Raw genomic sequence first — 144,179 nt, 5'->3', positions numbered from 1 at the left:
TTCAGTACATTTCTGTTCAGATTTCAATCTTTGTATAAGTGCTTATTCTACAATAAATACAGTGGCATCATATTAATGAAATGTACTTAGGGGAACAAGAAAGTCTATTTAAACAAATTGCAATTTATCAAACGGTATGCAGTAGAAAAGAAAAATCGCATTCTAAATTAGAATAATGGAGACACATATTCGTGCGCCAATGTGGCTGTTCCGAATTTAAGAGGAATAGGAAGTTTACTTGCTTCTCAAAAAAATTTCATCCAACCTAGTGTAGAACGTAAACGGTTTTTTCTACTGAATTAAACAGAGCTGCACTGTCCAATGTTCTAGATGTGTAGCATTAAGAAAATAGTTTGTTGTTTAAGAACTATTAAGCTCATCGCAATAACGATCACAATATTCTTGATGGAATTCGATTCTCGATGACGGCTGTCTGTGAATGTGAAAAACAGTCGCATTCTTTCACGAATACTGAAACAACTTAGCTCTAACGATTCCTCTGCAGAGAAGCAAGCAACAGCATTCACATATAATATTAGGTTAAGGAAATTTCATCTGTACATCTGTTTTTACTGAAATGTCATGGATCGTATGAAATATTTGGATAAAGAATAACATTGCTAATACTAGAGGGAAAAGCGTATATGTTTATTATTATTGTTTGGGGGGGAGGGGATATAAGATTTTTTTCTGTTATAGAAAATCAGGAAATCAAAATTTAACTCCACATTTTGTACATGGAAAGATGCAAAACCAGTTTTTGTCAGAGAATACGTATAATATTCTCCAAAAATCAGAGTGATAAAGTCGCAACAAATAATTAAAATCATCCCATCTAAAACATTTCAAGTGGAGGCACAAACTACTGCCTAAAATGAAATTTAAGTCCTCTTTATTATTCGCATGTTTCTTCTGTAATAAACGACTGAGAGGAAAATGTTGGGGGTTTATCATTTTAAATTAGACTAAATGTAACGCAGCAATAAGGCCTGTCAGCGTAAATGGCAAATAATACTCAAACATCCAGAGAGGTTGGATGGACTTTCTTCCTGATAACAACAAGCCTAATTGCTTGCATTTAATTCGCTAGAATATTCTGTGGCAACGAAGATGGGGAGACGTGCCAGACAATGTGCTTAATTACTTCAAGAATTACAATTTAACAGGAGACATCGAAGACGTCTTATACAACAACTATGCATTCCTTAAATAAATCACATGGTATCCGAGTTGATGACGTGTAGGTTTTGAAAGAGAACGAAATGCATGTTTTAAGATTTCCCTTTACGTTACAACATTCTAATTCTTCCTCGTCTTGAGCGAATAATATTCGAAGTATTTTCTCTGTTACATTATCAGCTTGATAATAATAAACCAGTTAAATATGCGTCAAAACATAGAGAAAAAGAACTATTATATAAATGTTAGAGTATTATTTCTCACATTAATATATAGTAGGAGACTAAGTGTGGCTTATATTAACAGGGGGGTAAGAACTCGAAGCTACGAACACGCTAAACACGCAATCGTTTTCGGAATGGAGAAAACTAAAAAAAATTTTTGTTTATTCTGAACCATTGATAATATCACAGACAATAGATAAACCACTGATAAAATTAAAGTATGGAATGGTTTTGTATTACTTTTAATTACAGTTTTATTGTTTACCTTTGAATAACACTATTTTTAAAACTAGAAACTCCACTATAGTTCTATTTTGCTTAATAAATTATAATCTGGAGTCAGTTTTTTTTTCTATTTTTAATGTGCAGTTCTTTAGACAATACGCGTTCCGGAAACTGAATTAAAGGCATAATTATTTTATTTATAACATGGTTGCATGACAAAATGTTAAATAAGAGCATTTCACAATAATCAGTAATTTCAATATAAAAGCTCGGAATTAAAATCCAACCTTTACTGTATAATTGAAGACCAGGGTCAAAGAATGAATGAGAATGGTTAGCGTATCCATGAATACTGTAGCCAGAAGAATGATGATCGTGAAACTTCATACTGTACACTAATTAACAAAGACCAAGGCATGCAATACATAAATGGACAGAGCCGGCGGAAGCTGGCATGAGGTGCATGCGGGCGTCGCTACGAAGGGAGCGGGGCCGCCGGGGAACGGTTCATAAGTTCATTTTTAAGAAACAAACTTTTTATCATAAAAACAAAAAATCCTTAGAATGATCAATATTAAAATAAATAAGGCCGGAAACACCGAATAAAATTTAAAAAAATTGTATATTGCCGCCTCTTTGATCAGCTGGCTGTTTACAATTTTGCAGCGAGAGCAGACGCTTCCCTGCAGAATGTTGTGTCTTCTGCAGTCTATCTGAAGTGAAACGGTGAACATGCGAAGAAACGAATTTTCGTACAATGCAGATTAACGGAGTAGTTTCTTTTGTGGTGGCGCAACAAGTCGACTTTGCGTTGCTGGCAACACTAGAAGTCGTGACATCTGTCTACTGGACGTGTGAACGTGTGGTAGAAATGATGCTCTGAAGTTTAAAACAATACTAGTACGAATGCATAGAACTTAAAGTTGTTAAGTGCTACTTGAGTGCAATTACTTTTAGAAATTTTCAGTGCTGTAATACTGATTTGTTATTTCTTAAAATTTATCCCCCCGCCCTCATAAAATGAGCAAGCAAAGAACATTATTTGATTTCCTAAATATAAACACAAAGTTTTTAGAGTAATATTTAATTAAAGTTGATTTCTATTTTCTGATTGTTTTTGTCTGTATAATCAGTAAGTAAAACCACTATTTTTTTTAAAAAAAGTTTAATTATTCTGTTACTACAAACTAGGGGGACTGCGAAAATATTTAGGATACTTACGGGGCCGCGACTACTAAAAGGTTAAGAACCACTGCGATAGACTAATCGAACTACGCCATTTTCTAGAAGCTGATAAACAAAATGCATTGAATTAATGAAGTTTCTCTTCCACTTAATTTTTCTTAACTTCTGTTGGAGGTTAAGAAAAATCAATAAGTTTCTTAATCAATAAGTTTTTTTTTTTTAATTTCTCGGTCCTACCCGAATGACAAATCTTAATTTAACTGAGCTTGGTCTGTATACACGCGGTCTCAACCTTCTCGAATCCCCTCGTTAGTTTCCTTTTGCTCCTTATTCTGTCATTCTGTCCCGCGTCATCAAATCACATACTGTATCTCTAAAACGTAGTTATCAAATTCTTTCGTTGTTTGGTATTTTTTTAATGAAACATAAAACTGATGACTGTAGAACTGACTTTTCCTTAATGTTCATATACTTTTGAGTGTAACTGTCTATGATAGATCTGCACAACAAGCTATCACATTGTCATTAGCGTTATCAAACATAACATTGTTTAGAAGGTGCTAGATTTGCCAGTTGGAAGAGTAACAGAACCCAGCTACCATTGATAATGATAAAACTGAAGTAATTATCCTTCCATTATATTTCTGAATACAACAACTTCGATCTGTGATATTCAACAGCAGGGACCGAATATTCTATACCGAAGAGAGAACGCCGTTGAAACCCAGCTCTGAAAGTGAGTGAAATAAAAAACACTGAAGTGACAATTCTTGTTCTTCTTTCACTTGTTCTCTTTCGAAAGATGCTCTACTGTCAGTTTATTCAAGGTGAACCTCAAGTTAGTCATGATTATAAAATTGTCACTGCTTCTGAAAGTGAACGATGGCCAGACACTTTTGAACTTTAATCCCTATGAATGCATGATTGTCGTCTCCCTTGTATGCTTACCAGATTAGCGGGATAAATTCGCTTCTCTGGAGTGATCATGAAGTTTTTTTGAAAAATCAAATTTTTCCTTTGTCCGTCCAGCAAAAACAAAAGCAAAAAGATTTCTCTCTCTACCCTACCTATCTACCTACATTTTTACTGTTGTTTTCATAAACTCTGGCATAATTTAACTTAAAATTGTTTCCATTTACTTGGAAAAATGACTTCAAGTAGGTATTAGATTTGACTGCATTAGGAATGATAGCAACTAAAAGTCAAATTTTGTCCCCGAAGCGCGAGGAATTCAAAAAAACCTCAAGGAGATTCAGACAGGTTTTTTGGTTAAGGGGAACGGTAGAAAAAAGAGCACGATTTGTTTTGAATAGTAATTCCAAAATCGAATATTGCTATGCTAGGTTTTGAATATGGTTTGTTTTTTAATGCGTTGATTAGATCAGTTAGATATGGAAGATTAGTATTGGAATGCTTGAAACTTTCTTCCCTTCTCATCGTTTCTCATCTGTTCCAATTAAGTGATTTCAAGGTTAGTTTTCTGATTGAAAATGAAAAAGTCTCACTTTTAGGGAGAGACAAAATCTGTCATCTCTACTTAGCTTTCAGAAAAGGTACTCCCATTTAAATTTCATTGGGATGAGAGGAGTTTTATTCGCATGTTTAATCGAAGCGATGTACTTTCTAGAACAATCAGATTTTATTTCCCACAGGCAGCCAAATTGGTCCGTGGACATATACATTTTCACGGACATAGCATACTGTGAGACCTCCAAATAATATGAGGTCAAATATCAACAAATTCCTCTAGTTGTATATATTACTGGGATCGATCTTGATTGAGAAAATGTTTTCAGCGAATCCAGTTTTCAGCACACGATCCACAGATAAATCATGAAACCGAGTGGTGTTTGCGATAAAACAAACAAACCGTTCTAATGACACGCTGTTCAATGACTAAACACAGTTATAGTGCTACCATCTATTGCTCATAAACGAAAGCTCAATAATTGAAGTTGGAAGGCTTCTCATATAAATTAAGATCGATATGTTGGATAATTGGAAGCTAAGAAAAAACCTTTATTGATTGTCATCATTAACATCCCTAACCTTACTAGTTTCTCGTTCATGATTTCAGTCGACTGTCAGTTAGAATGCTTAATATAATTTCCTCGGCAAGATTTTCCTGCATCGAATAATATTTTAATGGAGTGTCTGCTCCTGTATGGTTATCTTAAGAGTGACAAGCGCGAGATAGGCGTGTCGTACTGTGCTGATTGACCTGAAATAAAATAGAAAGTCAGGATTTCTTCAGTTTACGAACAAAGCCAAGTTTCTAAAGTTAGGTAATTCCTTTTGTGTATTCACTTTCCTTTTTAGTTTCTGCCAGTTTCGTTGGACAATTGAAATGTGTTGGAAAAAACAAACTGAATAATCAAACTTGCGCAGTGGAAAAAGTCATTGCTGTAAAGGGTACGATCAAATTTCTAAACATGTTTTGATTTTTGATAAAGTTTAAGATTTGAACGTAACTGAGAAAAAAATATATTAATAGATTTATACTTAAAGGTTTAACAGCGATGTGTGTATTAATCCCATCCCTTAAGCCATGTTAATGATGTTGATGCGTTTTTTTCTGTTCCCACATTTTCCATAAATACTAATTTATGTCAGTGATATAGAGAGGGTCCCGCCTGAGAGATCATTTATTATTCTACTTTTATACAGTGATCATCACAGGTGGGATAAGAAATAACAGAATTAAAACTCAAAATCATGTTTATGAAACTTGCCTTTCTCTTTATTTAACAAAAGTAAAGTCACTCGTCTGCAAGGAATTCATCAATAAAACTATGACTTGTTTTACTTATCACTTGGAACGGTTAACGGTATTTGTTTATTAATTAATAGTAAACGGTTAATAATAAATTTGATTATTCACAGTTCATAGTGATGGAATTTGCTACACTTCGCTTCTCCTCTAAAGCTATCACTATTTTAGGGAAAAGATCACTGGATGATTTCAGGGAGGAAATACTTCCATCTCATAAGAGCTGACAAACACAATCAGTTGAATAGTTTATGTACATATACTTCTCATAACACAGGAATTGAAATAAATAAGATAATTCCAGTTAAAGGATGATTGATTGTTACGCGTTGTAGAATATGGGTTTGGGTTATAGAATTTTAGTGTGGATTAGAGGATAGCTGACTGACAGATATAAAAAAAGATATCAAAAGATATTAAATATCAGATATCAAAAGATGAATATCTGATATCAAAAGATATTAGATATCCATCCAAGAGATCAAAGCAGCTATTCCATCCAATTTCTCCGCCTCCGGACCTGATGGCTTTACTGCAGCTAGGCTTTGGAAGGTGCCGTTGACGATTCTTCAAGACTTCTTGGACATTCTCCTTCCAGTAAAGCAATACCACCATACCAACGCGCTTCAAGGACTATCTTCATTCCGAAGAAAGAAACTTCAAGATGTGCATCAGACTTTAGACCTATTACCATCTACCCTGTGATACTTAGACTCTTTTATAAAATCTTAGTTAAACCACTTCAGCAACATATACAGCATGACTATACTGTAGACAGAGAGAGCTTTTGTTCCTTCGCTGTGTCGAGAATATATATCTTCTTTCTTCTCTTCTCTTTGATTCCCACCGCCGCCTTAAGCCTCTATATATGACGTCGCTGGACCTTCAAAAGGCTTTTGATAGCTTCTCCCTTCCTGCTCTCTTTCGAGCGCTGTCTATTGCTGAATGTCCAGAACCCTTTCTTTTCCTATGTTATGGAGCTATACATGGGGAGCTCCATCACTATCACTACAGGGTCCCGTGCGACTTCTATTCCAGCAGTGCGGAATGTTCGCCAGGGCGATCCTCTATCTCCCCTTTTCTTTAACTGCGTCATAGATGAGTTTCTTCGCTCTCTTCCTAACCACATAGGCTACTCTCTAGGCGCTTCTTCCTTTAATGCTATGGCCTTTGCGGATGATCTTATTCTCGTAGCCGCTACTAAGGTAGGCATGCAGGAACTCCTTGACCGGGCAATTGACTTTTTTCTTTATTTGAGGCCTTTCTAGAGAAGTCCTGCTCTTTAGCTCTTGTCCCCTCTGGTCGTGACAAGAAGCTTAAGGTTGAGACTATAGAGTTTTCCCTGCACGGGAGGCCGTTGGATGTTTGACCATCCTGGAAGAGCGGAGATACCTCGGTATCTTGTTCACCCCAAAGGGGAGGTCTTCTGTCCCATCTATCCTAGAAGTTTGGATCGCTTCTTTGAGGAAAGATCCTCTCAAGTCCCAGCAAAGACTGTTTCTCCTTTCCAACTATCTCCTGCCTCGCGTTTACCAAACGTTGATGCTTGGTAGGACATATATCTCGGTACTGACCTGAATGGACAGGGCTATCCGTTCAGCCGTGAAATCATGACTCCGGCTGCAGCCTGACACCCCTACTGCATATTTCCAGTCGAGGGTGAAGGACGGCGGATTCAGGGTTCCATCACTTACAGTAGATGGCTGATCCCACGCCTGCGACTGTCCAGAATCTCGAAGTTAGAACTATCTTCCTCCCCTATTTGCAGAGAGGCTTTCTATAGCCCATTAATACAAGAAGACTTTAGGCGGGCTAAAGGCTGGTCCCATTTTCAAGGTACCTTAATTAAGTCAGTACCCGCAGAAAAGAGATGGGTATCTCTGCTGCACTGTTCTGTAGATGGTGTTCCTTTAAAAGAGTCATATCTGGTGCCTCCACAGCATGGTTGGGTAAGGGATGGCACCAGACTCCTTCCTGGGTTCGAGTATATTGACCTTATCAGGACGAGGATCAGTGCCCTGCCCACTCGAGCCTGCACAGCTCGATGGGGTAGTGACGACTCAAACTGTAGGCTGGCTGCCACTACAGTGAGACATTGTCTCATATAGCCCAGTGTTGCTTCCGTACCTATGGGGTACGCGTGCGGAGGCATGGTCTTCATCTGAACAACTGCTTTAAGAACAAAGGTTGGGAGAAAACGGTGGAACCACATTATAGGACCTCCGTGGGTTTGCGTAAGCCAGACTTAGGGATTGAAAGATATGGTGACGTTTAGATTGTTAATGCCCAGGTGGTAGGAACAGGGCGCCCACTAACCTATAGCCATAATAATAATAAGGTAAACTATTATAAGAATAACCAAGTTCTAGTTACTAAGATACGGAAGGAGCAAAGGGTAACTCCTAGGTTTACCAGCGCCACCATCTCTTTACATGGCGTATGAAGCGCAGATAGCTATAACGACTTAAAAGAGTTTGGGCTTAAGCAGAATGATATAAAAGTTCTTTCTTTGAGAGCACTACAGCGCACACTAGTGGCATGGAGTTGCACCAGAGAATGACTGTGATAACTAGAACAGACATAGGGTAAATATCAAGTATATAATAAATATCAAGGCCTATATCAAGTCTGGACAAGATGTCTGGACGTGATGTAAGGGTAGTATTGACCATAACCAGTACAAAGATTAATAATAATAATAATAATAAAATAGTGGTGTACTACAAGTATCAGTCCTTGGTCCACTGTTATTCAGTCTGTACATTAATGACACTGGGAAGGATTTGACAAGTGGCAGCTATTTGCTACTGATGCAAAGATAGGTAGGGTAATCAGGAATGCACAATGATTTGAATGCTAGAAGTGCAGGAAATGGAAGTCAGTTTAATGTCAGTAAATGTTCTCGTAAAAGTCATGCACTTTGGCATTAATTGGATATCCAGTGTCGTATTATAATGGGGAGATTATGCTAGAAAAAACTGATCGGGCTAGGGATCTTGGAGTTAGTAGATAGGAAGTAGAAATTCAGGGGCCATGTAGTAAAGATTGCAAATTCATCTCAAAAGGTTATTGCAATGTTGAAACAAACGTTCATACGTAAAGATAAGCATGTCATTTTGCCGCTTAATAAGGCCTTGATAAGACCTCACTTGGACTATTGTGCGCAGGTCTGGTGTCTCCTGGTTTCCGTTGTGATTCTGATACAATAGAGAGAGAGTGCAAAGGAGAGTGTTAACATTTATATCAGGATTGTGTTATACTGATTATGAAGATAGATCGAGAATTTGTAGACTGCACACACTAGCAAAGAGGAGAAAAATGGGAAGATATGATTGAGACTTACAAACATCTGAAACGGTCATACAGGATTTCAGTTGATGGAATTTTTCATTTTATGGAGGGTGAGGAAAGGACACGAGGACATCCTTGGAAGCCGAGAATGAATGCTCTAAGAAGGGATAGAATCTAGATTTTTCACTCACAGAGTGGATGACTTCAAGAACAAGGGTTGCATATGCAATTAGCAATTTATACACGAAATCGCTGTTGCCTAGCTAATCATAAAATTACACAAATGAGCCTTTATAATCAAACAGTGGTAATTTTTATACTGATTTAATAAGTTTATTTTTTTTTACTACGTAAGTATAACGAAGTGCTAATTCTTCCGTTTCATTAAAACTTTGAAAATCGGCACCTTTCTGGAAATAAAAGCAGGGTATCCCGTAGAAACCAAGCCAATCTGCGCATACTCGAGATTAGTGTTGGTTCATAAATCTCATCGATCATTAGTGGCACAGCAGAATGATTTTGATAAATAAAGTTACGTACACTTCGAAGAGCAGGCAGTAGCGGCCGTAAATGCATGTATGAGGCATAATAGATCCACTAGGTACTTGTAATGTGATCTAAAAAGTCATAATATTGATCTAGAAATATAACTTTAAGATATTTTCGGTAGTTAAAGAAACTTAAAACTCGAGTTACGAAATACCGGAAATTCTATTTAAAGAAATTCCAGTTTTCTGCAAGAGACTTTCTAACATTTAATAAAAAATCTTTCAGTTTTTTGGTTAGCAATCAAAAAACAACAAACTCTGGTTATTCCTCTTGATCAAAACAAAAAGTTAATAGGATAAAATTCGAATGCAATGACTTCCTCAATATTTTTATATTTAGATCAGTATCGTATTGAATCATTATCTTACTGTGAATACCTTGGACAATCGTTGCTGCTTATTATTCCTAATAAGAATTCCTATTCCGAATATCAAAAATATTCCTCTAAAATGCGATATTTGTACAAAATCCGAATAATCAATGTGAAATTTTTAATTAAAAATAATCTTATTAATACGATATTCGCGAGCAATATTGAATTAAGAAAATTCCTAGAAACTTGATGAAAGAATAACGAATCCATTTGATGTGATACGTAAATTAGAAAGAAATTAGTCAATAATTACTAATATTAAGAATAAAACAAAGATCCCTTAACGGATGAATCAGTATTTAAAGTTATAAACAAATGAAACGTCAAACACCTTATTAGAAAAAGTGTCGGTAATTCAAGACACAAAATTTGGATAGTTTCAAAGAAAATAAAAATAAATTAATTAAAATTAAAATTAAACAAACGAAAACTCAAAATGATCAACATGAACGAGCCAGATGGTTGCAAAAGGAGAAAAAAAAATGCAATATTGATTTGCGGTCTTACAAGTACATCCACAATTATAAGCAACAGACGAAACGCGCATTGCTTGGAGCCATGCATTGAATCCATAGCTAGTTAGGTTTAAGTATAACGATCTGAACTTTTATCTCTTGCTAAAAGAAAATAAAGAAGAAAAGTCTTCGAATTTTTTTTATTCCTCAAGGTGCATATTTTCACATATATACAGTTTTATAATGGGAAAACTTCCAGTTAGATCGCCATAGTGTGAACTAGCGAACTGGAACTGTTTAGAATGTTCCCCACTTTGTCGACAAATGAATAATAATAATAATAATAATAATAATAATAAATATAAACTTGCAGATTTCAACGAACAGTGAACGCTACATTAAACTAAAGTGTATTATTGAATAATAAAAATTTATAAGTTCTTTGCAGAGAGAAATTACTGTATTTTATTATTTATTCAGTATTATGATTTCTTTAACCATATGCTGCTTGTTTCATTGACATTTATTTCACTTTACACGCAGTTGGGCTGCTCTGCAATGAAGAGCATCTTGGTATGAGTGTGACATGAGGTCATTGCACTCTTTCGCCTAAGCACAAGAAATCTCTCATAAACGACGGGAATTTTCATTTCTGGCATCATGTCTTGTGGTGTAAGATTGCGAAGTCATGTCACTGCCGAAATCAAAGTGGTGGTGCTTTTCCCGTCAATGGAAAGATAAATTGCTTCTTGTTTTATTTTAAAGTGAATATGTTTTAATGAACGCTTTGAGAAGAAAAAAGAAAGACTTTACTAAAGTTTCAAAGATTTATTTTCTGATATGCTTTCTTCATGCGGTTAATTTATTAAATTTCGCTGCTTTGTCTTGACTAATTTCTTTTTTTATGTTAATTTACATAAAGAGGAGGTAGTTTTTCTTCATCCAGCAAATCAGGAAAAGTGTGCAGAAGACAAATGAATGGATTTCTACAAGGCCTTCATAGCTCAGTCAGTTTAAACATGTTTCATTTCATTTCAAATAACCTGGGTTCGAATCCCCTCTAATACGTGAAAAACTTATTTATCAAGCCTTTGCAACTGAAGGTAAAATGTGGGTCTCATACACAGGTGGAAGAGGTTTTGTCTCGCATCTAGTAAACCGACAAGGAGAACACACGTAATTTACTCACAGAAATATCAGTTTAAGTAATACGACTATCCACGATCGTTTTAATGGTATACTAAATAACCTTTACAACAACACACCATTTAATTAATGGTACACATCCCGTACAACATTTCAAATGGAGTGGGGTTTAAGTCGGCAGAAAAAAATCATTTATATTCTACTCCAAGTTCGATGAAAATTTTTGAAAAAAAAGCGAGTTATCATCCGAATCCTCCTTACTTAAATTCAAGACTGATTAGCTCTCTCTTGTTTACTCAAATTTTAATATATGATTTGTTTTTTTATACCGCATGAGGTTTGATACAGTGCAATTAGTTTTTTAGAGCTTCTTCTTTCCCAATATACAAATGTTTAATATCATGCAACTGTAGTTATTACAGAAACGGATGCTCTTAAGCAGAGGGTGAAATCCGAACAGAATTATCTTCTCTGAAGAAAATATACTGTAAATTCAGCTAATTTTAGAAGTTTCTATAGCAACCGTTTACGTCACATAATTCGAGAACTATGCCTGTGAGCAGTCGGTTTTAGAGATATTAGTATTATAATGTTAGTTGCGTTTATAAAGTATTTTCCACTTATTTACTGTAGGAAAAGCGAACGAAACACAAGGAATTTGAAGAGTCAGAAACCAGAGGAGTTCTTTGTATAAAATGTTTAGATGATGGGAATACTTTTAATTTAAGCATAAAATTAGTTGTTCTTCCTCTTAGTATTTCAGATTTTAATCATATTTCTGTTCGTTGTCTTTTATTCACTCATTTCCCCCAAATTTACGAGTCCGATTCAAAAGGATTGACGACATACTACTTTAATCGAATAGAAAAATGAAAAGAGAAAAAGAAATCACTATTTACGTAATTTAGCTAAATTTTGAGACTTTACACATGGAAAATATGAAAGGAGTTAAAAAGAATTTTCTTTCTATAATTGTTATTAATATTGTCTTGCGTGATTATTTTAAGTTTGGCCAAAGCAAAAGATGATAAATTCCGAATATTCTGCGAACAAGAAATCTACTCTTGATGTTTTAGTTAATTATTATTTATTATATTTACATCCGATCCTCCGTAGCTCAGTCAGTATAGACGAAGCCTTTTGTTCGGAAAGATCCTGGGTTTGATTCTCGTCAGTGACGTGAGGAACCTTTATCTGATCTCTTTCGACGAAAGGAGAGTTAGACGGTCTCATACGGAGAAGGAGGGATTTTTCCCCGGGTAACTCGGGTTTTTCATCCCGCACAAACCAGTCCCGTGAACACACTCGACTACAGTCATAAAATAAACTAGGGCAACGGATAACCACCTTGCTCATAATCATCTCCCTGGTATGGAAGCATTTAGCTACCCCACCAGCCGCATGGCCCAGGGAATGGAATAAGGATATTTACATCGATAAACAGACAGTGTCCGACCGATTTTATGTATTTGGGTCTACATTCCTTAATTCCATAGCTCTTATAAGAAACAAATTAATTCTCAAGTATTTTTAAAATTTTTTTTTCATTTTCAATTCGCTGAAAGTTTTTTGTTTTTCCAAATAAAAAAATGGATGTAATACTCAGCATAGTTTATAAAGGTTTATTAATCCATAAAGACGAATAAACATATTTTGGATGTGGAAAAAAAAAGCAATTTCCTTATTACTTTTCATATCTAGATCGACATGCAGTTCGCAGCAATGCTGCAGTCAACAAATGTTACAAAATGGAAAGAAAAATCAAGGGAATTTAACTCCAGTTAGAATCAGCAGAATGCTATCATTGGGTTCCATTGGCAAACTGCATCTGGCGTAAGAGAGAGATTAAAGTTAGCGAATTACATTAAATTTCAAGTCATTAATTGTTAATTTAATACACATCCAACTGCCTCCACCAAACAGCTATTCACTAAAGAAGAGATAATCTGCAATGCGTGTAGTCAGGAGGGAAGTATGTTTGGAACTCGTTAAACGTTGGAATAGTTATAGAGAAAAAATCGACTCTTAATCGACTATGCCTCGTTAAATTTTAAATTATTTCCAGAAGAATCTTTTAGAAAATTTCCGTCACCGTATTGAGCAAAAGCAAAGATGGCTTTTTGAAGTGGTGCAATTTAAGAAATTAGTAATGTCTTTATTTTGACAGCTGCATCTATCTAAGAAAAACTCGTGATTGAAACAAATGAAAGAGAGAGAGAGAGAATGGAGATCTTGTTCATTCTCTTAACGCCACATGCTTGTGACCAAGAAATAGTAACGATGCCTAGAAAATCGGTGGCAACCGAAAATAAGTTGTCCATATAAAATCACAGATTCACTTTGGCGTGTAGCCAATACCAACCTTTGTTACATATAGTACGATTTGATGAAGTATGCGATGCTAAGGGGAACATTAACTTTTTTCCCTAGTTCTCATCCTTTGTTGGTACCTTTTTAATATTTTATTTGTTGGCATTGAATCGCAAGTTTATTTAATATAAAAGGTACCATAATTGAGAGAATCTTCAGTTTGATTGGAGATCTTTAGTAAGAAATAATAACCTTAAACACAAAATAATAAAAGCTGATTGATTAACCAATACTCTTATCATAATAGCAAAATGTAACACTTTGGGTATAAATTCAAATTGTATCATTGTTTTAAAAGTTTTAAGGAATACTCATTCCTACCGCATTGTATGATAAACATTAGAAATACGTACTGTTGGAAATGTGTTTTACTTGTGTGTGATATACAGTCTTCTTCTTCTTCTTCTTCTTCTTCTGCAGCTTCTCCCACTTAAGTGGGGTCACTGTTTGTTATGAGTCTCCTCCACACCTTCCTGTCTTGGGCTGTCACCACATCCAAGTTCTTCATCTTCAAGTCCTCTTCTACCAGCTCCCTCCATCTCTTCTTTGGCCGCCCACGCTTCCGCCTTCCTTGCACATCCATCTGCATGACCCTTCTTCCCACATATTCGTCCTCCCTCCTAATCACATGACCAAACCATCTCAACCTTGCCTCCTGTATTTTCGCTCCTAAGTTCGTAACTTTCACTGTTCCCCTGACATAATCATTTCTCAGATGATCCTTTCTGGTCACACCGCACATCCACCTAAGCGTTCTCATCTCTGCTACTTCCATCCTGCTGATGTTATTTTTCCTCAGGGCCACAGTTTCTATAGCATATGTCATAGCTGGCCTCACTACTGTCCTATAAATTTTGCCTTTCAGATTGATCGGCACCCTCTTATCACATAACACTCCAGCCATCTCCCTCCAGTTCCTCCAACCTGCTTGTATCCTGCATCCCACTTCCTTCTCACCTCCTCCATCTTCTTCCACTGTCGAACCTAAGTATCTAAAGTCTCTCACCTTCCTGATGACATTTCCTTCCAGCTATAGGTCTGTCTCCTGGCCACCGCCCACTGCGCAACACATATACTCTGTCTTACTTCTGCTCAGTCTCATACCTCTCTCTTCCAGTACTTTTCTCCATCTTTCCAGTTTAGTTTCGGCTTCTTCTCTTGTATCTACACACAGCAAGATGTCATCTGCATACAACATTGTCCAAGGCGCATCTTCTCTCACCTCCTCTGTTACCACCTCCATCACAATATTAAACAGAAACGGACTTAATGCTGACCCTTGATGCAAGCCAACTGTTACTTGAAAACTTTCTGTCTGTCCCAAACAGGTCCGAACACTTGTCTTCACATTTCTGTACATTTCCTGCACCAACCTGACATATTTCTCCGGCACCTTCTTCTCCCTCAGACACCTCCAGACTTCTTGCCTTGGCACTCTATCGTATGCTTTCTCCAGATCAATAAATACCAGATGTAGCTCCCTTTGTTTCTCTCGATATTTTTCCATCATCTGTGGTAACCCAAAGATAGCATCTGTTGTTGATCTACCAGGCATGAAGCCAAATTGTTCCTTTGCAATCTCCACCTCCTCCCTCAATCTACCATCAAGAACCCTTTCTAGGATCTTCATTGTGTGGGACATCAACTTTATTCCTCTGTAATTTTTACAGTCTTGTGCATCCCCTTTACCCTTGTAGATGGGACCAAGAGTACTCTCCCTCCATTCCTCGGGTATATTTTCCTGTTGGCAAACTTTCATGAACAGGTCCCACAGCAGGTCAATTCCCTCTTCCCCCAGTGCCTTCCATGCCTCCACTGGAATTCTGTCGGGCCCACCGCTTTTCCATTCCTCATCCTCTTCATGGCCTCCGTCACTTCCATTCTACTGATGTTCTGCACCATCACCTCAGAAGGCTGCCCATCTCCTCTGTGAGTCCTTGCATTTTCCTCATTCAGAAGTCCCTTAAAGTATATTTTCCATCTGTTTCTTATGTCCACATCTCTCCATAATACTCTTCCTTCAGCATCGTTGATCTGCCTCACATGTAAGATGTCCTTAGCTGCTTTATTTCTACATTTCGCTAGTTGGTAAATTTTTTTACCAACTAGCGAAACAAATTTTTTGTTTGGTAAATTGTGTGTGATATACAGTATTTTAATTTAATCAATATCAATGTTTTCATAAGAGCATAAAATGATTTGCTTGGTGTGATTAACCATTAGATCACTAAAGTCATTAAAATACAAGATGTTTAGACAAACAAATCATCCAGATCTTGAATAAACATAAAGTTGAATGTTAGTCTTACCAAGCAGATGTCATTCTAGTTCTTTGCAATGGGAAAAAACACGTTGACGAGAAGCGGTTATACCCTAAATAAGCTTACTTGATGAACCGTTTACAATACTATGTATGTAGTCTGAAAATATTCACAGATTAATTTTCAATTTTTGTACTGCTTTGTTTATGCAAAACTATCATGATGTCTGTGGAAAAGTTAAGTTATTTAAAGAATTCTATCGAGTGTTGGTACTTCTGTAAAAATCTGGCAAGTGTGTCAAATAAGTTAGTGCGTATGTTTTAATGCTTTGATACGTTTTTTTTTTTTTTTTGGTTAATATACTATATGCGTTTATTTATTCTGCAATTTTGACATTACAAATGGACATATTGAAAGGAATACTGAAGTTACCTGAAATGTTGAATACATGTTGTTGGAAGTTTTTCCACTTGGTTATACTATAAAAGTAAAGATACCAAGAAATTATATACTTCGTTTAATTACACTTTACCCAAGTGTAAGCAAACAAAGTTTAGGCCTGAAATATAATCAGGACTGGAGCAACTTGTATATAGAAGCTAATGACTTCACATCACTTGCCTGAGTATCCCATAATGCAAAGCACATATCCTTTCAGGTATGTATAATGCTATGCATTATGGTAAGGGGTCACTACTCAGACCGGTTTCCCTGTTTATGTGCGAGCGTTACCTCTCCAAAAACTCGTGAGATCCCTCAGATCACCCAACAATGAACGGCCTGAGTGATCATTTAACTTAGATTTGGCTCTGCTCAGTGACAGGCTTCCCTAACACCAAGCAGAACCGCTCATATTCCATATGAGCGGTTCTTAAGTGAGAGCAAAATAACTCTGCTCCCCCGAATGAAGCTACCGACCAGTTTCGCCCTTTACCGAGGTGAAAAGTAAAGGGTTGCTCATCATAGGCCTAGAGTAGTTAGTATAGGAGTTCAAGAGAGCTTGATAGTATTAGGAGAAAAAAAAAGACAAATAGATAGGATATGAGAGAGAGAGAGAGAAAAAAGGCCTCAGCTCTTTTATATCATATAGTCAAAGGCTATCAGTTTTCCCTTTTCGCCAATCTCATATAGATGAACAACCAAAAAACCAATTAAAACTAAAGCGCAAAGATGACTGATACCAAGGTGGTTAGTCCCATCTGAGTTAACTGCCTTCAATTGACCTTCTTTGCCTGGGATTGCTCACCAGTCTTCCCTGCAATTGGCTAATAAGACTACATTGAATTAAGAGGATGGAACTATTTAAAAAACCTCTCATAGCAAAAGTATAGACAGAATTTTATCTCCCTCTGGTAAATATTGCATAATATGGGTGGTCTACACTATCTAGTGATAAATTTGATATCGCCTAGAATTCTTCTTTGTAAATACAAAAAACGTCTAACTGGACAATACAATTTCCACGATAAAATAGAATAAAGCATTTGGATTTCATATTACTGGTTTTCAAATCCATGTTTTTTTCTAACTTCCATAAATGGTATTTTAATTCATTAATTATAAAAATCAAAATTCTCTTCCCATTTCTGACAGCTGGTGGGTATTGTAAAAAAATAACCTGTTCTATTGTAAATAGCAGCATACCCAACACATAATCTGTTCTAAATACGCAGAGTAAGAGGGGCAGCTGTAGAATGCATGTTCTATTGTTTCCAATTGGCAACAGATTGGATCTCCGATGTTAAAGTACCTCCATTTGATGGCATTGACTGGAAGGCGACCATATACAATTCTCCAAACAAGATCCTTCCTGTTAGGGTATCCTTAGAACTTCATCAAGTTATGAAACAAAATATTGTTGTCAGTACCCAACTGTAGAACTTCGCAGCGAAATATACTAAAGATTTCTTTATACCAAATTTTACTTTTTTTAATGGAAATAATGTCAATTCCGGAGTGTTTTAGCAGTCTAAGGATTAGTACATAGTGTTGTAGTATTCAGGAACAATCTCAGCTTTTGAACGTTTATAATCATTAACTCCAAACAGGGGAAGATGAAAACTCAAGTAGTACCAGAGAAGGTCTGCACGTGTGTGATTAGTTTGCAATATTTTATGGATTTTTGAAGCTATATTATTTAATAGCAGAATTTTAAGACTGGAAGTCCAAATCCTCCATGTTTCGTTGATAGTTGAATAAATTATTTTTTAACTTCTTGGTATCGGCTAGGCCAAACAAATTGCACAGTTTTACTATATAATTGCTTTTCTTCAGCTTCTGTGATGTCTGTAATATTTATTATGTACAACTGAGCAGGAAAGATTATGGTTATGAGTACTATGGCTTTATAAGAAAAGGAAAGCGGCCCTATTTTCCAGTCTTCTAACATTTCCAAGTTCTTGTATATAAGTTCTTGGACTGGTGATATTGGGTAAGTGGACTAGGGAATTCCAAGTATAATGAGCGGTGTTCTCTCTCTCTCTCTCTCTCTCTCTTAGGGGTTGGACCAAAAGGAATGCCTCCAAGATCCCACTTTCCATAAACTTCTAATTTTGTCTTGTCTGTATTAATAATTAATCCGCTGCTTTTGCCGAATTATTCCAAAATACCAAAAAAAAAATATATATGGAATCATTATCCTTCAAAGTTCAGACTATATCATCGACATATGCTAATACCTTATTTTCCTTTTTAGTTGAATGAACTGTTTTTCCTCGCGCAGCATGGGTATTGTTTACTTGTAAGAAGGTTCAAGAACTGATGCAAAACGCAGTGGACTGAGAGGGCAACCTTGCTTGACTCCTTTTTGAATTTTTACTGGATCTGACAGGAACCTATTAACTAGGAGGCGGGTGGCTGAAATAGCACAGGCTCCTTTGATAACAGATCGCAATTTTTCAGCTACACTAATTTGATGGAGGATGTGGAATAGAAAGGGATGCCGAACATTATCGACTGCTTTTTCGTGTTAACTAAGCGGATTAGATCAACTAACAGAAATAGATTAAATTCTACTGCTCGACCTGGTACTCCATACACCTGTGTGCTTTTAATTATAAATTTCATTCCCACTTTGAGCCTGTTATTGATAATGTGGAAAAATATCTTGTAGTCAGTATTAGATAGAGAAATGGCTTGCTGCAAATTCACTTGGTATGTGTCCTGATGAGAGAAAGAAATTAAATAGTGTAACTAGATGGAAGAATAAAATCCCAGTACTCACGATAAAGTTCTATCCCTAGACCATCAGGCCTTGGGGATTTTCTTGTCCGGCATTCTTTATAGGCTGTGGTAACTTCAGATGCTGTAATGGGACTGTCAAGCCCATCTTGGATATGAACAGGAACATCATTAATGTTCCGAGAGTTATAATTTCAAACAGTACTATTGTTTTCAAACAGATTTTTGTAGTGTTTTTGAAAGGAGTCAAGAATGTCTTTAGTGGAGGATATGTCTTCTCCATCAACCCAGATTTGAGCGAAATTCTTTTCTTGCGAAATTTTGTAAATTGTCTATTGAAGAACGCAGCTGAACGGCTATCTGCTATGTACTGTTGTATTCTTATCTTAAAATTTCTTTCTTCTACTTGTTTCTGCCTTTCCAGTTCTATAATGTTTATGATAATGTTTCTAATGATGTTGTTACATTCTATACACTACGTTGATTTGTTACAAACCAGCACTCTTTACACAGATCTTTCAACTTTTTCCTTTTGAGGAAATCCTGTTCTTTCCCCATTTCATCATATTATGCTTTACTGCTTGTTTGAATTTTAACCACATGTCCCAATTCCAGGTAACATTATTCCAATTCAAACACAGGGTCTGGAATTTAGTTAAAAAGATCAAAGATAAATTTGGTGGAAGTCTCCATGGTCCTGAAGAGATTTCTACTTTTTCCATGCAGTGGAACTTAAGTATAACTGGATTATGATCTGACATGTTCATGTCAAGAAGTTTTATCTCATTTATACTGTTTATAAGGGAAGAAGATATATAAATGTGATCAATACGAGTAACAATACCTTTATTCATGTATGTGTACGCCTGGAGATTAGGATTGCGAATCCCCCAAATGTCTACTAGTTGAGCATTGTCAAGAGATGTTTTTAACTCTGCATTTCCCACTTTTTCACTCGTGGAGTGTCCTCCTATTTTGTCTAATGTGGGGATTTCAATACAATTTCGGTTTACAACTGCTATGATGCAGTGATTTTCGACCTTTTTCATAACACGGCACACCTTGACTAATTATTAAAATTCTGCGGCACACTAAAAATGTATTCTTTTAATTTTTTTGATGATTTGGCAAAACATAGGTAAACCTTTGATTAATTTACACACACAAGAAGATGGAAGACCAGACACTAATAAATAAATGCGCAAATTACGACATTATTTCTGATGTAGTGGGCACTATATAAATATGTCTAGCTCCAATTCCTGGAAGAATTTTCTTCTAACTGTTCTGTTGGATGCAGCATAAACATTTATAAACCTTATTACACATCCACAGTCAGTGGCACACCTAACTGTGGATTTGTAATAAAGTTTATAAATTTCCAAAATATTTTTGGAAACTTTTCCAAAATTCTTTTCCTAATTAAAATTTATTTTTTTATTTATGTCATGTCGTGTCTTCTATTTCTATACCACTTATGAATTAGCGATCATTGCAGATGCTCAGACATAGGTCGTATGCGATGAGTAGTGCGTATTCTCAAATCGCAAGCTCCAATAGTCTGTTGAAATCCATCCTTCGAAGGAAAGGTTCCATGGACGAAGGGAGAGAGAGAGAGAGAGAGAGAGAGAGAGAGAGAGAGAGAGAGAGAGAGAGGGGAGGGGGGGGGGAATAACGATTGAAAAAACGTAACTTATCTTTTTTTTTCGTCTGTTACTAAAATGCTTTCTGGGGATTGACGATGTTCCATGGAAATACCGAAATGCAACTGCCCATCTATAAGTTTATGTGAAACTTAAAAACGTATTTTCCTTTAGGATCTGATGGTGTAAGAGAATTCTGGAACACCCCTTTATTTCCGGAAGAAGGGACAGACAATTTCCTGTTACTGTCTGGAGATTAGACAGCATCATCTGGATGTCCCGATCTCATGGTTCTCTAGAGTTTTTGATACAAGAGCAGTATCAAATGTCTCGGAGTCAGTAATGTGAGTCTGTATCTTCTCTTTAAGTCTTGTCACCCCCCCCCCCCAAAAAAAAAAAACGTTTTAACACTTTCACTGCCAAGCTGAAAATTGGAATTTCGTGTGGTGGCCAAATTTTTTTTATTTTTTTATTTTGTTAGCGGTGTCCACGCGATAACGCGTGATCGGTCGTTTGGTGAGAACTCGCATCGCGCGATATCGCGTGTTTGGCAATGAACATGTTAATGAATATTGACTGCTTGGCTTTTGCGGACGTAGATGGTGGATCGGGAATGAACATTCTATGACTTTCATGGCAGGAGTAACTTTGGCTAATGTTATCAGATGGGTGATCAAGGAGGATTCAATAGTACAATTCACCCGTTCTGCTCGAGTCTGATATCGACAGGATTCACCTTGTGTTCATCGCTCTCACTTTCTACACGAACAGTAGATTGGTCAACTGTCCTGTCCAACTTTGGGGCGACCGTCCGTAGTTCAGTTGGTTTCGACGACTTCCTTTGATTTGAAAGAACCTGGTTCGAATCCCATATAAGACTCAAACAATTCTTTTTTGAGGGCCTTGGAGGTGGCAGGGTTTTTCCACCATGAAACACGGGTTTTTTAATCCCTCAAAAGAGACAAAACGGCTATTAGAACACACGCAGTTAACGTAAACATAATGCGCTGGTCTCAGTTTGAGTTCTTTCGGCTAAATCCAAATAAATCCGTTTGCTTTCGGAGAGAACAATCTACACAAAGAGGGTCACATGACTTGAAACACTGCCTTCTCCGGTAGAGTTGGTTATTGCCCTTACAGATTCAACATCGGGAATTAAACTTCACATACGACGCTATTAGTATTTTTAGTATTTTCCATATGTTACCACTCCTATATTCCATCGTGATAAGAAAGTATCCCATCTTGATAAGAAAGATTCTAATCATAAAAACAAAATTCTTCTCAGAAATAGTGTATATTAAGTAGATTAATAAATAAAAGGTGTATTGGTAAATACTATTTCATTTAAAAAAATATAAATAAATACTAAACTCTTTAAACTATTGTATCACTTTATATTGATACATAAATCTAGTTAATAATTTATTCGTATTTTTTGTTTTTTTTCTCTATTTACCGAAAGTTCACGTTGTCACCGTCTTATCATGCTGCTAACAAAAAGATGCTGACAGTCGAAGTGTAGTATCTGTTCTTCAAAACACAATATTTATTTCAATAAAATAGCTACCAAGCAACAACCGTTGCGAAACAACTGAAACGACAAGTTTGGCGACGCTGGCGTTAAGTAACCGTTCTTACAAATTATGCATGATTTCACAGTGATTACGACGAAACGTATCACTGTGAAATATTTCATGGATAAAAAAAAATTGTCAATGACAATGGCTACGCTAAACTTGTAGTATATGTTCTTAACAATGGAGCATTTGAAACATTACGTTTCCCAATCATGTAATCATTCTTGGTGTCCGTTATTGACGTTTAGATGTCACAAATTTTTGTTTTTGTTCATTTTTATGAATAACTACTGATCAGGGATTCCAGACTTCTCGAGAAAAATTTACAAATAAAATTCATTTCTAATCGATGTGTAATCGCTAAATTTTAAGGCGAAAAGAAGTCATTTGGCATGAGTAAAATATTAGAATGAAAGATATTATGGATGCATCAAGATTTTATAGCCAAATATTGAAAAAATCTGTACAAAGATTCGAAATTTACCAGAAGCTGATGAGAATATGTGTAGCACTTTTAAGTTGTACAAACCAAGGCAACTCCGATGCCAATGTTAATGTTCTCATAGGTTCTGTGATAAATTTACCGAACTATTTAAAGTATCTTTCTAAATCTAGCTAAAAAATATAGATGGAGCTATAATATCTTTCATTCTAATATTTTTATTGTTTTTGTTTTTTAATATTTTAAAATATTTCTAACTGATATCAAAAAATTAAAAAATAAAGCAACTTAAAAAATATTGCCCCCCAAAATTTGAAGTTATATTTTATTTTATTTTCAGTTGTATCTTTTTAGTCATCCTTTTCTGATGGGTCATACGCTAGTTATGTAATATTACAATGAGTTAGAATCATGGCGGTCTCTCTCTCTCTCTCTCTCCTCGTATTGGTTGCACTGAATTCGTTCTGGCTATAAACGTTCTTGGTCATAGTTCAGGAATAAAATGGCAAAAAAAAAATAAATAAATCTATCTTAAATATCAGTATTTTTGTCAGTTACTAAATTGTTTTCTTTTTCATGCTTTTTAATAATCGCTGTCAGTCATGCATGCATCTGTCTTTTCACACATGACAACAATCCCCAGCTATAGAAGCAGAAAAAATCAATTATTCATGGAATAGAGACCATGAAGTCTGCGGAGAAAATGGACACATTGCTCACGGTCTCTCAAAACCAATAACCATCACTTTTTGGGCAAAATGACTGGTTGTTCATTGTGCCTGCGTCGTTTTGAACTTTGTATGACATTTTAAAGTGTAATCATCACAAATAAAAGAAATATGTGGCGTTGCGCTTTGAATCAGAAAAGGTCGAAGTGTATCTAAATATCGTTCAGACGCAGAGAGACGTTTTCGTTTTTCTGTGAGGGAAAAATATTGCTATTTGTTATTTCATAAACCAGAGAATTAAGCTCTTGCGGAGTAGTCACGAATTTTCGTTATTATGTCACGAACAGTGTCTGCGAAAATGATAAATCACTAGAAGTCAATCGTGTATCTCAAAACGCCTAGCTTATCTGTCCCTGTTCACACTTCGTTTCTTTATGTGGCTCTCTTTTTTCATTTGAAAATAATCCATTGCATGCATGCCCTAAACATTACCGTAATCTGCATGCAGCTTCTACGGTAATGTTTATAGTTATCGTAGAAGCTGCATGCAGAAAACAACAACAAAAATTCACAATTTAATAAATTTTCTTATTTAAATTCGTCTACTCCCTTTCTTATTTATTTTATTTATTATTATTATTATTTTTTTGCTAGCACATTAGCTTAATAGAAAAATTGGGCAAAACAAAATTATATTTACAGTACGAGAGTCAACAAGGCTCTAAGTGCAGGGTATGATTGGTGAAAAATTACATTATATAAGAATGCTCTTAAGATCATTCTCATAGGGGGGAATAGAAGGAGCAGTTTTTTAGCCTTCCCTAGAAACGTGGATTTTTTTCATTCCTGAAAAATAGACAAACCTGCCAGAACAACAACAAAACGCTTAAGAAAGTTCCTTTTCTTTTAATGGTTATCCACGTGAAAAAATAAAAGTTTTAATTGTGTAAATCGATGAATCTGAATTTGTATTTTATTTTGATAACCTTGCACACACTGAAAGATTCCATTCTTTCGACAAAATTGTATTTTTAAAATTCATGAAATGTTCTCGCACAAAAAATTGCATGCTTCCGCAATATTACGTCTTAGCCAATAGGCCATTACTTTGGAAGCTAAAGCTACAGACAAAATGCTAAGAATTAAAATAGTCATACTTTATTGTAATTCATTTGACATACAATATAAAATATAATTGGTCTATATGGATCCGTTTTTAGATAGGCATCTCTCATTTTATTTGTTTTATTCTTCGCTTTTCTTTTCCCTTAAGAAATTTTATTGTGGATCGCCACTGATATGTCTAGAGACGTAAAGGAATATCAGAAAGAAGCAAAAAGATTGAGTTCTCTTCGCTTAAGGTGCGAAATAAATTTTGTAAATGGGTTTCATTTCGCAGAAAGTTTCATTTCAAAATTCTTTGTGTTTTAAAGAAAAAACAAAATCATATATTCGAACATCTTTCAGGATTCTGACAACATAAAATTTTCCATTCAACTTCTTTTTGCATGAACAGCTTCTGTGATACGGTCTGCGAATTTTGGACGTCAGTAAATAAACAATTTATTTCAATAAAAGTATGGAAATTGATGCAGATGAAACGGATTGAACTAAGCAATATTTTGAGATATTTCTTCAGCTATTTGTAAACATCTGAAATCTGTAGAATGTGGATCAGCAACATCCAGGAAAGAGAAAGGAAATGAAACAAAAGGAATATTACAATCTACTTAAATTATCATTTCAAAAGCAATCATTATTCAAATTTGTAAATATTATATTTAATAATATTTAATATTTTGAATAACATCCATGATGAGAGATAGGCAGAAAAGTCTTATAAATACATTTCTTACTAAGAAAGTGAACGTTTTGTAGTTTTTTTTTTATCTGATTCTCGAATTACTCGAATATTTGGTAAGGACATTTTTGAAGGATTTTTAATTCCCCGACTTGAAAAGTCGACCGTTGAATACAAATTACATATATGTAAATAATACTAGGGGGATTACAAAAACGGGAATGCAGTAGTTATCTTGGAGTATTCTCAAAATGTCTAGTCTCATAATGCGGACGAAATGCATTGAAGTAACATTTTAATGCATCGCCATTTCCAAATACTATATCAAATGTGAACGGAGGGTCTCCTATTCTGTTAATTTCTCATTCTGTCAAAATGAAGCGGAAAATCATTGAAATATTCTATGTTTAGGAAAGACACATGGCCTCTGATATAAAATTACCTCTCCTAGTAAGCAAGAGCGTGTTTCCTCTGATTTTCCGATGTACCAAATTGGAATCCTGGATGAAAGCAGAAGAGAAGCGACATGTTATTAGAATGGGTCTGCATGGAAGACACAGACTAATAAATTGCACTATAATAGATTGTGACGTTGATCTTACAGGAGACGAAGTTACACCTGAAGGTGTTACTGTCACTGGCCACTCAGCGAGATTCAACTTGGAACAGTATGGATAAAATGAGTTAGGTCATCGAAGTATCATAGGTGACATCTTATTAACACGTTTCTTAGAAACAAACGCAACACTGTATTAGGAATAAATTAAGCTTTTATGTTTTTTTAAAAAAAACTAATTGTTATAAGTGATGTACACCTGAAAAATTCTCCATGAAGTTCGGACATCTTAGCGAAAATCACCAGAACGAGAACAATACAACTTCATTATTACAGTTAGGATAAATCGAGGAGATTCCGATGTCGGCTGTTTTATGTCCTTAATTGCTTACTTGTACAGAATGAGTGCAAATAAAATTAAACTCCCTATATTAGCGACTGCAGATAATAAAGTAATAGAACAGCAATGTGTATAGGAAGGGAACAAATTAGATCCCGAAGTAATAGAGATGAAAAATATTTAATTTACATTTATTACTAAACAATTTTTAATAGCTTGTCAGGCATGAAAATTAGATTAATGAGGAGAATTTGAATAATCTGTTTTACTTTTATAGAATCAAAAAAGTGCTATGTGTTGTGTACTATTTATAGTGCCGATCGGTATAAACCGTCATACTTTTTATTCTTCTTCTTATTATTACGTGACGCCTCCAAGGAGTCCAAAGACTCGTCGAGGGATGGCACCTACTCTATAACTCTGTCTCCACCATTCAATCCACCAACTACACCAACGCCATCTACTTTAAGACGACTTATATTTCTGCTTTCAATAAAGTAATTTTCTGTTGCTTTATTATCTGTGAATAATCGCACATAAAGCCTATTTTGTTACTTTAAAAGCAATAAGTGAAACACTTGGATTTAACCATCTAACCAGCCATCATGGATCAAATACGCATCCTCATATGCTTCCTATCCATCATATATTTCAATGTAATCTCAATGGTATTACAATTTTGATATGCACTTCGCATCCATAATAACCTTGATCTATAGACGTTTTGGCGGGTAGTTTAATGGGAAATGCTTAAGTAGATAATCATATATCCATCACTACTCGATAATCAGGAGTATGCTTCTCTTCCTCCAAACAATTTGAGAATTTGAAAACTGTAATCGCTTACTCAGCGATTTTTACTGCGTTTCTCTGCAAACACAGTCCAACTAAAAATTTATAACCCACCTCCATTTTAAAATTGGGGTGGTACTTGTATCACATTTCCCTGCCGGGTGGCACTTGTATCATGTACATGATACTAGAGGTATTGATGTACTCAGTCGAAGGTGCTGATCAAGGGGGGGGGGGGAGCATGGGACATGATTGGACGAAATTCGAAAAAAAGCATGGTTAGAGGATACCTGTTGAAGAATTGCAATATCCGAGAAATTGCCAATATTGTGACTATTCGTGGATTGCTGTTAACGTATTCCAAGAGTAGAAGTGTTATTTTGTATATTCTTGCTTTTTTTGCAACCCTGCTTCGACGTTTTGTTCTTTACTTAAGCTTCGTGAACTGTCGATTGCCTTAACTATCCACTGCCTCCATTTATTTACTTCTACTTTGTTCTCACACTCTTATAGTTCAACAAATTTATTTGTTTTTCGACTGCGCCAGTTAGACTATGTATTGAGAACGAGATTATAAGATTTTAAAACTAAAGACAAAGTAGATATTGTTTTTATTCCCGCTTTTACCTTTAACCAGTCGTGGCTTGATTGTTGACCACTTAAACTTTACCTTATGCAGGTTCGAAATTTTCGGGATACTGCATTGACAGAATCATTCCAATGTGTTGTCACAAACCATTTAAATCAAAAAGCATCCTTTACACAGTCTGATACATATTAAAATATATTCGTATATACAATTACATTGCAATTCTTTATGTTAATTTCAATTTTTCCTAGTACAGACTTAGTTCTATATTTCTCCTTACAGCTAAATCACAATCTAGAATATTCTGCTAGTCATACATATGCAAACTGAAAATAATGCATACCATGAATAAGCTTAATTTGGTATTAATTTTTTCGAGAATCTGAATACATTTCCAATACGGAAAGAATTTTTTTGTTTTTACAAACATTATTGCTGTAGTAGTTCACCTAACTTACTCTTGCCAAATCAAGGCCTTATCTATTCGTCAAATGCTATACACGCTGCCTCTAAAAGCAATGGAACACTCCCAGAAGAACTGCACTTAGTGAAAAATAGATTCAAATAGAGACTACGCAAATAACAGAGATAGAGTTTTAGTAATATACACTGAAGAGATAAACCATTTTGGACCCTTCAGTGTATATTAAGGCCATGGTAAGACTGAAGGGTCCAAAATGGTTTATCTCTTTAGTGTATATTAAGGCCATGGTAAGACTGTTTCGGACTAGTTACTTGCATGGCCGGACTTAAGGTTATTGTGGCCCATAAGCCATAGCTTTTACAATGCCTCCTGCACTGAGCAAATTTTAGATTATCTTTACTGAGATATAGACCCCGTGTAATGTAAAGCCCCAGGCTGTAGCTCCTATAGCATATGCGTAAATCCTACACTACGTATTACCCATCATGTTGATAATGTGACCTAGTGGATCTGGAATCTTCAAACAAGATGGATCTCGAAGAGCAGATCCAAGAATTCTGTGCATGTTTCCCCCCTCCATTCCCCGGCCATCTGATTTCCGGATTTCAATTCACATCGAACATTTCTGGGTTCACGTAGAACAAAGCACTTGCCAGTCGACGCCAGTGCTTCGCTCGATCGCTTCCGGGACGCCATTCTGTCTAGTTAAGAATATCTCAGGACACCTTCCGTGGTATAGTAGTGGGGGGGAGGCAATGTCTAACGGTTTCAAAGATTTTCTGGGCCAAAGGATCCCTAGCACACGCTACTACGCAAATGGGTTAATCTGGCTCATGAGCAGTGGTGAGCTATAAGGGGGTCGCGGGGACTCGCGCGAGCCCTTTGTTAAATTTTTCTCAAATTTGCGAGCCCCTTGTTCTTCTTGTTTACTTTTTTATTTTTTCAAAATGAAAAAAAAAAAGTGAAACAAATTAAGCGACAAACACATACCTAACAAAAATTAGTCTATTCGGTAGTGTATAGATTATTTGGAATTATTGTTACAACTCCTCTATAACGAATGCGCCAAGTTTGAAAATGAAATAAACGCATGCGCTATCTTTACCCTTCTCCCTTCTGGTAGCCAATCAATTAATAGTTTTTGTTTGAAATATGGCTTTTTTTTTTTTTTTTGCTCGACGATGCGAGCCCTTTGTTAAAATTTTCATAGCTCACCACTGCTTATGAGTATATATACAAATTTTAATATATAGAATGTGTGTGTGTGTGTGTGTGTGTGTGTGTGTGTGTGTGTGTGTGTGTGTGTGTGTGTGTGTGTGTGTGTGTGTGTGTGTGTGTGTGTGTGTGTGTGTGTGTGTGTGTTTTGAATAATTTAGATAACAGTACAGCTGTGTACATTTTTCTCGTAAAGTGTGTATTTCCAGTGTATATTTTCTTCTTTATGGAGAATTAACGCAATAGAATTAGTGAAACTGTTGCTTGCTTCCAAGGCAAATCGATTTCAATACGCAAACTTTTATTTGGATGAAAAACGTGGACGTTTACGGACGTGATAGCTATATCTGAAAATGCGTATGAACATTTGTAATTTCTAATCTTTAATTTGTATGAAAGCATTTAAATATTTGATTTCATTTGGGGGGAGTTGTTGTTGTTGTTGTTGTCTTGTCCTTTGAAGAGTCTTAGATGTTTCCGTGCGCTCCTCGTACTGCTTTGGCTATGTCTGTGATTTTGTTTGTATAGAGCTGTTGTTCAGGATTAGGATCTATTTCTTGCAAGGCTGCTGTAATTGCTGGACAGGTAAAGATGTGAGTGGGTGTCAGTTCCGTATTGGGGCAGTTGTTGCAGTTTCTATATGTTCTCGTATCATCTGTATTGATCTTCATTCCTCTATAATGTCCTGTTCGTAGTCTTGCTATCGTAGTGGAGGTCCTTCTGTCAGCATTGATCTCGGGAATTTGATGTTGTATCACTGATTTCAATGGAATTAGTTTAGCTTTTGCTAGTGCATTGGCATCAGCAAGAGTTATCATATGAGTTTCTTGGTTGAGTTCTCTGGCCTCTTTTGCTAATTTATCAGCTGCTTCGTTGTGATCAATGCCTACATGAGCAGGAATCCATTGTAGAATGCAACTTTTACCTAAACACTTTAGATGATTTAAGAGTTTATGGATGTCTTGTGTGAGCTTGGTATTGCCATTTTTGATTGCCTCCATAGCTGATCTTGAGTCACTGTAAATTATAATTCCTTCAGATTGTTGAGATGATGATAGATTTAAGTAGGCTTCTAGTGCTTTAATTATTGCGTAGAGTTCGCTGGTAAAATTGGAAGCGATTCTCCCAGATCCAACTTTTATTGAAAGTTTTTCACCTTTCGGGAGTAGAAGGAGAACACCAGCGCCTCCATTAATCATATTGGTGTCTGATGATCCATCGGTATAACAAATAACCTGTTTGGAGGATGAAAGAAGGTTGATGGTATTTAGGCCTTTTTCTTTAAGCATTTCTTTTGGTTCTTTTTTTGTACAGAGTTTGGTAAGGTTTAGATTTATGAAGGTATTTGAAGGTAAAGGACTGGAAAATAGAGGTTCTTTGTTTATGTGGACATTTAGCTGATCAAGACCTATTTCTTTCCTGATAGTGTCATCATATTGTAAAGTCGATGATCTGTGAAGTCTGCAAATTTGGTTCCAATGTTCATAGGTTTTTAGGGAGACATGATCACTTTGGTAGCTTCTGATATTATTTATGAATTTTATGGTGGCAAATTTTCGTCTGTCCTCCAGCAGGTCAAGCCCACATTCCTGTTGGGCTCTGATGTTGTTAGTGGATGAGACTGCACCAATGATAATCTTGGATGCTTTTGCTTGTATTTTGTCTAGGTTTTTCTTTACCGATGAAGCCGAAGGTGACCAGATAGGTGCTGCATATTCCATTATTGGCCTTATTAGTGTAGTGTAAGTAGTTTTGAGGATTTTTGGCTTTGCACCCCAATTTGTTCCACAAAGCCTTTTCAGTAAAGAGGAGTTATGAATAAAATTATTCAAAATTTGTGCATTTAATTTTTCTAAATCCAATATACTCCTAACTGATTATCTTGATATACACAAGGATATACAGAAACTCTGAACACGCAGATGTTTCAGAATCCTGCAATTAATTGAGATGATAATGAGAAACTCATTAGCTATCCATCAGAAACGCTATGGGTGTTATTGATATGAAAATCGGTGTACATAATTTGGGGTGATTTATCACACCCGCTGCTGCTGGCACATGTTTCGTAGAGTGGTTAAGTTTGTTCACATTGAAAACACTGAACTGTCTGATAGAACATACGTATCTAAGAAAAACTAAAACTGCTCGAAGCACAACGAAATCAGTTGAATTTTCAGTCTTGAAGGCAAAAATACTTAAATATAAATTGATCAATCGACAAAAGGAGCAGTAATTACAGAGCAGTCAATGTATCAAAATTATCGATGTCACAAAAGTATCTCCTTAACCTATGAGGCTCGCTATATAAGGTAAATTGCTGTTAATATAAGTTCAAGTTCTGGAAATGTCGAAAGAAAATTTCTGCTTTAGTTAGCGCCTGCTCACCCTATTTTATTTCGAACAGCGTGGGAGCGGAGAGAAAAATTGGGAGAGAACACTAGACGGGTAAGAAAGGTGCCTAATGTTTCTCCTTTTGAAAGGATCCGAAGTTCTTGACAAAGGGGAAATATTCGATAAATAATTAGCATTTTGATTAAGATACCAAGCAATTTTATAAGCTAGGTTTTTAATCCTTTTTCCCAAGTAAGCTAACAGACAAGTAAGTCAAGTTTGCGTCTGCACGTAGGCAACTCGTTACAAAGGTGGAGTATGTTCCGATCACTTTTCTTGATATTTTTCCCTAATGCAAAGCACATTCCCTTGCGGAGATGTATGATGTTATGCATTAAAGGTAATGGTCACTACCCAGACCGGTTTCGACCTTTGTTTAGGTGAAGCGGGCTCTAAAAATAAGACGATCCAGAAAGATCGCCCAACTCAGCGCTGTTCCACTAAGTGACAGGCTCACCCCATCACCAAGAAGAACTTCTCAGCATTGGCCCTACCTAGTGGCAGGCTCACCCCACCACCAAGCAAAGCCATAATCTCAGCGGTGGCCTCACTCAGAGACAGGTAAAAACCTATCCCTAAGCAGAACGTCTCAAATCATCAGAGCCCGACCCTCACCGGTTTCGACCTTTGTACAGGTGAAGCAGGCTCTAAAAATAAGACGATCCCGAAAGATCGCCCAACTCAGCGTTGTTCCATTTGGTGACATGCTCCCCCTCCTCATCACCAAGAAGAACTTCTCAGCATTGGCTCTAACCAGTGACAGGCTCACCCCACCACCAAGCAGAGCCATAATATCAGCGGTGGCTCCACTCAGAGAAAGACAAAAACCTACCCCCCTCCAAGCAGTGCCTCTCAAATAAGAGCCAGGTCCGCACCGGTTTTCGACCTTTGCATAGGTGAAGTGGGCTCTAAAAATTAGCATTGTTCCACTCAGTGACAGGCTCACCCTATCACCGAGAAGAACTTCTCGGCATTGGCTCTACCCAATGGCATGCTCACCTCCCCCCCACCAAGTAGAGTCATAATTTCAGCGGTGGCACCACTCAGAGACAGGCAAAAACCTATTCACAAGCAGAGCCTCTCAAATCAGAGCCAGGCCCGCACCGGTTTCGACCTTTTCTGAGGTCTCCTCAGTGGGAGCCAGACCTAAAAATTGCCAAGGTTAATGTAATACAGAGCTTATAAATTTTGCCTAAACAAGTTGCCACAATGTGCTTTAACCTCATTAAATATAAATCTCAGGATGCGAGAAAGACATAGAAAGTTTTTTACCTTGGGTATATATTATATTAAAGTTACGAAGCAATTTTATAAGCTAGGTTTTTAATCCTTTTCCTAAGTAAGCAAACAGACAAGTATATCAAGTTTTTATCTGCACGTAGTGCAAGTCTGAGCCAGCTCGTTGCAAAGGTAGAGTAAGTTCCGATCATGTGCAGGTGCAAACTTAACTTACTTGTCTGTTTGCTTATTTGGGAAAAAGGATTAAAAACCTAGCTTATAAAATTGCTTGGTATCTTTAACATAGTATATACCCAAGGTAAAAAACAGCATTTTACAAATTAGCATTTTATTTGTCATAATAGCAAGAAAAATAAGAGATGACTGCGATGTTGTTTGAAATATTAAGCGAAAGGCGTTTACATTAATTTAATTTTAAAGGAAAGGAGAAAGGGTTCATTAGGATCATTTAAAGTTTAGCGGATTTGTATCAAATAATCAGCGAAAAAATTACATTTCTATACGAACATTGGACTACCGATCTTTATTTTATAGTTAGGAATATGTCACTCTAATTTCTTCATATTATCTGGGATATGTAGAGCGGACCTCTGATGGACCGTTTGAAAATTCATGAAGCTCATTTAGATTTGATAAAAAATGCTGAACTAGTAGTTTATCTAAATTTGACCAAAAAAGTAGATATTTGATTTATTAAATAGTGAGATAACATCTTTCGTTTATAAAATTCTTTGTATTATTTATTGCTATGCGTCGATTTATTGATATGTCCATTTGTTGGTACATTGCTATTTATTCATGTGATATTTATTGAAATCAGACAAAGGATCCAAAGAACTTTTGCATCGTCTAGGATGCAAAGAACAATTATGTCTCTTTAGCTGAGGTGATTAACCATGCTACCGGCCAGGTCGATTATATACGTCCAAGTTGCCATGGATGCGAAGTGCATACTAAAATTGTAATACCATTGATATTACATTGGAATATATGATGTATACGAAGCTTTTGAGGATGCGTGTTTGACCCATAATAGCCAGTAAGGTGGTTAAATTGATTTCATATGGAGATAGGGTTTTTCTTCACGGAAACTCTGGATTTCCATTCTGCAGAATAGTAAACCTACAAGTAAACCTAATAGTAAACCACAATCAATAGACATAATCAGTAGACATAATCTCACAGCTTTAGTTGCAACGGCCGTAATTCCAAAACAATAATCCTAACCGTAATGTGAGATCATTTAATTGATCGATCAAATTCAGCATTGAATATTTGGAAACTGTTGTAACCTAACCTAAGTTATTTATATACTAATACTGTTTTTTGTGATTACATTCATTTATGCATTTCGAGTGACATTTCCCCCCCCCCCCGATCTTTACATCTCTTAGGAACGAAATTATCACTTGAATAAGTCATCCTAATAATTGGTTTTCGAACTGTCACAGTTAGTTTGGAGGAAAACGGAATACAAATAGAGCGAAAGTTCAACAGCGTTTGCAATAAACACATTTTTGTTGTCTTCAGCTTCATCACAGTGTACTGAAGAAGGAAAAGTTCTGTCTTTCATCTTCACAACTGCCAACAGTTCGACTATTTGACACTTAATTTCCTCCAGGGTAGCAGCTTCGAACATTGATTAAAGAAACTCGGTATGATATTCTCCTGACGCGATCTGGTCTTTATTTATTTCTCCACATTTCGCCATTGGAGCGCTCGAAGATAAATATAGAATGCTTGTTACAGAATACAGGGGATTCCTGTCTTTTATATCCACTATTTTTTCGTCGATCAAGAGGAATTTATTAGTTATTTTGCCCATGAAATGGCAGACTGGTAAGTTTTGTAGCATATCAATAAATTGTCTCTGTGGAATGTATTTAAATGAATGTGATACGTACACGTTAGAATGAATAATGTTTTTTGTAGAGAGAAAGAGAGAGAGATAGTTCTGCTGTTAGTTGTCAATTTAATACACAAAAGGTAATAAGCATATTAAAAGGAAAACGTCATTCGCTGACCTCAGCATGGGGCTCATCCTTTTCTTCCTTTATTCATATTTACTACAAGCACATCCTAATTTGCTATATCTAAGAGATTTTTAGACATTCCTTATAAATTGCATGAGGCGGTCAAGGAGTCAGCTTTTGGGTCAGTGCGAAGAGATTACGAAAAACAAAAATACGTTGCCTCATTTATATTTAAATTTTATGTTTTTTTAATCGGTACCAATACTGTAATTGCTATGGTTTGCTGCATTTCTAAAAATTCTGATTAATTTTAATATGGAACGGCCTAGTCGAAAAAATATCATCTTTTTTGCTGTTTCGTAGTATTACCATTTACAATCTTTCGTGTGTAGGGGACATTTGAAAAATAATAACTTTCACGCAAATGCACTTAAACCTCGACGCTCAGTAGAAGATTTCAGAAAAAATGCTAAATACTGCCATAAAAAAATTAATGACTTAATGTAGTAGAAACAACTTACGCAAAAGTTATTTTCTGTCTTCCAAAAATGGTTAATTTTCTTATTTCTTCTGCTGTTATCATGTTTCAGCTAGAGTTATCGTGACTAAAGATGCTTTTGTCTAAGTCTCGCCTAGCGGAGCAATAGCTTCTTATCTTCAATATCCAGGATAATTGGCTGTCATTGTTGATGACATTCGTTTCGTCTCTTTATCTATGATGGATCTTAACACTTTCTCTTCTCTAAGTAATGTTGTCTGGTATTTAGAGTTCGCTTCTCTCAGACAATGTCGTCCGAACTTGTCGCAATTTCCCTATAGACTCAGCAATCTGAAGCAATGATGAGTGGCCTCGAATTTGGAATTTTCTTTTTAAAGAAAAGTCCAAAGAAGCTTTACAAATTAAAAGTAAATTGATAGCTGCGAATAAAAGAGTTCAATCAGTCAAATAAAAATAAATAAAACGTAAACATTTTGTTGTTTCATTAAAAAAAAAGGTATATACTGGAAGTTAAAAATTTTTTTATTTCGTGTCGAATTTCATTATAAATTTCATTCTGACAGTGACATAGATGCGTGTGAAGGTCTTGAATGGAGGAGAAGATGAATTGCATCGCCTGAGGTGACACCACCTTATTGCAGGTCTGAAATGGCTTAAAAATGAAATGACTTATTACGATGCGTATTCCTCATTTGGCCTTCCGAGCAGAATTTTCGAATTCTTTAGTCTTTAGTCCATTCTAAATTTATCGTATTCAAGTATAATAAATTTACATTTGCGGACGGAATTCATATAAAAAAAGAAAAGAAACACTGATGTTACTAGAATTTCTTACATATAAAATAATTTTTCAGGTGTTTGAGGTGACTGAATTAATTATCAACATGGTTCCATAAACCAATGAGAGAGAGACTTCCTATGAGAACAAAGGTCTTGTGCTTGAGTATATAAGCATAATATATTAGAATTCAGGCCCTACTAGGAGTGTAACCTGATTTTACTTCGTGCATAACGGAGCAGTGTGAAGTAAAATTGTAACGAGAACTCTGCTGCTTCCTTACTTGCAACTGACATAAATGGATAACGAGTAAGTCCTTCATGAGAGATTAATTTTATAGTAAGAGGTGAGACTAAGTTTAGCATGTCTAGATTTAGCATCGTATTATTTAAAAGATACATACTTCAAAAATTCGTGTATTTGCATCTTTTATTAATGCCCTTTTAATTATTACAATGCATATGTCGCAGGTGTCAAGCAATTTCCTGCAGATGAAGCCGCAGGAAATTGCTTAAGACCTGCAATAATTATATTTTAATTTACATTTTTATTTCAAAGTAAAATTCTTGATTTCTTCGTAGCGGATCGTAGGATCTCAAATTTAATTCGAGAATCAAACTGTTGGTTTTTTATTTTGGAATCCATAACTATATGCATTTTTAAATCATGCTAAGTCAAAGAAGAATTAGCAGTAGGCTCTAGCCAACGCATCTTAAAGAGTAACCATGATTGTTTATACGTTAAACAGTATCATGTGCTCTACAATGGATAGTGGTCGGTCACAGTCATCGAAATCTTAAATTTTGAGATCCTTAATTTGGAGCTGTCGAACGCACGGAAGAGAAGTTACTCGCTGACACTTGTCAACAACAAGCTTACTACGGATGTAGTAGAATGATGAGACTGGTGAGTTACTCTTTTAGCCAGTCCAATAGGAGAAAGCTCGGGAATATAATTAGAATGCAATACAAGTGAAACTGTTACATGCGTATTAAGAAGATGCCTTGAGCACTCCTAAATCGATAATGCTAAGTTTTAATTTCACGTTTTGAAAAAAAAAAAATAAAAAATAGAAACTTTGGAGATTTACTGAAATTTAGTATAAAAATGGTGGAAATATTAGAAAATGATTGGTTGAGGAAGTCAGGATTCATCAGGCCACCTAGAAGAACAGAGAAATTGAGGTCTCTGCTTCCTTACTTGCAACCGACGCATAATCGATTACCTGTAAGTCCTTCATGACAAATTAATTTCATCGCCAGTTATGAGACCAGATATAAATTTATTCATTTGACTTCCTATTATACCAGCTTGACTAATTCTGGCCAATTTTCATATTTAATTTGTCATTTTTTACTAAAAATCGTGCCTAAGTAGCTGAAATATTTCACTTGTTCTCTAGGTTCCCTTTCAGGATACAGTTGGTGTTTTCAATATTTCTGCCTATTTTCATTGTCTTTGTCATTTTATTGCTGATTTTCATACCCAATTTATCACCACAGTGATAAATTGGGTATGAAATGTTTTGCCTGGGAATTTTACAGACTTGTACTGGATTTATTCAGAAGTATAACATCATTTGCATAAAGTAAAGAACTAAGATTAACATCACCCATTTTGAGATTTAATACCACTTGTCTTCATACTGTGATCCATGTGCATTTTTGCTAAACACCTGATTTAACTTCAAATTATCTTACTGTGTACCTCCTTCAGTTCTAACTGCTGACTTACAACTTAAATGGAGACTAAGAGTATTGCTTGACGTAATGCCCATTGACAATATATAACTGTAGCGTTTTGAATAGCTTTCCTCTTTGGCACCTTGTCATATGCCTTTTCCAGATCAACAAAACTTAGATACAAATCCTTGTTATATTCAAAATATTTCTCAACTATTTGAACTATTTGCCTTAAAGTGAAAACTGATTCTGACAACCTCTATTTGGCCTAACTCCAGCTTGTTCTTCACTAAGTTTCCCTTCCACAATTTTTATTACTTGTTTCTCACATATGTTTGCATAAAGCGTACCAAGAAAACTGAGTAGGGAAATAACTCTGATTCTCCCATTCAGTTTTATTTCCCTTTTTATAGATGGGTACTCTGAGAGCTCTGCTCCAATCTTCCGGAATTCGACTTTCTGTCCATACCTGAATTATGCCTTGCAGCCCCTGTAAAATCATTATGTCCTAAACATGTGAACAGCAATATAAGATTAAGGAAAGGGTTTGGAATATTTGGGACAGTATTAAAATTTGACGTTTCGGTTAGAACATATTAATAGAAAAATTAGACAAATCGAAATTAGGTCTATAGAAAGAATGAATATGGACTATGGATTCAGTTACTATGAGAGTAAATGATGTTACTGTAATAGAATCACAAAACATGTTATCGCAAAACATGCTTTTACGATTCACAACATTTCTTACTTGTTGAAAATATTTATTCTTGTTAAACTAAATTTAAATATGTAGTAGGACAGTAGGCCAGTGAATATTTGTTGTACTAAAATAATTAAAAGTGATAAATAAATTTTTAAATACACAAATAAAGTTTTTAGCTGTGTATTTGTTTAGTTGTTTATTTTTAGTTGTTTATTTGTGCGTAATCACATAACAGGTTGGGGGTAAGTGATCTATATAAGAGAGTAGATCGCCGAATAACGTTTTATAGAAAAGTAGCTCGCGTAGTAAAAAGGTTGAACACCTCTGGTATATATCAATACAGAGATTTAAAATTTCTCTAAAATTATTTCAAAAATGTTTAAAAATGCTCATATAAATGAAAGTATGCAACGTTATTTCTTCCACAATATTTAAGATTTGTTTTATATGAACCTGATTCTAAAATTGTTTATAATTGTTATTCTTTCAAGAAACATAAGAATAGAAGATAATCAAACTTTGAACAAAATAATCAAGTGTGATTTCATTATATTACTTTGAACTCCAACTTCGTGGAGCAGCTAGTTTGACCGACTAGTAACTTGGTTTGAGAAAAATCTGATTCACCTCCAGAAGAAAAAGAGATGATTAATTTTTATATCTTTTCATCCAAGACTAAAATAACCGATCTTCTCAGACAGTTTTGCAAGTTTTTTTCCCACCAGAAATTCGGGGTTGTTTCCTCCCGCAAAACAGTTTGAGAATATAGTTAACAGATTCTCAACAAAAGAACCCAAATGTCAGGATTTTCATATTACGCATTTCTAATGCAATATGGCTATACTAGGTGATTCGGGATATCCATTACAAACTTGTCGGGTAATAAGGAGGGGGGAGGATCAGGGTAGATAACGTTTGATTAGCAACCTATGTCTCCGAACGCGTCGTTACAATGGTATGGGTCGAAAATGTTCTCGGTTCTATGCTGACTGTTCAGCTACTGGTGTGGATCAGGACATTAACATCGTGGTGGTTTGTGGTGATTATGGAAAGAAACCAAACTGTTGATTTTGAATTCCTCACAATCAACAGTTTGGATCACCCCTCAGGTTGAGTTCATGCTGAAACATAAAAATCCTTTACCTAGTGATGATAATGCACTGTCGCTTTGACGCACATCACATTAATCCACAATGGCAAATTACACGAATGCTGACTATGCCAACATGATGTTAATGTATTGCGAAGCTCAATGTATTAAGAGGGTTGCCCATCGGTTGTACGCATAGAATTTTCCACATTATCCAACTCTATCTCAGATCCTATTTGTCAATATGAATCAGTGGTTACAGGAAACAGGTTCATTCAATGCCAACAGGCATAGCTGTGGAGCTCCAAGGAGTCGCCGTACCTCAGACTTTAAAGAGGAGGCACTTCATTGGTTTGAGGAGAGTTCTTCTGTGAGTACCCGTGGCATTGCACATGCCATGAGTATCCCTCGCTTCAGCAACTGGAGGACTCTGCATGCCGATCGGCTCCACATTCCGATATCAGCAGGTTCCCGCATTGGGCCCATCCGATTTTGCACCACGGGTTGAGTTGTTGTGTAGATTTCTAGACTTGATTTCTAGAACTGGTGCTCTTCACCGATGAAGTTGTTTTCAATTCATCAAAGGTATGTGAAACTTCCATAACAGCTATATTTGTTCCAGGAACAACCGTCACGTCACTGACCACCATGGATTCCAGAATGTGGTCGCCGTCAACATGTGGAAGACATCATTGGTGATGACTGTTCAGACCATAACTTCTTCCACTCTGCCTGAAAGGTCCCATTTATTTGGTGTTCCCAGAGTCACAAGTGTCAACACAAGGGTTCGCTATATGGGTTCAACCAAATGCTTCGTGGGTCATGGATTGGCAGAAGTGGGTCAGTGGCGTGGTCTGCACTTTCATCAGACTTATCCAATGGACTTTTTTCTGGGACCACATGAAAGGTCTGGTGTACAAAACTCCTGTGAAGACGATTTTTTGGCAAGGATACTGACTGAAGCGGGTGAGATCCAAACCATGCCAAGCATTTTTGAAAACCTGAATGCATTACTCCTGTATTGCACCATAATTTGATATGCAGGCGTAATGCATTCTGTGAAGTGGATGGTCGCAACTTCGAGAACATTTTGTAAAATGTTTGTCACCATCATCAAATTCCTAATATATACTTCAGGGGATGTACAGGATAATTATGATTGTACTACATGAAAAACTTACACCATTGTTAACTTCCGATCAACAATTTTCCTCCAAATTAATCTGTTATCTTTCAAAATTCCAATATTACCAGATCCCATATTTCTGTCTTTTAAGGTACTTTATGCTGCATCAATCCATCTACATCTTGTTCTTCCATTGGGTCTTTTCCTGCCAACCTGAGAAAGAACCACTTGATTTGCTAATCTTTCTCTCCGATTCTGTTTAAGTGACTACATCATCAGAGATTAGCTCTACTAACGCATTCCTGAATGCTATCAACGGCAAGTTCTTTCCTAATACCCTCATGTTTAATGTTATACTGTCATGATGTCACCTGTTCACTCCACTAATCTTTCTTGGAACCTCTCATATCAGAGGTCTCTAGTCATTGATCAAATTGTTTATTTCTAACCCAGTTCTCGGATCAATAAGTAAATTGGTTTGAACACGGTCTTGTATACAACTAATTTAGTGTTTTGACTAAATTCTTTCTTATTCCATATAAATTTATTCAGCTAACTTCCTACCATACCATCTTTACTAACTCTGTGGTCTAATTTAATTTACTAATTAAATTCTGATTAAAGGCTAATTTAATTCTGTTGTCTAATTTGTATTTAATTTACCATCTCTTCACTAAAAATTACGTTTAAGTAGCTGAACTGTCTTACTTGGTATATACTTGTTATATGTTATATAGTTATATACTTTTTATATATTCACAATGCGGTTGATGTTTTAATGTTTCATCCTATTTTCATTATCTTTTTTATTGCTGACTTTCATAACCAAATTTATTACGACAGTTATTCAATTTACTCAAGGAAACTTGCAGATAGACTTGTACTGGATTTATTCAGAGTATAACATTATCTACATAAAATAAAGAGCTAAGCTTAACATGACCAATTTTGATATCAGATTTAATACACTTTTCTTTATAATGTGATCCATATAGATGATGAATAACAGTGGAGGTAATGTGCACCCTTGTCGTACTCTTGATTTTACCTCAAACTATCTTCCTGTACCTCCTTCATATCTAACTGCTAACTTCAACTTAAATAGAGACTATGTGTTCTTGATAGGTCCAATTTACGCCATAAAACTGTAGTTTTGGAGAGCTTGACAACTTCTATTTTTCCTGAATCCAGCTTCATCAATTGTTCTTCATCAAGCATACTTGCCAACCTGTCTTAATGTGACATACCTGTCACATTAAGTCAAACCTTTTCTTAGCCGTTTCTCAAGTATATTTCTCAAGATCTTACCAGGAACACTCAGCAGAGAAATTCCTCTGTAATTCTCGCATTCAGTTTTATTTTCCTTTTCATAGATGGGTACTATGAGAGCTTTGCTCCAGTCATCTGGAATTCGACCCCCTGATCAGGCCTCTAAATTATACAATGTAGTCACTGTAAAACTTTTATACCGCCATATTTCAGCATTTCTGGCCAAATATCATCTATTCCAGCTGCCTTTCCACATTTCAAGTTTTTGACAGCTTTTTCTACTTCAAGTATTGGTATGTATTCTCGACTCCATTTCTGTTGGGAGTTTTCTACCACGGTACTGAACTGCTTGGTTCATCTAACAGTCTTTCAAAGTAATTACAGATACCTAGAATATGTTTATTTTCAGTTTTCATGTCACCTTAATCGTCTCTGATTCTTTTTACAGTATTGTTTCTTCATTTCTAAGCTTTTTCAATGGTCTCTAGAATATTCTGCCACCTTCCTGATATTCATTTTCTATATTCTTACCAAAGTGTTCCCATGACTGTTTAGCTAGTGTTTTTACAGTGAATCGCTTATTTACATTTTTTTCTGTATTCTCCAAGAGCATAAGCTGATTCACTTGACAGAAACTTTTGATATGCTTTCTTCTTTTCCTTCACTGCTTCTTTACCTTCATGTGTCCACCATAGAGTTCTGATTTTTCTATCCTTGCAGACAATATTCCCATGGCTGTTTGCCACCAGAATTGGTAAAAACGTATTTCCAACGCAATGGCATCTCTATTTCATCTGCTACTAAACCATTAGAAATTTTTTCACTACGTTCATGTTCTGAATAAATACCGCATATGTCTGCGTATAAGACGATATTTGAAATTAAAATGTGTTGAAACAATGGTCTCATTTTATATTCAGTATATAAAATCTGATCCTTGGAATTCGGTAATTGATCGTCTACCTCCTGCAGTAATTAATGTACTCTTGACTATACTATAGTGTTATATTGAAGGCATGCACTGTGTTCGAATACGATTTTGGCATAAATATTTGCAATAACAAAGGTATTTAGGAGAGGGCAAGCATATAGTTTTTTATTTCATTTAAATCTTAATTAAACCTCACAGCAATCACATGAATTCCAATATAACAAACCATAGATTGGTATAAAGGTGCGTGAAGACATCGTTCGTAAATTACAGTAAAGAAAATATACCCGGGGCCATCGCTATGCTTGTATTAGGTATATTAAACTAATATAAAAGAAGCCGTCAGCGGAAAGACTTGTGGTAGTTTTATACTGCGTCAAAATCCAAATCTTATATGGGTTTTGACGTTCTCCCAACCTTCACTTAGCTGAATGGTTTTGACTTTGGATTACTATAAAATAAATCATCGATCTCTAATTATATTACGATAACAAAGACGTTGAAATGTTGATCACATTCCAACCATTTTCTGCAGGGAAAAGCAATCGGGAGATACGCTTCGAAATTCACTACCAGAACTCTAACCTCGGAAAATTCACCAAATGTTTTGGCGAATGCAGAAGCTATAGGTGAAATTTGTTGTGCCAGGAAAGATCGCAGGTGCAGATCATTCCAAGAAGAAAATCTGATCGTGTTTGGATATTTCAGTATTACTGAAGGTAAGGGGAAGGAATGCGAGCTCTTTCTTGCGGGAGATCAGACAGAATTGAGTTTTGATGGAATTGAAGTGTATGTACAAGGTTGTCCTTATCCCACTGGGATATAGTTAGGAGGTAGGAGTTCAGGTCATTGATCGTGTAGATCTTCAGAACTCTAATACTTAAGCACTAGAAGGTTTGTCGAATGAAAAGGAGGAATAGAGCGTACTGTCATCAGCAAAAAGATAGGATTGAAAGTTTGTGAGAGCAGGGCATTTATATAGAAGAGGAAGACCAGTGGATGAAAGAACAGAATCCTGGGTACTCTTGCATTGGTGTGGAAATCTGAGGAGAACAAAGAGTCCACCATGATACGTAGAGAGCGACCAGGGAGAAAGTTAGCGATCCAGTTGCATCCTATTGTCTGCTTTCCACACTCTGCAACTGGATTGGCAGTTGCAGAGTAAAGAAAGCCATAGGATGGCGGTTTGGTGAGTAGGTCCCTGTGCCAAAACGATCAAATGCCTTTGAAATCTCGAGGGCAACCACGTGAGTTTCTCCAAATTTCTTTATGGGTTGAGTCCATTGGTAGGTGATGAAAGCAAGATCACCTGTAGATCGCGAACGGCGGAATCCATACTGCTGGTCACTAATTAGTTGGTATGTCTCTAGATGGTTCAAGAGTTGGTTGTTGATGACTTTCTCCATAATTGTAGGGAGAACATAAGGGAACTTTACCGAAGTCATCAATGTAGTAATTCAGGAATTGAAAGAGAAGAGTGATGCTAGTAAGTTGGCCTGTAGTAACCTTTTAGTGAGGTTACTACGGTACTATCGGGATGTGAGAGTGGTAGAAACCGGGGTAGGCAGATGTTGCGCCCAATGGTCTTGGTAAGGAGCATTGGATGCGATGGGACCAGAAGCAGCGGCTGCCATTTGGGCAGGAGACGAGTTTGTTGCGTTTGGCCCTTTGAAGGTCTGACTTGGACTTGGTGATGATTCTTTTACAACTGTTGCGAGCCACAATACAGGCATAATGAGCAGCTGGAGTTTTGGTCTTGAGCCATTAAGCAGAGGCTTTTTCTTTTACAGTGTTGACACACTTTAGCGCTTCTTCTAACGCTTCATGAATGCTACTATACGTCATGTCCGTAACGCTGTGTTAATATTTGCATTTAACATAATTCGCGAAGGAAGTCAGAAAAAAAAACTCAGGGTGTTCATAAGTTAGATTGAAAATCGTCATTATTGGATACCAACTTTTTTCAACTTATTATTTTTCTCAATTATAATTATTGCAATCTATTCGTTGAGAGAAATTTATACTTGAACCACCTCGTTGTGTAAAACTAAGAAATGTCAAGATTTAACCATTGCGATCTTCAAATGTGTATTCTTCTTAGTATTCCGAAAATAGTAACACTTGAGAAATATTCGTCTGCTCTTTAAATAACAGAGCAAACAAACATTTCTGATAAAGAGGAAAAGTATATACTGCTGAGGGGTCCATAATACACTTGAAGAGAAATAACTGAAAAAAAATACAGTATTGAAGCCAATTTTATTTTCTCAAAATGACAATATTTTTTGTTTGTTTTTGCAATTAAAATTAAATATTTTTAGCTTCTTCAGAGATATGTGTATAAACATTTATATTTAAAATAAATTATCTATTTTCTTATTTCCTTTCCAGTGTAAAACTTTGGAAAGGAAAAAAACCAGAAAGAGAAAAAACTGAAAACCAAAAAGAGACAAACCTTTTTTTTTTTTTTTGCTTTCGTTTGTCTGTCTGTTCTGTAGCTTGATTATTATGACATTATGACGTTCCTGAATCCATCTCTTTTATTTCTAGAATGCAAATTTATGACACAGTCGTAGTTAAGAACAAAGTGTAATGTAACCTTTACAGAGACGAAAATCACATAATTAATGTCACAGCCATAATTCAGTCGATCTGCCAATTACACGGAGGAAAGTTTAGGATATCATGAAGGCTATAGTTTATATATGGCAAGTGGTTCATGGGTTCGTTTTTCATATACACACAGTACCCTCTGAATTACGCCGCTTTAAACGTGTACTAGCTTTTATTTTAAATAACATGAACACTAAAAACAACAATAAACTCACTACGTAAACCGATGAGAACAGTGAGCCTTTCTTTTGAGGTCACAAAACATATCCACTCACAATCATCACAGCCATCAAAACTATGTAAGTATAGGGCGATTAACGGTCTCCTTTTTTAAATCTAATTCTCTTGGTAATGTGTGATCATTTATGAGGTTAGGATTGAGCCGAATTAAGCGGAGTCTCTCCAAAGAATTTTGATGAATTTCATCTTTGATAGTAGAAGATCAGCACGGTTTATTACTGATCGATGTATGCAGTTTTGGGGACGAAAGGAATAAATTTATTTTCAAAACTGCATTTTGAACTTCTGCTAAATGGAGGTTTATAGCAGGAAAATTCATTTTAAGCAATTCACTAGCAAGAAGTATTGATTCAAAAACAATACTAGTCTGTCTATTAGTCCCTCCCCTCCCCCATGTGGAATGGAAATTACTTCGTATGAAATCATTGTTAAAGCAGAGTTTAAAAATATACGGAAATTGACGGGAACATGTGTTACCGCTAAGAATGCAAAGTGTGACTCTCACGAAATAATTAAAATTCATCATTAAATGAAGTTTGGGAAAGATCCTAATTAAGATTTCGAGATACATTACATCGGCTATTGCGTAAATAAATGACGCTATATTTAAATTTTTGTTTTCTGTTAATGTGCAAAAGTTGTTTGAGGAATTCTCATCGTTGTTTACCGTTTCATTTAAATAGCGTGAGTTTTTTAAACTAATAAAGAATTATTTTTAAACCTGCTTCATATATTTAAATGACTTTTTTGATTTCGATGAAGACAGTGTGACGTCACATTTAGTATTCTTGTCAGAGATGTCTGACAATAACTACGTTGAACAGGAATGACATAATTTAATAAATAAAATATTCATACACCCACGTTTCGCTAGCATCGACTAGCATTATCTAACGCTTTGAAATGGATGATCAATATTGATCTGGTAAAAAAGTCCTTTTTAGGACTTCCAGGGTAACAATTAGCAATGCTGAACCAAGGAAGTAAACTGAGGTTCGGCTGTTGCTGTTATCCTGGGTATGAGTTTTTGAGTTCGCTCCCTTAGGGTTTTTGCCTTAAGGGAGCACATTGAGTCTCAGGGGAAGGTGTTCTCCGGCAGGGCCCGCTGAGGGGTTCTTGTCGGTGAATTATTTTCCTCGGAAAATTTGAGCGGTTCTGCTCAGGAGTCGGGGAGCCCATCGGAGTGCTAGGATGGGGCGGCCGACACTGAGTGGAACCAGCGCTGAGCGGTTCTGCTTAAACGGGGAGCCCGTCGGGGTGCTTGGACGGGGCGGCCGTCAATGAGTGGAACCAACGCTGAGACATGGACGGTCTTTCGCCCACTATGGAGTGGCCTAGAGATCGTCCGATTTTTTTGAGATTTTACCCTTTAATTACTAATCAGGGTAACGAATTGCAATGCTGAACCAAGGAAGTTAACTGAGGTTCGGCTGTTGCTGTTATCCTGGGTGATGAATTTTTGAGTTCGCTCTCTTAAGGTTTTTGCCTTAAGGGAGCACTTTGAGTTTCCGGGGAAGGTGTTCTCCGGCATGGCCCGCTGAGGGGCTTTGTCGGTGGATTATTTTCCTCGGAATTTGAGCGGTTCTGCTCAGTGGTCGGGGAGCCCGTCACTGAGTGGAACCAACGCTGAGATATGGACGGTCTTTCGCCCACTATGGAGTGGCCTAGAGATCGTCCGATTTTTTGAGATTTTACCCTTTACTTACTAATCAGGGTAACAAATGGCAATGCTGTAGTCAATGAATTTTTAACTGAGGCTCGGCTATTGCCGTTACCCAGCCATGACTAGAGCTTTTTAGCTCAATAACACCCCATCCGCACAGATTTACTTCATTCAGATGACGGGATAAAGAGTCAAGGACTCAGCCCATCGCCCAGTTCTTATAAGAACTATAAGATGATTGTAACAATTACTGAAATATGAATATTGAAATTAACATTACCAGATTGTGGCAACAATTGTAGGATGTTTTAAATTATTTGTCAATATACTCGGCATCTATCAGTTTGACTGGTAGAATTTTAAATTTAATAATTTAAGGTTGCAAGTGTATCGCACATTCGATTAGCTTAGGGTACTGTGTAAATTTTGAAGTTCCAGGCTCCCAATAAACCGGGTGGTAATTTAACCCCCAAATAATAGAATCCATCTCACACTTAAACACATTTCCAATGATCCAAGCCTATCTGATTAGAGATCACTGACTGTTGGCTGATGAATATAGATGATACTCACTCGTCAGAGTTTCTTAACTTTAAAAAAGAATTCTTAACTTGCAACACGTATCAGCAACAAAATTCATTCCACTGGAGAGTTTCCATGCAAGAAGGTTTCTACAGTTCCTTAAAATCCTGTACGAAAATAAGGGAAAGAGGAAAAGGACAAAACATATACTCTTATTTCATTTTGTGAAACTTTTATTATCTATTTATATTGATCTGAATTTTAGTTTTCTCGTTGTTTGCAGAAAACAATATAAATCATTGAGGTATAGGGTAGCACTGTTAAAAGAAATCAGAGTAAGGCCGATGATGGAAAGAGTAATGATATTGAAGAGCTTCTAGATTCGATATGGATGACTCGATATAGATGAATGAATCATCTACAGATTTATCGTTCTAATTAAGTTATCAAATTTCTTTATAATGATTCTAAATAACACACACACACAACCATTTATTTATTTATTTTATTCGTATGAGGATCCTCCCGTCCCTTACGACTGATTTAGCTCTCCTAGTGAGGGAGTACGTATTTTAGGTAAATCCGCGTGTGTTCACGGACCGGTTTGCCTGTTATGAGGGACGAAACACCCGAGTTTCTGGGTGGAAAAAACCTCCTACCTCGTATGAGAACGGCTAACTCACCTTTAGTCGAAAGAGACCAGATGAAGATTCCTCACTTCATAGACAGGAATCGAACCCAGGTCTTTCTGACCAAAGAACTTCGCCTGTACCGACTGAGCTACAGAGGTTCATTCACAACATTGCTTGAAAAGGCCTTGCGTTTAATAAAACCTTTTCAGTATAATCTCCATCCTGCAGAATGAAGATTATATTGAAGCCCTCCTGTAATGTATTTTATTATTTATTTATTATTATTACGTGACACCTCTAGGGAGTCCAAAGACTCATCGAGGGACGACACCTACTCTACAGCTCTCTGTCTCCACCATTACGATGAGCCACAACTACCATCATCATCTACACCAACGCCATCTACCGTCCATCATCACCACTAGTATTTTCACAGACAATCACAAACATCCATGCCCACGGCGGGATTCGAACTTGCAGCCTTTTGGCTGGAGAGCAGATACGCTGACCACTTTGCCTACACAAGTACACAAGTAGAGAGTTTCATATATTTAAACCAGCGATGTATTGTTTCATACAATACATTTCGTTTTGTATATCCTGCACTGTAATGATGGCTAATCTCTGTTACTCGTCATGGACTTCCTCGTGTTGCAGAATTTTGCAGACAGCATTCTTCAGACTGATCGCACTCTAAGAAATAGGCGTTTTATCTTTCCGTAACTTTTCTTTATGGATCAACAAAGAGCTCGCTGGAGTTATATGTTTTCCAAAATCGTATAGGGATCGCTATTTATAGATGTCTTTGGAATACACAATGACTAACATAAATCTTCCTACTATGAGATGTTACCTCACAGATTTCAATGCAATTATATATGAAGTCGTTGACTTATATTTAAATGAATGAATTGCTGCAATTTTGAAATTTCATTGCACTCTCTCAAAACAATAAATTTAAATTTCCGACAGTTCTGTGTAATAACATAACCTTTAAGCATTTATAAAACGGCAGTACGAATGGATATTTTTTATTTCTCGTTTTCTAATTCAGTTTTAATTGTTCCGTTTCGTCAACTACGTAGAGAGCTGTTCAGGTTAAATTAAATCATTTAATCTCTTGAACAGTATAACGTATTTCAAATCTGACAAAAATGCTCCAACTACATTGACAATTAGCAGCTAACAAAAAATGACAAAAACACAAATGAAATGAAAGGACTTCCGCGTAGTAACGAAATCAGGCAATTAATACTTACAGACATTGTGATACGATACTGAGTGTTGATCAGTTGCTTTTAGAGAAGCGAGAATGACTTAAGTAAAAAAAATAAACTTAATAAACTAAAAAGAAAGGGGAATCCAGTGATAATGTTTTGAGAAAGATTTTCTAATTTTGCTCTTCGCTACACTCCAGCTGTGCTTTACTTCGTCTTGTGAGACGGACTGTCACTTAAAGATTCTCTGACTAAAGAAAGTTGTGAGCATAAGGTTTTCGATTCTAAGTTTGGCAACTAGTCAAGTTTCTTTATATTGACAAAGAAAACGAGATGATCATTAAGTTGGCATTAACGAACTAATCTTAAGAAAGGAAAAAAAAAAAGAAACATATAAGTTCATCTAAAATTTTTCTTTCTTCTTTTTTTTTCATTTAGTTATTTTTCTCTGTTCCTTTTGTGTCCTTAATATATAGTTTATTACATATTTGTAGCTTAAATGTATTGTATAAAATTATTTTAAAATATTCTATATTATGATCCGAAACAAACTTTTAATGTAAGAGAACAAAAAAAAACAAAAGAAAGAAAGAAAAATAAATGAAAATAAAATATTCGGAAGCTGTCCTTAATTTTTCTCCAGTTTCCTCAGTTTCTCTAAACGCTTTCTCTGTTCACTTTGCCTTCGTGTCCATCCCTCCATTTTAATCATTCTTGTTTTAGTTTTTACTCTGTTGGTCCTAATGGCTTTTATTTTTTCCTCTATTTTTTTTTAATTTTTATTCTTCCATCTACCTAATTGTTTTTTTTCTCCGTTCAAGCCTTTCCCATATCTCTTCCTTTCCTTTTTCCCCGTTTCTGTAATTATCATGCTCTCCACCCGTTTTGTTAAAATTTACTCTACGAGAAGTTTGAATTTGAGCAATAATGAATTGCAGAAATATATATACTACTACACCGGAATAATTTTTAAACTCCTCACTGCATTGATAAGAGTTAGGTTTGAATCCAATTTTGAAAACTTAATAGGCATTTTCGAAATGAAGATTAGCCGATCTGACACGAAAGCATAATGAGTTTTTTTTTCCTTATGTGCAACAAACGAAACAAAGAACAAACAAATCCATTGGGAGCCATTGCAAATTGCCAATAGAGTACATCGTTTTCTATTGTGAGGGTGTTCTATAGAGAGTTTTTCTTTTCTTTTTATAACTGCTAAATATACAGATATAAAAGTCTGAATTCTAATTCAGTATGCCAACTTTCTTGTCAATGACCTCGGGTCTATTGCAGGTTTTCCACGTATAAATTTAAGCAGTTTGAACGTGATCTCAAGCTCTCAGATACTGTCAACTTTCATAAAGTTTTACTCTAACAAAAGAAGTATGCTCAGAATTTATACCAAATCTCTGTTAATCAAGTATTTATAGCACAAATGAGTTTTTATATGAAATTTATTTTTCGCTTTATTCATCTAAAACTGTTCAGCGATCATTGGTTTGATGTACCTTTCAAAAACTGTTTCCAAGCCAAACAACTAAATGGAAAGCTGTATGGCTTGAAGTTATAAATTAGAATCAAAAAACATATTTTTCAGTCTTCAGAGTATCATAGCACAGCTGAGAGAAAGAACGCATGCTTATCTTTTAATCGGAAGGATTTAAGTTCGAATCTCATCTAAAAGCCGATGTACATTTCAAATGAAGATGAAATAGCGGGTCTCATGCGGAGATGGCCTGGCATTGTTCCACACCCCCAAAAAAACAATTAGGTACTTAAGATTACAGTAAAGTAACTATGGCAACAAGGTGAGTGTTATGTGTGAATTATATCTGTTCTTTGAGAAGTTTGGTGAGTTGGGAAGTGCCAATTCCAGTGGTGGAAATCCTTCAGCCGAAAATCCTCTCTGTCCTGGACGGGATCAAAGAATTTAACAAGCATTTCCAATAAAAAATGATGTATCTTTCTTCCTATTATACTATGGAAGTTACTCATAAAATACATCAACTTCCCGGGAATACAGATTGATATGTTTATTATGATAAAATATAACTGATTCTGCCTTAGGGCCTGAGTTCTATCCGTTTAATCCAAAGGGAAGACAACTTTCTACGTTGGCATATAAAAAGATAAAGTAATCATTTTAGATGACTCAATAATCTAATTCTCATAAAATCCTACTACAGGATGTCCCAAAATTCACGCAAGATTTACATTTAGCGCCATTTGTGAAGTAAAGTGCTGCCAACGAGAAAAAGACAGCGTGAGAGCTGACAGTTCTGGGTTATTAAGAATGGAGCGCTACACGAAAGAACAACGCATTTTCATTGTTGAGCAATATTTTAAAAATAATGAAAGTTTGGAAGCTACAGTTCGCAATTTTCATACAAAATATGGTCGGAATAGTGATTTAACTTCATCAACTGTGAAAATATTAATTTAAAAATTCAAGGAAACTGGATCAATTAGTGATCTTATACACTCTGGCCGTCTTTCAACAAGTCGTTCAACAAAAAACATCGAAGCAGTTCGTGAGAGTGTTGCTGAGAGTCCAGGAACATCAATTCGGCACCGTGGTCTTGAATTGGCCATTTCGAGAAGCTCTCTACAGCGTATTCTCACGAAAGATTTGCATGTTTATGTTTACAAAGTCCAATTGACTCAAGAACTGAAGCCTACTGATCACACACAGCGAAGAGAGTTCGTTGAATGGATTACGAAACAACAACAAGTGGATGCTTATTTTTCGAACAAAATCATCTTCAGCGATGAGGCTCATTTTCATCTTGATGGCTTCGTTAATCGACAAAATTGTCGCATTTGGGGTTCAGAAAATCCACGAGTGATTGTTAAGAAACAAATGCATCCATAACGTGTCACTGTTTGGTGCGGATTTTGAGCTGGAGGCTCCATTCTTCTTCGAAAATGCGGCTGGTAAGGCAATAACAGTTAATGGTGCTCGCTATCGCGACATGATAATCCAGTGTTTTGTGCCTAAATTGCAAGATATGGATGTGGACGACATGTTGTTTCAACAAGACGGTGCCACATGCCATACAGCCAGAGAAACAATTCAATTACTGCATGAGTCGTTTCCTGGCAGTGTAATTTCCCGTTTTGGTGATCAGAATTGGCCGCCCAGATCATGTGACTTAACGCCGTTGGACTTTTTTCTTTGCGGTTTTTTGAAGTCTAAGGTTTATGCCATAAGCCCACGACCACCCACGCCTTGAAGGAGGAAATTGAGCGCTGTATCAACGAAATTCAGCCACATTTATGCAAAACGGTCATGGAAAATTTCGACAAAAGAGTGCGTATGTGCAAGCAAAGCCGTGGAGACCATTTACCCGATATGCTATTCCATGCATAACCCAATACTGTATACTTTTTGAATCAATAAGAAATTACAATTTTTAATTAAAAACCTGTGTTTTCTATCAAAATTACTTCTTGCGTGAATTTTGGGACACCTTTTATATTTTAACATTGCGATCAAGCATTGCTAGAGGGGAAACGATACATATAGGGATATGAACGGTAATGGAATGGTGAACATAAATCAATTTTGACGTATTTTGTGCATTACAGAATCGATATTAAAAAACTAATGCAATATGTTATGCACAGTTCGTTGATTTATAAGGCAACTTAACCAAACGTAAATAAGATGAAATATATTCCATTTCGTAATAGTAATTTGTATCCTGGAAGCAGTGTATTTATATTCAGCTAGCTGTTGACTTGAAAATCATTCATTTAAACTAGAAGCTACTGAAATGTATAAAACAAAATAGCGATCGATTCATCAGGTGAAATATCTTCATTCGATTTCTACCCGGTGAAGCAGGACATTCAATTGTAGCCAACATATGTGACAATAAAGTATCTGATTGGAGACGAAAGATATAAAATATGATTTAAAGAGAGTAGATGGAGTTGGAAAAAATAAAAGATAGCGAGCAACGAAACACGTTGGACTAAATCCCAAGGCGATTCTCTCCACCAGAGTAACTGACAAAAGGCGTGCGTGCAGATGCTACAAAATAATAAACGATGGCACAGAGCAGTCAAACACTTCCATGAGACAATCGTTCTTATTATTGTCACAATCCTACGATCCCAGTGTTAACTGTTTATCACCATTTAAACTGCATAGAAGGAAAGGGAGAAAGCAAGAAAGGAAGAAAGAAAGAAAATCAGGAGACGTAGAGTTTGGCTTTAAGAAGACGTAAGAATGATCATTTATAGCTATTCAGGTTACAAAAAATCAACTCTTGTAGGCTGGTTGTTATTGTTTCTTATCGTTTCCATTATTAGGAAGACCGCTGTTCTAGAGAGAAATCGGAGGTTAGTTGCACTGAATGACGATTTCGAAATGCAACTGATCAGGGATCAGTTGTACTCTAAGATCAGCAGTACATGAAACTAATGGTGTCTATTCAGTCTAGGATAATACATTAACTCTCAGAGTTATTTCAGGATTCATTTCAAGAACTTATCTCAGTATTTCTTTAAGGATATTTCTTTTAGGAATTACTGGAATAAAAGTTCAAACCGTATATGAACTTTTATATATGTAGTGTACGGAATGCCTTGTACCTATAAAGAACTTCTTACCCTATTTTTCTAAAATTAAATAACCAGCAGAATTCAACGTATTCTAGGCATTAACGTTTTAATTAATTGATTTATAGGAAATCTTTAAAATGTTTTGTTTTACATATGGGAATAGCGGTTTTATTTGCGTAAATTCCTTTTTCGTTGACTAAGAATGATGAGATCACAGCCATGAACTCATCATGCTTAGTTGCATCTTGTCCTTCTGTTCTTATGAAATTATCGTCAATGGAATCCATCACTCAATTCAACCTTTCTACAGTTTGCTTGTTTTTATTTTGCAGATTGCTAATGACATTTCCAGTGTTGTCTGCCGGTTATATTCCATTTAAAAAGACGGAGTCTACTCGTGGTATCTTCATATGTCCGGTCTCTGCGCATTCATTTAACTTATTCTACAAGTTTATGGAAATTTATAATCCTTCACCTGTCATCATCGATTAATCAGCTTGATGACATTCCGATGTTTTATTTATTTATTTTTATCTCCATTCTCTATATAATCGACATCGCAATAGTATCCATGCATGGACAATTTTGGATATTCTGCTATCCAAAATTGGATATTCTGGATTTTCTGCTATAGTAGGAACCATCTGGTTCCAACTATCATGTGATCCTCGAAAGTCACATGATAGTATGAACATGATGACGAACTTTGCACATAGTCCGGAGGAGTATGCATCGCCCACCTGTTTATAAACCGTTAATTACCACCATGTGACTTCTGTTTTCCGTTTATTCTGATGGATTCGATTGCACTTAGTACGAGAATGCGTCTAATATTTTCGATATAGAAAGGATCGATATAGGAAGTCAGCTATTCACTCTGATTCAAGCTGATTTAAGGAACCAAGAATCCTACCTCTTAACGAGTAGATTATCTTGTCGGATTTAAGACGTTTTTTAATTTCAATAAATCATAATGTATTAGCAGTTCGACCATCTTAGCATCTTAGCAAGTGCATCCTTTAAGTACTTAATCTCACACTATTCTTGAATTGATAAGTTTAATTCACGAAATTACCAGAAATTAGCTATAAAGGCTTTAGTCCTCTGTTTTGCTTTCTACTTGCTTTAATAGCCTGTTTTTTTCTACTCCCAAAGGAGGACATTTCCCTATAAAACTATCAACATCTTAACTATTACTTATTTTGCCTTGAATTTTTAATTTTAATTCAGATTCTCTGTTACCGAAATATGTGGAAAATAAAATGACGTTGTCAAGAATTAATTATCTGTAACGACTAATAAAATGGAATATTCGTTTTTCTTAGAGACGGTAATTTAATATTCTTCTTTTTGTATTATATTTACGGCTATTTTGCCTGCTTCTGTTTAGGAGTGCCCCTATGTTTAGAAGCGCCTTCTATTTAGAAGTGCCCCTATATAATAGTTTGTTAAGAGGAGTAACATGGGAGTTTTCCCAGAAATATTATCAATAATTCTTCTTCTTCGTTTCATACATCCTAGGATGAGTTGAGTATTCCATTTATCATTATTATTATTATTATTATTATTATTATTTTATCTCTACTTTCTTTGTGCTAGTTAAGTCTGTAATGTCGATGCCCTTTGGCTAAAAGATTTGAGTTGGAAATTCTTTATAAAGGCTTTACATTTGAAGAGGAATTACTCAGTTTTATACGGAGATGGAGAGTTCCTCTACCGGAAACTCGAATGTTTCACCCCGAAAAATAAATAATCTGCCCGAGTGAACACATGCCATTAACAGACAAAACCACACTGGTCTCACAGCCAGGAAATTACTGATAATTCATCCAATCCCTGAAGATTGTACGGGAATCCCAATCGTCCAACTGTATGGTGAAATTCATACCCAGCAACCGATTTCAACGTCTAATCCTAACCATGGCAATTTGTTTTACCACTTCCCTTCCTGAATGAAGAAAAATAATGAGAGTTGGAAGCGTATTAATACCTTGATTATGAGGGACAAGTAAAGGGATACATGCTTTTTTAGCCATGATCCTCCTAGGCAGGAAATCAAAGCTGATAACCATTTTAATGAATTAATCTCATTTCGGATGGACTGGAAAGTGTACAAGATTGGTGGAAACATAATTCAAAAGTAATCCTGAGCTGTGCAATCGAGGTGCTTGGTGTGACATCTGGAAAGATTAGAGAGCAGAAGGAGGGTTAGTGGTGGAATAATGATGTACAAGTGGCAGTGACAGCTAAGAGGAAGGCAAAGCAGAAGTGGGATGAGTCAAGAGTGGAAGAGAGAAAAGAGAGAAAGAGAAAGACAAAGAGAGAAAGCAAGAAGCCAAGAGAGGTGTGGCACAGGCGAAGGCCATGGCATATCAAGATCTGTATGATCAATTAGAAACAAAGGAAGAACAGAGAAAAATTTACCAACTAGCGAAATGTAGAAATAAAGCAGCTAAGGACATCTTACATATGAGGCAGATCAAAGATGCTGAAGGAAGAGTATTATGGAGGGATGTGGACATAAGAAACAGATGGAAAATATACTTTGAGGGACTTTTGAATGAGGAAAATGCAAGGACTCACAGAGGAGATGGGTAGCCTTCTGAGGGGATGGTGCAGAACATCAGTAGAATGGAAGTGACGGAGGCCATGAAGAGGATGAGGAATGGAAAAGCGGTGGGCCCCGACAGAATTCCAGTGGAGGCATGGAAGGCACTAGGGGAAGAGGGAATTGACCTGCTGTGGGACCTGTTCATGAAAGTTTGCCAACAGGAAAATATACCCGAGGAATGGAGGGAGAGTACTCTTGTGCATCCCATCTACAAGGGTAAAGGGATGCACAAGACTGTAAAAATTACAGAGGAATAAAGTTGATGTCCCACACAATGAAGATCCTAGAAAGGGTTCTTGATGGTAGATTGAGGGAGGAGGTGGAGATTGCAAAGGAACAATTTGGCTTCATGCCTGGTAGAACAACAACAGATGCTATCTTTGAGTTACGACAGATGATGGAAAAATATCGAGAGAAACAAAGGGAGCTACATCTGGTATTTATTGATCTGGAGAAAGCATACGATAGAGTGCCAAGGCAAGAATTCTGGAGGTCTCTGAGGGAGAAGAATGTGCCGGAGAAATATGTCAGGTTGGTGCGGGAAATGTACAGAAATGTGAAGACAAGTGTTCGGACCTGTTTGGGACAGACAGAAAGTTTTCAAGTAACAGTTGGCTTGCATCAAGGGTCAGCATTAAGTCCGTTTCTGTTTAATATTGTGATGGAGGTGGTAACAGAGGAGGTGAGAGAAGATGCACCTTGGACAATGTTGTATGCAGATGACATCTTGCTGTGTGTAGATTCAAGAGAAGAAGCGGAAACTAAACTGGAAAGATGGAGAAAAGTACTGGAAGATAGAGATATGAGACTGAGCAGAAGTAAGACAGAGTATATGTGTTGTTGCGCTGTGGGCGGTGGCCAGGAGACAGATCTGGAGCTGGAAGCAAATGTCATCAGGAAGGTGAGAGACTATAGATACTTAGGTTCAACAGTGGAAGAAGATGGAGGAGCTGAGAAGGAAGTGGGATGCAGGATACAAGCAGGTTGGAGGAACTGGAGGGAGATGGCTGGAGTGTTATGCGATAAGAGGGTGCCGATCAATCTGAAAGGCAAAATTTATAGGACAGTAGTGAGGCCAGCTATGACATACGCTATAGAAACTGTGGCCCTGAAGAAAAATAACATCAGCAGGATGGAAGTAGCAGAGATGAGAATGCTTAGGTGGATGTGCGGTGTGACCAGAAAGGATCATCTGAGAAATGGCTATGTCAGGGGAACAGTGAAAGTTACGAACTTAGGAGCGAAAATACAGGAGGCAAGGTTGAGATGGTTTGGTCATGTGATGAGGAGGGAGGACGAATATGTGGGAAGAAGGGTCATGCAGATGGATGTGCAAGGAAGGCGGAAGCGTGGGCGGCTAAAGAAGAGATGGAGGGAGCTGGTAGAAGAGGACTTGAAGATGAAGAACTTGGATGTGGTGACAGCCCAAGACAGGAAGGCATGGAGGAGACTCATAACAAACAGTGACCCCACTTAAGTGGGAGAAGCTGTAGAAGAAGAAAATCTCATTGTCATCGATCCTTTATTATAAGTTAAACGTTCTGCATTCAAACGTTCTGTATGGATTATATATTTCATACATATTTTATGATGTATAAGAAAAATTTAAAAGTATTTTCATTAATTTTGAGGAACATATAAGTAGTATTTTATTCATAACTTTTGGGCGATCCTCATGAATCGTTAGGGTCTGCGTGAATTACGAATTACAAAATTTACTTCTTAAACAAGACCACCTCCGTAATACCAAAGAGATCGAAAATATCTGTTTGTAAATAATGCATAATATACTGTAATATATTATTACTGTCTGAACATTATGATAATTTAAGAGAAATTTGTATTTTAAGTTGTGCTTGTCAATCATTATTGTGAAAATCAAATTTTCTATCTTAATACAACGGCCCGTTGTTTTTCTTTTACCGAGGGTTAAATGATTTTCGGGGCAAAAGTTAATTCAAATAATTTAATTAATGTCTGCTGGCTTCGGAAACTGGGCTCATTTTTATTGATCTTCGTCCAGAAAATAATAGTTCTCTCTCTCTCTCTCTCTCTCTCTCTCTCTCTCTCTCTCTCTCTCTCTCTCTCTCTAACTCTATTGGGAGTGGGGTTTCTCTCATCGCATACTTGCTGAAATGTGTGCATCTGTGCAATCACTCGTTCAATAGAATTCACAACTGCAGTTAGTGCCACCGATCACTTTCATTCTCCACCTAAGTAAACATTCTTAGGATAAATAGATTTTTTCTTAGGTCTAGAATCTAGATCATTGGTTCAGTGAGCCCTTTTCATCATTTTTATTATTGGAAAACTAAATTAATAAGATAAGATTAGCCGAAGAACAAAAGCTTCTATTGTTTTATTTGGTAAAATTTTCCAAGAATTAAGGTGGTTTCTGGTGATATTTGGCTAATTTAATTTTTATGTTAAACCGGTGTGATTTGAACAAGATGATTTCAAACTTATATTTCTCTGATTAGTTAATCTCTGATAAAGACCATCCTAAATGCATTCTACTGAAAAAACTAATTTGGAAGCGAATGTTGGTTTCCATAGGAATTTGGTCTACATGACGCATATTAGTTCACCATTTTATTAACAAGTCAATGCATCCACTGCACAGTTGAGCCAATGTCTTATAACGGCAACTACGAGCTCTGTATACTTGAATATAGAGCTCTTAGCTTTATTCATTAATATGCAAATGTTAAGATTTCTGTATCCTTTCCCTATAAATTTGTCATTTAAATGATAGAAGCGAAATCAAAATTGAGATAATAACCAGACAATATGAAAAGAATACATTGAATAAATTTTATAAAACTGAGTCGAGCCAGAACTGGGGGAAGGGAGGGAGTAAATATCTTGGGTCATTTCGGAAATTCGGAAAATTTTAGAAGAAAATTCAAATTTAGAAATGTAGAAAATAATTCAAATTCCAAAATCTATGGTGTGTCTGTGTAGCATAATTAGATCATATAATTAAATCGTAATTATAATGTCTGAAATATATCCCGTGTCTCTCAGTTGTCATCTCCTAGACATCCAAGAGATGCGAGATATAATTTTAACATCCCTATCCTATCCTATCCTATCCTATCCTTATCGTCCGTCCTAGATTGGGTTGGGTCCCCTCATAATGAGAGGTTACTGGCGTATTAATGCAGCCGGTTCGCCACTCCTCTGCTGCATCCACTAAGGGCGATATTCATGACTGTAATCCGCGTGTGTTCAAGGTTTGCCTTCTTGCTGGAGGAAAAACCACAGACAAACTGGGAAGAAAAACTCTGCTATCCACGCCGAAGACCGGCTAACTTGGCTGAGGAAGCTCCTTAAGCTCCTCACATCGTCGACGGGAATTGAACCTAGGACACTCCTTCCCCAGGCATATGGTTGCGAAGCGCAAAGCCACTAGACTATCCGAGGTACTTAACATCCCACACGGCTAGTATTTTGCTGTTCTTTTTTCCTTCCAAAAAGATTTCTGAAACAGATTGCGCACAAATAAGTAATAAAACCGATATTTTCTCAGTCTGTAGCTTTTGTGTGGGACGTTTGATAAAACATAAACATTTTATTTGTATCATATTTCATTTCATTTCCAATTCAAAATAACAGCTATAAATATTTTCTAATAAGATAGATAAATAATTGCTTTCATGTTTATTTTAAATTCTCTCATACTTCTTGAAGCTGTAAAACTGCAAGTATGAGCCTACTACTGATTTAACTCGAAAAAAAAAAACGGTTTTCCATCCCAAAATAGTTTTATTCATATTGTCGTATAATAGAGAGATTTCGTTTTCCTATGAACCTGGTTACAAACCGATATATAAAATTTCTATTCCAGAAATATCCCAATAATATCTTAATATTATCAAACTTTTTTTTTTATATATTTGTAGTCTCATTATAGTTGAGTTTCATGCATATTTGTAGTCTCATTTGATTACAGACTATTCAGTGAAGATTTGCGTTTTAAAATTTTATAGCATAAGCTTCTTCTTCTCCTTATATGTATATTAGGCCCTAGTGGCCCGTTACGTTCGTATTAGGCATGGCCTATTACGATTCGAAACTGCGACTGGCTGAGAATAAGGTGGTTAGCCCCATGCCTCCTGGTGTGTCTTATGTCTGTAGATGTTCGCTGGGCCGGTTTGCCTGTTTTGGGGAAAGAAAAACCCGAGATTCAGGGTGAACAAAAACCATATAGCATGAGCTTTAATTAAAAACGTGAATTTGAATAATATGCTCTGGTTGCTTATAAAATACTATCCAGGCTGTAGCAATTCTAACTAACAAATGAACTTGAAATTCTTGTGATAGTACATTATGAAAACTTCAACCAACTTTGGGATCATTGCAACTTTTCTGCAGTTTTAATGCTAGTCGTTTCCTTAAAACAAATTGAGTATTTCAACATTTACGTAAATTTCCCATTATTATTCAAGGTTGGCTTGTGTCCAATACTAGCAAACAGAGAAATAAGTACACATGGGCTTGTAACTAAAAATTACTCTTCCAGTGATAGAATTCTATTTTTATGCGAATGTTACCCATAAAAGCTTATAAACTTATATATATATATATATATATATATATATATATATATATATATATATATATATATATATATATATATATATATATATATATATATATATATATATATATATATATATATATATATATATATATATATATGGGGACTCAACCTATTTTGGGTGCAACGAAAAAAATAAGTGTAGGGAGGCGTAATCCCCAGCTACGCTAACTGTACTGCATATTACCCAAATTAGTATGTGAAGAGAAGTTAAGAAAATATAGACATATTGTTTACTTTTCACAAACTGGAAATAATGAATATATAATGCAGTCCGGTTTTTATTTTTTTTCTTTCGAAAAAAAATGTTTGTTGTCTGAAACCTCTAAATAATTTTCCTTTTAAAAATTCCTAAATGTCTTATTTTATTATTATAGTTAATTGATCAATTTAAATTCGCGAGGATAGCGAATAAGAGATAGATAAATAGGTATTTCATTGTTGCTTTTTGAGGTGAATGAATGGTGGTGGAAGGATTTTTATCCCGCAAAAAAAAAAAAAAAGCAAAACCGGAAAACCGGTCAGAACGCACATGCAATCAACAGAAACTGTGTACTTACCTTAGTCTTAATTGCTTGCACAGTAATTCCCGCCTAATTCACTATTATTCTTCATATTACCCAAATTAGTATGTGAAGAAAAGTGAAGAAAATATAGACATATTGTTTACTTTCACAAACTGGAAATAATGAATATATAATTTCAGAAACATTCAAGTGCGTAACTTTATCGCGTAAATTTATGGATGACTTTTAAAATCCCATAATAATACCTGCAGGTCTCAAGATACACAAAGAAGTCATAGAAGAAAAGAGTGAATTGAAGAGGAAAGGAATATCTTTTTGCTATCAGGATAAATGCCTTAGCCTTATAAATATAAAGCATTAAGGCTTCAATGTGAGTATCCTTTGAATTTACGCATGGATAAATTACTCCACAGCAGTACCTCTATTAGTAATCGCATGCTTGAAATTTTGAAAATAATAATTGGTAAACATGATCAGATATCCATGGTCTATTTCATAAACGCAATAATTCAAAAGCAAAAAGTCGGATGATATCATGGAAAATAGAAATTATATATGCATTGTAAAAATAAAAGTAATTGCATTATCCTTATAATGTAATTACTTTTTTGTACTGATGCCCACACGCACAAAAATTACAATTAAAAAACTTAAAAATATAGATTATAAAGAAACAAATAGAGTTTCATCTTTTGCAGTTCAACCTACTCAAATTTTTAATAATCGAAATTTTATTATACATCAAATTTCTTTTGATGTAGAATAAATTAAGTATATCAGACCGTAATGGTTTAGTGCTACAATTGTATAACTGCTATTCGAGAGCTTCTGAAGCGCAGTCGGTAGTATTGATGCCCTTTGCCAGAAATTACTTCAGTTCCAATCCTGCCTAGATCTCCAGGACTATAAAGGCTTTAATCAAAGGTGAATTAGATGTTCTTACAGAAATGTAAAACTTTATTTCCTACAAAGCAGACAGACCTGTGAAAGAACAAACGAATTGAGAGACATAGAAGACATGCTACAGGTAATCAAGCTATTGATTTAATATTACGCAACATAAGATAGGGTGGTAACTTAGATTTAATTATATTCAGTAATTTTAAATATAAAAATTGCAAACTTATTTATTGATTGTTTTATTAATTTGAAAATAAGAGTTTCAAAACCACTTTGCTGAAGTAATTAATCTCATAAATAACTAGCAGAGAATAAAAGAACAACTAAATAGTCGTATTGTCTGTGCTCAGGATTGTCTGATAATAAATCATCAGTCTGCAATGCAGTTGTTCACTTAAGATTTTATTGTTTCCGGCACGTAAGAAAACAACAATGCTGACGATGCATTAACGGTGTTCATTAGGAAAACTTGTAATATCCTTTAACTCTTTCTGCGCACCGAATTTAAGCAAGCGGAGAGATCAATAATTTAGGATTAAATGGAGCTGTTTAGTGAGCAATGGATCTGAAATGTCCTTAATTTGCGCTTCTAAAAGTCTGGATTTCTGTTTTACAAGTCACATTGGCCCTTTTGGAGTATGTAATGAGGAAGAGAGAGGGAAGGACGCGATATTAAAATTTTCTATTATTGCTAAAAAGATTTATAACAATGTCGAAGCAAATACAAATATCTTGTGCGTAACAATGATTAATATCATATTCATAAAATGAAACTTATCCAATTATCAGCCTTCCAAAAACTGCAACATTAACTGAGATGTCTCACGATCAGTGCAAAACGCTTCACGAATATTTACTAAGAAAAAAGGATTTCTAAAGCTTCTTTATCCCGAATTCTAAGCGCATCTTGAGTAAGGTATGTGCTTAGAATTAATTCACAGCATGCCATCCAGAAAAACAGTAAAGCCTCTTAAATTGTATTTGTACTTGGCTAGATGATAGCAAAGTTACTTTTCTAGACCAACTTATGATGCAAATCTTTCATTTCGAAAATTACTGGAGGTTTGGGAGGGAATATGGAAAGTAAGTTTGCACTGTTTGAATGATGACCACTAATAGATGAAAGCATTCATATTCGCCATTTTGCATCCCAACTTTCCTTAAAATTTATGCTCCTTTTATTGACCTCATAAAATATGAAACGGTTTTGTGAGTGTGCGTCATGAAATGTGTCACCAGACAGTGATTTGTTTACAGAAAACCAAGGCTATTGATATTCCATTCCTTAATATCAATTATGTGTACGTCAATTTACAATACAATAATACAGATCAATGTATATTAGTTAAATAATATTAAGAGAAATGCAAGTACAATTATCATACAGAAGAAAATTAATTTAGCATATTACGAAATAGCGAATACACAAATAAAGGTAGTTCTGTTCTGTCAGTTTGCTTAATTACAACAGATCCCCTTTGCACTCGGTTTTACATTTTCAATATACATATATCATTTATTAAAGGTTGTCCACTTGTGCGTAATAATTACAGAAAGAAACACTCGTTGTGTGTCGTTAAAAACGTTGTAGTCGTTAAAAAAGTTGTCTAGTACTAATTAAACGCTAAATGGGTATTTCTGTCACTACGGTGGCAGAAATACATACATTAGTGTTTAATTATTATATACAATCAGTAAACGGTTAAAGGTTGTCCATAGTTGCACAAGATTGTCTGTGAAACTACTAGTCTAGTGGTGGTGGTGGTGGACGGGTAGACGGTGTTGATGTAGATGATGGTAGTAGTGGTTTGGTGTAATTGGTGAATGAGGTGGTGGAGACAGAGCTGTAGAGTGAGTGCCCTCCCTCGATGAGTCTTTGGACTCCTTGGAGGGAACGCATAATAATAATAATAATAATAATAATAATTTTTTTTTAATTTTTTAACACTTTATTATGTCTTGCATACATATAATATTTACATTATAAAATTATAGAAATTAAGAAAAATATAAAAATTACATTTTTTTTTTCAGATAAATTACATACATTATATGAACACAATTATGCATAACAAATACTTTCTCGTACATAAAGTTTTTTTTAATAATAATAATAATAACGTATATTATTATAATATTCATAATGATGATTATTACAGATGTTTTTAATTATTAATTAAAATGTTTTTAAAAAAATTTTTAACATTTTATTATTTCTCATTTGTAATAATAACAATTAATAATAGTAATAATTACAATTATTATTTCTCATTAATTTTTATTTATATATATTTTTACTTTTTATTTTTAAAGTTTGAGAAAGGGTGATTATTCATATAAATTTCTGCATCTGCTTATAAGGATTACTTGTAGATGAGTGAGGCAAGTTAATCCCACCTACTTCGAAGCTTGGTTAGCTTTTATGAAGAGAGTGGGATTTAGCCTTCACTATTTGTGTTGTTGCTACTGTTTATGTGTGGGATGTAGGCATTGGATGCTAGTGATTTGCGATGTGTATATTAGTGTTAATGGTTTCTTAACTTTGTTGGTATATTTTCCAAAGTTCGTTTTTTAATGTTCTGTAGTTATCTACGTGTTTTAACTTTCTTGGTAGGCTGTTGAGTTGCTTGGGTATCTGATGTGATCTCACAAAAGAACCGTATGAGTTGATGAAGGGTGTGGGGATGTAGAGAGTTGTTGTAGGTCGTGTTATACGATATGTGTCTCTGTTGTTTCGGTAGGTAATGTTGAAATAATTCCTTGTTAATGTCATGTAGTGTTTCAGGTTTTTAATGCTCAGAATTTTGTGTATCGCCATGTGCTTGTCGGATATTGGTTGTTGCATGTAAGGTGTCCAGATCACTGTTGACACGATTTTCCTGTGTAGTGTTTCTAGTTTTGTTAGGTGGCTGTTTGATGTATTTGCATAGACTGTTATTCCGTATCTGAGTAGGGATACGCAGATACCGTGATATAGGAGTTTTTTTATGTTGGGTGGAATAATATCTTTAACTTGGAAGAGTTTTGCTGCGATGATCCGGAGTTTAGTGTGTAGGTATTCTATATGTTTTGTCCATTTAAGGTGGGAATCTATATAGAGACCGAGGTATTTTGCGTGTGTTACAGGTTTGATTTCGGAACATTGGCAGGTGTTTTTGCTGTTGATGCAGCAGTATGTGTGACAATGTATCGATAGTGATGTAGAGCGTATGATTCTTGGGTTGTGTATTATCAACATCTGTGTTTTGGTCCCGTTGATTAGAATTGCGTTTTAGTGGAAGTATGTTGTGATTTCGTTTAGGTCTTGTTGTGCTTTGCAGAGAGCTGTGTTAATGTCTGTGTGGATTGCTAGTAGTAGAGTGTCATCTGCGTATTGAAATATTTGACTTCTTATGGGTATGTTATGAATATCGTTAATGTATATGTTGAATAGAGTGGGTGATAATATGGCACCTTGAGGTACACCGTGTTTTACTTGTATACTCCGACTGTGACATGTACCTATTTTTGTTACTTGTGTTGTGTTTGAGAGGTAGTTCTTGAACCATGTATGCAGTGTTCCTCTTATACCTATTGAGTATAGTTTAATGAGTAGTTTGTCATGTTCAAGTGTCAAATGCTTTGGTGAGGTCCAGCAGTATGAGGTCGGGGTACTTGTTTTTGTCGAGAGCTTTGTTTATTGTGTCGGCGATGTAATGGTGCTTTTTGTTTTCTGAAAGCCGTATTGGTTTTGTGAGATGATGTTGTACTTCTGTAAATAGTTCTGTAGTCTGGTGTGTGTTATTTTTTCTAAATTTTTGAGAAGACTAGTAGTGTAGCTATTGGTCTGTAGTTCTGAGTATCGTTTCTTTTGCCGTGTTTGTATATTGGCGTAATTACTGCAGTTTTTAGTTGTTGTGGAATAATGCCTGTGTCGAATATTATGTTCACGAGTTTCAAAAGTATTGGATTTATTTGTTCAAAATGTGTTATAAGGTCTGTGAGTCTTATTTTGTCTATTCCTGGAGTGGTCTTTGGTTTTAGTTGTAGGATTGCTTCTTTCAGTTCTTGTTTTATTATGGGTGGAAAATACATCGTTTGTTGTTGACTTTGTGTCAGTAGTTTTTAGTTGATCGTTGGTAGTTTGTCTTTTTTGAGTTGTGTGATGTTGTTTGTGAAAGCATGGTTGAATGAGTCTGCAAGTTCCTTTTGATTTGTGTCCTGATCGAAGCTTTTTGCAATGAAATCTTGTGCTGAAGTTTCATTTTTTCGGGTTATTAATTCGTTGAGTGTTGCCCATGTTTGCTTAATGTTGTTGTTATATTCCATGAATTTTTGGAAGTAGTATCGTCTTTTTGCCCTACGAATTTTTGTTGTTAGTTTATTTTTGTATAAGGTTTGTAAATGTGTGTTACTGGGTGACTTTTTTAGTTTCCTTCCATAGATTTTCTTTTTCAGTAATAGTATTTAGTATATCGTCATTTATCCATGGGTTGCTGTCTGTTTGTCGGCTCATTGGTGTAGGTTGTGTTGCTTTTTTGTATATTTCTGTGAACATTAGTTGAAAATTCTCGTATAATGTTACAGGATCGTTTATTTCAAGTAGGAAATTCCGGTCTGTATTTTTTACTTATTTTTTTAGTTAATAATAATAATAATAATAATAATAATAATAATAATAATAATAATAATAATAATAATAATAATAATAATAATAATAATAATAATAATAATAATAATAATAATAATAATAATAATATAAAAAATAAACGTCTGGGTATGTAATTGTGGGACAATCGTTATTTATCTGAATTGCCTAAATAACACATACGAATAAGTTTACTGTTTTCATTTATATTGTTGCTGGGAGTCTCACATCTGAGTAAATAGATTGCTATTATAATATATCAACCGCGTAAACACGCCAAGACTGCCTTCTGACAAACGGAATTATTCCCTGATGATACATTTAGTAAATTGTTGAGTAGAAACAACCCAAGCAGTCATCACCGAGAAAGCCCTATGGATCAAAACATGCTAACGGTGATGGAAATGAATAAGGAAACGCCTTTAATAACGTTTTATCTGACGACTGTAGCTTCGAAACTTGCATCAATTGCAGATGTAACTTATTTAAGTTTCTTCTCTTTCTTAGAATCTAGTCGGAATTTTATGGGACATAAAAAAGAATGCTCTTTCTTGATATGCTGGGATGTGGCAAAAACGTTTCCTTTATCATAGTATTTGGTGAATCTTAAAATCTTAAAAAAAAATCAAATTATTCATTGTAGTCGCCACGTGTTGTCAAAAATGTAATCTTATTCATATAGCATAATTTTAACATTATAAAATGTCGGCACGAAGAAATAATAAATTTTAATGGAGTTTCCCACGTAAAAAGAAATAGTGAAAAAAATACAAAGTAGTCATTAAAAACAAAAAACAAAACAAAAAAAAACACGCCATTATAAGAAGATCTTCAGGAATTCTACAAACTTCCATGCCGCTTCAATGATTTCATAGCAACAAGGGTTACGCATGCGTGCACAAAGTGGCTGGAGAAGTTAGTCACGTTCCTGCTATTAGCAGCGTAATATTTCCACAAACGTGATGTCATTAAAAAAATACGAAAAGACTAAAGGGAGATGGTTGAAATTCCACTTTAAAACCTAACGGTTTCGTTCTTGAAGGAACCCAGTCGATCACCTTCAAACAATCAGTCCAGCAAGACCCTTGAAGTTCACATCTCCCTTGAAGTACGGAAATCCTATGACCATTTATGAAGATTAATGTGATCGTCTTATGAAAGGCAATTGACTAGCAGTGTTCCACAAATGGGATTTATTGCTAAGCAAGAAATCATGTTCAAGATCCGCCTGTTGGTTTGTCTCCTTTAATTTCGAGACAGAAGTTCTAGGCGAATTCATCACCACATAGATCAAAATACAATTACGAAAGTTTTAACTTTATTTTAAACAAGGTAATACGCTAAATGCGATAGATAGGTTTTTTATTTCTGATTATTTTCGAGCTTATTTTAGTTTATCAGAAAGTATATATTGAAAGAATTTGCCTTAATTTCAAATTTAGAAATAGGTATATGAGTTTTTGATACAATAAGGTTTTATCCTTTTCAAAATTATTACGCAAGTTGCATTTTAGTTGAACTGTGAACGCTGTGATAATCGTTTGCTTTTGAACAAAACAAAAGGATTAAACAGCAGATTCATCGAGATTGCCTTGTGAAATAATTCCACTGATTTAGAAATCTAAAACTACTAGAGTTCTTTTTTAAATTAGAAAAACAAAATGTTTGTTAATGTGACTGGGTTACTATGACAAAGATTTCTCTCTCTCTCTCTCTCTCTCTTTGTGTGTGTGTGTGTGTGTGTGTGTGTGTGTGTGTGTGTGTGTGTGTGTGTGTGTGTGTGTGTGTGTGTGTGTGTGTGTGTGTGTGTGTGTGTGTGTGTGTGTGTGTGTGTGTGTGTGTGTGTGTGTGTGTGTGTGTGTGTGTGTGTGTGTGTGTGTGTGTGTGTGTGTTGGCTACATCGCATTACTTTCCCAGCTATATTAAATAATGCTGCGATTGTGTCTAACTAATAGAGAGACTGAAAAAAATCCAAAAAAAGTAAAAAATATCTGTTTCATGAAAAATCTTAACATATTGTAGAGCTTTTAAAATATTTTCATTTTTTTATATGAACATAAACACTAAAAGGATAACAGCTTGTATTAAAATGATCCACACGACCCGTCACGGTAATAGCAGGGATGAAGAGTGAAAGATTAAAAAAAGGAATCATAAGCGAGAGCCTAATTATGTTGCTGGCTAATCTAGAACCGTTTGTTTAAATCACCTCTTTAAACTCAATCATTTAAATCATATAAAATAATCGATCTTAAATGATCTAAATCATTTAATCTGAATCATTACGGTCATAAATAACAGTTACAGGGTGTTCGGGATAAATTTGACATATTTATAATTAATTATATTTTTCCGTAAGTTACATGTATTAACACACACTTCTCTTCATTTAAAAGTTTGGACCCTTCTTCATTCATATACAAGATGCCAGAAAGGATGGATAGCTGGAACCCACCTGAATCATGGAAGAGAATAACTTGTATCATGATGATTCGTGCCCGCCATCAAAATAAGGATATTACGACTGCTGCCCAATGCTCCCTGAATACAGTAAAAACAATCAGGCATGAACTAGAGACTTGCAATGGTGACTACGAGGATGTAGCAAGAAGAAAGATCCCTAGCAGACGATCTGATTGCGTTCGTACAGCAGAATTCCTCGCAAATCTGCAGGAACAGGTGTTGAAGAACCCTGGCATTGGAATTCGGGCTTTGTTCGTGGAGTTGCTAACTGTAGTCAAGCCCTGGATAACAAGGGTAGCCAATGGTAGGCCGTATGTATGGCAGCAGGATTCGGCCCCTTGCCACACCTCTGGGAAAAGTCAAAAATGGTTGTCTGAAAATTTCTACGACTTCACCAGTCCAAATGTTTGGCCTCCAAACTCCCCAGACCTTAACCCCATGGATTATTTTGTATGGGGCGCAGTTGAAAAAGACACCAATCGCACTTCCAGTAATACAAAAGCCCAGTTAATGGATAAAATTAAAACAGTTTTTGCGGCCCTTCCCAGGGAGACTGTAGCATCAGCTTGTTCGAGGTTCCGAAGCAGAATTGAAGCTGTGATCGATGCTAATGGTGGTTATTTTGAGTAAATCTTGTTGATAGTATTGTAATTAACTTTGCCTGTAATGTTTTTTGTCAATTCATTAAATTTAATAGATACAAAGAAGATTTTCTTTTTCCTTACGAAACTGTCAAATTTATCCCGAACACCCTGTATGTCACTATAATGATTTGCTATTCTTTGAGTAATACCAGCCTTGCAAATTTCACACTGAAGAAAGACTACATATTCAACTCTTCAGTATTTCCTCCTGTCGATGAGAAAACTTCCCAAACAATTTGTTGGGAAGATCAAATATATCACGTATTTGTCATCACATGTTTGTATGCCATCCACGAAAGGTTATAATTTTTATGCCATGGACGGAATAAGAATTAGACAATTCCGAAAATGTTGCTCAAGAGACCAAACTAAGCATTGGAACTTTAAGCACTGGGTCATTTCAAGCATCCGATAGGATAGTTTGTGTATGTGTTTATTAACCCCCCCCCACTTAACCCACAAAATAAACAAATGGGATTCAATGATGTGTTTTGAGATATTCTTCCTTGCCTCTGTGATTTCACGAGACTTAAATAATAACAATACTGTCTTCTTCTTCTACGGTTCTTAACGGGTCCATTAAGCGCCCATATCCTTACATATCTAAGAATACCATAATTAAGGTATCCTTAGGTGTGTAACCTGTAAATACTTCAGAATAAGGTGTTAACCCTGTGCCTGTAAGTATATATCAACTGCGTTGCTATTCTGCTGGCCGGCTTACCTGTATGCGGCATGAAAACCAAATTTACTGTGAAAAACGCTGCAACCTCCATGTGAGACTGGCTGACTCACCTTCACTTGAAAAGCCCGGTAAAGGTTCTTTGCATTCTAGACGGGATTCAAACCCTGGTCATTCCAAACGAAGGGCATCGTCGAAACCGGATGTGCTACGAAAGCTCGATAAAAATACTGTAATGTCCTAAAAATGTAATTCTACTGTTTATTCCCACACAAATATTTTTCCCACCTCGGATATTGTTGTGATTTACAGGTTTTGTTACCTGCTGTGTGTGGAGTCGATGAAAAAAATACAGTAATAAAAATATAAAAAGCATTAGAAGATGCAATTAAATCGCTGTATCATCACTGAGTCTTAATTTAGAAACAGCGGTTTCACTGATTCTTTTTTTAAATTTTAAATAAAAACCATCCTTTAAAATCCTGATGAGTTAACTTTATGTTTCTTTTTTCCGCTTGCGCTAATCCTTGTAAAACGGGAAAGTAAAAATTTTTTCTCTTTTTTTGCCTCCTTTTTGTATTTTAAATGGAATATTAATAATAGATAGTGATAACATGGTTACTTTATTCCTGAGACATTGGAGTAAGAAAAGATTCAGCTGGTTTGTTAGCTGCCATTAACAGCCTAGTTTAGTGGTGCTGCCACATTCGGGCCTTCAAACTTGCCCTAATTCTCCCTTCTCTCGTTTGTACCAAGATTTCCACTGAGGTTAGTATCCAATCTTCCACTTCATTGCTCAGACTTCAGGGTTCATCTCGTGAAGGTCAGAGTTGGATTGGGAAGGAAACGCTCGGTGATCCTACTTGTGAAGATCATATATTTCGCATCCATCTCCTTTGAAATCCATTTGAACTACTCAAAAAATTCTCTGATACCACCCAGTTGGAGAATATAGAAGTCAGGGACGACAAAGGAAAAGATTAAATGAGACATGAACAGGTGACTAGGCCTAAATCCCTGAAAGAATGATTAATAACATAGTTGATTAACTGCATTCATCGAAATGCAGTTTTGCCTTTAATGTCCACATCTCTAAACTTTTATTCATCGAACTGCAGTTTTAGTTTTTTTGTTTATTCCTCCGTAAACTTCTTTTTTTAATGAAATTTAAATATTAATGATTTATAACATACCTCCGGAAGGTTTCAGTAACGAGATCAGCATCAATCCGTGGACGCCACTCAATTAACAGACACGCTAATGTAAATTAATGGTCGAGAAGGGTTATCGTAACTCGCCGAGAGCAGACGTAAATGGAGAAACTGTCAATCGGCAAAAGGTCGTTGACACATTACCACTTTCCATACCAAATAATTTTGTCGATAAATCAAACTATAGGTCGTTAATTGGTCATGTGTTTTATGGCTAATTTCTGGAGATCTTTCTCGGTAATGTCGTGAAATACACATAAATATCTTAAAGCGTCAAGAAACAAACAAAACAAAAAGAAAAAAATAGACTTATAAAAGTAGCGTGTTGGTGGTCGACGGCTTTAGTATAGAAAATATGGAGATGCAGTCCGAATTGGTATTTATTTTTATAATATCAAGGATGCTGTTGTTATTTAGGAATACCAGAGACAACAAGAATACGATGCCAGAGTAGTATGCCTATCAACCGTGTGTGTGTTTCTGGATTGTTTGCTTGTAATGTGAAATGATGCTCCTCCTCTTCCTCCTCCTCCTCACCTTCACCTTCCGTTAAAAGGAACTTATGAAGAAACATTCTCAGCGTCCTAAACATGATCCTAACCCAGCTCTTTCCAACTAAAGGGCATCGTCGATACTGAGTGAGTAAGTAGTTTCGCATAGAAACAAACCAGAATTAATTAATGTAATATAGTGCGATTAAAAATTCTTTATTGAAAAGACTGTAGAATACGTAACTTCAAAGACGTTGTAACCAAGCGGCTCGCAAATTTGTAACAGGAAGAAAAAATTATTTATTTAAATAAAAAAACACCATTAACTGTTATAACAAGATAACACTGTATCTGAAACAATTCGCTGATCACAGTTACTTAACTCAAAAGTTACTTTACAAACTTTTGATATATAAGTAACAAATCAAATATCGCACAACCATAGGAAATCGAAAAGTTTCATTTTTCCTCTAAACACCCATTAAAATATATATAGGCCCATTAAAAAAATGGCGACTATCTCCGAGGTTTTCCGTCCTTACTTCACTATACCTCTTTGTGGGAATTTGTCAATAGATATGCTTCCTTTCCACTGTCACCGCGAACACGTTTTGAACTCACATGAAAAGAACACGCATTTATCAGATAAGTGTCCATTAAATTACGTTTTTCGTTTTGGTTAGTAGAAAAATATATAAAGTCACGATCTTTTAGCATTAGTACACGATAAAATAGCTATTATGAATATATGAGTGTATTAGTGTGTTACTGCGTGTGTTTTTATATCAACCAAAAATTTCTGATCAATATAACAAAAGTTCTTATAGTGAAATTCATAAAAGAAATTTTAAATCGAAATATTTAGTTTAACGTATTTATTTAATTAATTTAGAGTGCCGATTTTGAAGCTGTGCTATTATCAGAAAGAAATTCTGATAATAACATAGCTATTATCAGAAAATAATATTTTATTTTATTCAATAAATGAAGAGATATTATCGATCTGCAACATTAATGAGTCGCAGCTTATTATTTTTATATTTACCGTTTCTTCCTACCCTCCACGATTGTTTCTGCATTCAACAGAAACTGTTATTTTTAAACAACACATTGTTTATTATATTGTTTCTAACAACACATTTGATTGAGGCAAGTTCTATATATGCAAAGAGACCTCGACCACTCGATCTTGGTACCTGATGACCACTCTTTCTCTATCAGCTAATAATTGAAACAATCGACTCTTTTGAGGCCAATTTTTTTTCTCACAAATAGCATGTAAACTTCAATTTATGATGCCTGCACCTTTCTATTTTAAATAACAAATGCTAAACACATTTATTTAAAACGACGTTTTAGTTTCAGCTTTTAATGAAATAAAAACAAAAGTAATTGAATGAAATTAAACGTTTAATTTCAACTGTTTTCTTTTAACAGAGACCTTTACCTTAATTCCAACCAATGAAGAAGTACTTCCGGAAATAGGCTCTTTAATTCGAATACCTTAAAATTACATTAAGAGTTGACTTGACACACGGAAATACGAAGAGTGATCCTTCAAGAGAAGTAAAAGATCCCATTACGTGCCATTTACAACACCCATATCACGTGTTTAACTCATCTCTTGCCTCCGCCAGTAGGGAATGTACGACATTAGCTTCGTCTTCCTGTTCGTGTGTCTACAGGCTGATAAGCAAACACTTAGCGGACACTTAACAACCAAAGTAGCGAGGAGGATACTATAGATGGATCAACGTACGCTAGAGTAAGAGAAGAGAATGTTCATGGAAATGGGCGAATGCTGCATAATAATTCAACTACAGAGAAAGATTTTAGGAGATTTCCTTTCGTACATTTCAAAGAGAAGCAAAGGCCTTAAAATTTACTCAGTGTACTAGAATATCTTCAGAGTAGTTTCAGATAATGAAGCTCTTTAAATCTGAGCAGAAATTTAGTCAAACAATTTAGTCTTCTTTCTCATGAGATACGAAAGAAGAATATTTGTAGGAGGTTTGATGGTACATCATTGATGAATAGCTTAATGATTTAGATTCACGAAAAGATTTTTATCATGAAAAATTTGCTAATTAAAATGAACGAATCCTACTCTGATTTCTCTACTGGTTTATAAGGTAAGCTCTCGACTTGTTATTTTATCAGTTCTCTCTCTCTCTCTCTCTCACACACACACACACACACACACACACACACACACACACGCGCGCGCGCGCGCGCGCGCGCGTCTTACCATACGGTAGGATTTCCATTTATGGTATCAGTGATATAGCCAAGCGCAATATATCGTCCTTCGGAGTAGTTTCTCTGGTGTGAGAGAGGTGGAAATTCTGGCAATGACTATTACACAGAACAATATTTAGAGACCACAAGATCAGAGGGACAGTTTCCATACATTCATCTTCTGTGGTCTCCACTCTCACCTCCCCAAACATGCTTTACTATGATTTGTAGCACACATTACAGTCATGCTGTATACAATGTTTCTTGACTGAAAATTACTTTAAACCACAAGAGTTGATGTTAGCTACATTATTAATCTTAACATTAGTTAGCATGATATTTTGGAGAGATGAAGTTTTAGTAATATTCTTTCTATTGTGCAAAAAAAATGGAAGTAAAATCCTCATTTTGCCGACAGCCAATACAGAACTAAAATATCCAGGCCATGGATACTTTGACGCAAACTCCTCGCCTGTCTATCAGATAAGTGGAGAGTGTTGTAAAGGCAAGGAAGCCTCGGAAACCCCTGTATAGATTAGGCAATTTGGAAGGAAAAACCAGGATCCGAATCCCCCCTCCCTCAAGAAATGTGGAGAACCTTTTTTTAGAACTTTTCAAATGAAGGTGAGTTAACTGATCTCATGCGGAATCGAAAGGGTCTTTCCTCATGGAAATTTGAGTTTTTCATCTCACAAACTAACAAACCGGTTCCGTGAATGCAGACACAAATCTATAGCCATACGAGTAAATACCACTCTAGGCATATTCACGCCTTTGACGGATACAACAAAAAAAGCAAGCCGGCTGCATTAAGCTAATACTTCCAACCAGGGACTCAACATTCTATACATACATTTATTATTATTATTATTATTATTATTATTATTATTATTATTATTATTATTATTATTATTATTATTATTATTATTATTATTATTATTATTATTATTATTATTGACAAGTATATATATACAGGGTGTTCGGGATAAATTTGACATATTTATAATTAATTATATTTTTCCGTAAGTTACATGTATTAACACACACTTCTCTTCATTTAAAAGTTTGGACCCTTCTTCATTCATATACAAGATGTCAGAAAGGATGGATAGCTGGAACCCACCTGAATCATGGAAGAGAATAACTTGTATCATGATGATTCGTGCCCGCCATCAAAATAAGGATATTACGACTGCTGCCCAATGCTCCCTGAATACAGTAAAAACAATCAGGCATGAACTAGAGACTTGCAATGGTGACTACGAGGATGTAACAAGAAGAAAGATCCCTAGCAGACGATCTGATTGCGTTCGTACAGCAGAATTCCTCGCAAATCTGCAGGAACAGGTGTTGAAGAACCCTGGCATTGGAATTCGGGCTTTGTTCGTGGAGTTGCTAACTGTAGTCAAGCCCTGGATAACAAGGGTAGCCAATGGTAGGCCGTATGTATGGCAGCAGGATTCGGCCCCTTGCCACACCTCTGGGAAAAGTCAAAAATGGTTGTCTGAAAATTTCTACGACTTCACCAGTCCAAATGTTTGGCCTCCAAACTCCCCAGACCTTAACCCCATGGATTATTTTGTATGGGGCGCAGTTGAAAAAGACACCAATCGCACTTCCAGTAATACAAAAGCCCAGTTAATGGATAAAATTAAAACAGTTTTTGCGGCCCTTCCCAGGGAGACTGTAGCATCAGCTTGTTCGAGGTTCCGAAGCAGACTTGAAGCTGTGATCGATGCTAATGGTGGTTATTTTGAGTAAATCTTGTTGATAGTATTGTAATTAACTCTGCCTGTAATGTTTTTTTGTCAATTCATTAAATTTAATAGATACAAAGAAGATTTTCTTTTTCCTTACGAAACTGTCAAATTTATCCCGAACACCCTGTATATGACTCTACTTTTCATATATGATATGTATAATTCATGGAAATCGGCCAAGTGGAATCCAAAATCTGAGTGTACTGAAAATTTAACAGAGTTCACCGTGGTCACTAACGAGTATAGAACAAAGGACGTCGCCATCTTTACAGTTATCCAAGGGAAGAAAGGTGAGTCATGAAGCGCAACAAATGCCTGAAGGAGTTACTGTCCGATGGAAGTCATATAAACTACAGGAAATGCCTTAGGAATCTTCACTTTACATGTTTCTAAGAAACAACATGGCAACGCAAATCCGATACCAAACGAGAGGAATGGAAGTGCCTAAACTGCAGAGAGAACAAAGTAACGCTGCCACCTATGGCGCAACTGATTACGCTGGAAGCAGAATCGGACGTTGATCTGAACAGACAAAAAAATACCGGTGAGTCTTATAATTTGAATTCCGTAAATTTATTGCTAGAAAAAAGGTTTAGAGAATATAAAAATCAAAGCTTAGTAGATCTTGTCCAAGAACTCTTTGATAAACAGAATAAACAAATAACAGAAAAATTTAGCGAAGAGTTAAATAATTTATGAAGAGTTTGTTAAATTTAATAATACAGCAGTCGAAGAAGTCTTATAAACGGGAAAAGACATTAAAACTAGCATCAACCTACTAACTGACAGGCAGCACAAATTGATAAAAGCGAAGTCCGTTAACAATTTAATTCCCTAAAACTACAATACGAACTTTTAAATCAACAACAACATAAAGAAGACCTTGTCATAAACGGTCTTCCAGAAACCGAATCCACAGAAAATCTTAGAGACGTAGTTTTAAAGTTAGGCCATGCAATTGACATCCCCCTACAGCATAATGACATTCCGACCATAAATCGGATTCCCAGGAAGAACAGAAAACAAGGCTCGCCACGACCCGCACCAATCATAGTTCATCTGACAAGCAAGGCTATAAGAGACAATCTCATAAAAGCCAGCAGACTGAAAAAACCAGTAGTCAAGGATTTATATGCATCGCAAGACAATACACCACTCTTTCTATCTGAGTATTTAATACCTTTCAATCAGAATCTGCTGTACCAAGCAAGAAAAGAAAAAAAACAGAAAAAAGTATCAATTATTATGGATCAAAGACGGCAAAATATTCTTGAGAAAGTCACAAATTTCAAAGTCTATACAAATAAAAAGCTCAGAAGACATAGACAGACTGCCAGAGTGAAACAAAACACTCCAATTTAGTTTAAAAAGAAGACCTCAACATAGCAAAAATGAATGTGAATCATCAGATAGATTTAATTACACCAGAATACAACAGCAATTGTACTTTCGATTCGCTTGATGCATGAAAACAAAACACAGTACAGTCGAGAGGACTCTCAATTTTGCACATTAACATCAGAAGCATCCGAAAACATTGGTTATTGTTACAGGCTTATCTGAGGAATTACACTGATATTATTGTTATATTGATTCTAACAGAAGTATCCATAACTAATGACGAGGCGACCGCTTTCCAAATTCCAGGCTTCCAACAACATAGATCATGCCGCCAAACAAAAAGATGGGTGGAATATTAATATTTATCAAACATAAATTAATAGCAAAAGAAAAGGCCTATCAGTTTGAGCATGCTGAAACTCTTTGCCTCGAAATCACAAATACCACAAATAGACAGAATCCCATAATACTAAATGCAATTTACAGGCCACCAAACTTAAACATGATAAAATTCTTGCACGAACTCTATTGCTGGCTTTCACGCCAAGAAATATGCTCAACTGAATATCCAATGATAATTGGCGACATAAGCATAAATATTGCAAACGAAAACCAGAACAACACTGTGCAATACCTAGCCACGCTATCCATGTACAAACTAATACCAACAATAACATCATGTACTAGAGAAGAAATATTCGAAAATGCTATCACTGCTTCCTGTCTAGATCATACAAACGTCCGAGCACCACCAAACAGTTACACTGCATCAGTTATAAAATGCAAAGCAGCAGATTATTACTTCACGGCTCTAAACATGCACACTAAGACAATATCCATACAATGCCACACAGAAGAAAAGCAACACAAAACAATAATAGACGAAGAAGTATTCAAGCACGAAATTTAAAAAACCCAACTGGGAACACATGGCATCAGATTCAGCACATATCTTATACAACAAAAACATTAAACTCACACTTGAGGGAATATATTAGAAAGCTACAAAGAAAGTCGGAATTCGTTCAAAAACAACACGAAATCCTTGGATAACACAAAACTTCATCCTACAAATACATAGAAAGGACGCTCTTTGGAAATAATTAAAGCGATATCCAAATAATACAGCTTGAAAAACTGAATATAAGATAACAAGGAATCGTCTTACAACACAAATCAGAAATGCAAAAAAGAAGCTACTACAGAGACAAGTTAACCTCCGCACAAACAAAATGAAACAAACCTGGCATCTGATCAACGAGATGCTAGATTGTGCTCTCAAACCACCGCCTCCGAAACCATAAACCACAGCTTCATGAAAGAGGCAAAACCTATCAAACAACTAGCAAATGACTTTAACCAATACTTTGCAGACTCCATACAAGAACTGCACAGAAATATTCCCCAATCACAAACGAGACCCTCCACTTGGACCACAATGAAAACTTCTTTTATGGTTCCCAACCATAAAAGAAGCAGAACTTTTCTCTGTAATACATCAAATCAAACCAAACAAATGCCCATGAATTGATGGTATAAGACCTAAGGATACCAAGCAACATGCAACTAGCTTAGGTGCTATCCTACTAAAATTAATAAATGAAATATTTAAAACAGGACAGATACCAAGTATGATAAAGACCGCCACAATCACACCCATATACAAACATGGAAAAGAAATTTAATCAGCAATTACAGACCCATAGCAACATTACCAATTATCAATCAAATTATGGAGCGGATCATAATGAAGAAACTCACAGCATACACTGAGATCTTTCATATTATCCCCAAAACACAATATGGTTTTCAGAAAAAATAAGGGAACAACATCTCTCTTAGAAGACTTTACAGACGTAATTAATACCCCCTTAGACAAAAACAAAATTGCCATGGTAGTCTTTATTGATCTAACTAAAGCATTTGATACACTTACACATCAAACCTTGTTAGAAAAGCTGAGGCATGTTGGAATAGACGGGCCTCTTCACAGGTGGTTTACAAACTACCTTCAAAATAGAAAGCATATCACACGTATCCGTTCAAACCGAAGCAGAGAGCTACCTGTAACCTGTGAAGTACCACAGACAGCTATACTCTTCCCAACTCTATTCAACATTTACACGCACCATATATATCAGCTACCACTCAAAGGTACATTGCTGGATCATCTGCGTATTACAATATTTCAATACGCAGATGATACAGCAATAATATCCATCCACAATAACGCAAGCATAGCCCAAACAAATATGCAACATGACATAAATCTGATCATAGACTGCCTCATGAAAAACTCCATACACCTAAACTCAGAAAAGACAAAATTAATGATATTCAGAAATCCATTGACTCGACCAGTTGACAACAAATATATTACCATCCAACATCCACTTCCCAACATAACAAACACAGAGAACAGCAAAACCACTACTATCACTCAGGATGAAACAATACGATACCTTGGAATTTACTTCGATGCAGATATGAACTGGAATAGACACATAAACCATCTACACAACAAACTCCGAACAATAAGTGGCAAACTCTATAGGTTAAAAGACATAGTTCCCATACGCCTAAAAACACTAATATACCAAGCATTATGCCAAAATATACTAAGATACGCTATAACAACGTATGCTTTCTGTGCACCCTACAAATTAAGTAGATTAATGTCGCTACAGTACAAAATTACAAAACTGGTCTTTTGGGAACAAAGAGAAAATCACGTCCTTATAAACATTGCAATGTCAGAACACAAAATACTGACAGCAAAACATTTATGTCACTATGAAGCTTTGCTGAAACATTATTTCGATGCCAACTACAGGACAGTCAGAAATACATACCGTATAACAAGACCTCAGACTAGTAATTACTGTATATCATATATAAATACAATAATCACTACAGAAAGGCCACGCGAAACTTCTACATCCCAGACATAATAAACAAATTACCTTTTGAATACAGAAACCTTACAAACTACAATAGCCTGAAAACAGCTCTAAGAACATATTATGAACAAGAAACACGCACCCAAAATACCATACAAACTTAATGAAACACAATATATTCGTTCAGGCTTCCAGTTCAGCGACGCATCAATACATTCCAAGTTATTGTGTGTGTGTGTGTGTGTGTGTGTGTGTGTGTGTGTGTGTGTGTGTGTGTGTGTGTGTGTGTGTGTGTGTGTGTGTGTGTGTGTGTGTGTGTGTGTGTGTGTGTGTGTGTGTGTGTGTGTGTGTGTGTGTGTGTGTGTGTGTGTGTGTGTGTGTGTGTGTGTGTGTGTGTGTGTGCGTGTGCGTGCGTGCGTGCGTGCGTGCGTGCGTGAGCGCGCGCGGCCTGAGCGAATTTCTTAATCAACGGCTGCAGTGGAAATTAAACCTCTGTTTAATACGTTTGATTTTGTAATTTCTCAACACAGCAAACAATAAATAATAACTAACTAGTGTCATCCTCAGACAAGCTTACAAATAAGCTTCGAGGATGAAAGCTGAGAAATTGCATCTCATCCAAGATAAAAAATTTGGTTATTATTATTATTTTTATTATTATTTTAAATTTAGGTTTAATTTCTATCTCTTTGGACACACATCTGTAAGTGAGGTTCTCATATGAATAGAATAAATGTCAAAATGGAAGTGAGACTATAGGCACTTTTTCATTATTTATTATGAAATAGGGTAACATCTTTAGAACCTTAGACAATCGAAAATATACAATTTATAATATTCTTTAATAAAACACTTTAACGAATAAATGAAATATGTTTTATATATGTATATAAATCAAAAAGACCTAAATGAACAAAATGATGAAGAAAATAAATGGTGTTAAATGGATGAATAGGGAAATTAAGCAGGAATTGCAGAAGAAGAGAAGATTATAGAGAAAAAATTACTTCGAAGATGTGATGTGATCATTTTCATGAAATATATAAAGCACAGGGAAGAAGAGTGACAAGAATAAGAAGAAAGGCGAAATTACAGTATGAGAAAAGACTAGCGAAACAGACTAAGAAAAATCCCAGAGAAGTTTTTTGTTATGCAGCTAGCAAAAGAAAGAATGATTATGGGAAGATAACTCCGCTGAATAGAGATGGCCCAAAAGTGACCAAGGAAGAAGTTATTGTGGAGTCGTTCAGTTATCATTTTGATAAGCTTTTTCATACTGATGGTAATGATACTATTCTAAGGAAACAGGAAGTTGAGGAATCAATACCTCAACCCAGTTCCTTAAAGGTCAGTGAGGTAGAAGTGTATGATTGCTTAAGTCATATTGATGTAAATAAGGCTTTTGGACTAAATGGAATTTCACCACGTGTTATGAAAGAATTCGCTAAGGAACTCACACTTCCGTTAACTCGGTTGTTTAATGAGAGTCCTCAACAATCCCCAATGAGTGGAAAGAGGGCGAATTGTTCCATTGCATAAAGATGGAAGCAAAACGGATGTTTCAAATTACAGATCAGCTTGCATTTCTGGAGTGGTTGTTAAGACCTTGGAGAGATTGGTTAGAAACAGAATACAAGATTGGATGGACAAGGAAAAATTTCTGCATAGAGGTCAGCATGGGTTTATTAAAGGGAGGCCTTGTTTTCCAAATTTGGTTACATTTTATGATAAGGTGACTACTGTCCTGGATAAGGATGATTTGTGTAATACTTCTGGATTTTACAAATGCATTTGACAGGCTAGCACATAAAAATAGCACATAACAAGTTAAGGCAAATGTGATTGGAAAATCAGTTGGTTCATTGGATAGCAGACTCGCTTTCTAATCGATATCAAATGGTTGTATGTATATAAATGGAGGAGAGTTTCAAGTGGAGGCCCACAGTGTTCTGTGGGTTCTGTTCTAGGGCCACTGCTGTTCAATTTGTTTGTTAATGATATTGCGAGTGGTCTGCAAGCTGATATTCAGCTGTTTGCGGATGATGTTAAGCTAAGAAAAGTCATTAGGAATGATGAAGATGTACTGGTGCTTCAGAGCAATTTGAATAAAGTGGGCTATGTGGATAGACAAGTGGGGGTTTGTCAATTTAACTCCAGTCAATTTAACTCCAGTAAAAATGTAAGGTTTTGCGCTTTGGATCTCAAAAACGTAGAGCTGTGTATCATATTGGAGACGTTGTATTGCAGAATGTGAAGGAAGCATGTGATCTTGGGATTTTGGTGGATGAAGAATTGAAATTCAAGGGGGTATTGTAAAAATAATAAACCCAGCACAAAGGAAATGCCAATATACTAAGAATAACATTGACAAGTAGAGATAAGGATGTGGTCATTCCGCTGTACAAGGCTTTGATCAGACCACATCTGGTCTAATCAAGCTCTGGAAAAAGTTCAGAGACGAATAACAAAAGCAATATCAGCATTGTGGAATACTGACTATGAAGGCAGGCTGAGAGAATGTGGATTACAGACGCTAGTCAATAGGCGGAAGAGGGGCGATACGATTGAGACATATAAATTGCTAAGGAGTGCTTATCAAATATATATCGAGGATATTTTTCAAAAGGTTGAAGGAAGGAAAAGGATAGAGATAAGAGGTCATTCTTGGAAGTTATATAAAGGTGTGGTGCTTAAAAGAGTGCGACATGATTTTTTGCATAGAGAGTGGTTGGTGAGGAGAATTTATTGCCAAATGAGACGGTGAGTACAGAAACATGCAAAAAAGTGCAAAAAAAAGATGAGGTATGATAAACATTATCTCTGTTAGATCTTACTATAGCCTTCCCTTGAAGAGTCTTGACTCCAGGAGGTGTTTGTATAATAATAATAATAATAATAATAATAATAATAATAATAATAATAATAATAATAATAATAATAATAATAATAATAATAATAATAATAATAATTTTATTTATTTTTTTATTTATGTATTCATAATTTTTTTTATTACTTTACATACATTTGTTACAGTTATTACATACATTACATACATTTGATTACATATGATACAACATTACTTACATTTGTTTACATATGATACTTACATTGCGTACATTTGTTTACATACATACATCTTCAAGGCCCATCTTTCCTAATTGCGTTGTGGGGACAACAGCTGCAATAGGAACTTCCAATGGTCACGATCCTCTGCCACCAAGCTCAGGTGTTCTGGTGGGATTCCCAAACGTGTCTGCCCAAGGTTTTGGATATAATATATCCAGCGAGTTCTTGGCCTTCCACGTGGCCTCCCACCCTCTGGCTTGGCAAAGAGGGTCTGCTGAGGGAGCCTCTCTTGTGGCATTCTGACCAGGTGCCCGTACCAACGTAACTGTGATCACTCAACATATAATACACATTTGTTTACATATAATACATATAATACATATTTTATATAGATTGGTTTTCATGCGATATGTACTTTACATGCATTTGGTTACTTATGATGCATACTTTATTTATTTATTTATTTATTTATTTATTTGACTTTTTTGCATAGACAACATCTCATCCAAGACAATATGTAATTTCTCAGCTTTCATCCTCAAAGCTTATTTCTAAGCTTATCTGCTTATGACACCAGTTGATTATTAATTATTGGTTCGTTTGCTGTGTTGGGAAGTTACGAAATCTATGATGGAGAAATTTGCGCACGCGTGCGCAGGCACGCACACGCACACACACGCACGCACGCACGCACACACACACACACACACACACACACACACACACACACACACACACACACACACACACACACACACACACACACACACACACACACACACACACACACACACACACACACACACACACACACACACACACACACACACACACACACACACACACACACACACACACACACACACACACACACACACACACACACACACACACACACACACACACACACACACACACACACACACACACACACACGCACGCGAAACTTGGAATGTATTGATGCGTCACTGAACTGGAAGCCTGAACGAATATATTGTATTCGTTAATATTCGTTGTTATATATTAAAGATTGGCGTATTGTCTTGCGATGCATTTAAATCCTTGACAACTGTTTTTTTTTTCAGTCTGCTGGCTTTTATGAGATTGTCTCTTGTAGCCTTACTTGACAGACGGATTATTACCGGTGCCGGTCGTGGCAAGCCTTGTTTTTTGTTCTTGTTCTTCCTGGGAATAATAATAATAATAATAATAATAATAATAATAATAATTTTTTTTTTTTAACATTTTATTTTGTCTCAGTATAAACTACATACAATAATAATATTTACAATTTACAATTTATCAATTTACAATTTACAATTTACAATTTATCACACAGAGTATCTGCTAACACACAATGAAAAACATATTCTCTTTTCTGTACAGTACGAAAATTCGATATACAAAACGCAGAGTACATTTTATAAATATGAATATACATTTTTTTTAAACTAGCTAAATTTGGATTGGCACCAATGTCACACATTCACGATACAATGCAGTAATGCAACATACACACACAATTCAATAATAATAATAATAATAATTTTTTTTTGTTTTTATTTTTTTTTATTTTTTATTTTTTTTTTACATTTTATTATGTCTCAGTATAAGTTACATACAATAATAATATTTACAGAATTACAATAAGGATTGTACAGATTTTTTTATTTTATTTTATTTCATTTTTTTTTATGTCTCAGAGGAATTGCATACATAGTTGCTGTAGTAATTATATGTATATAATATTTATAACGCATTACAAGTGTGTATAACAGATACTTGCAAGTTAGTAATTTTCTTCCTCGAAGCTTAGCAGAGCTTATCTGAGGAAGATAATAGATGACAGAGGGTGGTGGTTTCATAGTTGTGTTCCTATAGTGATCACAAGCCAGGTATTGATTTTACTGTTTGTTGGTACGTGCTTGAAAGACTTCGACTGCTATTATAGTTTAACTTTTTTTTTTTTTTTGTGCAAATAGGGTTGGATTTAGACATGGTGTGTTTGTTTCTTTGTGTTCTTGTAGTGGTAGTTTTTTGAGAGGAGGGGTTGTCGTAGGTTGGGGGGGGGGGGGGTGGGGGGGGGGGGGGGTGGGGGGGGGGGGGGGTGGGGGGGGGGGGGGGTGGGGGGGGGGGGGGGTGGGGGGGGGGGGGGGTGGGGGGGGGGGGGGGTGGGGGGGGGGGGGGGTGGGGGGGGGGGGGGGTGGGGGGGGGGGGGGGTGGGGGGGGGGGGGGGTGGGGGGGGGGGGGGGTGGGGGGGGGGGGGGGTGGGGGGGGGGGGGGGTGGGGGGGGGGGGGGGTGGGGGGGGGGGGGGGTGGGGGGGGGGGGGGGTGGGGGGGGGGGGGGGTGGGGGGGGGGGGGGGTGGGGGGGGGGGGGGGTGGGGGGGGGGGGGGGTGGGGGGGGGGGGGGGTGGGGGGGGGGGGGGGTGGGGGGGGGGGGGGGTGGGGGGGGGGGGGGGTGGGGGGGGGGGGGGGTGGGGGGGGGGGGGGGTGGGGGGGGGGGGGGGTGGGGGGGGGGGGGGGTGGGGGGGGGGGGGGGTGGGGGGGGGGGGGGGTGGGGGTTGGTTAAAAGCATTAGGGAGTCACGTTTATCCTGTACTAATTTAGGAACAAGGTTCCGTAATTTGAGACTAAATATTACTTTCACTTTAATATGCGATACAAGATAAAATGAAGTTAAGTATCCAAGATAAATAAAAATGCTTAATAAATAAATTAAGCATTTTGATTTTTAAAATAAAAATCAAAATCTCAACTAATCTTCACAGAGTAATAGTTGTATGTGTAGTGAACTATTTCATCACAAGTGTTTACCTTATTCGATTAAAAGGCAAAACATTTTAATACAAATACTGTCCATATTTTCCAGCAATAACATTCCGAAACTAATGAACTGCATAAACAGATACTTCAATTTTGTATGATTTCCTATCTATTCTAACAGCTACCAACTAGAAGCTTTCCGAGTGTGTGTGCAGGAAGAGTTGTGGATAAGCCTCTTATAACATCCATCAGTCTACAAAGATAGAGGAGAATGACCGCCATCTAGCAATGACATGTAATTATCCCGGGCATTCAAGATAAGTAACTGCTTCGTCACTTAGCACGGATTTAGACACTTCTTATGTGTGGCTTTACTATGGATATTCTGAATGCGTCTTCTGATCTGGAGAAAAAATAGGAAACACTTCCTCCCTTTAAATGTTTTTTTTCCTTTTCCTTTTTGTTTTTAACTGATTGTTATGTAATTAACAACACCAGCTTTTAAATAAGAGTCTACACAAAATAACTCGCACAAATGAATTGTTTGTTTCAGCATGTGAAACAATTCATTTGCTCTATAATGATAATTACTACGCGTCTGAGGGGGAAATGCCTTCAGATACTTTTAGGGAGGTTCAAGAATATTTCAGATAAACTCCAGCAAGGATGAATATTTTCTCTGTTAAATACTTTGAAAGTTGCATCAAATTTTTTATGTTTGGTTACAAAGTAAATTGTACTTGAAGTTAGAATACTCATACCAGTTTCAACCTTTATTGAGGCCTAATCAATGGGAGTTAGAACCATGGATATACAGACAGTCAAATCAAGTAAAAAAAAAAAAATACATACAGTAAAATCTTATTTTGGGAAGGAAAATGTTTCTTCCCATAATGCTTGGCAATATACATGTCCCATAGGAAAATAGGCTGTGCATTATCGTATAGCGGGCGATATGATGTGAAATCAAGTGTCTTTCTGTACAAGTAGCGTAGTAGTGAAGTTACTTCAAACGCAACTTTTGTTTGCTCACGCTGGGTAAAAGATTAAAAACAAGAATACAATTTCTTGTCAGGAGCTTAATTTAAAATATCTGGAGTCTTAAATAGCCGACTATAATTTATAAAAGGTTAGAATCTTAGTTTTTGGCCAATATCGATGTTTAGTTCAACTTTGCAACGAGAGATAGAAAAACAGGCATCTCTAAACAAATGCGATATAAAGAAGCGTTTACGATAAACAACACCTGCTTTGTCTCATTGGAGAGGTTTTACGTATTTCTTTCATTTCTGTTTGTAGCTTGCGTTGGATAAGGTACTTTTTTGCCACAATGTCTGGAAATAAACTCATTTAATTGCATTCCAGAGCCAATATCGTTCTTGGTGCAATTTATCATTCTTAGTAAGTCGGGCATAAAAACCTTAAAGAAGATTCTTAGACAAAGAACTGTTTCTAGCAGTTTCTAGCATTGCACTTTAGAAAGGTGAAGCCAGATTGACAACGCTTCACTTGCTGTTTCTTGAGTTATAAGTTGCAAATTACTGAAGCCTTCTTCAAATGAAACTTAAAAAATTATTTATCAAGATGACCAATAACTACTCCCCATTGTAGAGACTAATCAGAGCACTTATTATGCATTAAATTATTCTTCCAAGTATTCTCTACAGCGACACGTCACGGTAACTGAGCCGACCACTCTTCCAAAGAACACATAATAAAAGTCTTTTGTTTCGCTACTCGAACACGAAATTCCCATTAATAGTGAATCTTGCAGAAAGAGAAAGCTCCTTGCACTTCGTAACAGCAATTCTTTGTCATTCTCGGACGTTGCCATGACGCAAGTAGGATAAAAAAAACAATAAATAAATAGCAGCGCAGGTCAAGTGAGTGTTACTCTTGGTTTCTTTTATCTATCAGAGCTCGGGAGCCCTGGGAGGACTTGAACTACCAAATAACGGAATTTTCGAAAGAGTTTTAAAGATAAAATATGCAGCTCCGAGGCGCTTTCGCAAGCTACGGAGTAATCTCTAGACAACACTGGCTTTTATATCAACAGGTGGTTGAACATTCGCTCTATTCATATTGAATATCCTCCTATCAAGCTCGTTACAACGATTAAATGCTATTTCTTGAATTAGACAATTACGTTAACAATGCAAGACAAGATGAAGCGCAAAAGATTCTCGATGCAAACAAAATAAAAATAAAAATAAAAATAAATAAATAAAAATGACGTTGACTCATTGATCTCGATTTTGATATCGAAAATCTGATCGATTAATGAGACTTTCGGCATTAAATCAATTAAATCGACTAATAGATTTCTGTAATACTACGATAAGATGATTATTAAATTATTCTTCTAGCAAATTATTCTATATCTGCGACTTGTCAGAGCAAATGATCTGACCATTCATCGATGGTGGAACTAATAAAAGCATTTTTCTTTAAAATAATAATAATAATAAAATGGCTGCATTTTTGTCAATATGTTCTGCGCTCAACCCGATCTGGTTGCTTAATTGTAGAGTACAGTATACTGATTTAAGTAAACTATGTAAAATAAATTATTTTACATAATTACACTGAAGGTTAGTATTTTCGAATAATTTATACCACAAGACACTCGTCAAAATGAATTTTTTCGCAGTTAATATTCTGTGAGTCATTTTGGATATCATATGCAGCATGATGATCAATCAGTTTTATTTATGCATTATTACGTTAAGCATAGTTTCAGAAGTACGCTTATTTATCGCATTGGTGCATTAACATAATGCTGCTGAAAACTGACATTTGAAATTAAAGTGAAAATTCAATTTAATTGAGAACATCATCAAACAGCGTCATATTTAATGAAGCCATTTCCTTAAGTCAAAGCATTAGCATGGCTTTAAAAGTATCTAAACGTATTTTTTAAAAAAAATTAACATTAATATGCAGAGTAAGCAGACAATTTCCCCATCTTCTCTTTTACTTTTAAATAGTAATACAGTAAAAATTATTACTTGTACTTTGTCCACTTAGCTGGGGCGGCTCGTGCATAGGCACTGAGGAACTGCAGCACCCCCAATTTTTCTCGATATATAAATATATTTATTAATTTATTTATATTCGCTTGTATTATTTTATTTTATCATCAACAAAGTGTATAATTCCTTTAATTGCAATTAAAGGAATGAATTTTATTTTTAAGTAATTTTGAATTATACCAAACTATATAATTTTATACAGAGAGAGCGTGTGTGGCGCCCTTTCGTAGGTAGTGAGAGCCTACATGAGGAGTGCAATGATAACGGGATCCGACTTGCGAGTTTTGCCGCCGCTCCGCGATGCTTTGTAAAAAGCACTATGTTCGCTCATAAAGACGTCCACAAGCAGACCTGGAGATCGCCGGACGGTAGAACAGCTAACCAAATAAGCCATATACTAGTGTATCGACGCACCACAGCTCCATCTCGGATGTGAGAAGTTACAGAGGAGCAGATGGGGATAGCGACCACTGTCTGGTAGCCTACGATTTCAGGCATAGAATTGCGGTCCAGAAGCCCGCGTGTCCTACCATACGATCGGCATGGGACTTGTACAAGTTGAAAACAGCGGAAGGCAAGCGGGCTTTCCAGTTAGAGTTGCAGAATCGTTTTGTGGAGTTACAGGAGGAACAGGATGATCCGGGTGGGATGTGGGACACCATCAAAAATACGGTCTGGTTAGCTGCCTCGAGAACTGTGGAAAAGAGATAGAGGAGGAGAAAAGCATGGTTTAATAGAGAGGGTGTGAAGAAGCTGTAGCGAAACGAAGGGGAGCACTATTGAACTACTTAGTGGATAGCAGGAAGAAAGCTACATATGAGAGGATGAAAGCGCCTCGGAGCCGCATCTTTTATTAATTAATCTGATTAATCTAATAGTGTTATATCTTAATACAATTTAATATATAACACTATTAGATTATTCAGCTTAGTAATACAAATGACTGATGCAATACCCATTATTTCATATTAGAACTACATTTACTATATTTATTTGTACACAAATTGTCGTACACAAATATACATTTGCGTACGACAAGAACACACGAACGGACGACATTTGTGTACGACAAGATGTCTCTAACGAATTTGAAAGATGGCATATTCGGTCCAGAATGTTCTGTATCGTGTTATTTAGTATATTCTGGATGTTCCTCGCTAGGAACACCCACAGGACTGTCTCTTTTGGTTAACGTGTGATAAACCACAGAAACAGGGAATGCGATAGATATCAGGGAACGCCAAAGGAAGAGGGTTTGTCCTTTGCCGAGCTTTAAAAGCAGATAAGTTTAATCTAAAAAATACTTTGAAGGAAATGGATTTAAGTAATTTGGAGGTCTGATCAGATATAAGCGATGGCCACAAGGATGATAACTTCTAGACTGGTGACTAAATAATGCCATAATAGACACGAGACTATTCGTCATGAGAAACATTTAGACTATATTAAATTGCACAAGAAGAAACAATCTGAACTTACCGAATACATCATCTCCTCAAAACAAAATTCTTTGGAAAAGTCCCACATAAAAGCTGCTTAATTATGAAGGGATATATAAAGAAAATAGTGAAATCTTCCTATATAGCTTCATCCCGAACATATTTCCTAAGTTATACCTCCCACAAGGGAAAAATTATTCTTCTTCGAAACAACTCGACTCAATTAATGTTTTTAATCATATATAATAAAATAAAAAGCATCGTTAGTACTTTTGAGCAGTGTGGAATGAGTTACTCTAGTTTGTACGTGTAACTGGCACAGTTGATTCGTCATTCTCTTTTGAATTCACACCGAATTTTCCCTCGATAGCCGAAACATTAATGCTGTTAAACTACTAACGTAAGTTTATTGGTTGTACACGTATTAATTTTAATTTAAATGTCTAATTGCGTTTCATTTCGGCCAAAGGACCTTTTTATACACAATGGATGCACAATGTCACATGGATCTTGGTCAAGCAAATAAAAGTGCTGTATTTTATCATGATAAGTCTTACTTCGTTTTGTTATTTTTTTATTTTTTGATTATTTTTGAAGTATTCATTATAACAACAAGAAACAAGAAGAAATAACTATTATAGTAACAAGAGCAAAAATATGCTCAATAAAAAATATTAAAAAAATGAAAGCTAAGCAGCAGACACTAATTTATTGCCTGCTTTGCAAAATATTACATTTAAACAAGAAATTTCGTGAAAAAAGTTCTATTTTTCCGCCTTCACCAATAACGTCGTCCAAAATGTTTCGCAAAAACATTCTATAGGACAGCATAACCTTCCGTTAATCAAAAATAAAAAAAAATCCTTTTAATATAGGTGCTTCAATATCAACTGAAGAATCTTGACACTGACAACTAATTTAAGCCTCCCCATTCATCTTTACAGAGATTTTAGCACCAGGGTATAGAATACACGCCACTTCGCCTTAAAGCTTTCCGTATTTGGGCACAACTGGGCGTGAACGGTAAAGAACCCAGTGTTCTAAACAACCTTGACGTCTGACGTCTCTTAAAAAAGGAGAGGAGTTAAGTAAACGCTAAATTTTCATTTGAGTTCATGAAATTGTACTCGCAACATAGCGAGAAATGTTTTCCATTGTGTTTCTTACGCGTTTTTTTTAATTAATTGACTTTACTCTTTTTCTTATTTTTTTTTTCTTTTTTGTCCAAAGAAAACTAAGTCGTCAGCTGTAGGAAATTAAACAAACTAAAACTTATCTAAAAGAAGACTGAATATTGGAAAACAAGTTGTCGAGTTGTGTTCAACTCTGTGGAAATTCCCGAGTTGTTTGGATAGGAAAAGATGGCGTTAAGAAAACGCTGTCTTCATGAAAGTGGAAAAATTCTACAAAAGCAAGTTCCGTTGTAAACAAATGAGACGGAATATTACGGCGAGTGGGTTCAGTTTATGTGAATTACGGTTCGGAAATAAAACGCCACAAACAGCTACAACTGTCTGTGGTGGTGGTGATGGTGGTTATTGACCTTGAATTATTGTAGGACATCCAAAACAATTGCAAGAAAAGAAAATTCTTACGATTAAAGCAACCATGAAGATCCAAGGAGAATAAAAGTAAATAAAATAAATGAAATTTTGAATCAATCACACTGGTTTCATAAGTTCTATTCTTTTCATTTCAGGCAAACAGAAAACTTTTTCACGAATAAAGAAAAAATAATTCACCTTCTTTGTAAACGAGTTGATTTATTTTACTTTATTTTACTGAATTTCAGTTTTGTGCTCGTATTCTGAATTTTACTGTTACAATTTACGTTTTTTATATTTTAAGTACAGGCAGGAAATTTTGGAGAGTACCTCTAAAACGAAACGGCCTCCATTGCATTCTTTGTTGTCTCATTTAGCCGCATAATGACTATTATGAAATACAAATAGATGCATCTGAATAAATGATAAATAGAAAATCTTAGTCTAGAGAGTAAATTGGGAATTATTTTAAACCTCTTCAGGCCTCCAATGTGCATTCCATGAACGAGAAATTGCTCATTAATTTTAAAACACCCATCTTTGACTCATGATATGTTTACAGAATATAACGAGTTACCAAAGAAGTTAGTAATTAATTTTTAATTACTATTGTTATGAACATGGGTACAGAATGCCTACTGAACGACTTTCTCAAAATATCCAGAATAGGAGATTAGAAAGGAAAATACCTCCAGGAAAACGAATCAAGAAATAGATAAAAAAAAGTATCGAGTAAAAGCAGTCAGAACTCAACAATTTAAATAACTTGGCTGCAAATAGACTGAAATGGAAAGCTGATGTTCATGGTGGCGTCAACCGGCCTTAGCCGGATGTGGAGGACGTGAACATTTCAACTAGCATCATTAAATCAAACCAACAGGAAGTTAGATAAACGGTTACGTTAAAACCATACAAAATCAATTAATGCATACGAATTACAATGTGATAAACCGAGCTGAACATGTGAAGTTCCAAGGATGAACAAATGCCAGTGGAGTACGCTTTTTAAAAAGCAAATCTACAAATTTCTAGCGAACCGATGACTACATTAATTAAAAGTTTTCTATTTTTTTCGAAATGTTCCTTGCCATGTGGCATTACAAAATACAGCGCAGCCATAAAATAACTTCCCCTCTTTGGAGGCATCTGTAACTAAAACCAATAAACGGAATGAGAACAAATTTTATATTGAGACTTTGGAAGGCAGGAAGATGATTTCCGCAAAAAAAAAAGATTTAGTACCAAAAGTCGCCGATAGGGGATATTTTGGCGCTGGCGGAGCCGAAAACATGCGGATAATTTCATTAAAAGCAGATAAAATGGAATAATAATAACATTTCGACAGTGTAAGCGACAGCCGCGTCACTCATTCCAGCTGGATATGTGGCGCATTACAATGATAATAAGAATAATGATATTAAACTAAAACAACAACTTGCGAAACACACAGAAATTAATGTAGCGATTGAACTCATAGAAAATAATGTTTTATTCATCAGAATCAGGGTACCCTGGACCACATACAAGATTTTCAATGTGCTGACCTTTCTTGTGTACAACAAATTGCATCCTGTGTACGACATGCTCTACAGCTGAGCGTAAGGAGTCTGATTGGATGTTCATAACAACCTGTTTTATGTTCTATTTCAAGACCTGCAAGTTGGGAACGCTACCAACATACACAACGGATTTCAAATACCCCCACAGCCAAAAGTCACATGGAATGATGTCCGGGGATCGAGGCGGCCATGTCGTCGGAAATGACTGACTGATAACTCTCTCATTACTGAATTGCTGGTAAAAGGCGCTGTACTAGACGTTGAATGTGTGGCCGTGCTCCATCCTGAAAATTATGGACTCCAAACATTGTCTTTGCTGCAATGCAGGAATGACAAAATTTTCCAGCATTCGTCGATAAATCTCTCCAGTAATGGAGCAGGTTACAGGACCTATTGGGGTAATACGCTCAAAAACGTATGGTCCTATTATGAAATCGGCTGTGAAGCCACACCACACGGTTACTTTTGGAGAATGCAGTGGTACTTGCTGGATCGTTTGGAGATGTTCAGATGCCCAAATTCTGCAGTTGTGAGTAATGACCGACCCATTCAGATAAAAATGAGCCTCATCACTCCACAATATTCTCCAAGGCCAGCCATTGTCGACCTCCATTCGGTCAAGAACGTTAGCGCGAAGGTCATGCGCTTATCATAATCTGCGGTTGGTACTTGCACACGACTGTACTTAAAGGGATAGAAGTGAAGCATTTTCCGTAAGATTTTCCAGACTGTATAATAAGTTATATCAAGTTTGCGAGCTATGGCACAAGCGCTTGGATCAGTACTGGTCCCTGTGTCGTCGAACACCGCAGTAGCAACGTCAATTGCTGTCTCTTCTTGCACTGCTTTCCGTCCTCTGCAGGTCTAACTCCTAGTGATCCAGTTTCTTCAAACTTCTTAATCATAGCTCTCAGTGCTACAGCTGACATAGGACCTGTACGCAGGTTATGAAGCCTTCTAAATTCCCGAAGGGCCGCTACGGCATTGCACTGTTTAAGGTAAAACAACTTAACAAGTAAAGCATGTGAGGCAAGGTAGGACGCATATTGAGCACATTTCGTCAGTCATTCGAATAACTGCCTGAACGTTCCCAGTCCCTTTTTAAGTGGAATTGGTGGCGCTGCTGTCACGTACGCACAGCAAAATTTGCATAATCCTTTTTACTTGCGTTTACTGCAAATATTTGTCTGCTTTCGGCTCCGGCAGCCCCAATTCATCTCATGAGGAATTCATCTCCCTATGCCTTCGAAAGTCTCAATATAAAATGTGGTCTCATTTTGTGTGTTAGTTTTAGCTACAGATACCTCCAAAGAGGGAAAGTTAATTTATGGGCATCCCGTACAAAATAAGGCAAAGCAGCAGTTGAGAAAGTGATACACTTTTGAGTAAAGAATGAAGAGAACCTCCATTTAAACCGATTGTAAACGTGGTCGAAACTCACAGCTGAAAGAACATGAACTGTTGTTCAAGACCAAAGGAACTTGAACATAGCTTTGAAAATAATCAACCTTAGTCGTCAAAATTTCTAGTGTTCAAGAATTCGCTCAGAGTAATTAAATTCATTTTATTTACATTTTTGTGGGGGGGGAGACGAGGAGTGATGTGTATACTCGCATGCCCACTATATTATAAAGAGTCCAGGGAATGTTTTGTGGCTTGCGGCACTTTTAATAATGAGTGCTCCATAACATGCTATTTTTTATGAAAACGAAATGTCAATATCCTAAAAAAAATAATTAACTACTATAAACTCCAAAGCTCTAATTCGGAAGAAATCTAAGTCACATTAAAAATTACAATCGAAATTCTCTCTTAGCGTTTTTTTTTTTTTTTTTGATTGTATTAAATGAAACATCTAGAGATTCCAACTCACATTTCCATAGCAGCGCTTCGTTGCATATTAAAAATTACAATCCAAATTCTCTCTTACTGTTTTTTTTTTCTTCATTTATTTATTTATCCTTTAAGATAGGCAGTAGCGTCCACGCTTCGTTGGTATTTACCATTATTTTATGGATAATCAACTTAATTGCAATCAAGCAGAAAATTTACCAGACTCAATTTCGAGCTTTAATTATCTCTTCACACATTAACCCTTTTCACAGAACTGAAATATCAAATCGTTTGCCTTTCAAGCACCCAAATTAAGGCATATTACAAATGTGCTGCTCATTTTAAGTGTATATTGATTTTTGTGCATCGTAATTGACAAATACATGCAGATGAGAAATATTTAAAGTAGGAACGGTCTTCATTTATTTCCAGTGGGGTGAGTAATCAGATTTTGTTCATCTGATTACTTACAGCAATGCTATCACTTGACAAACATTTTATATATTTACTCATATATATAACGAGACTCATTTAATTAATTACGCAGCAAGTTCATCCAGCCAACGATAGAGTGCGCTCAACAATTGAAAGAGCAAACTGCATATTTGTGGCTGGTTAAGACTATAAACTCTCAAACGTGGAATTCGTAATCTCTTAACAGTAGAACAAGAAGATGATAAGGTAAAAGAAACCCTATCAAATTAAAGAAGTCGCATTTCTACGAAATTCTATTCTGCTTGCTAATGCATCTGACGTCATTCCACCACATTCACCATACGCGTATGACTAATGCCGTTCTTGAGAAGAAGGGAAAAAGAATTCCTTGACCTTTCTGATAGTGAACAAGCTCTGATGGGTAACAGAAAAGTCAAGGAGCACACAAGGAATCCGAGATTCGTAAGCCATTCTCCGCTTATTCATAGAGGGTTATAATTTTCTTTAATTTCCGAAGAAGAACAGCTTCAATCAATGGAGAAAAAAGGCGAGTACAAGAAAATTTTTAAAAATCAGTAGCTATTTGGAAGAACATGAAAGCAAACAAATTTGCTTTTCTATCAAATTTCGCGAATTAAATTAATTCGTTGGACAAAAGAAATAATGAAAGCATTCGCATTATTTTATAGTTGACTTGCTGCTAATTTCGTCCTTGCACGATGCATGCAAAAAAAAATTAAATTAATGTTGCGTGAATTTCAAACACATCTCTAGAACCAGATTCAAGTTCATACGCATTTCGTGTAAGCCGTTTTGTAATGTGACTCCTGTCCCTTTCATCCACGGTGTACTCGGAGATTTACATGCTTTTTAGTTCAAAATGCCTTCGTTCTATTCCGTTCAAACTGTACCTCTTTCCACTTAGGGGCTGCATTATTAATTATTAGAACGGTACAGAATTTTTTTCTCGGAAACTTGCAGCAATCCTCTCTCCCATTTAGAACAGAAAAATAGGACTGCCGGACACTTACAATTGACAGACAAGTAAGCTCTCGTCAGGGTCTTACCCTCCTCTATATCAAATCCAAATAACCTTACTTCGAGGATCAACTTTTTATTAATCGCAGAACACGGTTATTGAGATGAACTTCGAGAGAACTTAATCGCAATAAAGTGCATGATTATTGTTTGTCAATCCTCTGTATTATTGGTTAAGTTATCTGATTTTAGGAAAGATAAAAATCCTCTTGCCATCATCTGAGGTTAGCTAACTCAGCCTTGCAATAACATTCTGCAGTAATTAGATGTACTGGTGTTTTAATCAGCAGACAGTGCCTAATAACACATCTATGATGGAGTTATTCAAATAACTTTGATAATTTTAATCTATCTATAGCATCCCCAAAGATATTTATCGTTACTATTTGAGTTATTATGTGGTGGCTCGAGAACTAATTTACAATGGAGAGAGAGAGAGAGAGAGAGAGAGAGAGAGAGAGAGAGAGAGAGAGAGAGATTACAGAATTTGGAATGATCTACGTTGAAGAAATGATAATCAGTTATAATCATCAATACGTCTACAGAGTGCTGGATTAAAACAAAAACGAGTGTTATCATAATTCTTTTACTTTTAATATTTGTAGTATTTTATAAGCTCTAGCAAGCCGGGAATATTAATCTTAAATGCTAAATTGATATCACCTTATGAACAGAAATATCCAATATTTCCTTGTCGTGTAACGTTTTTCATACATCGTGAATATAGGTGGTGTGACCTTCATTATTAAATAGAAATTGTTTAATGTAAAACAATTAATCTAGTTTTAGATTAATTGTTAAAAACTAGTTTTAGAAGCTTAAAAACTTATTAAACTTCTCAAACATATGTTTATGAAATTTAATAAATTAATAAATTCAACTTATTAAATTAATAAATCCAACTTATTTTATCTTTTCTTCTTGCAGATGGATTTTTGGAGTAGCTTATGGGATCACATTTCTTAATATCTGGTTTTCTCCCAAGACGTTAGTAGCTTATCATTGTTGTTATAGCTATGTTGCTATTCAGCCTTTGTCTTGAGAAAAATGAATTTTGTTGCATCTTCCAAGAAAGATTTTCAACAGAGTACAGAAGAACGAGACTTTTCAAAATATGTCATTCTATGATGACTTTTTTTAATTTCGTTCCTTTATGCTGAACCTCAGCTGCTTAGCTTGATATATCATTCATTAATTATTCTAATACAAGTGGCAACAATTTGAGGTTTCATGTTTCTTAAAATATATCTACATAGAAATGCTGTATGAATGTAAGCCAATGCAATGTCTATTTATATGCTTTCTACTTAATTTAAATCCAAACCGATACATTTTTGATGACGTCACCTTACGTCATTCGAGGATGCAAGGAATATTCGAATTAAAATAAGAAAGAAAGAAGAACTGTACCTTAAACAGTTAAACGACAGGATCATAGGAAACGAAATAGAATATAAAAGAATCAGAGCAATAACAAAAAATTAATAATGAAACAACCGAAAAACTTTCCCAGAAGACAAGATTGGGGAAAATTTGTATCAAGATTAGAGCATGACATAAATGGACCTCAACTAAAGAGCTATAAAATCATTAAAACTGACTCAAGAAACAAAGGATAATCTACAATTAGAAGGCCCCTCCACAAAGGAATGGACCAATCACTACACCCAGATTCTAAACAATAACAATCAGATTGAAATAAAACAAGTAATAAATCAAGAAACAAATGAAGAACCAATACAGTTAATTGATCTAAAGAAAATATTGGAAAAACTAAAAAATATAAAAGCCACAGGAGAAGATGGAATAGATTCAAAACTATACAAATACAACTTTAAAACATTTCAATTACGATTGATTAAACTCCTAAACAGAATATGGGAAGAAGGAAATATCCCACAAGAGTGGAAGACAGCAATTGTCATAAACATATTCAAAAAAGGAAACAGAAAGGATTGCGAAAACTACAGAGGAATATCCTTATTAAATACATGCTATAAAATATATCTAGATATAATTAAACGTAAATTAACACCATGGGCCGAGGAAATTATTGGAGAAGAACAATGCGGCTTTAGGAAAGGAAGATCCTGCACAGATCCCATATTTGCACTCAAACAAATAATAAAAAAATAATAGAATTAACCTGCCAACATATATGGCCTTCCTGGATTATGAGAAAGCATATGATCAAATCAACAGAACAAAATTAATAAATATAGTCCATGAATAGAAGAAAGCTTCACCTCAAACCACAAAAGCAATAGCAAATATAATGAAAGAGAGCTATATTAAAATTAAAATTAATAATGAACCAATAGAGGTCTCATTCAAGGCAAGGACGTGGATTATCACCAATACTCTTTTATATATATATATATATATATATATATATATATATATATATATATATATATATATATATATATGGACAAAATTTCAAGAGAGTGGAGGAAAAACAAAATCATAGCAATTAAAATAGGAAATAAAGAAATCCAGCCTTTATATGCTGACGATTAAGTTATTTTTGCTGAAAATGAAGACCAATTACAGAAAAATCTACATGTATTGAACTAAACAATACAACAGTAGGACATGCAAATCTCAATAAATAAAACAAAATCGGAAGCATTTCAAGGTAAAGAAATTAAAAGATGCAAACTAGTCATCTACAACAAAGTAACAGGACAAGTGAACAAATTTAAATATCTAGGAAATTACATAAGCCCCAGTGGAGAAATCGGAAAAAATTCTTAGCAGTTATTGGAGCAGACACCTCAGTAAACAGATGTCTAGAACTACCCAAATAAAACTAATATAAAATAATAGCCAAAATAATTCTGAAATATAGCAGTGAAAAATGGACTTGGGGAGAATGAGATAGAAGACAAGTGGAAGCTGCAGAAATGAAGTGAAGTTCCTAAGACCAATCGCAGGCTATAAAAGGATAGACAAGATAAGAAATAAGAAAACAGTTATCCATAATTAACATAACCGAAGACATTACAAACTATAGAAAGAACTGGAGAAAACCCGTAGAAAGATTGAATGAGGACAAATGTCCAATATTGTCTGGAAATAAAAACCAATGGGACACCGATCAAGAGGAAGACCCGGGAAGAGATGGGCAGAAGACTTTTTAAAGTAAACCCTTGAAAATGGTACAGGCAAACAATTGCCTAACACGTGAAGCCAAGAAGAAGAAGAAGAAGGAGGAGATTTGTGATACGTGAACTGATTGTGAGTAACGATATTTCATAAAACACTATATTTCATATTAAATCTTACTTCATACAGTTCAGAATGATTTTTTTTCTTAAGATTCTTTCTAAATAATCTCAATACCGCCAAAAAAGAGCTTGAATTTGTCTTCATGAGGTTCATTAGGTAGCCATACCGAGGCGTGCATACCCCTGGTTGACCTTTATTATTCAAGATGGAATGACAGCGTGGGAAACGGTCATGTAGCCTGACAAGGACCAAATGTTACTCTCGTGATTCTTTAAACACATGAGTAACATTTTGTCCTTGTCAGGCTACATGGCCATTTTCCAAGCTGTCATTCCATCTTGAACAGTTCAGCCAGCTCTGTGGGGAAATGCTTTGTAGGATGCAATGTTGAAATCGGTAATTTTTCATGTTTCCTGCGCAATGCGATGCCAGAAAAAATTGAATATATCAGAACTGGAAATAACGGATTACAACTTCTACTTTAGGATATTATAAAGGCAGGAAAGTCATACACCACATTGAGGTAGTACTTCTTATTTATTTGCTTATATTTACTTTAATTTAATTTATTTCACAGGATATATTCGGTTATTGCTAGGTAATTGTTTCAGTAAAACTTTAAAAAATTTCACATATCCAAATTGATGTAAATTATTTATCAGAAGTAAAGTTCAACTCGGCCTGATCTTTGCTAAGCGTAAAAGGGATGTTATTTCTGCATTATTTATGTAACCCCGCTACCAGACACTGCCATTTCTGTATATAAAAGTATAATTCACATTCTAGCCTAATAAATTTTTCAGAAGAAAATGAAGAAGATGGAATTTTTAAAAAAACTTTCTGAAACATTAGCTTCTCAAAATAACTCGCGAACAATACCCTTCCCTGTTTTGAAAAAAAAGAAAAGTTTTAACGATTCATACCATATTTATAACTGCCACACACACGAATAGGACATAACCATAAAAGCTTGTTCAGATGACCTTAAATACCAACACAAAAACCGAGTGATGGCATTTGTAGTTCATTACCCGCAACACGCCCCTCTGGTATTCAATAATCCCACTGCAAATGTACCTAACCTGAGCTACGCACTTTTATTCGGAATAGAAATTATTCATCTGAGACTCCAGATAATGCGGTTCTTTCCGCATGGTTGAGGTGCACTATGTTTGCATACACAATAAAATGTACGAGAAGGCTTTTTAACAATCGCAGTTGTATGGTTATCCTTCCATTTCAGAAGTTAAAATAAGGAGAAGCTTTCGCAAATGTTGTTTCTACCCAGATCAATCTCATTCATGTTATTTAACTGAATATTGCTCGCGGCAGCCCACTGAAAGCAGCCTCGCGTGCTCTGTTCGACAAAATTACTAAATTGTACTTCATACACATGACAGATGTTTAGCTTTACCTTTCCCAGTTTAGATTGTACTAATTGGTTTGAGTAAATGATATTGAGCCCACTTTAGGATATTTAGAGTAAACGAGTTCCTGATGATATTTTAAAGAAACTATAAGGATTCCTATTATTATATTAATAGGATGATAAAAAAGCATTATTCTTGGTTATTACTCGAAGTAAGTCAAGCAAACCTATTTTCGAAGTAAATCTAAAACGATCGCAGATTTCTTCTTTCTGATGATTAAATATTACCTTGATTACCTTGATGGACCTGTGTTTCACTCAGGATTTCTCCATGAGTGCAAGTCACAAAGATGCCTCCAACGATCTCGATCTCGAACCTCTCTCTTCCATGTTATACCCATAGAATTCACTAGTGGATCTTCCCATCTTGTAGGTGGTTTTTCTGCTTTTCTCTTTATTCTTGGTTGCCAGTCGAGTATTCTATGTGTCCATCTGTTATCCCTGAGTCTGGCTATGTGACCTGCCCATCTCATCTTGCTTTCGTATACTGCAGTTACAACATATTTTATGCCTGATCTCTTTCTTAGTTCCGTGTTTCTAACATGTTCCATTTTGCTGATGTTACAAATCCTGCGTTCTATCGGTCGCTGAGTTATTCTGAGAGTTTCTTCTTCTTTTCTTCTGTTCCATGTTTCTGATCCATATGTGAGTGATGGAAGTATGCCACTATTAAATAGTTTTGCCTTCGAAGAGATGTCAATGTTTGGATCAGTAAGTGTTTCTTTTATTCTGTTGAATGATAGCCATGCAGCTTCCTTTCTTTTTGCTAGTTCTTTAGATAAATCATTATTCATTTTTATTGTTTGTAATAAGTAATTGTAGGAGTCGACTTGTTCTATAGGGATGTTATCAATACATAGGTGACTGTCACTTGTGTGGATGTTTTTGATCCATTTTGTTTTTTCTAGATTCATTTCTAAGCTATCTTACTGCTGTTTGTGTATATTTTTTCACCCATTTCTTCTAGGTATTTTGGGTTGTGGGATATCAGTACCAGATCATCGTCAAACATAAGGATTTTTAGTTTTTTACCATGCTTATTCCTCCGTTTAGGTCTATTTTTTTTTTTAAGAATATATTTTAAAGTCCTGGTAAATAGATTTGGGGAGATCACATCGCCTTGATGTACCCCTCTATTTATATCTATATTTATAGGAAGTCTTCCATTCCTATAGAATCTTTCTTCCTTTGAAATACCACGAGAATCTGGCAGCGAATGCTTTGAAAATAATTGGTCCACCTTGTTGGATTTCTTCAGCCTTAACAGGATCAAATATATTAGATCATGTATATATATTTAACAATGTTATATATGAAATATGTAACATGGTTAAATATATTAGATAATTTTCGGTTTCAGGCTATTTCGGTGATATTTAAAACAATTAAAGTTGTTTTAAATATCATTTCGTTCTGCCACTCGTAGAAGTTTGAAACATTTGGCTAAGTTTGCCGAGTGGACTTTCTCATTTACGTGCAAAAGTTTAAATCAGCGTAGGTGTCAAAACATCCTTAAGATAGTGTCCTTGTTATAGGAAAAAGGATTTTATTAGATTTACCATTCAAGGGATCAAATCATATATTCTCATGTTTTTATAAAAACTGGGATTTCTAAACTCAACGTTATGTATAGTCTGCTATATCCTAAGGCGTTTTGCATAACTCACTTTTCTATTTACTGCACTAGAATCTCATTATAAGCTAATCATGTTTAAGAAGTGCTGTGGAACATTATTTCTTAAGCTCATCTTAACATTTTTCACATAGTTGTATAAATGGAGAAGTCAATACACGACATGCAATAAAAAGATAAACTTACACCGATAGCTGATAATTAGAATCTTAAGCGAGAGGATCCTGACGGTTTCCTATAATGAGAATTAATTTGAAGTAAAATATTAAGTTTAGCAATTGACCAAAATTCAATTTAGAAAATAACTTTAGTAATTTCGGTATCAAATTTCACTCATATCTATGAAGAATGGATCTGAGTGAAATTGATGATCGATTCCCTTCATACAGGAAATGAAAGGGATAGACAGAATACTCCAATAAATTTCGGCAGACGCTTACTAATAGTATGCAAGTTAATATTTAATAACATGGTGGAAATTTAACACAATATATGAGTCGGTTTTTATTTATTTATTTTTCTCTTATTATCTAAGAGCAGGTAAGAAAATAACTTTATCCTATCCTTCTCATCCGTCTAGGACGGGTTGAGTTCCCCTCCTAATGAGGGGTTATTAGCGAATTAATGCAGCCTGTTCGCCACGCCTTTGCTACATCCCCTAAAGGAGATATTCATGACTGTATTCGTATGTGTTCATGGAAACGGTTTGTCTGCTTGCGGGATGAAAAACACCTGATAAACTGGGGAGAAAAACCTTGCCGTCCACTCCCAGGACCGGCTAACTTGGCTATGGCTGAGAAAGATTCTTAAGCTCCTCACATCGTCGACGGGAATCGAACCTAGGATTCGATTCCCGCCACAGTACTAGTTAATGGCAAGGCATGTGGTTAACTTCGTAAGTTTTCCTATCACCACAGGAATAATACAGGGAGATACTCTGGCCCCATATCTATTCATCATAGTGATTGACTATATTTTTAAATTGATTCGAGTTAAATCTGGAATCCTCATCAAAGTATATACAGATGCACCTTGAAGACCTGAGCTTTGCAGATGATATATTCCTCATTGACTCCAACATTACAGATGCCGCAAACTATTTCAACAGCCTTAGGAGAACCGCAGAAATATTTGGACTGAAAATAAACAAACAAAGGTATTAAAAAATCAGATACATGGTCATATCTATATAAATCAAAATGATCACCTTGACGAAGTAGAGGACCTTGTACACCTAGGATACATCTCAGATTCTTTAACAGATATTAAGACAAGAAAACAGAAAGCACTCCAGTTCCAAAGAAGTCTTTATCAAGTATGGAGGTCGAGCCTCATCTCAAAGGAGAGAAGATTCGTCTTTACAAGTGCACCAGCCAGTCTATCTTTCTGTACGACTCCCAGACCTGAAAAAGAAAGATGAGCAGCAACGTGAGAAACAACCAATATTATAAATAGCTTTGGAACTACTTGTCTACGAAATATCCTGGATTACGTCTGGCAAGACCACATTCCTAACTCTACTATATTCGATGAAACCCAGCAAGATCCTCTAATCAGCACTGTTCAAAGAAACCAAAAAAATGCCTCTGCCACCAACTCAGACATCCACCCTCTGTACCATTCGATGCTCTGGTCCTCTACGCCCCTACAGTTGAAAAAAAAGAAAAAGAAGCAGACCCCGGACTCAATATTGGGAATGCATCAGCGATATTCTACCCGTTTCCCCACAACTCTCCGCATCAGCAATCCGTAAATTAGCATATGACAGAGAAGCCTGGCTTTCTTTCACGTCATAAGAACCTCCGAGTCCTACCTTAGTGTACACAAACTACTTATTTTTTTTATTGGTTTCCCTATCAAATAATAACATTAACTATTTATAGTAAAATTATAAAAAGGGAAATCGATCGCTCAATTTCAGATTCTCAAACAACAGAACCGATCTGCTAGTGACTACCTGTGAGACTCCGAATTCTCCTTGAGGACCACTATTGCCTCCCTTATGCTCGCCAGTTTCCTCTCATGATTTTAATTATGAGAGAAACTTGAACCAAATCAGAGTAAAGGAGAATTTTATGATTATTTAGCCAAGTACACATCAGTGAAATATGAGAAAGAATGAGGTAGTTTCACTGCGTTGGTAAATTTTTTATATTGCAAGAAAGTGAATGAAGTCGGTGTCAGTTGTGACGTCCATCCTATTGCATGAACACACTTTTCTGTTCGTCCTGGTTGTAGTCTGTTGTTTACTGAGGTGTCTTTAGCCGTCGGTGGGATTAGAGAGTACTTGCCAAGCGAACGTAGACCTCGATTGTCAAACAGTGATAGTATCAATTTTCAGGCACATTGAGTGGGTCTGGTCGTATTCGGTTGCTGAGATGATGGCACCTGCCCGCCTTGCGCCAAATACCATTCCCTGGTGAAAGTCCCACAAATCCTTCCCTTTTTCCCATTCCACTGACTTCGCACTGACGAACTGATACGCGTAGCATGCCAGCGGGTATATACCTACTTCGTTGTGTACGTTATTTGTTTGAACTCTTGGATTCATTCATTCCAGGCAACAGGGATCGGCATAATATTTTGGCTCATGAGTACTTATAGAATATCACTTCTGAAATGATATTGGCATTGTTAATTTCCTCTATTTCTGCAGATTTGTAACTTTATTTTCATTATAAGTGCCATTTTTGTGGATCAAGTGTTGAAAATTCTCTTTGGAACTCGTTCTGTAATCAGCATAATATAGATTTCTAAGTTATTATTCCAGTGATGCAATTAAATTAAATATATCAAGTATAGTACTGAAGTAGTTTTAGTGTTGAGAAAACGAAAAGGCAAGGGACGATTTCAGTCATCAGGTCGTCACCATTGTGATCAGGATAGCAAATTTCTAAATTAAATTAACTCAGCACTCAAATTCAGCCGAAGATTAGCATTGTATTTAATACTGTTGCAAATCAGTGCTGATGTTTATTTTACCAATGAAACCAGATCGAGGACAGAGTCACATTTAGCTAAATTGCTTCTTGAAATCTTAAGAAGAGTTCATTTTATAAAAGAACCCGTGCAAAGGAAGCATTTTTCATATTTTAAAGAAGTAAAGACTGTTTTGATCCAGGGCCTCATTTAAGGTTGTTGTGGCCCTTACGCTATAACTATAACAAGTTATCTATACTGAGGCAGTGGTAACTTTTAATGTGAGATTAACTTGTAATGATTAGGATGATATCCTAATGTTATACTGAGATAAGCATATTATTCATTTGTTGTTGTTAATTCAGATTCAAAGCTGCATTTTCTTTTGTGTATACAAAAAATAAATCATGTAATGTCCTTTGTTTGCATAATACATACTGAAAAACTACTTTATTATTGCAAAGATGTTTGCAAATTTCGTAATGCAATTTATAAAGGTTTTACTTCATTTAAAAGTTCTTACTTATGTGGCATATTTAATTACCCAGCGCTAGCGAGACACCTTTAATCAGGTGTCTTGGGGTGCAAGTAGATGAATATCGAGAACCAACAACGGTACTTCGTTGCTCTTATCATAAAATCCTGTACACAGTATTGTAACTTTATTAGAAATAATTTACGGTTTCTGGTTGAAATCGATACATAGAAATTTTCAAAAAATTTTCATATGAATATACAGTATATAATCAACCTCACATTTGCTCAAGTTTTAAATCCTTTTAGTTTTATGAAGGACAAGAAAAAAAAAAGGAAACAAGAGAAAATAAAAATGCGATCTCTTGTTGGTATAGTATTGAGGAAGTTTTAATAGCTTCCTAAATTTATTTAGGAAGCTATTTCCGTTGAATTTCCGTTGAATTTTTTTTTATTTATTTATCATTATTATTATTATTTATTTATTTTTTGAAATCATCAAGATTTCCATTGTATATTTTTATTTCATTTATGATTATTATTGCTTATTTATTTATTTATTGAAATAATCAAATTTGATTGTTCTGATTCGAAACATTGGTCATAATATACTGGATAAGAGTGTATTAAAATAAATACCTTTTGTTTAATATATTTAAATAAACAATGTTAAATGTTATCAAACATAAGTGTACTCTTCTGTTTATCATTTTATTACAGATACTGTAACCCATGTGCAACGCTTGCGTAGCCCTGAGGAAACCGAAGAATTTAAAAACATGAAAAAATGGAGAGCTAGAACACTGTGAAATATAGACTATGAAACCGGATCTATCAACTAATCAACTATGTAATAACTGAGCAGAAGGAAGGTTTTGCGCGCGCGCGCGCGCGTGTGTGTGTGTGTGTGTGTGAGATACTGTTAACTTTAAGAGTACTCAGAAATGTGTAATAAAACGATGGTGTGCTGAACTAATTAAAAGTTTATGTTATTAATAATAGTAAAACAATCGAATAAGTAATTAACTGCATAACACTGGATGTAACTATCAAATTATTCTTAGGCAATTAAGAATAAGCATGGGACAAACCCAAAGTGTGTCTCACACATGTAATGAGAAATTAGCAAATGTAAAATGTATCACTGTAAAACTAACGTGTAAAGCAGGATGGTTTGTAGGATTATAGAATCACAGAGGTTGTATGGTTGTAATCACAGAGGTTGCATCTCATATTCCCACCGTTAATGACCATGAGAGGTAAATTGCATAAAATTAAATAGTTGTAATGAACAGCGATGCACCCAGAGTAAAAAGCAATTGTATATGCTGTAAATATTGTTCATTATTATGTATACATTAATTATAAGTTTAGTGAAATAAACCTGTGTAAATGGCGTACATAGCGGTAGGACTCCTAAACAAAAGATCCTTTTTAAGTTCGATTCTAGTCCTCAAGTAGAGGAACTGTCTCTAAGACTTTCTTCGGCCAGTTCACGAATTTGTCGATCTCTGGCATGAAAACTAGGATTTTTTCTTCCTTTTATTTAGCTACGGGTTGAGAAACCACTTAGCTAAATAAACATCGACAGTAGAAACTTACACTATTGCAGGAAATAATATATATATATATATATATACAGGGTGTCCCAAAATTCACGCAAGATTTACATTTAGCGCCATTTGTGCGGTAAAGTGTAGCCAACGAGAAAAAATGACAGCGTGACAGTTGACAGTTCAGGGTTATTAAAAATGGAGCGCTACACGAAAGACCAACGGATTGGAACAACATGGAACAACAACAAGAGGATGCTTATTTTTCGAAGAAAATCATCTTCAGCGATGAGGCTCATTTTCATCTTGATGGCTTTCATCAAATCGACAAAATTGTCGCATTTGGGGTTCAGAAAATCCACGAGTGATTGTTGAGAAACAAATGCATCCACAACGTGTCACTGTTTGGTGCAGATTTTGGGCTGGAGGCATCATCGGTCCAATCTTCTTCGAAAATGCGGCTGGTAAGGCAATAACAGTTACTGCATGAGCCATTTCCTGGTCGTGTAATTTCCCGTTTTGGTGATCAGAATTGGCTGCCCAAATCATGTGACTTAACGCCATTGGACGTTTTTCTTTGGGCTTTTTTGAAGTCTAAGGTTTATGCCAACAAGCCCACGACCACCCACGCCTTGAAGGAGGAAATTGAGCGCTGTATCAACGATATTCAGTCACATTTATGCAAAACGGTCATGGAAAATTTCGATAAAAGAGTGCGTATGTGCCAGCAAAGCCGTGGAGGCCATTTACCCGATATGTTATTCCATGCATAACCCTATACTGTATACTTTATGAATCAATAAGAAATTACAATTTTTAATTAAAAATCTGTGTTTTCTATCAAAAGTACTTGCGTGAATTTTGGGACACCCTGTATAATATTACAGACCACTAAATGCTGGAAGTTATCTGCGATATTCTCCTTACAGAATACAAATTAAAAATCATTCGTAGTCTTCGACCAGCTATCACTGATTGGCTAAGAATGGAGATAATTTTTTCCTGGTGTTCAAAAGTTAGTTAGGGCTAAATATACATGCCTGCTTTGGGAATAAAGGAGTTCGTCGATTTATTTATTTACTTTCATTTTATTAACATATGCTCTTGAAACGAGGCCGGTGATCTCTGAACTGCCAATGTAAATTTCAATTTAACATTCTGTATATGATAAATAATTGCTATATTTCTATACGATCTATTCTACGTAATATATTTTTTCTTCTTCTTCAATTTCAACCTCAATTTCACTGACTTCACAACTGGAAATACCTACAACAACAAATTCTAATACCTAATTCTCTGTACGAGCTATTCCCTCCTCCTAAAATACTTAAATGATCTAGTTTCAGGAGTTTGTATTAACCAATCCATTATGCAACTATCATTTCCTTTAGATCAGCGCGTCCCAAACTGTGGGCCATAGGTTTTGTTGAAGGGGACCGTGAAATAATGAAAACAAATTTAAAATGTTTTAAGACTAAGTAGATTTTTTTTGTTTTAAAAGAAACGTATTTAATTTTATTCTTTATTATTTATTTTTTGTTATTTTTTATATTTTAATGGAAAAATTCACGCATTGGTGTTGGTTCACAAACTTTGCTTCCTGCGTATTTCGGTGTTTAATGAATATTAGTAAATATTGCTTATTCATATGTTTCATTTCAAAGCAGTGGTTAATTGTATTTACTTCGAATGCTCTCCAGGGAAGCAACAAATCTTCCTGTCCTTTTCATCACGCGTTAGTAATCAGGGACTGTTGATATTGACTTTACATACATATCAAAACTCGTTTTATATTATCACTGTCATCCGAGATAGTTTTCTGTTACCAATAAAAGTTTCGCATATACTTCACAGATGAAAAAAAGCTTAAACAAGTTCATGTGGAGAGATAGTAACTCGCTTGCAGTGGTAAACAACACCCTCTCTAACAGCCACTATACTGCATAGGCAATAAAAACAAGTACTTTTATTATGCCAGTGAATAAGGTATGAGCAGTCTGTGTAATACATTTCTCAACAAATAGTGCAAGTAGAGACAACTGGGATAAAAACACACTAATTAATGAATCACATGTCCCCTCATACAGAAATTATGCTGTATAATTTCTGTATAAAAGAGAAAAATGTTCCTGGTCCCCAGGTAATATTCACTAATTTCATGTTGTCAGTCTGTGGTGTGCCAGTATCGGTAAGTGGTGCTATTATTTGATCAATTCTACGTTAAAAAAATTTAATCCTGAGATGGATAAGTGGCTGATAAAAAATTTTAAAAAAATCCCGCGAACAATCAGAAGCAGAAGAAACAGACTCAAAAAAAAAAAAGGACAGTATTTCATATTTTACCAGAACAGCCCACATCGTCTTCAGAACCAAACGGTAAGAGGCCAAAAATGTAATATATGCATTTGATTTTTGCAATATGCGCTGTGTATGTTTTGTATCGAATATAAATACAATAAATATTATAATAATATATCTCTCTATTACGATTTTTTTCGAGGGGGCCGTGAAATATTTTAATTTTTGCCAAGAAGGCCCTGACATCCAGAAGTTTGGGAAGCACTGCTTTAGATAACCTGTTCTTTCTTTTTCTACTGTTCTGTAAGCGACATTTTATTACTTAAACTGTTATTAAACATATTTAGCACAAACAAACTTCGGGAAATGTAAAAAGTTAAAAGCTACAATAAAGAGAATCAGCTATCGTTATGGCTTGGCCTAAAAGCAGATATTTTCATCATTAAACAGAAACAGGTTTTTCATTAAACGTTTTTTTTTAATCACTTTACAAGGCTAAATAGGTGGATATATTGTAAAATCATTTATTTCTGTAGTAATCTATTCTACACAGTACCTTTTTTTGTCGACTCATTCTATTTTATTCGGAATTAGGTGATTCCGTAGGAAACAAATTAATCCAGTAATTTAAGCATTTTCTGTGTTTCTAATAAAATTGGCTCCGCTTATTGATCTTCCACGAGGAACAGCAACAGTTTTGTTCTTTCTGGACTTCTCTCTCACTTGGAGTTGTTGATGAAACTATTTGCGAAACTTTACGAAGCGTTTCAATCAGTTGTTCAAACAGAACCAGTGAAAAGGGAAAAAGCGTGTTTTAGGTAAAAGCACTTTAAGTTAAATTAGATAACTTGGTTTGGGTCAAATGCTTCAAGAGGAATCTTTGTTCACATGCAGCAAAAATTCAATTAAAAGAGACATCCTGATTAAAATCAGTTTAGGAAGAAACGTCTTTCGGCGTACAAAGAGAGTCTTAGGTCACATATAAATACTTAGGTGTAAGTTAATCTGTAATTCAATTAAATAAAAATTTGTTGCAGTTTTTCGTGTTGGAGAAAGAATAACAAATTAACTCGAATTAAAATTACGAAGAATTTTTAATTCCGTTGTTTGGAGATGCTAACCTAGAATTGTTGTTACTTATTCTACAGAACCAACAAAATTGTACTTTTTGGTTTACACTTTTAAGCATTCTCCACACAATGTTAAACAAACTTCCTTAGCTCAATCGGTGTCCAGACAATCTTTTGATTGGCAAGAACCGGATTTGAATTCCTCCGAGGTCGAGAAGATTTCTTTATCAGAACTTCTCAACTGAAAGTGAGTTAGCCGGTCTCACATGGATGTGGAAGTTATTTTTCCTTCCACAATCAGGCTAACTAACAGGACAACATAAGCAATTTACACACAAAATATCATACGTCTAAACTTCATCCTAAAATTAACGTTACTAAAGACAATCTTGAGAGGTTATGGGCCAGAAGGAAAAAAAGAAGTTGAATGACATAAACTGAGACGAGAATTTGTAGTGATTCAAGATATTAAAACTCTGGAAATGAAAATTTGCAGAAATTTAGTAGTTAATAAGAAAGTTGGCGCAGTTTCTGAAGAAAATCAGGGTTTTCATAGGGGTGTAGTGCCAATGATGAAGATAATCTTAATTGAAATTTAATTGGGTCATAACAATTACATATTTTTTAAAAATCCATCACATAAACTGGATTAATTATATAAGCTGGTACAGAGGAAGCTTTTTACAATACAAAATATTTACGGAATTCGAATCGTCACGTTTTATGCGAAACAAAAGTGACGTTCCTAAATCTGTGCTTGTGAAAGATTTATGCTCACTTATTTAGCACTTTTTTAAATATACCGATATCGCTGTTATTTATTTGTTTATACAGTATAAATATATTTAAAAATTAAATAATAACAACAACAACAACTGAAATATATGATGCTTCTCTGCAGCTTAAAATAAAAATAGATATAGACTATTTCATCAGTTTTAAAGATTCGAGACTTTCATTTTTTATTCCTGTTAAACGGCAACCACTGTAAGCACTTACCAATATAAAATTTAGAAATTAAGTTAATCGCGCTGCTTGCAACGAAAAGGATTATTTTACACTATTGTTATCTCAGATACATTTCATTTGATGTTGCAAGAGCAAGAAATTCAAAAAATCCATCAATATGCACTCGAGCTCAGAAAAACGAGATTTTAGCGGTGTCTTTAAGAAACAATATATTCTTAAAAATAAGAAAAGAGAAACGTTCATGGCTTTAAAAAGACGTTAACTTTATTTACTTTCCTTGGGCTAGTAACTTATTTTCATATATAATACCATTTTTCATTACATGTGTGATAAAAGAATTAAAGCATCCATTAAATGAAAACCTTTCCTGTTGCTTTTTAACTTTCAGCAATATTTATTAGTTAATGATGAATAAAGAATATTTTTGCAGAGCATTCATGATTAGATGCATTTAATCTACAGTGCCAGATGTTGCAGGCAGTGGCAAATAGCCACACAATGCTGGCTTCCAACAATAGCAGACATTACAAAAAATCTGTAACTATGCTCACGTAATCCACCAGAGAAATTTACGATCTACAACATTCATTAACTTACGTGTGTACCTTCCATCAAAAGCAGTCAACCACAATGAGAAACAAAGACGCGCTATTTCACACACACACACACACACACACACACACACACACACACACACACACACACACACACACACACACACACACACACACACACACACACACACACACACACACCTAGTTTTAGGAATAAGTAATGACGATGAACGAGAGGTAATTGAATGCTAAAGAGATTTTTTTCAATGAAGCCTGTAAAGATGAAAATTAGTCCATAATAAAGTACATACTGTTATTCATGTCGTAGTTTCTGGAAGAGAAAACTACGTATCTTAAGCTGGCATTATCAATGGCGATTTATTTCTACACACTCGTTCAAGATAACAAACCAAAATGACCTTTTGGTCATTTTCGTTTGTTTGTTATCTAGGACGCAAGAAGTTTAGCACTTAAGAAGTCTTTTATGAAGGCTCCTTGACAGATTATTTTTCATCGGAGGGTGAGTTAACTGCTTTTATACGAAGATGCCGGAAACAATGGGTTTTCATTGCGGAAAACACACCGGCAAGAAGAACACGCGCAATTAATACACAAAATACATTGGACTCAACAGTGGCGCACCCAGGATTTAATCTTGCGGGGATTAAACTTGATGAAACTTGATTTGAACGGATAAAAATATTTTTAATACAATGCATTTGCATTAAAAATATTTTTATCCGTTCAACTAAAATTCGTTAAATTTCATTCATTCAATAAAATTCATTCCATAAAATTCATTAGGTGATTATAAAAATTTATCTAAAGAATAAATTCCAGTTTTCTTTTCTTTTTACAAAGCACTGAATTATTTCAGTCGTGGTTACATTAATCTCTCTCTGTGTGTATATATATATAGCAAAGCCAGTCGGTTCAATCGTGATTGTGTCATGGTAGATCTTAAATAGGTTTTTAAAAGGCATAAGTTAGAAAATGACTTTTCACTGACACATGTTGTTACCGGAAGCGTTGCAAATATTTTTATTAAGTTATAGATGTTAGGATATATCATTTTGTCACACTTTGAAACTGCATCAACGGCATTTTTGCATGGAGCTATTGCAAACGGTTTTTCAAATTTCTTATACCACAACTTGAATTCGGTGTTCAAAATTGCTGGATTTGTATAAGGCAAATCACCGGCATAAAATTCACACAACTGACGAAAATCTTCGTTTGCACCTGCTGTTGGGGCATCTTTTCCATTTGGTAGAAGGGAAAAAAATATATTTCAAAATATTGCGGTGCCGAGTGAAACGTTCATGAAGTTGAGTCAATGTTTGGTCAATAAATTGAATGAAAATAGTTCTCCTGAAATATTCTTCTACAGAATCGGGTGGAACATTGGACTTAATGTTTGTTTTGATGAAGTCCTTGGCTTTTCAATGTCAATATTAAAATTATTAGATTTTATAGATGCTTCATCGTAAATATCTTTAAATGAAGATTCTGGTGTTTCACGAACGGTATTTAATTGAGCCACAACATCATCAACGAAATTTAGGGCAATTAAGAGGTCACCGTCAGATTTTGCATTATTTTAGACAATGGTAAGGTGCATGCAAATATTTTTTGCAAGCTAAATAAAGATATTATAAATCTTAAAAGATATTAATATTATAATATTATAAACAACAAGGACGTCCTGTCTTTTAGTGGTATTGAAGAAATTGTGTATCTTTTCAATTATGCCAATGCAATTTCTCATTTGTCACAGATATAGCATTTCCAAGTGCCAAATTCAAACTATGTGATGCACAATGAAGCTTGTCGATATTATTATTACATAACACCTCCAGGTAGTCCAAAGTCATATCGAGGAAGAGCACCTACTCTACAACTCTCCGTCTTCACCAACCCCAACTACAATCATCATCATCATCTACACCAACGCTGTCAAACGCCGACCATTACCACTAGTATTTTCACAGACAATCACAAACATCCATGCACATGGCGGGATTCGAACTCCCAGCCTTTTGGCTGGAATGTCGGCTAACCAGGCCGGATATATAGATAAAAATTAAATTTTGTGGATAAAAATTAAAACAAAGTTTTAATTTTTATTAAACAAATAAATAAAATGATATAATTATGTTACTATTTACTTTTAATGAGATGGATGAGCTTCTCGACCTTGCAGAATAGCTGGATATCTGGCTCAATATTGGTCAACTTCAGTCGAAGATCGGCACACACACACACACACACACACACACACACACACACACACACACACACACACACACACACACACACACACACACACACACACACACACACACACACACACACACACACACACACACACACACACACACACACACACACACACACACACACACACACACACACACACACACACACACACACACACACACACACACAGAGACTAAGACGAATTCTGTATTTTGTTTTTATTTGAAGGAGCGATGAAAATCGTTTCTCGCAGAGATAGCTTGTAGAAAACTGCATGACGATTTTCGACTTCTTCAAATAATTCGGGAAATTCTCTTCTCACTGAAGACGGAATTGCATTTTAAGCCCACTGTCACTTGAAAGCTCAATTAGCTGCTCTTTTTTTTTTTTTTTTTTTGATAACGAAAGGTCGTTCTCGTGACTGCAAGCCTGAAATGGATCGTTAAATCACAGAAATTTATTATAAAAAGCTATTCGGAAAATGTTTCCAAATTCTGTTTCAGAGTTTTGAGGCGGACACAAACCCTTTCCCAGTGGTTAAATTTAAAACTAATAAGTTTCAGGGCCCTACACAAAATAACCAGTTGTATTTACCTTTTGAATTCTATCCGGGGAAGCCTCCAAACCTCCCCGTCCAAACCATCTCGCGTTCGTAATCCGGCTATTGTTGATATTGACTTTATATACACATTCAAAACTATAAACAATTGTTGAATAATAACACAATAATGTAGGCATAATTACTGTAAAGGGAGAAAAGTCACAAAACAGAAAAATGTTCATACAATTAAACAACTGTATTTACCTTTGAATGCGATCCACTGGTCGAGTGTCCAGCAAGTCAGCAAATCTTTCCTTTCTTTAAGCGTATTAATATTATCGCATTGCAACTGAAGGGAATTCTGTGTTTCTGTGGATTCATTATAGACCTCTTTCTCGTCAGAAACTACACACAAACTGTCATTACAAACTCGTTTTGTATTATCACTGTCATCCGAGATATTTTTTCCGTTTAAAGAAGGTACCAATGTACTTATCCAAAATTGCTTACTCGCATATAACTCTCACCCCTGATTTTACTTTTCGTAAATCCAGAGCAGGGCGACAGTAACTTGCTCCCGCGGTCCTCCCCCAATAGCCACTATATTGCCGAGGCAAAAAAAACAAGTACTTTTATTATGTCAGTGAATAAGGTATAAGCATCTATAATATATTTCTCAACAAATAGGGCAATTAGAGACAACTGGGATAAAAACGATACTAATTAATAAATCACATGTCCCCTCATACAGAAACTATGCTGTATATACAGACTCAAGAAAAACCATATGTTGCACCGGCAAACACAGTATCTAACTAAAAACTATTGTTATTAATTAGATTATGTAAGTTCGCTCGGCAGCAATAAAATTCAACCGAAAGTGTTAAAATTCGTAAACGTGTTAAAACTAAAATATATATAGTGAATGCTGTTATCGCAGTTTCACATATTATTGGAATTCGGTTGAAGAGAGTTAGCATTTCAACTCAATTGTCAGCTTGCACTTCGCGCGATTTCCGAAAAATATATAAATACTGGAGTTAACTCATAACGCATTTTGTCTAAGTATTACTTAGCACTTCTGAAGATATATTGAGCCTTGGTTGAAGGAGGAAAATCTTCAACAATAAAAATCAATAAACAACGAGAATTTGGTTGAAATGTGGTCATATGGATAACACATGTTCACTTCAAATCTGAAAAAACAGCAAGGGAAGGTGGAAGCAATAAAACCATTTCACTTCACCCCTCTTTCATTACTCGTCATTCTGCCGCTACAAATTGGAATAGTGGCAGAATGTTCATTCCATGAACATTCTGCCTCTATTTTTTTTAAATATTCGTTTTATTTTAATAACTTTTACTTACTTATTCAATTTTAATTTGTTTTGTTTGGATAATTAAAATATGTAGCTTTATTTGGTTAATTTAAACCTGTGGACTACCTGTCCCATCGTCGCGGACCATAGGTTGAGAAACACTGCTATAGGGTTCTCTCACCTTATGTGACCCCTAATTCATAAGCATTTTTGAAATAGAAGACATGACACAAACATAAATAAAAAATGAATTTTAATTAGGAAAAGTATTTTGGAAAATTTTCTAGTGTTTTTTAACTTTTTCTCTTTTTTGGGGGGGAAATGGGGGCAGGGCCTCTTGGTCCCCTCCCTGGGTGCGCCACTGGGACTCAAAGTCTTAATTGTTTCGGCAGTAAATCCAAACAATAACAAACAGCCTTCACCGCCGTATATTTGATCCAGACTGATCTGCTCTGTAACTCATCTTTGCAGTCCTTATTGGAAATTATTACAACAGAAAAATTATGAACATATTTCCCTTTTACGATATTTTATGTAACTATTTAATATTTTGTTTAAAAAAATTACCGTAATCATTAAATATTAAATTGCTCCATATTCTCTTGATAATTCACTGTCGATCCGGCCCCGAAACCATTGGTGTACAGGTATGCAATTAAATCTGTCTTTAAAAACAAAAAATAAAAATAAATAAACAAAGAACATGTCTGTACTAATACAAATACTATCAAATATTATATCATATACTATTAAAAGACAAATATGTCAAATACTAAAGACTCTAGTTTTTTTTTAATGTGCTCACTTATTTATATTTTAATTTTAATAAGTTTTCTCTTTCTTCAATCTTCAATCTATTTTTGTTAATATGCTGCCAGTTTTGAAATATTTCTGGCATTAATTTCCAATTAAAGCAAATGCAATTAGAACACACTTTTTTTGTCCATCTCTAAAATCTACAGATGAAACTAGTAAGATCAATTTCATTTTATTTTTCTTAATTAAAAGATTTCTAAAATTCCTGGAATGCCGTTCAGGACATTCAACTCGGCACAAAACTCTGAATAATTGCCGAGTGCTTTTTTATGCAACAAAGAAATATTTCAGCTAACGTCGTGAATCCATGGCAACTGACATCGAATAGCTGTGTACAAGTTGTTGCTGTGACATTTTCTTAGATGAATGTCTAAGAAAGACCTCCACTTCTGATGTCTTACTTACAATCTTTTCTCAATGATAAGATATTCAATTCCTGGAAGAAGAATTACAAATTATTTTTCATATAAATAGATTTAAAACATTAACAAAACTCTAAAAAAATTATAATACAACTTCATAAGAAAATATGTGTAAAAATTTAATATTTTCTTTTATATTTTCTTTAACATTTAAATGTGCTAAATTAATAAAAAGCAAATCTATAATAATAGATTACTGAAGATCAAATTTATATTAATATCAACAGTACTATATCATTGTAGTTTTATATTCGATATTAAAAGAGCACCAAATATTAGATAAAAGAGTTTTAATATCGAAACAAATATTATAATTGCGTTGCTAAATATTTATTTAAATAGTGTGTTATAAATATATCCTCTGCCCATTTTTATTCCTCAAAGGAGTTTCCCAGCCTACTTATCACCGATAGCCAAGGCGAGAGTTTTCGAAGATTTTAAAGGTATCAGGACAAAATTACAATTTACACCATCTCGTGATCATCACGATGGTGCTCCTCACTAGATCTCGCATTGATCTGTGAATTACTTTGATCTCATAGTCAATTTTTCTGATATTCAAAATCAAAACAAGGAGTTTCTGGAGAAAAATCCTCACGTGCCTTCCCTAAAGATCAACTAACTCTGGATCAACTAACTTAATTTTTAAGGATCCTTTATAAATTACCGACATGAATCAAACCTATAACTCTCTTTGTTTTGCCCATAGTGGGCTTTTTCAAATGAAAGTGCGCTCGCCGATCTCATATTGATGTAGCAGGGATTTTTCTCTTGGAAACTCGGGTTTTCCATCCGGACATAGTCAAATCGGCCATGAGAACACATGCAATTTACAGACAAGAAAACTATTATTGGTGGTGATATTTCTGATTCTAATATTGTTATTATTATTACCTGGCATTGATACCTGCAAGGAGCCCAAGGACTCATCGTGGTACAGCAGTAGATGGCGTTGTGTGTTGATGAGGGTAGTGTCTTTGTGTAGTTAGAATATTAAGTAGTGAAAACAGTGAGCTGTGTGTGATGCAGTATCCTCACACGATAAGACTTTGGACTCCTTGGAAGATCACATTATAATAATAATAACAATAATAATACAATCAAATTTGCACAAATATAAATAATACAAGCAAATTTGCATAAATAATACTATATTAAATACTAAATACTATATTACAACAACTATTAAAATAATAAAATAAAAATAAAACCCTCTTGCTATCCCTTGGAAATGGCATACAATCCTCAGGATGCGCAACAGAAACTTATCAGTTAAAAAAATAATAATAAAACATCAGCAAATTATTGCTACGTTTAATTTGCAAATACATAAGAGTATTATTTCAGGTCGACGTCCTCAAGAGATACCAAGAAATACATTTTTCTCCCAAAAAAGTAATGAAATTGTTGAAAATATGCACATGTTAGTTAATGGCTCACTAGTTTGATAATAAAATAATGAGCTGGAATACATCAACTGCCAAACTAAGATCATTCACATTTGAGACGACATTGTTCCAATTTCGAAGCAAAACAGTGGAATTTGCTTAGTAGTTTGGATTACTCCAAAGACCTAAGGCTCGTTTTATTTTATTGCATTTTTGGGAGGGTGAAACACTTCAATTTCAAGGAAATAAAACTTCGGATGAGGCCGCTGTTACTTTCCATTGAAACGTCGTTGTTAAAACTCCCTCATTAGCTGGGCAAAACTCGAATTCAGGGATTTCGAATCAAATATCTTATTTGCTTCCGACTGAGTTAAGAAGGCGCTATTAGTATAAATATGTAATATAAGAATGTTTTACTTGATACAGTACCCCCAATATATTTTCCGTTCCCAATAAAATGACAGAAGCAGCATGCCAGAAAAGTCAGAGTTTAGACCACGTTGTAATTCTACAGAGAAAAAGTTTTTAAGAAAACAATGTCTCCACAAGAAACCCAATGAATAGAAAGAAGAACATCTGGGAATTCTTTCTGGAGCACTTGTGGTATCGATATGATGGTAATATGAAAGTAATGAAATGTCATTCCGCTCAACTTCTTGCATCGTATTAAAGGTGTTTGCCTTTTTCGCTCTTCGGTGTCGAGTAGGGATAGATAAATGAGGACATTTCTCTTATGTAGCAACAAGAGTCAAAGCATTTTCCTCTATTGCCGAACTAAATGTTATTCGAAACTGAAAGACATGCAGCATACTTTTCAAATTTTGAAAAGAAGAAATACGCATGTTGCGATGAGAATACATACACAGTTCGACGTTAAGCTACGTTAACGTTGTACTGTGCTCTTCGTGAACATATATAACGAATGTTGTTTAACATTCTATCTTTATAGACAAGTTTAACCTGTCTATAAAGAGAGAATGTATAATTAGATCCAAATGATGACTCTAATTAAGATGTGTAGTTTGAATTTCTCTGAAGTATTTGTACTGGCCTACTACATATTTAAATTTAGTTTAACTAGAAAGAATCTTTCCAACACGTAAGAAATGTTATGAATCATAATAGCATGTTTTGCGATAACATGTTTTGTGATGCTATTATAGTAACATCATTTACTGTCATAGTAACTGAATCCGTAGTCCATTTCATACTTTTTGTAGACCTAATTTCGATTTGTCTAATTTTCAATTAAAATGGTCCAACCGAAACGTCAAATTTTAATACTGTTCCAAATCTTTCCTCAATCTTATATTGCTGTTCACATGTTCAGGGTATAAAGATTTTACAGTTGCATAATTCAGAAGACCTGGACAGAAGGGCGAATTCCGGATGATTGGAGCAGAGCTTTCATAGTACCCATCTACAAAAAGGGAAATAAAACTGAATGGGAAAATCACGGAGTTATTTCCCTACTCAGTTTTCTTGGTAAGCTTTATGCAAATATATCTGAGTATATATTTGAATAAAATACAAGTAATAAAAATTGTGGAAGCACGTAGTGAAGAACAAGCTGGATATAAGCCAAATTTGGATTGTTAGAGGTTGTCAGGATCAGTTTTCACTTTAAGGCAAATAGTTGAGAAATATTGGGAACATAACAAGGATTTGTATCTAAGTTTTGTTGATCTGGAAAAGGCATATGACAAGGTGCCAAAGAGGAAAGCTCTTCGAAACGCTACAGTTATATATTGTCAATGGGCATTACGTCAAGCAATACTTAGTCTCCATTTAAGTTGTAAGTCAGCAGTTAGCACTGAAGGAGGTACAGTAAGATGATTTGATGTTAAATCAGGTGCGTAGCAAAAATTCACATGGATCACAGTGTGAAGGCAAGTTGTATTAAATCTGATATCAAAATTGGTGATGTTAATCTTAGTTCTTAACTTTATGCAAATGATGTTATACTTCTGAATAAATCCAGTACAAGTCAGTAAAATTCCCAGGCAAAACAGAATCACTGTGGTGATAAATCGGGTATGAAAATCAGCAATAAAATGACAAAGACAATGAAAATAGGCAGAAATATTGAAAACACCAACTGTATCCTGAAAGGGAACCTATAGAACAAGTGAAATATTTCAGCTATTTAGGCACGATTTTTAGTAAAATGACAAATTAAATACGAAAATTGGCCAGAATTAGTAAAGCTGGTATGATAGGAAGTCAAATGAATAAATTTATATCTGGTCTCATAACTGGCGATGAAATTAATTTGTCATGAAGGACTTACAGGTAATCGATTATGCGTCGGTTGCAAGTAAGGAAGCAGATACCTCAATTTCTCTATTCTTCTAGGTGGCCTGATGAATCCTGACTTCCTCAACCAATCATTTTCTAATATTTCCACCATTTTTATACTAAATTTCAGTAAAACTCCAAAGTTTCTATTTTTTTTTTTTTTTGTTCAAAACGTGAAATTAAAACTTAGCATTATCGATTTAGGAGTTCTCAAGGCTTCTTCGTAATACGCATGTAACAGTTTCACTTGTATTGCATTCTAATTATATTCCCGAGCTTTCTCCTATTGGACTGGCTAAAAGAGTAACTCACCAGTCTCATCATTCTACTACATCGGTAGTACGCTTGTTGTTGACAAGTGTCAGCGAGTGCGTTCGAAAGCTCCAAATTAAGGATCTCGAAATTTAAGATTTCGAAGACTGTGACCGACCACTATCCATTGTAGAGCACATGTTACCGTTTAAGGTATAAACAATCATGGTTACTCTATCAGACGTTTTGGCTAGAACTTACTGCAAATTCTTCTTTGACTTAGCATGATTTAAAAATGCATATAGTTATGGATTCCAAAATAAAAAACCAACAGTTTGATTCTCGAATTAAATTTGAGATCCTACGATCCGCTACGAATAAATCAAGAATTTTACTTTGAAAGAAAAATGTAAATTAAATTTGAGATCCTACGATCCGCTACGAATAAATCAAGAATTTTACTTTGAAAGAAAAATGTAAATTAAAATATAATTGTAGGTCTATGAAGCTGCAATAAATTGCTTGAGACCTGCAACATATGCATTGTAATAATTAAAAGGGCATTAATAAAAGATGCAAATACACGATTTTTTGGAGCTTGTATCTTTTAAATAATACGATACTAAATCTAAGCATGCTGAACTTAGTCTCACCTATCACTGTGAAATTAATTTCTCATGAAGGTCTTACACGTAATCCATTTATGTCAGTTGCAAGTAAGGAAGCAGCAGAGTTATCGTTACAATTTTACTTCACACTTCTCTCTTATGCACGAAGTAAAATCAGGTTACACTCCTAGTGTTATACCCTGATAAGTGTAGAATGTCATGATTCTACTTATCATTGTATAACAGAGTATAAACTATATACGATGCTTACTGAAAATACTTGTTATCTAGGTAATAGTAATGTGTATTTTAATATCAAGTGTATTAACAAGAAAAGGAAAGGAAGAAATTATAAAATATCTAAAGGAAGTGTTATGTACTAGTGTACATAACACTTCAATTAATAATATCAATTAATTTAAGAAAAGGAAAGAATATTTAAGAAAGTAAGGTAACGTTATAAGTGATAGTAATGCTTAAAGTTTGGTCAAATTGTTTTTTTTTTTATAAAACAACATAAGGAAAAATAATCAAGAAAGTTCTATGTTTACGTATGCTCTAAGAGAAGAAGGGGGGAAAGCAAACCGTTACCCCATACAGTCCCGTGATAGAGGTACGCAAGGGCGAGTAGCGAGAGAATCGGACGCTGTGACGTCACAAGTATACGACGAACGATGTTCGGTTTTTTCACTTCCAGTATATATCTTTTTTTTAATAATATATACAACAAAATGTTTACATTTTATTTATTTTTATTTGGCTGCTTGAACTCTTTTCTTTGCAGCTATCAATTTATTTTTAATTTGTAGAACTTCTTCGGACTTTTCTTTAAAAAGAAAAGTCCGAAGGTTAACATTCCTCATTTGCATTAGCTTTGACTCTGGCATATTATAATGTGAGTGTCCAAAATTCTGAAATATTTCAGAATAACTCTAATATCTAAATGTTAATTATTAATCATCTTAATTAATTAATTTAATTAATTAATGAAGTTGTAATTTATTGGGGGAAAAGGTCTGAGTTCTTAACATGAAAATCAAGTTTATATAACAACGGAAGAATGCACAGTAAATCATAAGATCCCCCAAAAATCACATTTTTAATTTAAAAAAAAATGGATTTTTTAAATTCAAAATTTTCATAATTTTTAAAATTTCCGGAATTATTCTCATAGTTCCTTTTTAAAATTTGAAGATTATCTTCAAAATTAAACACATTTTGAATCTCTTCAGAACATCTGCAGAATACGGCGAAGATATTTTGAATTCGAATACTAAAGTTATTAAAGTTCGAAGGCTAAATTAATCTTTTTGAATTATTAGCCGCCAAATCCCTCAGGCATACTCTCTCTCTCTCTCTCTCTCTCTCTCTCTCTCTCTCTCTCTGTCTTTCTCAGCCGTACAACTTTGCTAACCTGGATAGATAAATATTAGATGGGAATGCGGAAGTTTGAGTTTAACATGCAGTTCGATACTAAACAAGGCCGCTCATCACTGCTTCAGATAGCTATAGGGAAATTGCGACAAGTTCGGAAGACATTATCTCTGTCTGAGAGAAGCGAACTCTGAATACCAGACAACATCACTTAGAGAAGGGAAAAGCGTTAAGATCCATCATAGATAAAGAGACGCAACGAATGTCATCAACAATGACAGGCAATTATCCTGGATATTGAAGATAGGAAGCTATTGCTCCGCTAGGCGAGACTTAGACAAAAGCATCTTTAGTCACGACAACTCTAGCTGAAACATGATAACAGCAGAAGAAATAAGAAAATTCCCCATTTTTGGAAGACAGAAAATAACTCTTGCGTAAGTTGTTTCTACTATATTAAGTCATTAATTTTTGTGGCAGTATTTAGCATTTTATTCTGAAATCTTCAACTCAGCTTTGATTTGAGTGCATTTATCTACATCTTAAAAATATAATAATGGTGCTGTTGCGTGAAAGTTATTATTTTTAAATGTGTCCCTACGCACGACGCACGAAAGATTGTAAATGGTAATACAGAGCTACGAAACAGCAAAAAAAAAAAAAAAAAAATTAAATTTTTTGGCTTGGCCGTTCCATATTAAAATTAATCAGAGTTTTTACAAATGCAGCAAAACATAGCAATTTTAGCATTGGTGCCCATTAAAAAAAACCCATAAGAATTCAAATATAAATGATGCAACCTATTTTTGTTTTTCTAAACCTCTTCGCACTATCCCAAAAGCTGACTCCTCCAGGGCCTCATGCATCTGTTGGCAATGTGAAGATGAAAGACAGAACTTGTCCTTCTTCAGTACACTGTGATGAAGCTGAAGACAACAAAAATGTGTTTATTGCAAAGGCTTTTGAACTTTCGCTCTATTTGTATTCGGTATTTTCCTCCAAACAAAATGTGACAGTCCAAAAACGACTTATTAGGAAGACTTATTCAAGTGATCATTTCGTTCCTAAGAGATGTAAAGATCAGAAATGATCCGAAATTGCTGGTGAGGGGGGAGGGAAAATGTCACCCGAAATGCGTAAATGAATGTAATCACAAAACACTGTATTAGTATATAAATAACTTAGGTTAGGTTACAGCAGTTTCCAAATATTCAATGCTGAATTTGATCGATCGATTAAATGTCTCGCATTACGGTTAGGATTGTTGTTTTGGAATTACGGCCGCTGCAACTAAAGCTGTGAGACTAATTATGTCTACTGATTGTATGTTCTTGTAGGTTTTCTATTCTGCAGAATGGAAATCCGGAGTTTCCGTGAAGAAAAACCCTATCTCCATATGAAATCAATTTAACCACCTTACTAGCCATTATGGATCAAATACGCATCCTCAAAAACTTTGTATCCATCATATATTCCAATGTAATATCAATGGTATTACAATTTTAGTATTCACTTCGCATCCAGGGCAAATTGAACGTATATAATCGACCTGGCTGGTAGCATGGTTAATCACCTCATCTAAAGAGACTTATAATTGTTCTTTGCATCCTAGACGATGCAAAAGTTCTTTGGATCCTTTGTCATCGAAACCGATTTCAATAAATATCATATCAATAAATATCAATACATCAATAAATCGACATATTAATAAATCGACGCATAGCAATAAGAATTTTAGAAACGAAAGATGTTATCCCACCATTGACTAAATCATATATCTACCTTTTTTTGTTTTTTGTGAAATTTAGATAAACTAGTAGTTCAGCGTTCTTTATGAAATCTAAATGAGCTTCATGAGCTTTCAAACTGTCCATCGGAGGACTGCTCTACATTATCTCAGATAATATGAAGAAATTAGAGTGACATATTCCTAACTACTAAGTAAAGATCGGTAGTCCAGTGTCTGCACAGAAATGTCATTTTTCGCTGTTTATTTCATAAAAATCCACTAACCTTTAAATGATGCCTAATGAACTCTTTATTCTTTCTTTTGAAATTAAATTAATGTAAACTCCTTTCACTTAATATTTCAAACAACGTTGCAGTCAACTCTTATTATTTCTTGCTATTATGACAAATAAAATGCTAATTATTTAACGAATATTTCCCCTTTGTCAAGAACTGCGGATCCTTTCAAAAGGAGAAACATTAGGCACCTTTCTTACCCGTCTAGTGTTCTCTGCCAATTTTTCTCTCCGTTCCAAGCTGTTCGAAATAAAATAGGGTGAGCAAGCGCTAGCTAAAGTAGAAATTTTCTTTCGACATTTCCAGAACTTGAAATTATTTTAACAGCCATTTACTTATATAGCGAGCCTCATAGGTTTGGAAATACTTTTGTGGCATCGATATTTTTGATACATTTACTGCTTTGTAATCACTGCTCCTTTTGCCAATCAATCAATTTATATTTACGTATTTCTGTCTTCAAGACTAAAAATTCAATTGATTTCTTTGTACTTCGAACAGTTTTAGTTTTTAGATACTTATGTTCTATCAGACAGTTCAGTGTTTTCAATGTGAATAACTTTAACTACTCTACGAAACATATGCCAGAAGCAGTGGCGTAGTAAGGGGGTGCGGAGGGGGAGGTCCAGGCAGGGCGGCACTTTTCACATGAGACACAATTTTATTTTTCGACAATTCTTCTATTTATGTTAACGTAGTAATTTTATTACTTAATTAATAATTAGTTTTTAACAACTATACTTACAAATAAAATAAACATAAACATGGTGTTTGAAATTCTTTCCCTACGTCATTTTGACTTTTTGTACCGCCCCGGGAGGCAAAATCCCTTGCTACGTCACTGGCATTGCAAGATTCTGTATATCAAGATAATCAGTTAGGAGTATATTCGATTTATAAATTAAATGCAGAAATTTTGAATAATTTTATTCATAACTCCTCTTTACTCCCCTAAAATGAAATCATATATATAAATACTTTCACAAATTAAAAAGTACAAATTACAAATGTCCATAAGCATTTTCAGATATAGCTATCACGTCCGTAAACGTCCACGTTTTTCATCCACATAAGAGTTTGAGTATTGAAATCGATATGCCTTGGAAGCAAGCAACTGTTTCACTAATTCCATTGCATTAATTCTCCATAAAATGGAAAATATACACGGGAAATATACACTTTGCGAGAAAAATATATCCAGCTGTACTGTTGTCTAAATCATTCAAAACACGCACGCACGCACGCGCACACACACACACACACACACACACACACACACACACACACACACCTGTGTATTAAATTTGTATATATATATACTCATGAGCCAGATTAGCCCATCTACGTAGTAGCGTGCTGGGATCCTTTAGCCGAGATAACCGCTTGAAACAGTCTAGACGCTAGATATACCCCCCCCCCCCCCATACCACAGAAGGTGTCCTGAGGTATTCTTAACTAGACAGAATGGCGTCCCGGAAGTCAGCGATCGAGCGAAGCACTGGCGTCGACTGGCAAGTGCTTTGTTCTACGTGAACCCAGAAATGTTCGATGAGATTCAAATCCGGAAATCAGATGGCCGGGGAATGGGCGGGGAAAACATGCACAGAATTCTCAGATCTGCTCTTCGATCCATGCTTGCACATTGAAAGCCGTCTTGTTGGAAGATTCCAGATCCACTAGGTCACATTATCAACATGATGGGTAATACGTAGTGTAGGATTTACGCATATGCTATAGGAGCTACAGCCTGGGGCTTTACATTACACGGGGTCTATATCTCAGTAAAGATAATCTAAAATTTGCTCAGTGCAGGAGGCATTGTAAAAGCTACGGCTTATGGGCCACAATAACCTTAAGTCCGCCCATGTAAGTAACTAGTCCGAAACAGTCTTACCATGCCCTTAATATACACTGAAGGGTCCAAAATGGTTTATTTCTTCAGTGTATATTACTAAAACTCTATCTCTGTTATTTGCTGAACCTGTTTTTCACTAAGTGCAGTTCTTCTGGGAGTGTTCCATTGCTTTTAGAGGCAGTGTGTATAGGATTTGACGAATAGGTAAGGCCTTCATTTGGCAAGAGTAAGTAGTTGAACTACTACTTACTCTTACAATGTTTATAAAAAAAAAAAAAAAACTTCTTTCCGTAATGGAAATGGATTCAGATCCTCGAAAAAATCACAATAAAAAGCAAGTAAATAATCAGTTAAGGAGCAAGTGATTTTCATCGACCAGTTTGATATTGATGGCATCGAACCAATGCTTTGTTACAATCCAGTATTTTCATCTTCCTTCCTCAATCCAGTGACTTTTTTTTTAAAAAAAAAAAAGTTGTATCTACTTTGTTACAGTGGAGAAACTCTTTCTAATGATTCATAGAAAAAAACCTTCCTGAATATGATTAAGTTTCCAAAATTCATAAAGAAAAGGAAAAGCAGTTATAGCAGCCAAATTGAGGTTCTTATTGTCTTAGCCTAGTGTTTCTCAACCTGTGGTTCTCGACGATGGGACAGATGGTCCCCAGGCAGACTTAAATTAATAAATAAATAAATATATATTTTAATTATCTAAACAAAACAAATTAAAATTGAATAAGAAAGTAAAAACTATTGAAATAAACTGGATACTTAAAAAACCATCAAATGGCGGCAGAATGTTCATTCCGTGAACATTCCGCTGGCACAATAATTTTTTTAGCGGCAGAATGACGAATAATAAAAGAGAGGTGAAGTGAACAACAAAATGGTTTTATTCCTTCCGCCTTCCCTGCTGCTTTGTCAGATTTGAATTAAACATGGATTATCCACATTTCAACCAATTTCTTGTTGTCTATTGATTTTTTTTTTATTATTGAAGGTTTTCCTCATACAACCGAGGCTCAGTATATATTCAAGAAGTGTCAAGTGATACTTTGACAAAGTATGTTTTAAGCTAACCCTAATATAAATATTTATATATTTTTTGGAAACGTTTTCAATGATGGAAATGTGGCTTAGAACTGGGACTTCGAAAAGAAAAGCAAATGAAACAGGTGATGCTAACCCTAAATCTAACCCGAATGCTAACCCTAATTGTTCTAATTGTAACACGTGTTGTTGTAAGGGCGAGTAAATCTGATACTATAAAAGTATAAGAAACAAGCAGTTCAAAGAAAAATTACAATAGGAAATATAACAGTTCATATTTGGAATTCGAGTTTACTTGGTGTGGAGATGAAAGTGAACAGAAACCTCAATGTGTTTTGTGTTATGAAGTGTCGAACGAGTGCATGAAACCTGCGAAACTCCGACGACATTTAGAAATTAAACATTGTGATGTGAAAAAAAAGCCAATTGCATTTTTTCAGAGATACTTCGGGACATTAAATCATGGGAAATATATAGTTTCGGTCATGGGTTCGATTAATAGCAAGGCAATGGAAGCATTCTATCTCTTAAGTTTGCGCATACCGAAAATAATTTCTCCATTCTATTGAGGAAAATTTCTTACTTCCAGCTATAAAAGATGTGGTAAAAACTATGCTTGGCAACAAATTTTTAAAAAATGTTGATTTGATTACTCTTTCAAATAACACTGTCGGTCTCAGAATTAGTGATATGACAGGTGACGTAGAATCTCAGTTAAACGAAAGAGTTAAGAAGAGCCTTTATTATGGGTTACAAATAGACGAAACTACCGATGTTACAAGTGATGCGCAGTTAATATGCTAAGTAAGATATGCGCATGATAACAACATTCATGACGATATTCTATTTTGCAGAACTTTGTCACCCCGAACAACTGGAGAAGAAATATTGCACAACATCAATAATTACACAATACACAAAGGGATCCAGTGAGAAAATATATATGCGCTTCTGTTCGGACGGAGCTCGCGCCGTTGCATGCAGGCATAGTGGGGCTGTGTCTATGGTCAAGGAAATAGCTTCGGATATGAATTGGGTACATTGTTTCATACATAGGGTAGCATATGCCTCCAAAGGAATGCCACCAGAATTTAAAACTGTGCTACACAACGCTGTAAATTTAGTTAATTTTATTAAGGCTCGACCATTAAATAACAGGTTATTTTCAGTACTCTGCGATGAAATGGGCAGTGAATATATACAACTTTTGTTTCATTCTGAAATTCGCTGGCTTTCCAGTTGCAAAGTACTAACAAGGTCATTTCAATTAAGGCACGAAGTTTTATTGTTTGTCAGTGAACGTAATTCTGATTTTGCATCGCTTCTTGTTGACAAAGCATGGTTATGAACACTATCCTATCTTTCAGACATTTTTTCCAAATTAAATAAATTAAATCTCTTCCTTCAGGGAAATTCTTTAACTGTTCTTCATACCTACGACAAAATAAACGCATTCTAGAAAAAATGGTCTTGTCGATTAGTTATGTAAAAGACTGACAATTTGCACCTTTTACTGGAAAATTATATTTTTGTTGGTTCTGGGTTTCGGGAATGGCTTTGTGACCACCTCAAAACTCTGAAACAGAATTTTGAAACATACTTTCAGAATAACGTTTATTTTTCTGTGAGTTGGCGATCCATTTCAGGCTTCCAGTCACGAGAACGACCTTTCGTTATCGAAAAGAGAAGAGTTAATTGTGTTTTCAAGTGACAGTGGTCTTAAAATGCAATTCCGTGATCATGGTTTGGTTCGATTCTCGATCTTGTTCAATGAGAAGTGAATTTCGAGAATTATCTGAAGAAGCATTGAAAATCGTTATGCAGTTTTCTACAACAACTTATCTTTGTGAAGAAAGAATTTTCACCGCTCCTTCAAATAAAAACAAAATACAGAAATCGTCTTGGCGTGTGTGCCGATCTTCCACTGAAGTTGGCCAATATTGAGCCAGATAACCAGCAACTCTGCAAGGAACGAGAAGCTCAACCATCTCATTAAAAGTAAGTAGTAACATAATTATATCATATTATTTATTTGTTTAATAAAAATTAAAATTTTGTTCAATGATGATACACGTTTACTTCCAGCGTATGTTTCCATATACATATTCAAAACATGCTTTTAAATTTATTATGTTATAAATGGCACAGTTTTTCCCAAATGTTGATAATCCCCTCATAGGTTTTTAAAAATATTAAATAACTTAGTAGTCTGTAGAATTGTTTTAGGAATTTTACTGGTCCTTAGGCTTAGAAAGGTTGAGAAACGCTAGCTTATGGGAATAAAGTTGAGCAAAACTAATCCAGTAATCATGTAGTAAGCACGAGGGGCTTATTCACTGAAGTATGTCTTCATGGAAAACAGTCAACTCAGCAATGAAGAGATGGCACTTTATGAGATGATAACCTCTGTAACTATTAATTGGCTCGATCGGTGTTTTTCCTGACGACTCTACTGAATGGAATCAACTGGGAAAACGGCCCTTGGCTTTTACATATACTCGTAAGTAGAAACTCAGATGAGTAGCTTTAACATTCAGTTAATGAATTTACAATTGGCGTTTAGTTTATTAAATGAATACTTCATTTATCACAGGAAACTAAAATGCTAATCCGATTTACCAAATTTACTATAACATAAATCTATACAACAGAAATGTCTCCATTATTTCATTTATATGTATTTTAACTCCCACAGACGACTACATGTAAAGGAAAATGAAGAAAGAAAAAATCACCGCTGCTTGACATTTTTGCGTCACGTCATTGTCGCATTTTATGAATTGTGAAGAGAAAGCAAAGGTTACAGCCGACATGGAGACAAGTGTCTCGACTCTGCATTATTTGCTTGAATTAAATATAAGCGTGCAGTTTTATCTAAATAAGTAGTTAAGTCAAATTAAAAAGAAAAGCGTATGAAATGTGGCATACGCGAACTTCGAGGTAAATGTATATTAAAAACATTATTAGACCGAGACAAGCTTCAAACAACAAAATGAAATTACGAATGTCATTTCGCTTACGTTATTCGTTGGTTCACTGAAGATGTCCACATCTAAATTTTCAACAACGAAGCAACAAATATAAAAAAATAGAAAAAAAATTCATTTATTGAAAATGCCAAACAATTAGCCAAACACCAAAGGCGTAATACATATTAATAGTGGCCTGAAGTTGTCAAAAGACGCAGGTGGAGAATTGAGAGTTAGAGATCTACCAACAGAAGGCATAAACGAGGAACTTTGTCTTAAGAGAAGTCGTCATTATTAAATAAAATTAAGTAAATAAATAAAATAAAAATTACTCCCTATATTTCTGAACAGAAAACTCGATGATGCATATTAAATATATTCCACTGCACTAAAGTATGATGTAGAATAGATTCTTGCAAAGAAACGAAGTATGTAAGCAATGGGAATTACAGAATACGAAAATGCAGAATACGAAAACAGAATTTCAAAATATAAGGAACACGTTCGCTAAGTTACAGCTAAGAATAGAAAACGTATCTATCACAAAATAAAAAAAAATCATAATGAAATGACGTTCACAAGTGGAAAAAGATCCAAATTAAGACTGATAGGTATAAATTACACATGTCATCTAACCATGTCGTTGCATGGTTAGATGACACTGTATTTAAATTTTGTTTTCTGCTACCGTTTTGTACGTTATATTTTATATTAATAATAAATTATTTTTAAACTACTCCATATAATAAAATAATTTTGTTTCATATCGATGAAGACAATGTGATGTCACAGTTAGCAGCCTTGCGGAGATGTCTATGAAAATAGCTACGAGGAACAGGAATGAAATAACTTATTAATAAAATTATGCATTTACACACCAACGTTTCACTAGCATAACCTAGGATTATACAGGCGCTTTGGAATGGGCAATTAACAATTACGTGAACATGAATACGAAATATACGTTTCCCATTTTTAGGAACAATATAGGATTTTTTTTAACTATTTGTCATTATCATAGATAAATGATTGTTCGGTTGACTTGTTGGGTTTTTCATTTAGTTATTTACTAATTGCAAGAAAATGAACTTACTACTAGCTTTGTTTGTTTGTGCTAATATATATGATTCATTGATTTTTGCATTCAAACCAGCGTCCTTTCCAATGTTGCTGACTTTACATGTTAATAAATATTCCCGAAAAAAAAGTACAAATGAAAAAAAAAAAAAGTTTAAAAATTGCTAAGACTGGTTTAGCCATGTTTGTGATATGAAGACATCTTAATAAACTGTTAAGAAAATATTCCACTATGAAAATATTCTAAACATCCACTACAATAATCGGTTCAAAAATGGGTTCTAGAGGTTTCTTATTCAAAAATCAAAGCAATCTACTCCTGCAGGTTTGAATGATTGGCGAATCAATCTGCCCCCCCCCTCGCAGTGTTATTTTTATTCGAATCCTGTGCACTAAAGGATGCAAATATATAGCATATTGGGTAAGCGTAAAGAACTGGGGGTGGACTTTATAAGTTATTCCAAGTTGTCAGTCGATGGGGTGGTGATCTCACCCTCGATAATGAAATTCGTCTACCGCCTAAAGACTTTTCTAAATATCAATTCCCACGGTGGGATTCGAACCCACAAACTGCTGCTGAAGAATAGAGATAATATCCACTCGAGCCGCGAAATGCATCTAAGTTTCTTAACTTGAAGAACCTACAAGAATTAGAAACGAAATTCATTCCACCGGATAGTTTCCATGTAAAAAAGATATTTGTAGTTACTTAAACTTGTTACAAGTATAGGAGAGCTAAGAGGAAGAGAAAATCACTACAAAATATATTTTTATTATAATTTTTGAAACGTGTATTCATAATAATCAGTGGTTCTAACAGGAACTAAAGCGATCACAACCTTCCAAGTATTTTTGGATATCAAGGCTTTTATCAACTCCAGTTGAAAAAAGCCTTGATAATTGTTCTTCGAGTCCTAAAGGGGCTTCTGACCCAGGTCTCTCCAATCTAAAGGCTTCCTCTGTATCGGTTAAGCTACGGTTGATGTATCGATAGGTGTAACTGATTGATGTCACTTGATCACTAAACTGCACGGGATTGTATTTCGTTCGATGCTTTCGCAACTGAATTGTAAATAATAGTTTTTAAATGCATTATTGAAAGAGGGGACTTCGTTGTAATTTCTCTATACCGTGATGATACTGCAGAGTAAAATTTTTGGAACTCAAAATGCCAGTAGAATGACAATTCAGTATTCATATCAGTTCCATATAATTTGTTTTGTTGGACAAGTCACCAACAAACGACCAGTAACAATAAGCAACAATATTGACTTATACAAGAATACAAAAATTAGAAATACTTCCAACAGTACCTAATTCGCGATCCATGAATGAATAGCAACTCATCGCATATGCACTCTTGAACAAATGAAAACAGATAAAGAGATAAATGAACCGTATACAGAAATCATATAAATAACAGTAGAAATGGTTTGCATCATCCATTACGATGTGGAGTCCCGTTAGTGACTATATATATTTACAGTTTACAATACAGAAATGTAGCTAGCTGTGTGACAAGTTCTTGACGCAATTCACACACAGAGAGACGCACACAATACATCACATGAAAAATAAAGGATTATCTTTATAGCTGAAAGGGTTATTTCAAAAGTTCAGCATATCGTGAATGGATGGTTAGTGAAATAATATAATTATTTCCTCCTCCACGTCATCACTTGTTAGCAACACTGCATGTGTGCCATTTTCTGTTCCTGATGTTTGTGATAAAAAAAAATCACACTTCAAAGTGGAGAAAGAGAGATCATTCAGGTTGGATTTGCGCGATGATCATCAACACAGAAAAAGTGAAAACTTATTTAAAGAAAGTGGAAAAGTATGGATAGCAAAATGGTTGCTCACTACACCGCAGTACTGACATAGACGCGCCAATTTATTCCCTGTGGTGAACTACCATTGATGAGTTTCTGCTGAATGACTCGACTTATCAAACATCGGAAAATAAGTCTGCCGAGGAAACACAATTCTCACTCGTTTATTGAGCATCAGTGATAAGAAAGAATGAAGATTCTTACATTGAAATCCTGTAAATGAATTTAATTAAAGAAATGGTTTAACAATATTTTTTTAAAAAATAACCTCCTTTCCAAGGTCAAGAAACATCCGCCACAAGTAGAAAGTTTGTTATATTTAAACCAGTGATGTGTTATCTAGCGCAACACATTTCGTTTTGTATATTCTGCAACATAAAGATAAGATGAGTTTGCCGATCTCATACGGAGGTAGCAGGGATTTTTCTCCCGGAAACTTAGGTTTTTCATCCCGCATACATTCAAATTGGCGCTTCAGAACACACGAAATTTACAGACAAAAAATACTAGCTGTGGTGGTGGTGGTGGTAGTGGCCAGTAGATGGCGCTGATGTTGATGATTGGTAGTAGAGGTTCGGTTAGTGGTGGAGACGGTGAGTTGTATAGTAGATGTCCTCCCGCGATGAGTCTTCGGACTCCTTGGAAGTGTGATGAATAATAATAATAATAATAATAAAGATTGCTGAATTCAGTCACTCATCATGGACTTCCTCGCGCTGCAGAATTTTGTAGAGAGCATTTATCAGATTGGTCACACTCCAAGAAATAGGCGTTATAAATCTCCATAGCTTTTCTTTATGCATCAACACAGAGCTCGAAGGAGGAGTTATATGCTTGTTTTCCCAAAAGCTATACGGCTTGATATTTACGGGATGTCTTTGGAATGTAGAAAGGCTAATATAAATCTTTCTTCTACAAGGTGTTGCCTCAAAGAAAGATTTATGTTAGTCTTTCTAAATTCTAAAGACTTCCCGTAAATATCAAGCTGTATACGTGTTGCATCAGTGCAACAAAGATGAAATCTCTGGCTAACATTTAAATGAACGAACGGTGGTTCGTGTGTAGCAATTTCAAAAAAAAAAAAAAAGCCACTGCATTTGATAGACAAGAAATTTAATTTTTTTTTCAGTTCTGTGTGATATCAAATAACTTAAGCATTTATAAAATGCATATACGAATAAATATATTTCTGGAAAAAGAAATAGTTTTTCTAATTCCGCTTTAATTTAATTGTTTCATTTCGTTACCTACCTCAAGACTTCTTCAGGTGTAAATGAAACCTTTAATCTCTCGAATTGTGCAATGTATTTCAGAGGTGAGAAAACTGTTCCAAACGTTAAAATCGTTAGCTAACCAAAAAGTGAGTTATAAATGCAAACTAAAGAAAACAACTTTCAAAGTAAGGAAATCAAGCAATAATTATCTACAGACATTGTGATACGATGCTGAGTGATGCTCACTTAAGGCTGCTTGATGTGAAGAGCGAATGACTTAAGTGCGCATCACTTTTTAGCAAACTTAATTTGTTAAAAAAAAAAAAAAAACTGGAATCCAGAGATAACCTTTTAAAATATTTTCTAATTTTGCTTCGCTACACTCCGTGTTTTATTTCGTCTGGTGAGACGGACTGTCACTTAAAGATTCTCTGACCAAAGAAAGTTCTTCACGGCGAGTCTAAGGTTTTCGATTCTGAGTTTGGCCACCATTCAAGTTTCTTTATATTGACAAACACAGGATGTTCACTAATCTAAAGAAAGGAAAAGGTCGTGTTAGAGAATATTTCTCTTTTTTTCTTTCTTTTCTTGATTTCCATCTAGCTCTTTTTCTTGCAGTTTCATTCGTGTCTTTATTACAAAAAGAAAACGACAAGAAAAGGAACTTATTGGTGACAATAATTTGATAAAGCTTCTTAGTTAAAATTACATGACAGAGCGTGAAAGAAAACACCCCCCCCCCTCTCTCTCTCTCTCAGCTGACGACATATGTATCACTTACAGTACATTGCTTAGTTGACTTTTTGTTACGTTGGTAATAATAAGTGAAGCCAAGAATTTAGTCATATTCTCCATTAACGAATATTAATATTATACATCACTTAAAGATATAATAAAATAAATTTATCATTTTACTATTACACAGTAGGTTCAGGCGACTAACAAACGTGACGACTATTATGTAGTTATGTAGTAGAAGAAGCTGATATTATTTTCAAATATTTCGAATTGTATGTTGCATTGTTCAGAACTTTCCGCATGTTTACGCGTTCACGTGCTGTTCGGCTAATGAAGACTTGGATGTATTCAGACAAGTTGATACTTGGGTTAATATTTAGAAATTTAGCATCTAATGGCATTTACAAAGACTCCCAGATTTTTATCTCCGTTCTATCATAGCAATGGTGTAATAGTTCCGATTTTCCCCATAACACTTGATGTCTCATTTGTGAAGTATCTTGTTAGTCACCTGAAGAGAGCACATATGGTGACAAAGCTGAAGCTTAACTACTATGCTATTCAATACCTCGGACGTGTTCAAGATCTGAAAAGCTTTTATTTTATTATTTTTTGAACCAACAAATATGCAGCTATAGGAATCTGAATTCTAAATTTTGTAATTTTGTATTGGCTTTCGTGTAGGTATCTTTGGCCCTTGTGCATATATAAATTAGCAGCTGGAATGGAATATCAAGCTCTCACATGCTATTAATTTCGTAAAGTTTTACTATAACAAAAGAAGTACTCTCAGAATTAATTCTAAATCTCTGACAAACAAGTATTTATAGTACCGTTTAGTTTTTAACCGAAATTTATTTTTAGTTTTGTTCAGGTAAATCTGTTCAGTGATCATATCCAAGTTAAGCAGGTAACTGCAGAGCTCTGTGACTTGGAGCATGATGGGAAAATATTGCGAGAACTAACGAATGAATGCGTATGTTTTGATCGAAAAACCTTGCATTATAATCTTGTCTAGAAGACGATGAGCATTTTAAATGAAGATGAGTTAACCGATCTCATACGGAGATGAAAGGGCATTTACCCCACTCTGAAAAGCGACTGGTTAGTGAATGACTAAGGACATAAAGAGAGTGTTTTGTGTTTTTTAATTGGATGCGTTCTTTGACCAATTTTGTCTATTTAGGTCGGGGATACTTCACCCATCCCAGAAGAAAAAACGTAACCCCTTTCGAACTTCAGACGGAAAGTCCTTCAATCCTAGCCGGAATTAGTTGGACCCAAATATTTCTAAGAATCCAATGAAAAATCATTTATCTTTTTTTCAGCTTGTACTAAAGAAGTTCCCTAAAAAACATATAAGCATTCGTGTTCATAAATGACACATTCATGTTTATCATGAGCTGATAACATGCAGTAAAAACACTTTGCCTTAGGACCTGAGCTCTTTCTTTAACATTGATAACTTTTCGCGCTAGAGTTTAAAAAATAAGTAAATAAAATAAATGAGATAAAAGAAAATGAAATAAAAATAATTAAAAAATAAAAAATAAAAAATGGAAAAAAAATGACACCATCATTTGAAATAAGTCTTAGGACTGGTGACTGTATATTAGATCATCCCAGTGGCGCACTCAGGATTTAATCTTGGAGGGGGCCGAGCGCTCAGGATTTAACCTTTTGGGGGGGGGGGGGGGCCGAGTTGAGTAGATGTTTTGCGAATACACACTACACATCACATATGACTGAGCATCTGCAGTGATCGCTAATTCATAAGTAGCACTCAACGTAAATAAAAAAAAATGAATTTGAATTAGGAAAAGATTTCTGGAAATTTTTCTAGTGTTTTTTTTTCCTTTTCTTTAGGGGGTGGCCGGGCCCCTTGCCCCCCCCCTATGGGTGCGCCAATAGATCATCCTCTTACATTTCAACATTATATATATAATAGTGAACACGAATCGATTCGTGGCATCTTATTCCAGTACAGAATTGATGTTAAAAATTAATGCGTTTTATTCAGAGTGATCGATCTACAAGGCAACTTATCCGAAGTAAATAATACAAAATATATTCCAGTTCGTAAAACAGAACTTTGGAAGTGTATGTAGCTACCTGTTGGCTAGAAAATCATTGATTTAAACTTGATCTACTGGACATTCTAAAAAAAGAGATCGATCCAGCAGGTGACAGATCTTTATTCGATTTCTGCCCGGTGAAGTAGGACATTCAATTGTAGCCAACATATGTGACAATAAAACTACAGATTGGAGACGAAATATATAAAATTCATTTCAAGAGAAAAGATGGAATTGAAAAAAAAAAAAAAAAACTAAAGAAAGAAAAGTTAGCCAGCAACGAAGCAAGATGGATTAAATCACAAGGCGATTCGCTCGACCTCAGTAACTGACAAGAGACGTGCGTACGATACTACAAAATAATAAACGATGTCAAACACTTCCAGGAGATATACAGTCCATTGTTAAAGTCCGTTGTTGTTGATACAGACCTATGACTTCAATATTAACTATTTATCACATTTAAGATGCACCTAAGAAAAGAGACAAAGAAATTCAGGAAAACTATTTTAGAGTTAGTCTCGAAGAAAGATGATAAAAATTGTACAATATAACTATTCAAGTTATTTTAAAAAAATCGTCTTGTATGGATAAGAGGTAGATGTTGGCATTGGTGATCTCCTGCGATATTAGTAAGATCACTTCCAGATAAATCGCAGATTTGTTGCACTGAATGGAGATTTGCTAAGAGCGAAGTTTAGCTCTGAAGATACTAAATGAGATTAGGAAATGAAGAAATGAACAATCCACTGAGTTGCAACCAACCGAGAACAAAACGTGCTCGGTGAGATGAAGGGTTATACTGTCGGAAAAGTCCCACACTTGCAGGGTGAATAATCAACACGAAGAGGCGTTCTTGGCCGGCAGCAGCGTTTCCATATAGCGGTGATTCCAGCTCTTGCTTTACTGCTATGTAAGGGCCATAAGCGGGATCAGGAAACTTGTTCCAGACTATCGTGACCTTACATTTTTGCCACTTCCCCAGTGACATTGTTCCAATGTTATCAAATTACAGAAAAGGAAATCTGTCACTTAATGGAGAAACCTTTCCCCAGTCCTCTGGCAGATGCTCGTTTTGTAAAATACCAGTGACATCTCCGATGCCTGCCTGTTATCCCCACCCCACATGAGGAAAGAAAGCGTTTACTCTTTGGTGCCTTCACATCCTGTTCCTGCGTATTCATTTGACTGATTTTCAAGTGTATCGAGCTTTTCGATCGTTCAGTCTCTCTCATCTTTTTCAGAATTTGGACATCTGTACATCCCCAAGCGATCCAGCAAGTACCACTGCATTCTCCAAAAGTAACCGTGTGGTGTGGCTTCACAGTCGATTTCATAATAGGACCATACGTTTTTGAGCATATGGTCCTATTTATGGTACCTGCACCATTATTGGAGAGATTTATCGACGAATGCTGGAAAATTTTGTCTTTCCTGCATTGCAGCAAAGATAATGTTTGGACTCCATAATTTTTATGCAGGATGGAGCACGGCCACGCATTCAACGTTCAGTACAGCGCCTTTTACGCCAGCATTTCAGTAATGAGAGGATTATCAGTCAGTCATTTCCGACGGCATGGCCGCCTCGATCCCCGGACATCATTCCATGTGACTTTTGGCTGTGGAGGTATTTGAAATCCGTTGTGTATGTTTGTAGCGTTCCCAACTTGCATGTCTTGAAAGAGAACATAAAACGGGCTGTTATGATCCAATCGACTCCTTACGCTCAGCTGTAGAGCATGTCGCACACAGAATGCAATTTGTTGTACATAAGAAATGTCAGCACATTGAAAATCGTGTATGTGGTCAAGGAGACCATGATTCTGATGAATAAAACATTATTTTCTTTGAGTTTAATCACTACATTAATTTCTGTGTGTTTCGCAAGTTGTTGATTTAGTTTATTATTATTCTTATTATCATTGTTATGCGCCACATATCCAGCTGGAATGAGTGACGCGGCTGTCGCTTACACCTCGAAATGTTACTATTCCATTTTATCTGCCTGTAATGTAATTATCCGCTTGTTTTTGGCGCTCCACCAACGCCAAAGTTCCCTTATCGGCGTATTTGGTACGAAATATTTTTATCGCGGAAATCATCTCCCCATGCGTTCTAAAGTCTCAATGTAAAATTTGGTCTCATTCCGTTTATTGGTTTTAGCTACACATGCATCCAAAGAGGGAAGGTTATTTTATGGCCACCTAAACAAGCACTTTTTGCTATACAATGCATGGTCTGAACTCAACCAGTGAAGCGCTAGAGGGCGCTTTCCAGTGAACATTTATAAGTGCTGGTTTTTTGCAGTCGTCGTTATTTCTACCGTGGAATGCAAAATGGATGGATTCTTTCACAAATCAGGAGAAGGCTGACATGCATTTTATTTAAGGAGCTGCGGACGGGAGTGCCAGGAAAGTGCCCGAAGACTGTACGGAGAGCGCTTTTCGACCCGACGCGTGCCTGATCATAAAACCTTTCAGCGATTGCACGGGTGTCTGTGCGAAATGAGCTCCTTTATCAGCAGCATGAAGGATACAGGGCATGCATGGAGTGTGAGGACGCTACGTGTTACAGCGAAAATTCTACGTACGGTTGCAGATCATCCCGAATGTAGCACGCTAGCAATGTCCCATGCCATACGTGTACCCCAATCGACGATTTGGCAGGTGCTAGGCGTGCACAGAGGGTGCACGCCTTGACACCTGCAGATTATCGGCCTCGTGTGGATTTTGCAGCGTTCCTGCAGTAGAGTGCAGTGCAGGCGAACTCTGATGCACGTGTCTTATTCACTGACGAATGCAGCTTTAAACGTGAGGGCATTTTTAATACCCACAATTATCATTGGCGAACAGAAATTTTCTCAATAAATGTTTGGGCTGAAATCTTAAATGACCATTTGATTGGCGCATCTGCCATCACGACTGAATGGGAGAACGTACCTCGTATTTGTACAAGAGGTCTTCCCAGAATTGCTGAACCTTGTTCCAGCAAACATTCAAACACGTATGTGGTTCCAACACGACGGAGAGCAACCCCATTTCAGCGTGGATGTGCGGAAGGCCTTGCATGCAACATTTCCAGGAAGATGGATTGGTCGGGGTGGTCCCAGCGCTTGGCCGCCACGATCGCCCGATCTCTGCACTTTTTCCTATTGGGCCATATGAAAATCCTAATCTATGATAACCAAATCGATTCCAATATGGACCTTATTGCTAGCAGATCAATTGCCATTGTACGAGAAATGCCTGGTTTTCGCCAATGCTCTAATCACTACGTCGAAGGTGTGTAGCCTGCATTAATGTTGTCTATCGCTCTTTTGAGCAGTTTCTGTAACTTTTTCAATAAAAGTCTTTAATTTATGTTCTGTAATGTCTGCAATTGTTTCAAATCTCCTCTGTCATTCTGGTGATTTTTCATTTCCTGACACAGTAGTTGCTAACCCCTAGCGCTTCACCGCTTGAGTTCGGACCATGCATTGCATGACGAAAAGTGCTTGTTTAGGTCTGTTCTATCACCCCTTAAACGTTTGGCCCAAGAGTTCTGAATCATCCTGTAAAAAGAATTTTATAACTTCACGATACTGAATTTTATCTATTTCAAGGAATACAGACAACACTTTTGCGCGAGACAGCTATATAAAACAAACTACGTGATAGAATAACTTGTAATTTCACATGGATGCTATGACAGATGTACCGACTTAGAAAAAAAATATTGCCAATAGTGTCGCCATCTATGGTCGAGAACTTTTCAGACCACCCTGCTATGCTATGGAGAAAATGTTTTTGAATAAATAAATATATTTTTTACACATGATGTTATCTA

Source organism: Typopeltis vanoorti, chromosome 3 (genome assembly GCF_054136105.1).
Source record: "Typopeltis vanoorti isolate ZY-2024b chromosome 3, IOZ_Tvanoo_1.0, whole genome shotgun sequence".
NCBI lineage: Eukaryota > Metazoa > Arthropoda > Arachnida > Uropygi > Thelyphonidae > Typopeltis > Typopeltis vanoorti.
This window is presented reverse-complemented; position numbering follows the sequence as displayed.